At 34.0% G+C, this 144,179-nt stretch overlaps 5 protein-coding genes, 2 long non-coding RNA genes and 1 other non-coding gene across 10 annotated transcripts; 2 read left to right on the top strand and 6 right to left on the bottom strand.

Annotated features, from left to right (window-relative positions):
- The first annotated feature begins 21,187 nt into the window (after positions 1-21,187).
- Positions 21,188-27,781, top strand: LOC141690193 (polyprotein of EF-Ts, chloroplastic). 2 transcript variants are annotated; one of them, XM_074494872.1, is made up of 5 exons: positions 21,188-21,407; positions 22,529-24,278; positions 24,894-25,100; positions 25,719-26,427; positions 26,887-27,781. In XM_074494872.1, exons 2-5 carry the CDS (start codon positions 22,595-22,597, stop codon positions 27,524-27,526), a joined length of 3,240 nt encoding a protein of 1,079 aa, XP_074350973.1. In that variant the 5' UTR covers positions 21,188-21,407; positions 22,529-22,594; the 3' UTR covers positions 27,527-27,781. The 2 variants fall into 2 exon arrangements, with proteins under 2 accessions (XP_074350973.1, XP_074350972.1); XM_074494871.1 differs by having other exon boundaries at positions 21,190-21,407; positions 25,716-26,427.
- Positions 27,782-28,151: 370 nt separating this feature from the next.
- On the bottom strand, positions 28,152-31,445 carry LOC141692313 (uncharacterized). The gene is made up of 9 exons (XM_074497088.1): positions 31,308-31,445; positions 31,122-31,178; positions 30,894-30,991; positions 30,691-30,760; positions 30,464-30,512; positions 29,554-29,642; positions 29,422-29,469; positions 28,694-28,753; positions 28,152-28,495 (listed from the first exon to the last, which is right to left on the bottom strand). Exons 1-9 carry the CDS (start codon positions 31,365-31,367, stop codon positions 28,406-28,408), a joined length of 621 nt encoding a protein of 206 aa, XP_074353189.1. The 5' UTR covers positions 31,368-31,445; the 3' UTR covers positions 28,152-28,405.
- On the bottom strand, positions 29,931-30,082 carry LOC141694486 (small nucleolar RNA snoR135). The gene has a single exon (XR_012563789.1). It is a non-coding gene; the product is annotated as a small nucleolar RNA snoR135 (small nucleolar RNA).
- Positions 31,446-34,143: 2,698 nt separating the features above from the next.
- LOC141693481 (DNA-directed RNA polymerases II and IV subunit 5A-like) lies at positions 34,144-37,603 on the bottom strand. 2 transcript variants are annotated; one of them, XM_074498588.1, is made up of 5 exons: positions 37,448-37,603; positions 37,058-37,273; positions 35,891-36,070; positions 34,971-35,084; positions 34,144-34,589 (listed from the first exon to the last, which is right to left on the bottom strand). In XM_074498588.1, the coding sequence occupies exons 2-5, from the start codon at positions 37,256-37,258 to the stop codon at positions 34,464-34,466; spliced, it is 621 nt and encodes a 206-aa protein (XP_074354689.1). In that variant the 5' UTR covers positions 37,259-37,273; positions 37,448-37,603; the 3' UTR covers positions 34,144-34,463. The 2 variants fall into 2 exon arrangements, with proteins under 2 accessions (XP_074354689.1, XP_074354690.1); XM_074498589.1 differs by having other exon boundaries at positions 37,058-37,268; positions 37,448-37,586.
- Positions 37,604-37,703: 100 nt separating this feature from the next.
- Positions 37,704-39,508, top strand: LOC141693483 (uncharacterized). Its single transcript, XR_012563131.1, has 4 exons — positions 37,704-37,828; positions 37,928-37,978; positions 38,112-38,181; positions 39,198-39,508. It is a non-coding gene; the product is annotated as an uncharacterized LOC141693483 (long non-coding RNA).
- Positions 39,509-45,951: 6,443 nt separating this feature from the next.
- Positions 45,952-48,822, bottom strand: LOC141693480 (auxin-responsive protein IAA27). Its single transcript, XM_074498587.1, has 5 exons — positions 48,291-48,822; positions 47,383-47,612; positions 46,942-47,083; positions 46,470-46,531; positions 45,952-46,305 (listed from the first exon to the last, which is right to left on the bottom strand). Exons 1-5 carry the CDS (start codon positions 48,686-48,688, stop codon positions 46,268-46,270), a joined length of 870 nt encoding a protein of 289 aa, XP_074354688.1. The 5' UTR covers positions 48,689-48,822; the 3' UTR covers positions 45,952-46,267.
- A 15,315-nt stretch (positions 48,823-64,137) lies between these two features.
- LOC141691452 (uncharacterized) lies at positions 64,138-66,288 on the bottom strand. Its single transcript, XM_074496191.1, has 6 exons — positions 65,800-66,288; positions 65,514-65,693; positions 65,154-65,422; positions 64,827-65,064; positions 64,521-64,715; positions 64,138-64,437 (listed from the first exon to the last, which is right to left on the bottom strand). The coding sequence occupies exons 1-6, from the start codon at positions 66,286-66,288 to the stop codon at positions 64,138-64,140; spliced, it is 1,671 nt and encodes a 556-aa protein (XP_074352292.1).
- Positions 66,289-68,278: 1,990 nt separating this feature from the next.
- Positions 68,279-70,388, bottom strand: LOC141689883 (uncharacterized). Its single transcript, XR_012562552.1, has 3 exons — positions 70,287-70,388; positions 69,311-69,438; positions 68,279-68,375 (listed from the first exon to the last, which is right to left on the bottom strand). It is a non-coding gene; the product is annotated as an uncharacterized LOC141689883 (long non-coding RNA).
- Positions 70,389-144,179: the final 73,791 nt, after the last annotated feature.

The raw sequence follows: 144,179 nt of genomic DNA on the forward strand, positions 1-144,179 counted from the left end.
CTTTCTCGTGGTTTAACACGTGCCCCACTTGGCATCATTATAATTACGTCATATTTCCTTTATCAACATTTCTATTCTTGAGAATTTTGAGTATTATCTTTCTCCTTGTAAAACCTCTAAGGTTATCCTCGAATCGTTCCTCCTGTATTCCCTAGATACAGGGCATATCAAGATACCATTTTTTAATACCAGAATCATTGTCTATATACTTCTGAAAAATTTCTCCACTGATTCCTAAAGGTTGTTATTACCTTAATCTTTTCCAATTCATACTGTCAAAACTCATACTATCCCTATTAAGGGTGAAATGCCAACCTTTATGCATTCCCCTAGGATTCATTTTAAGTTATCGATGTTCTATCTTTAATTCCACCTTTAAAAAGATACATGCATCCTTTCATGGATAAATCAAGTCATATATCCCTGATAAGGGTGCCTTATTCAATCCTTCCCACCTCGATAGTATATGCCTAATTTCACAATAACATCTGTATTCAAAATGAGGTCAATCAATATGGCCTCCAAAAGATAACTACGGTTATCTACTTTTCTTGCTTGATTTGGTAACGATAACAAGGATGTTCTGGAAGATATTGGTCGTGTTCAACGTGAACTTCTTTTTAATAATTCCGTATTTACTTTTGTTGTTTATCTCAACAGTCATCTCAATGTTGGGATATCTCTCATACATGGCGTCTCCCTTTCTAGGTATCAAGCCCCCAGTCTTACACTTCACATTCTTGAAGGTCACCTCCTTCATCCAATTTTCCTAATTTCTTACTTCCTTGTCTCCTCAGTCTATCCGCGTCTCATTATTTATCCTTCGAACTATCTCAAGGTTTCCTCGAATCCTCCCAACTTACAGGGGATAAAATATATGTATCTTTTATGCCTTCAACCATCAATTTAACTCATGGTGAATCACCCTCATCCTGACGATTACATACTTTTCTATTTCTATTGCTATGAGTCTTTAGGGTTTTCTCATACCCAACTCCCTTATCATTCCTCAAACTCTATTGCCTTTATATTCCTTTTCACTTCAATTCCTTTTTATTTTCCTTTCTCTTATCATTATTTCATGAACCAACACAACATAAGCATTGATTTCAAACATCCCGTCATTCTGGATTCGTGTCCTCAGAAGGAATCTTGACAACTTTTACAATCTTAGATTCATAATTCATCATATTCGTCCGCTTTTGTTCTAGCTCCAAAGCTTTTACACTATCTCCTTATCCTTGGGAATGACTTTCCCGAAAACAATTGACTGAACTTTAATCAGTTTATCATAACCTCTGGCTCCGTGCCTTTCTTGGCCTTTCACCAGCGGGTGGCCTCTCTCTTGGGAGGGTAAGTGACAAAAATAGTCTTTTGCGCTTCATCAATCATTTAGAATATAAAATTATTTCTCTATTTCCTTTAGCCAGGCTCTTGCCTCGGCTAGGTCAGCTTGTTCCTTGGAACTCTGAGAGCTTAGCGACTTAAAGGTCCTGAAAAAATTTCTCACCGCATTGTTTCCTCAAGGTGGTGGTTGGAAATAAAAGTATAAGTTCTGTTTAGATAGGTCCATGAATTTCCCAATAGGAGTACCATCCTGGTTCTTCCTATCTTGCTCGACTTCTATTTTCTCAGTCTAAATATTTCTTCCTACTCCCCATAATTGGGGTCATCTTTTAATTTAAAATCCTCATTTTCCACTTCATTATATTCTGGGTTCCTTATACCTTAATTACGACCTCCCTGATTATCACATTCAAGGTTTGCACCTAATCTTATTCCTCATGGGGCATAATGCTTGGGAAAAAAAATTTGAGAACCTTTGGATATTTGTCTTACTTACTTTGCTTAAATCTTTCCCTCGTATAGTCCTTGCATGATTGCAAATTATGAATTCTCAAGTTCTATAAACTTCATGACACTATTAAGTGCTGATAGTGCAACTAACAATATGAACTTATCACAAACAAACTGATCTGAACTGAAATTAACGAATATATACATAACCATTTGTTCGAGGGTACAACAACTGAACACATTAAAGAGAATTACATCATTTGATCTGACCGCTTCTATCCTAAAAGTACAACCATAGATAATCATCTCGTCATTAAAACTAATCATTCATAACTTAGGCTAATCCTCCAAAAGCGGTGCTACATGAAATTTTTGTCAGATTGTTCAGACTCTGCACACTATTATGGATCAAGAAATACGGGCACGCACGACATCCCTAACCTGCTCCATTAAAGCGGTGATGAGGTCTAGGATATGTTGGATTTTAATCGCAGCGGAGGCATGGTAAAACACTTTTACACATATAAAATCCAAATAAAAGCATATAAATCGTGGTAAAAATATAGGGATCGATTACTAACCTTTAATATGCGATCCAAGAGCAACGATCGGAGATCCTTAGCAGTTTCTCCTCAAATGTGAAGCACTTCACCGGTATCCACCAAGAAAACGACGTTAAGGAGGAGGAGGAGGTGGAGAGAATTTGGTTTTCTAAAACTTTTGGGTTTTTGGGTTCGAATGAAAATAGGGTTTATAATAGTATATTTATAGGCAAAATTTTCAGCTGAAATTTTCCCATAAATATTATTATTATCCCATTTATTATTCTCATTAATAATTAAAACACCTTTTAATTATTAATCCTTTTTCTAAACACTTTAAAATTAATTCTCTCTCTTAATTTAATTTCCAAAAATTAAATCCTTTAATTAATAATATTAAGAACTTTTCTTAATTAATTTATAATCAATTAAATCTCATTTAATTAATTATTAAATTTGCCAATTAATTATTTATTTCACAAATAAATAATTATTAGCCATTATTATTAATTCATCCACCATTAATCATTCTCTTTTTATGGTGTGACCCTGTAGATTCAATATTTAGCCGGTAGTAGAAATAAATAATAATAAAACTATTTTATCATTATTTATATAAATTCTCTAATTTATTAAATATGATTAATTAATTAATCACATTTATTCTACATCGTGAGGGATACTTCTCAGCATATCGCGACTATCCGGATAATACGAATTCACTGCTTAGAATACCAAGAACCTATTCAGTGAATAGTTACTGTACAATAAACTCCTTCTACCCTACAATGTCCCGATTAAATACAAGGCATGGATCTCGTGTCAAGCCTATCTAATTTAATCACTTGCTTACCATTTACTATGCGTAATTCTATGCAAATTAGAAACTTCTTTCTAATTTCATTCACTCTGGCCAGAGATTCCTGAACTAGCATAAGTGGATCAGCCTTGAACATTCGCTTCCTTCACTAGAAGGGGTAGATCCTATATTGATCATACACTATCTTCGTGTACAAATTCCTATACCCGGTAGAGCCCTAATAATTGTCCCTGGAGACTAAGAACTAAACCAAAGCATAGTTCAGTGTACACAAGATGACTATGATGACCTCAAGTCTAAGGATACTTGTATAACTATCACTATGTGAACAACTGCTGACACGTGAGTGAACTCCATCAGTTGTTCAGCTGTGCGAGTCATGTTCCGTGAACTTATTCTATAATAAGCACCTACATACTAGCTATAGTGTCACCACACAAATGTCTATGAGAACAGACATCCTTCATAATGAAGCAAGCATAGTATGTACCGATCTTTGCGGATTATTAATTACCAGTTAGTAATCCTACGACCAGGAACTATTTAAGTTTAGAGTTATCATCTTTTAGGTCTCACTATTATGATCTCATCATAATCCATAAAAAGCTTTACTCTAAACTATGGTATATCTTATTTAAACACTTAAATAGATAGAGCCCGTAATAAAAATAAAACAAGTCTTTTATTAATATCAATGAAATCAAAAACAGATTACATAAAAAGTTATTCCTAAATCCTAATACATGATTGGACTTAGGACATATTCCTTTCAATCTCCCACTTGTACTAAAGCCAATCACTCTGGTATCTAATACCCATCTAGTCTTTATGACGATCAAAGTGACTTTCAGAAAGTAGCTTTGTGAGTGGGTCTGCTATGTTGTTATGTGTGTCAACTCTATTTTAATACAATACAAGAAATGTTACCGCGCTCCCACTAACCCTTTTGTAGATGCATGGTTCATCTACGTTTTTGATAAAATCAAACTCTTTGATTGTCTCATCAAAACGGATATTCCATCTATGAGAAGCTTGCTTTAAACCACATATGGTTTGCAGTAGCTTACACACTAGGTTTTCATTTCCCTCGGAAAGAAAACCATCTGGCTATATGCCAGATCTCATAGTCGTAGAGGAAAGAAAACCATCTGGCTATATGCCAGATCTCATAGTCGTAGTAAGCAGCAATCGCAAGTAAAATCCGAACTGATTTTAACAGGGCTACAGGTAAAAGGTTTCATCAAAGTCAATCCATTGCCTTTGTTTGAATCCTTTTGCCACAAGCCTGGCCTTATAGGTCTCCACCTGGCCATCTGCTCCAATCATTCTTTCGTATACCGTATACATAAATTCCTTTTCGGATTTCATGGCACTATGCCATTTCTCTGAGTCAACACTACTCATAGCCTCATTATAGGTCACAGGGTCATCATCATCAATGATCGACAACTCATTGTCATTCTTAATGACAAGGCCATATTACCTCTCAGGTTGGCGAGACACTCTCCCTGTTCTATGAATGGGCTGTTCCACAAAAGGTTGTTCAGTCAGAACAGGTGTTTCCACTTGATCCGTAGTAGTTTGTGCTTCTTGAACTTCATCAAGTTCAATTTTGCTCCCACTGTTTCCTTCAAGGATAAACTCCTATTCCAAGAAGGTAGCATGTCTGGAGACAAACACCCGATGATCGGTGTAAAAGTAATACCCTAAAGTCTCTTTAGGATATCCCACAAAACTACATTTTACGGATCGATATTCCAGCTTATCTGGGTCAACTTACTTGACATAAGCTGGACATCCCCAAATCTTAACGTATTTAAGACTCGGTTTCCTTTCTTTCCATATCTCATACGGAGTTTGAGGAACAGATTTGGAAAGCACCTTATTCAATAAATATGCTGAGGTTTCCAATGCATAACCCCATAGGAATACTGAAAGATTTGCATAGCTCATCATGGACCGAACTATGTCTAACAAAGTTCGATTTCTCCTTTCAGATACCAATCTGGAGGCGTCCACTGGGAGACTATACCATTTACTTTGAGATAATCCAGAAACTCTCCATTCAAGTATTCACCACCTCGATCTAATCGAAGAATTATAATACTATGTTTGGTTTGTTTCTCCACTTCATACTTATATTCTTTGAACTTTTCAAAGGCCTCAGACTTGTGTTTCATCAAACACATATCCGAATCTAGATCTATCATCTATGAAAGTAATGAAGTATGAAAATCACCCATGGCTTGCTTAGACATTGGTCCACATACATCTGTGTGTACCATTCCTAGAAAATTTGCAGCCCTCTCTCCATGTCTACTAAATGGAGACTGCAGTGCCACAATGAAGTGAGATTTTCATCATCCCTTTTCTTTTTATTAGTTTGTTCAATCTGATGTAAATTATGTCACATACATACAGACCATTATTTAAAGTACCACGTCCATAAAGAATATTATCTCTAAGAATAGAACATTCATTATTCTCAATAATAAATGAAAATCCAGCCAAGTCTAATATTGGAATAATATTCCTCACAATCGAGGGAACAAAATAACAATTATTTAAAACAATAGTCTTGCCCGTAGGCATATGTAAATGAAATGATTCTACATCTTCAGCAGCAACTCTTGCTCTATTGCCCATCAGTAGAATCACTTCCTCCTCCTCAAGAGTCCTACTTCTCCTTGGCCCCTGCAACAAATTGCAGATATGAGAACCACAGGCGGTATCTAATACCCAAGTAGAAATTTGATTTAATGACATATTCACTTCTATCATGAACATACCTGAATCAGAAGCGGTAGTCTCACTACCCTTCTTCTTCAATTCTGCAAGGTAAACCATGCAGTTCCTCTTCCAATGCCCCACCTTGTTACAGTGAAAGCAAACAACTTTGCTCTTGGGGTCTTCAGCTTTTGGTGGAACCGGCGTTTTCTCACCTACTTTCTTCTTCTTGGAAGAGTTCCTCTTCCTTTTCTTAGGATTGGAACCTTCACCAATTAGAAGAACAGAACTCTTCTTAGGGGGAAAATTTGATTCTGCAGTCTTCAACATGTTGTGGAGTTCAGGCAGGCTGACATCCAACTTATTCATGTGAAAGTTCACAACAAACTGCGAGAACGAACTCGGAAGCGATTGCAAGACCAAGTCTTGGCTCAGCTCCCCATCCATGGCAAAACCAAGTTGTCCAAGACGTTCAATCAAATTGATCATCTTAAGTACATGGTCATTCACAGATGATCCCTCAAACATCCTACAACCGAACAACTCCTTCGATATCTCATATCGAGCTATCCTCCCCGCCATATCATACAACTCTTGTAGATGCATTAGGATAGTGTGAGCATCCATATGCTCATGTTGCTTCTGTAGCTCAATGTTCATGGAAGCTAGCATGATGCATTGAGCAACATTTACATCATCTATCCACTTACGATACACAACATGTTCATCATTATGTGCATCACTAGCAAGTTCAGTAGGCTTAGGTGAGTCAATCACGTATTCCAGCTTCTCAATCCTGAGAACAATTCTCAAGTTTTGAAGCCAGTCAGCATAATTAGGACCAGTCAATTTGTGAGCATCTAGTATGCTCCTGAGTGATAGTGCAGAAGACATAATGTATATTGTAAATCTGTAAATGATAAACACATAACAACACTTAGCAAATATTCGATTTCATTTCAAAACACTATATAAATCGGGTCTTTATTCATAAGTGGCTCCCACTAGTTTATCTAATTTATTCAACCCCCTACGTGAAAAATTAAGCATTCATAATTCTAGTGGGAATAGGGATCCTACATTCCATTACACAACCCCGGCTGTGGCACGAAACGCCATGTAATGTTCAATAGGCAGACAACTCTTGTCAATTACATCTAATGTTATTCCCTAATCAAACTTTAGCCTCTTGAATAATTGAGTCACGGCTGTGGCACGACAAACTCAATATTCTAAGTCAAGTCTAACCCAACATTCCGTACAATTGAATCAGTCCCCAAAGGCCCACGGCTGTGGCACATAACGACCTTTAGATTCTTATTCAATGTACACATCTCTATGTAATAGACAAGTATTTCTTATTTCGAAATCAAAGCCCTCGGCTGTGGCACGAAACGACAATGATTTAAAAATAAGAACTACTTTCTATCATGTTGGAAGGCTATGACTGACACAAGCCCGTTGTATCATTGGCCAATTACTACTTGATATTATTTAATTTTAGAGGGATTATATTACGTTACAATCATAATCATATTATAAAGAGATTCTTCCTTTAAATTAAATATTTCAAATCAATAATCAATAATCAGATGATTCCCAGATCGGGTGGAGCATTGTCAAGAGGCGTCACTTAATAACCCTTTCTTACAGATAGAAATATGTTGTTGACAGAATCATCCTTTCTCTCATATCGAAAATTCATATTCAATTACGTGTTTCATAAACACAAGAATCTCATGATTGTATTCATAATATTATTCTTAAGGTTATGAAACAATTTCACTATACTAGGTTGTCTAACAAGCGCCTTATGTTCATTTAAGTTCACCTAAATCTATCATCGCATGATAAACTAAGCATATATCACATATATAAACATGAATAAACATCAAGGTAGACATGTTACATCATCTAGCATATTAGTCTAAGCATTATACATCTCTATTTATCACATGAAGCATTTAAAAGCAATTAAAACAGTTAAAAACAGCTTTAAAACACTTTCGTAAATATAAACAGTTCAAAACTTTTATATAAACTAAAATTGATCACTTCATTAGATCTGTCTCGGAAAAATGAATCCAACGGTATATTGCACGCCTGAAACGGAGTTACGAAACTCCCAGAAAATCAATTTTAATGTAAACAATCGGGCTATAACGCATTACAGGAACGCGTTACAAGCCCTGTAACGCATTCCGGTGATGCGTTACAACCCTTTTAACCAATTAAAAGGTATAACGCATTCCGTGAATGCGCCACAGGGTGTAACGCATTCCCGGAATGCGCGACACCCTCTTCCCCGCGTGCGCTGCACGCGCCAGCACTGCCGCCGCCTGCTTCTGCCGTGTCTGACAAACCCTGTACCTTTGTCTGCCTTCTTTTCTTTCCGTGCAATCAACACAGCACACACAGATGCTGAAAAAAAAACAAATATATATACTTACAAATAATATATATATATATATGATTTATTTAATTACGAATTTAATTGCAAGAACTTCAAAAATTCATAATAAAAAATCTATACATCATAAAATTATGAAAAAAATACCCAGGCGATCTACAACACTTGTAGAACCCAGATCAACATTCAAAATTATTCTGAGAAACGATTTCTCATCAGACAAAATTAATCCATGATATAACTTGCAAAAATCATAATTAATTCATACAAGCACATAAAATTCTGAAATTTTTACCACAGATCTATATGCATACAACCTGGCTCTGATACCATTGTTGGATTTTAATCGCAGCGGAGGCATGGTAAAACACTTTTACACATATAAAATCCAAATAAAAGCATATAAATCGTGGTAAAAATATAGGGATCGATTACTAACCTTTAATATGCGATTCAAGAGCAACGATCGGAGATCCTTAACAGTTGCTCCTCAAACGTGAAGCACTCCACCGGTATTCACCAAGAAAACGACGTTAAGGAGGAGGAGGAGGTGGAGAGAATTTGGTTTTCTAAAACTTTTGGGTTTTTGGGTTCGAATGAAAATAGGGTTTATAATAGTATATTTATAGGCAAAATTTTCAGCTGAAATTTTCCCATAAATATTATTATTATTATTATCCCATTTATTATTCTCATTAATAATTAAAACACCTTTTAATTATTAATCCTTTTTCTAAACACTTTAGAAATAATTCTCTCTCTTGATTTAATTTCCAAAAATTAAATCCTTTAATTAATAATATTAAGAACTTTTCTTAATTAATTTATAATCAATTAAATCTCATTTAATTAATTATTAAATTTTCCAATTAATTATTTATTTCACAAATAAATAATTATGAGCCATTATTATTAATTCCTCCACCATTAAATCATTCTTTTTTTATGGTGTGACCCAGTAGGTTCAATATTAAGCCGGTAGTAGAAATAAATAATAATAAAACTATTTTATCATTATTTATATAAATTCTCTAATTTATTAAATATGATTAATTAATTAATCACATTTATTCTACATCGTGAGGGATACTTCTCAGCATATCGCGACTATCCGGATAATACGAATTCACTGCTTAGAATACCAAGAACCTATTCAGTGAATAGTTACCGTACAATAAACTCCTTCTATCCTACAATGTCCCGATTAAATACAAGGCATGGATCTCATGTCAAGCCTATCTAATTTAATCACTTGCTTACCATTTACTATGCGTAGTTCTATGCAAATTAGAAACTCCTTTCTAATTTCATTCACTCTGGCCAGAGATTCCTGAACTAGCATAAGTGGATCAGCCTTGAACATTCGCTTCCTTCACTGGAAGGGGTAGATCCTATATTGATCATACACTATCTTCGTGTACAAATTCCTATACCCAGTAGAGCCCTAATAATTGTCCCTGGAGACTAAGAACTAAACCAAAGTATAGTTCAGTGTACACAAGATGACTATGATGACCTCAAGTCTAAGAATACTTGTACAACTATCACTATGTGAACAACTGCTGACACGTGAGTGAACTCCATCAGTTGTTCAGCTGTGCGAGTCATGTTCAGTGAACTTATTCTATAATAAGCACCTACATACTAGCTATAGTGTCACCACACAAATGTCTATGAGAACAGACATCCTTCATAATGAAGTAAGCATAGTATGTACCGATCTTTGTGGATTATTAATTACCAGTTAGTAATCCTACGACCAGGAACTATTTAAGTTTAGAGTTATCATCTTTTAGGTCTCACTATTATGATCTCATCATAATCCATAAAAAGCTTTACTCTAAACTATGGTATATCTTATTTAAACACTTAAATAGATAGAGCCCGTAATAAAAACAAAACAAGTCTTTTATTAATATCAATGAAATCAAAAACAGATTACATAAAAAGTTATTCCTAAATCCTAATACATTATTGGACTTAGGACATATTCCTTTCAGGATAGTTGCAAGTAGAGCTGGATCAATCTGACCCTCAAGATGGCCTCTAGCTGTAACACGGGTGGTAGCCTCAATCCTTTCCATGCTATGAGCTAATCCTGCCGGAAGTACCCCACCCTCAATCCTCGGTGCAGTAAGTCGATCCAACAGATCACTCCTAACATTACGGGCCTCAGACAGGCCACCCAAAGCCATATAATAATTGGCGATAAGAGAAGCCTGAGTGGTAGCATCTAGCAGTCTATGGGGCGCAGGTGGTGCAGGCCCAGGGGATCCAAATGGATAACCAAGCACGGTATCAGGTGACAATGGTGATAAAGGTGGCATTTCCTCAGTAGGTGCTGGGCTCTGAACAGGGGAGGGAACAGGAATTGGTGGAACCTCATGGATGTCTTCAGGAACCTCGGGAAGAGGGTCTGATACTGGTATAATTGGTGTCATGGAAGGCCCCACTCCTTCTGCCCTCATTAACCTTTGTGCCCTTGGTAACTCTTCATCCTCTAGTGCCACCCCTGCGGCCATTCTTGCTCTGGTAGTCACCCTGACTACGGTCATCAATTCCTCAACGGCCCTCTCTTCATTCTCGTCAGGATCCTCCACGAGATCCTCCTCAGCAACAATCCCTTCTGGGATAACATCCTCAACCGCAACATTCTCAATATGAATCTCATCCGGTCCCTCGTTAGGGTACTCTATCAGATTCACAATTTGATCTCCAACATGTAATAAAACATCCTCATGCTGATGCTCCTGAACCTCAGGGTTCGGTGCCCTGCTGCCCTATACGAGAACGAACTATGTTACTATCATAATATTTATAAGGGTTCCCGTAAGGGTTTTAACAGTCAGTACTACGTTAGGTAGCCCGACTATGAACTTGGCAAGAGTTCTTATTATCTTTGTGAACTTATTATCTTAACGTCACATCATCTCTGAGGTTTATAATGCTTCGCTCTGATACCATTTCTGTAACACCCCCAAATCCGGGATCGGGGATCCGGGTTGTCACGAGTTCCATTTCCCTTAATAACACCCAATCTTAATAAACAATCAAATACTCTGTACTGTGACCCCACAATAAACACACACACCACAAGTTATAGTCTCAGTGATGAATATCCAAAAAAAACACGAGTCATTTTATTCCAAAATTATATGCCATTACACCTTAAAAGGGTTTCTGAATAAATTTACATTTCTTTGCCATTATTACAATTGATAAAGATACATAAGTCTGGTACATCAAAAGTTGAAAGCCTAGCCTATTGGTAGTTCCTACCTCAGCTACAGCGACATCAACGCCTATAGGAAACTGCGGAACGTTTCCTATCCGCTCGCGAATTGGGAGCTTGGTCCTGTTCATCTTGTCTATCTGATGTTGTGTGATGAAAGAAGAAAGCAAGGGTGAACAACAAGCCCACCGAAATAATATGTATAATAATTAACAATATATGAGCATTCTCATAGTACTCATGAAAGTCTTGGTCAAGAAGAAATGAACCAAGCTGATATCTTAACGCGACCAAGTCGCAAAATATTCAGTATATATATATACATATACTTTTCACAATCTTTGAAATCCTCTGACATGTATAATATACACAGAGTTCCAGTTTATAACTGTATAAAAAAAATCGTTGCAAGGTGATCTCATATATCTAACCTTGTCTCAACGTTTTTCTGAAAATCTTTGACAGGCACAAGATAATCATTTACTAGATATAAGTTTAAAAGATGAAGTTACAAGATACTTCAATATACTTATATCTTTTCCGAATACTACTTGAACTACCACCGTTTAATGTATAAATAGTTCATCCCATAGATTAAGCTACAAGACAAAACTTGTATAGAATCAATCTTTAAAATATCATCAAAATAAAATAAAGTTACGAGATACTTCATTTGATGCAAACATCATTTTGAAAACTGTTCCTTGCCAACACTCAACAATCGCCCAACCGTAGCCTTCCTATCGAAGTGCTCTGGGTAGTGTTGCAGAAATGTCCAATTGGATGATGAACTCATTACGGGAGTTTTGTCGCGCCAGGAAGACCACTTACGATGATCAGTCGCAGTAGTACAACCCCACCATTTTCTACATGTAGAGGAGAACCTGTCGGATTTACTTGTCAACCAAACACTGGACTCCTAAGGAATGGACCGTCTTAGCGGAACTTCCGGGCCATTTGGGCCAATATAATAAGGCTGGACCGGCGCCACTCGACCACTTACGCCACTCCTAGTTCAGATGAAATCCATGACTCTGAAACGTAAAGCTCGTTCCCCTTTTCCCCAAGTAGAAACTTATTGATACGACTCCACCAAGAAGACGTATCTAGTTGGAAAGGAGAACTCACCGATATTTCCCAGGCGATGCCTGTTAATGGATTAACTTGTTCCAAGAATTTTACTTCCCGAGTGTTGGGTAAGTAATCAAAAATTCTTTTATCAAAATAGCAACCTTGTTGCGAATATACAATACACCACAGAGCCGGATCCCTCAGATTTTGAGCGAGTATCTAAATCCCATTCGAAAGGAGGATCTTAAATATAAAAATGAGTTTTGGGATCCGCTCTAACTTTTAAAATCATTTTGAAGACTCGCAAAACATTTTTAAGAATGTTTGGAGTGATGCTGATTTAATAAAATAAATCAATCCCAATATATTAGAAAATATCTGAATATTATTATTTAAATAATATTCCCATAAAGAATAATCTTTATAAAAATAATTGAAGTAGAAGTTTTAAAACTTATACTTGCAATGAATATTAAATAACCAAAGATATACTTATACGAAAGTACTATCTTTATTTGAATATTCAAAAGTGAGTTTGATTATCGACACATTATTCCTTAATAAAATAAAGAATAATAATTAGTAAATAATCGGAGTCATAAGTCCTCGAATGAATATTCAAATAATAATATTCATTAATAAAATAAATGGAGTCGTAATCCCTCGAATGAATATTCAAAATAATATTCAATAATAAAATAAACGGGGTCATAAGCCCTCGAATGAATATTCAAAATAATATTCAATAATAAAATAAACGGGGTCATAAGCCCTCGAATGAATATTCAAAATAATATTCAATAATAAAATAAACGGGGTCATAAGCCCTCGAATGAATATTCAAAATAATATTCAATAATAAAATAAACGGGGTCATAAGCCCTCGAATGAATATTCAAAATAATATTCATTAATAAAATAAGGTTATCGAATAAACCTTATTTGATTCATAGTTTTTAAAAACTATTCATATATATATATATATATTATACTCGGGAGCATCGACTCCCGGTTTTAGAAAAAAGTTCACCTTTGGGTCCCCTATACTAAGGGTATATGCAAATTACCGCTTATCTCTAGCATAGGTATTATCAACTGAATCAACAGATATATGTATCAAGAATACGAAACAGGCATGCATATATACCATATCACATGCTACAATATATCGCAAGAATTTGCTAATTAACCATCATGCATCTATCACAAGATAATGCCTATACATATGTATACATCACAACAACAATATTACGAATAGAAAACTTGCCTGAGCGACTGGGGGTTACAAATGGCTTGGGACGAGTCTGGTAAACTATAAACAACATATAAGTTGGAATTAAACCAAAGTCGCTTATGAATCTATACTTTAACAAATTAGACACTAACGTTCGCTTTTGCGCTTAACGATTCATTTAAGTCGCTCGAGTACCCTCGACTCCACCATTTTTAATAAATTAACCATTAAGGGTTTTAAGGCGATTCTTTCGCGAGTGCCTTACCAACTGCATAATACACTTCACATAAATGTTTCTTACTCCAAGTAGTCCTTTAAGGTCTTTAACCTATGTTTCAAAGTAAGGCGAGGGGTAATGGTTCGTTCGCGAAACGCCGTTACTTAAAACGGTCGTTTCTCCTAAACCGTACATCGGAATCAAACGAACTACATATCAAAACGAAGCTCGTAACATGAACTATCTAATCATGGCAATGGTCAAAACCTAACAGTGAGTTCTAGGGTCCTGATGTTAAGAGCAAAAACAGTCTAAAGTAAATCGGACATTACGACGGCTATGTTTACGCGATTTCCCAAATTTTTACCATTCCAAACCATATCAATCCAACTACCAATCAATAAAAACTCAAGATACATATCAATGCTACTGATTTCAGTCATAATAAGCTCAAGGATCTCAATCCAATCATATATTATAACACCTCTAAATTCAACTAAACTACTTAACAATTAAGCTCGAATCATGCTTATCATTCAAATTACTACTCATCCATCCAAACCATCTCCAAACTTCAACATTCAAACTTATTACTAAAGGGTGTAAAGATTTATACCTTTCTTGGAGGGTAGAAAGTTACTAGGGAGCCTCAAAGAACCTTGATCTATCTTTATATAACCTTGATCTTGCAAATGAAATCAAGAAACACAAAGTTAAAATTTGAAAACACTATTCACCCTAATCTTTGGTGAATTAATTAGCTATGAATCCATTTGAATCAAGAGCTTAAAATCATACCCAAGCTAAGTTATGAAATGTAGAATCCATAAAACAAACCATGGAATTTATGCTTGAGTGGAGCTTGGACTTTGGATTTTGGATTTTTCTTCCTTGCTTTTTCCTTGAAAGCCGAGAGCAAAGATGAAGAAATTGAAATAGCTTTGTGTTTTTTTGGTGAAAATGAATTGTTGGTTGACTTGGTTGGTTGCTTTTGATTTGTTTTATTTTTTTACATTTTACCATGGTAACTTTTGTGTGGTTCTAAATCAACCAACAACACACTTTGCTTTAGTCATGCTTATGTCATGTGTGATGTCACCCTCCCACCTTTGTCCTCTTCTTATTGGTTTGATGACATCATCCTCACTAACCTCTTTGATTAGCTTCTAATTACTTGGCTAATGACCGCTGATCTGTTATACGTTTCGCTTAACTTTCGTTTTCGTTTATCGTTTGAGGGATCATACCCGGGATCTTATTACTTGGGTCTCCTTAACCTTTCTCAATACATTATATTCCTTTTATGATCCTCTCTTAAAATCCTTGAATTTAAATCTTTTTTATCCTGTTACCTTATACCCAATTCTTTCGATATCTGGTGGATATTCGGGAAAAATCAAAGTGTTCGGATTTGGATTCTGACGATCTTTACATACACTTATATACCACATAGAGTACTAATAATATCCCAGAAAATCAATAAAAGAACCCCTACATAGTGTGGTATGAAAAGTTTTCTTATTCAGCATACTCAGCAAAAGCACTATTCATAAGGGTTTCAAAAATTCCAAAAATTGGGGTTATTACAAAAATTTCATGATTTTGTCGTGCTGCCATCCCACATTTAGTCTTCTATCAATACTTGTATCATCTCTTCTTCTAAGTCAGTCCACCCTCAATTATCAAAAAATCATTGATAATGTGTATCATGTCCCTGAACCAACATCTTACAAACAAGCATATTAACACTCTATTTGGTGTGAAGCTATGGTTCTTGAGTTAGCACCCTTGAAGCAAATAACACCTGTAAAATAATTTCTTTACCACCTAGAAAATGAGTAGTTAGTTGTGCGTGGTTATACAAGGTAAAATTTAATCAAGATGGCTTTGTGGAATGTTATAAAACTAAGTTGGTTTCTCGAGGGTTTATACAGGCTAAAGGGCTTGACTACTTTGAAACTTTCGTGCATGGGGCTAAAATGACCACAATGTGTGTTCTTTATCATTGGTTGCTATTAATAAATGGTTTGTAACGTAAATGGACATTACTAATGTGGTTCTCTATGATGATCTTGATAAAGAGGTGTACATGTCCATTCCTTCTTGGCTATTGCCTTCTTTCAGAATTTAAGAATTACCCATTTACTGTCCAGCTGGTTTGTCGACTTATTAAGTCGATATATGATCTTAAACAATCTTCACGGAAGTGGTTTATTAAGTTCAGGACAGTATTATTTACATCTAGTTTTACACAGGCCATTTCAGATTATAGTTCGTTTATTATGACAACTTCAGTTAGGTTTCTCGCCATTCTAGTCTATGTTGACAATATTATAGTGATTGGAATAATACTGACACTACTAGCGAAATTAAGGCTCATCTGGCCTCTCATTTTAAGATCAAATACCTTTGCCCTTTATGTTATTTTTTGGGCATTGAAGTTGCACGGTCTGAAAAAGGTATCTACTTATATCAATACAAATATACGCTTGATATCATCAAGGATGTTGGATTTGAGTCTGCTCGAACTGCTACTATCCCCATTGATCAAAGTCACGATCTGCTGAGTAATACTACTTCTTCATATTCGGTTAATGTTACCATTTATCATCGTTTGGTTGGTAGACTTATATATCTTGCTGGTAACTCTCATAGAATTATCATATGATGTGCATATCCTATCCCAATCCTTAGCTTCCCCTAGACAATGTCATCTAGATGCCGCTCTTAAGGTTTTGCATTATCTAAAACATACTATTGGCCAGGGTATTTTACTTTCAGTAACTAGTCCCTTGATTATCTCTGCTTAGGTTGATGTTGATTAGGGGGATGTCCTTTATCTCGACAATCTCTTACAGACTATTGTGTCATTTTGAGCTCATTTTTATCGTCTTGCAAGTCTAAGAAATAACATATTATTTCACGCTCTTCAGCTGAGCTGAATATCGAGCATTAGATGATGCTTATTGTGAAGTTACTTGGCTTCTAAATTTTTTTCATGAACTAGTTATCTTTCAGCTAAAACCTGTCACTCTTTACTGTGATAATTGCTCTGTTATATACATTCTTTCCAACCCCTATGTTCCATGAATGAACGAAGCACGTATAGATTGACTATCATCTCGTGCGAGAAAAGCTTCAACGTGATGTTATTACCACTTTTTATATAGCTTTCAAAGAGCAACTACTCATTTACTTACCAAGACCATTCTGTCCGATTTGATGTGATTATGTCCATGCTTGGGGTTCTCAACTTATTTTCGACTACAAACTTGAGGGGGGTGATAAGAATATACCTGGAATGTCTAATTAGCATGACAAAGTGACAGCATATTGATAATACATTGGTTCGAGAAGAAAATTTAGTTAGAATTTGTAATGTTAATATATAGTCTCGTTTTTTACTTAGCTGAGAAGCTAAGCAGAAAGTACATATAATTTTGTAAACGGTATTTTTCTAAATAATACAATGCTTTTTCTTTCAATTGTATTCCTCCATTAAAACTCAATTTATAGAGCTTTCAATGATGAGATGATACATGTTAAACAAAGTCGATGTGTATCTAAGTGTTGGTGTTACGGATACATACGAAGTGACATGACACAGCTTGTTAGCTTGTTAATTGCTAAGTATCTTATGGCATGTGGATGGGCTCAATCTTGTTTTGAATTCCGTAAGGAATGGTTTTCACGAGTTAAGCGTTTCAGATATTGCTCTTGTTCAAATAATTTAACTATTAAAATATTTGTTTAGAAAGCTGATCCATTACAAACGGTCATCAACGGTAAATTATCCATTTCGCGGAGAGCAAAGATTCTAAAAGATGTATTAAGCACCGGAAGACGACATCGTCCCGTCAATTTAGGCAAATTCTCAATTTTTAAATTATTTACCAAAAATTATAACAAACAAATGATTGTAACATTCAATTATCATGAGCAAAAATAGATTTTATAAAGCTCATTTTGTATTTTAAGAGTTATAAGTATTAAAGTATATTATATAATAATATTTTACAATTGTGAATGCAAGAGAAATATGCTATACATGCAATTCTGATTTTCTTTTAAAAAAAATACCTCCAAAAGATTTGCTTTTTAAAAAATGAACTAAAAACGTCTTTTAGGTTTTTTTAATCGCAGGGAACCCACAGCACCTACCTTTCGGGTGCGCACTGGGTAAACCCCGCGGGCTCACGCAATAGTCTGCAAACCACTTGAACCAAGATAAACCGCATTTAAGCGTCATAATTTGACTCAATAGGCATAATCATAAATTTTCCTCTCGGCAATGAGTAGTGTACTTGTACAATCTTTTCATGTACTTCATTTTTCGCGACAAAATCTAAAAATTCAACCTTACTAAATATGTATTTATGTACCATTTGCTTGACATTAACCTTAACTAATTTATTCGTATATAGTCGTTTGATACACGGTTGTACAGAGATTATATTTGGAAAATTAATAATTTTTTGAAAATGTATGATATAATTAAATAGTTTAGGATATTGAATATATTAGTCAAATATAATATATTTGACAAAAATATATAATATATTTAGTATTTATATAATACATAAATAACATAGGCTACTCGTATTTTGTTATTTAGTTATAAAATAAGATATACAAATTATATTATAGATTTTAGATATTTTAAAAAACTATTTATTTATTTATTTATTCTGTATACTTTCGTTCTCTGTCATGCACCTTTATCGAAAAATCAAACCCGATACTTATATATATTCATAATTGTCATCTTCCCGTCTTTCGTATTAGTGTACCAAATTTTCATAATTAAATATTAATTATTCGTATCATTTCGTACGTCTATTCACGTATTTTATACCAAAATCCATACCTCAAAATCCGAGGTAACAATCTTGAGTTACCCCGGTCCAATTAGATATTTCGTAATATTGTACGGGCTTCAATTTCACTTTTCACTCCCATCCAGGATACATATATAAGCCCTTTCTTAATGCCTGGGCTAGTTTAGGAAAATAAGATATGTGCTTTGTGGCCCTAAAACTGTACAGTTTCATTAGGCCCAAGCTTTACAACAATATACAGAACTCATATTTTACCAGCTTTTAAATTTCTACCGGCCCTTATTTTTAAAAAATAAAAAAAAATTCTACCGGCCCAAAATACATTACTTGCTTTTCACACAACATTAGTTATAGAGATGGGATGATTTCTCAAAAATTGCCTTAAATGTTCAAAAATATTAGTATGATTTGACTTATTTTTGATAATCATTAATAAATTATTCGATTTTTTTAAAAATTATATGATAAATTACAATTTGGTATCTTTATCGAAAAAATTTAATTTCTGAAATCTGTAACATGTATATGAGTTTTTTAATCTAAAAATTTAAATTAAAATAAATGATAATTATAATATTCCATCCTATATATAATTAGAGTTAGAGAATTTGATGGTAATGTTTGATCGTGGTAGGTGGAAATAATTTACTTGAAAAAAATAAAGAAAAAAGAACATTGTGATTGGGGCAAGAGTATACATATGTTGATAAATCTAAAATTAATATAAAAAGGTACAAATATAATATATAAATACTCAATACATTTCTAGATAATTAACTAATTTAGGAATAAGTAAATAAATCATAATTATAATATTCCATTCTATATATAATTAGAGTTAGAGAGTTTGATGGTAATGTTTGATCGTCATAGGTAGAAATAATTTACTGGAAAAGAATAAAGAAAAAAGAATATTGTATGATTGGGGTAAGAGGATACATATGTTGATAAATTTAAAATTAATATAAAAAAGGTACAAATATAGTATATAAAAATATGAAAATTTTAAATTTAGAAAAATATGACATTTCATGAAAATATGTATATAAAAATAAAAAAATAAAATGTTAATATTAAAAACTATATATATATATAATTTCACAATTCTTATGAATTAATTTTTATAAAATATTATTTTAATATTAAAAAATTAAATATAATATGAATAAAGTTTTTCGCACGGGAATAAAGATTGTAAAAGAAATAAAGATACAACATTAACCCACGTCACCGAGTCCCAAAATATAAAAATTTCTCTCAACCGAAATTCCAAAAAAATAATTATTTTTTATAAAAATAAAGGGTTTTATTTCATTTATTCAAAAAAAAAGAGTTTTATCTCATTATTCATAATAAAGTAATTGCTAACATGTGGTTTATGAGTTATGAAACACTTCTTTAACATATTTTAATGTGATTGGTCGAGATACATGTAAATAATTTAATTTAAATTTATTTATTTTATAAAAATAGAAATTTTATATTTTATTGTTACTTTTATTTTAAAGATGCCATAATTAATTATTACAAAAATGTGTACTTTGTACTGTTCTAAAAATCTCCGCTTAGTGGTGAAAAACTGTTGTACAGGGGAAAAAGTTTTGTCAACAAAATTAGAGAACTGTTTGATAATTTTTTCTAATTTATTCATATTTTGAGATATAATACATAAAAATAATATTTTTGACAAAGTTTGATGATAAAACTGATAGCTACATTTTTTAAAAACTAAAATATGTTTTTCCAAAAGTAGGGTGACATACTTTTGCTAACACGTTTGCTAACAACACAGTTTTTAGACCAAAAATCTTTTTTCAGACATTAGCTTATAAAATTTACCAATTACGTTTTTAACAGCAAAAAATTGTATGCAACAGAAATACTAAACTTAGCCTAAATCTTCATTAATCTCTTGCAAAGTGTCCAACTGATAAGAATTTTTAAAATCCTATTAATATTTACGAGTTTTTCTTTATATATAATTATTTACTAAAATTAAAATATAATATTCATAAAAATATAAATAATTATAAAAATTATAATATAATAAATATATACTTATTAATAAATAATTAGTATAATCATAATAATATATTAAATATAATTTAATATTATAATACATCCAATTTCTCCAAATAAACTTACTGATTAATTCTCGATTTTAAATAAATCTTAAATAATCTTCACGGTTTCCCGATTTCTGCTGCACTCTAATCTCTCGTAAAAAAGGCTGAAAATACATGGAAGCAAAAAAATAACAGGGGGATTGAGGACAAAAAGAGAAGATAAACCAGTAATAGTTGATGATGAGATAAGGAACTTAAAGCCCACCTTTCATTTCATCACTCTTGTAACATACTACACATTTACTTACATATATATACAATTCTATACACACTTAAAAAGATAAGTAGATAAAGACTTATCTGCACAAAAGCTTCAATCTTTTGTGGAACAGACGTTTGGGGTTTTGTAATATGTTATGTACTTCAGCTTGGTACTCTTAATTCATTAAAAAGGTTAGAACTTTAGCTTTCTTGAATTAAAGTTTCAATTTTTATTGTTGGTTCTTGTTGTTTTTAATGTATTTGTGGTTGTGGTTTAATCAAGATTGAGTTTTTTTGGTCTTGTTGTGTTTAGTGTGCTTGGTGATGATTTTAATGACTTAAATTGAGATGGGTTGTTTAAAGTTATGATTTTTATGACTTAAATTGAGACGGGTTGTTTAAAGTTATGAACTTTAGGCTTAGCAAAAAAATGATAATAGTAAAGTTGTGAACTTTAGTGTTTGGTGAAATGGGGTAATGGGAAAATTCTTGTGGAACCCATGATTGAGATTGTTGGTGTGTAATTTTATCTTGGTTTTTTCTGGAAGATTAAGGATGGTTATGGTTTTTTGTTTTTCGGTTTCGAAGGCTAAGAATTTCCCCTTGGTAATGGTTTTATGAAGAGTTTGAGGGTTTAATGATGGCATGTGTGCTTGAGTATTTAAAATTCTGTCTGTGAATGTAATGAAAAGAGGTTAAAGATTTTTTTGCGGTTAGATAAGGTTGCAGTATGGTTTTGCTTTTGGCTGATATGGTTCATGTGAAGTTGGACTTTATTAGAATTGAGGGGGAATGTATCTGTATATTTGGATTACCATTGTTTAGTCACGTTGGTAAAATTTAAGAAAACCGATTGTGTAATGTTGGACAAATACAACTTTGCTATAGCACTCTAGCACTAACTTATTGGTTGCTTGTTTTGTTTTCGTCTACTATTTGTCTGAATCATGCAATTCAGAAAGAGGGTAGCATTTAGTATTGTACTGATCACAACTTAACTTAGGTGGTGATATTCAAATTCTGTTGGAGTTCACCTTATCTGATATTGAGTATTCACCTGTTAATGCACTTTCTTGTACAAATTTAGGTTTATCTTTTCCTTGGCATTCAGTAATAGAGTATCATGTCGTATAAGTTACTACTAGGTTCACACTAAATTATTGCAAATGAGTTCACTTTAGTATACTATAGTATAAATCATTTAAGTTACTTTAGTTACCTTGTCCAATGTTTTAGTTTATCGTCGTTCTCAAACTTGTCGTGTATTGTTTCAGTTTCTTTGTTATGTGTAATTAATTAAATTTTCTCTACAGGGGAGGAAATTGATGATGAACTAGCTGCAGATACTGCAATACCTAAAATTTTCATTTCAAGTCAACATGACCCCTGTGATACCAAGTCCAACAAGCAATGTTTCTATTATTCCTGTAGCTACTTTCTTTAGAAGAAAGAACAGTTCTACAAAATGCTATAACTTGCGAAAATATACGAAGCAAGCATCATATGCTCAGGAATTAGCTTTTCCGCTGTCAACATCTGTTAGATATTTTTCACATATAAGAAGCTGTCGCTTAAATCATCCAAGAATTGGCATAGTCTCAGCCATTGGTACTGATGTGGCGATAGAGGAAGTAAATCCACCTGTTGCCGATGAAGATTCTAGTGGAGCTTTGGAAAACTCATCTGTCATAGAAACGAGTGAAGTTGTATCCAGCAAGGAAGTTTCCAGTCCAACACAAGGTCAGACGACTCAGACCAAACGCACAAGGCCCAGTAGGAAGAGTGACTTTCCTCCACTGAAAAATGAGGAATTGGTTCCAGGGGCAAGCTTTACTGGGAAAGTAAAATCAGTTCAACCCTTTGGCGCTTTTGTTGACTTTGGAGCTTTTACAGATGGCCTTGTGCATGTTTCCCAGCTGAGTGATAGCTTTGTGAAGGATGTTGCTGCAGTGGTTTCTGTAGGACAGGAAGTGACAGTAAGGTTGGTGGAAGCAAATACTGAGACAGGACGAATATCTCTTACGATGCGTAGCAGTATTGACACTACTAAGTCACAGCAGTCTCCTGGTGATGCTGATAGAACAAGGACTCCAAGGAATGCACAAAAGCCCGGTCAAAGAAGAGATGAAGGGAAGAAAGCTTCGAAGTTTGTCAAGGGGCAAGATCTGCAGGGAAAAGTAAAGAATTTAGCCAGAGCTGGTTCTTTTATCTCCCTTCCAGATGGAGAAGAAGGATTCCTGCCTACAGAAGAGGAGGCTGATGACGGGTTGGGAAGTCTTATGGGGGCCTCCACACTGACTGTTGATCAAGAAGTTAGTGTTCGTGTGTTGCGCATCTCTAGAGGACGGGTAACTTTGACTATGAAAAAAGAAGAAAATATAGCAGCCCTTGATTCAAAGCTTAGTCCTGGAACTGTTCATACAGCATCAAACCCATTCCTCTTGGCATTTCGTAAGAACAAGGATATTGCTGCCTTCCTGGATGAGAGGGAAAAAGATGAAATTTCAATCAAAGAGGCCGAGGCTTTAGAAAGTGAAGATTCTGCCACTAATGAAACTGAAGAAGAGGATAATATCTCCAAGGATGAAGTGGACATTGTGGAAGATGCTACAGCTGATGCTTCTGTTGCTGTTGCGGACGAGCAGAAGGAATCAGAAACCGCAGCATCTGATGCGCTGGATATTGTAGATCCTGCAGTGGAAAGCACGGAGGTAGAAATAGAAGCAGTAGATCCTGCAGTGGGAAGCACAGAGGTTGAAACTGAAGCACTAGATCCTGCAGTGGAAAGCACAGAGGTGGAAGCAGAAGCAAGTGCTGATGTATTGACCACAGAAGAAAGTGTATCTTCAGCAAATGGTGTGACTGATGCAGCTCCCACCACAGAGCCAGACATTGCAGAATCTGAAGAGGCAGTAGTAAAAGATGAAACTCAGGTTGAACCACTCAGTGTGGACACATCGGCCGAGGAAGAAACAGTGGAACTAAATGCTGATGGAAGTAGCAGTGGCACTGACTCAAATGAAGAGATAGATGCTCCTGCACCTGAGGAGAGCACAAAAGAAGGTTGTAGACTAACTCCTGCCCCTCTTATATTGCAACACTGCAACCTATATTAAGTTATATATTTGTAGAACTGTCAAGTTTCAGACATGATATATACTTAAAATATGATTATGATACTTAAGTATGCACCAAGAATTTAGTACCTTGTACATCATTAGCAGTAATTTCCTTCTGTCAGTTTAGGATTGTTTAGATGGGTTGACATGGTGAGAACCAACTATTGTGACGATGTGAAAGAGCAACCTTACCGCTCTATCCAGTAGATTTGTTTATTTGACTTTCAGTATGTTGGAAAAATAATCATGGAGTTGCACTAACTAAACATATATTAACTTGGTCAACTATCTTGATATTATCACTTCTATCTACAGAGTTTACAAAAATTATACTGTAGAAGTATATAACTTTTTATTCTTAACTTTTTTGTTGCATATAGTGAGGTGATCAGATATCTATTTTCATGGAGTGCATGGACAATTTTTATTTAATTCAACATGCATGACATGATTGAGAGAAATGACATTTTATAACCATTTTAAATTGTTAATAGCCTTTAAATGAATCAGAACGTGCTGGAATTTTTATTGTATCTGATCGATATAGTTTCATATGCAGAAATTCAGGCAAGTGAAGTTATGGAGAGCCAAACTAGCAATACCTCGGAAGTTGATGAAGTCCCTGTACAAACTCTTGTAACAGATGCCACAATTCCTCCTGCCACACCAGTTGAAGGAAGTGATGTGGAAGCTATTCCTGTGGAAAATGGCAGCATCAACTCAAATGGACAAAGCAATGCTTCTCCAGAAGAAAACACAACTAAAGGTATATATGTTATCTAATTGCTCTAATTATCATGATGGACACAAATTAGTAAATGTGGTTTTCCCTGATCAAACTAATACTAATAAGTGTAACACGATTGTGATGTGTGTTTTGACTTCTAAGTGCTCACTCTGTGCTATGTTCTTTGTCTTTTCATGTTAAAAACTTAGAAGGGTGATATGGTTTATCTTTCAAGTTTTAATTATTGTATGATACTGAATTAACACACGAGTAAAGTCATTAAAAATGAATTTTTTTTCCTCCATTATTTTTATTTACTAAGTTTAAGCTCAGGGGTAAGAGCTTTAGGCATGTAAGAAACAGCTATAATAAGACTTTTATGTTCATAATCTAAAGGTTAGCAAACGGTACATCCTAATTTGTTATTGTTATCTTGTGGATAATTCTTTTTGTAATGTCATCTACAGATCAGCCCATGTTAATGAAATGATATGCCTTTTTTATTCACAAAGTTACTCATTTAAAGCTTTTATTTCATCAGCCTGCACTTGTCATAGATTTTCCTACCACTTAAAGGCTTGTTAGATCCTTGTTAGTTTGCTTCTTCCATTCCTTTAAATTTTTAATTTGCTTGACACTCTTATGCATTTACAGCAGCAATATCACCAGTTCTTGTAAAGCAGTTACGCGATGATACTGGTGCTGGAATGATGGATTGCAAAAAGGCTCTATTAGAAACTGGTGGTGATGTAATAAAAGCTCAGGAATACCTGAGAAAGAAAGGACTAGCAAGTGCAGATAAGAAAGCCAGTAGGGCCACATCAGAAGGAAGAATTGGTTCATATATTCATGATGGTAGAATCGGTGTCCTTATAGAGGCAAATTGTGAGACTGATTTTGTTTCACGGGGTGATATATTTAAGGAGTTGGTTGATGATCTAGCCATGCAAGTGGCTGCCTGTCCTCAAGTGGAATATGTTAATACAGAAGATGTTCCCGCGGAGACTGTGGAGAAGGAGAAAGAACTTGAAATGCAAAGAGAAGATCTGCTATCCAAACCAGAGCAGATCAGAAGCAAGATTGTTGAAGGTCGGATAAGAAAAAGGCTTGAAGAGCTAGCGTTACTTGAGCAGCCTTTTATTAAGGATGACAAAGTAGCTGTTAAGGACATTGTGAAGCAAACTATCGCACGTATTGGAGAAAATATGAAAGTGAAGAGGTTTGCTCGTTTTACACTTGGTGAAGGCTTGGAAAAGAAAAGTGTTGATTTTGCTGCAGAGGTAGCAGCCCAGACTACGGCAAAGGAAGTACCTGCTGCACCAAAGGAACAGCCTGCTGTAGTAGAAACCAAAGAAAGCAATGAGTCGTAAGTGGCTACACTCTATTGGTTATTTCAAAAAGTATTATATATTGGCGATATTATGCTGATTTTGACAAATATGCGATGTCAAAGTAGTTGGCATTCTGCCGTAAAGTCGAGCTATTAAGATAAAACTTGACTACTTTGGAGTGTTTTTTGAGTAAAGCTTAAATTTTGTTACTTCGTAGTTTTGCTTGATACTGGATTCGTATGTTCTCTTTCAAGGTGGTATACAAGTAAAATCGTTGTAGTGGTCAGATAAAAGAAGACTATATGAAGTAGAAAAAGGACGATGAACTGATAATATCTTTTTTCCCTATCCTGTTACCCTGAATGATCTTATTACTCCTCTCTACGAGCCATTATATCTTCAATGTCTTGTTTCTGAATGTGATTTTTGTTTTAATTTCTGCTGCTTCTGCTTCATGCATGCTGGTAATTGCTCACTTCATTCTTTTATTTCAGGGCGCCAAAAGCGTCTATATCAGCTGCTTTGGTTAAACAATTGAGGGATGAAACTGGAGCAGGAATGATGGCCTGCAAAAAAGCACTAGCAGAAACTGAAGGTGATCTTGAGAAAGCATTAGAATACCTAAGAAAGAAGGGTCTTTCAGCTGCTGACAAAAAGTCTAGCCGGATTGCCGCTGAAGGAAGGATTGGATCTTACATCCATGACTCCCGCATAGGAGTACTAATTGAAGTCAACTGTGAAACTGACTTTGTGGGTAGAAGTAAAGAGTTCAAAGAATTGGTTGATGATCTAGCTATGCAAGTTGTTGCCAGCTTGCAAGTGCAGTATGTATCTGTTGAAGATATTCCAGAGAGCATTGTGAGCAAGGAAAAAGAACTAGAGATGCAGAGAGAAGACATTTTATCCAAGCCAGAGAACATAAGGGAAAAAATTGTAGCAGGAAGGGTCTCAAAGAGGCTAGCAGAGCTTGCCCTACTAGAGCAACCTTTCATCAAGGACGATAAGATTCTTGTGAAGGACTTGGTAAAGCTAACTATTGCTAACATTGGGGAGAACATAAAAGTGAGAAGATTTATCCGGTTTACTCTAGGAGAGTCAACTGATGAGAAAACAGAAATCGAAGTATCGGTTTAAGGAAATTGACATTGATCCATACAGTGTCTGCTCTGGTGGTTTTGAAAAGGAGGTTCTTGAAATATGTTCATTTAAGATTAAAGTAGCAATTCGATTCTTTTTTGTTACGTGAAGAGCTAGTAGTTTCTTTCATAGTTAAAGCCTGTATAATACTTTTATTTTTTGACACAGGCTCTTGAATTTTGAGATTTGAGGAGTATCCCTCTAAGCTTATTTAAAATATTTTTATGTAAAGTTTTGAAGGAATCATCATCATCAATGTACTAAAATATCGTGCATGTGTTCTTGAAAACCACTCAACGTACATGTATGTATTCCCTGGACTATTTGAGGTTATGCTCCCAATCCTGTCAATGTGTTTGCATGCGCTTCAATTAATTCAAGTGAATTAGAGAATAAAAGTTTCCTATCAATGTTCTGAAATGGCAGTCTAGGTACTAAGTTGAGAATAAAGGGCAAGACTGTGCAAAATTGTTCATTTGGGCTTTTTGTTTGTGAGTAATTATTTAATGTTTTCTTTTTTAAACCACTTAGCAACTTCCAGAACACTTTCCCAGTTTTTTTAGTGTTCGTGGATTATATAAAGTTTTGCATATATTACCTATAAGGGAAGATTCACCTCAACTAGAAACAAAATCAAAGAATTGAAGGAATTTCCTACATAGACAAGTTCTTTTTACGTAATTGATAATGCATAAATACAAAAAATGTGCTTGTAAGCATCAACCATCTCTAAGTTAAAAGTTGTACGAAGTCCCTTTTTCAGGTCATAATATAAGCATCAACCATCTTAAATGTTGTACAGGGGTGTATAAATCTTTTTTCCTGGATATGCTATAGTAAATTGACTAGCCAGTCATCTGAATCACTGCCACAAAATTACTTTGGGATGAAGCGCCACAGGTCAACATCGATATCTACTTCCTTTTTCTTGTGAAATTTGTATAGTTTAGGTACATCATATCGGAGCTGTAAAAAGTGGTAAATTAGTTAGTATCCCGCAAATGTAACCAATAGCAGTTCATATTTAACATACATGGAAAAGTTTTTATTTCAACATCATGAAAAAACCAATATAAACCAAAGACATTGCCACATACTTTTTTGCAGGTAATCTTAAAAGAATATCAAATTGTTATGTAGCCAAAATAATAGATTAACATGTACCTCGCAGATAACCTCAGCGCTACTAGCATTATAATCACGCAACACAGTCCTCTTCACATACTGTATTAAAAAAGAATGGAAAAGGATCCATAAAACGGAGGCGCTAAAGAAACTTGGTCAACTAAAACATCATGAAAAAAAACTTCTCTTATATACAAACAATCAAAAATCATGCTAGGATAATGAAGTTCAAAACAATCAATAAAATAAGCAGTTTTACAATGTTCATTCCTAACATGGATGGGTCCTAAATCCTAATAATATTCACTTTTATTTATTCTACTTCGATGTAGGCATTCCTCTCTTGGCCTCTATATCTCAAATCCCCTAATTTATGACATTCAGTTTGCTTTCAAAATTTTACAACAATTTTAACAGCATACCATCATGTTATCTGCACTATATGCGTATGATGATGATGACGACGATGATGATGATGGAACTCCACATACAACATAAAGAAGTTTAATGGGTAGGCTATGATATTGTTTCTTAGATACCGGAAGGTGTAACTTTGCAGAAATCTTCTAATTTCAAAACAAAATGATACTGCTTATCAATCAATTAGTTCTTATTCACTTGGCGAGAAACCATTTATAATTCAGATTTCTCGCTATTCTATGTTTTGCCCGCATTCCTATTTTCTTGGGGTTATTAATGAGAACTTGAGAAATAATTTTTTAAAATAAATTCGCAGATAATAATTTAAATTTCAAACTAGGACTTACATCTCTCGTACTAGTCTTATGCAACGAATAAACTGCTTGAGAAGCAACCTGCCAAATCAATAATTTAAGTAACAATAACATCATGTAAAACCATTCACAGGCATTAGACAAACCAGATCAGGCAATTTTCACCTTCAAAGCCACAGACAAGAAGTCCATGTCAGCACCTTTTCTTCGAGTACCAAATGGGGGGTTCATTACAACAGTATCAATTATCTGACCTGGAAAACTAAATCAATCAGCTTCTCCACAAAGTCGTCAAAGCGATACTTGGAAAAAACAAAAGAGCAAACAATACAAACTTACCACAATGATCAGCTAGAAAAAATAAACTGCATTCAGAATTTGAGATTTTAATACATTTTGGTGAGCATTTTACAATAAAAAATGTTTCCAATAATATATTAATCATTTACCAAAGAAAATGTAAAAGTTGAATATGTATGTAGAGAAAAAGTATAAGAACTCTGCTCTTTTTTTGATAAATTATAAATTTGTACAAAAAAAAAGAATATAGGGAAAATGATTGTTGTTGAATCAACGATGATAATGAAACACAACTGCCCACCTTCCCCTTTTTATTTTTGTTCTAGCATGGGAATTCTTTCGAGCCTTGTGTATTTTTATTTTTGCACAGGCCGATACACACTATCCCTGCAGATTCAATCTATAAACTAAAAAAAATATTTATATTTAAATATTTGGTAAAACTAAAAATGTAAAAGATGAAGCAGCCTCTTGAAGGTGCTTTTTGCCTACTTTTAATTTTAAAGTTGCAGAAAAAGAAATATGTGTTATATTTAACTTGAGGAAGAACACTTCACTGCATGCACATATCTAGTGAGAATACTTTCAATAAGATTGTATTTGTTAAAATTTATGGTCCAACTGATAGAGACTGAGAAAGCCAAATAAAGAATTGTCTCCAGTTCAGATGTTGGAACTTTCATCAAACATTGTACACATGACAGTGAACTAACATCACATAGTATGTATATTGATTAAGAGTAGTATAAAAGGAGGGAGCTTAAATAAGAGGTACCTCTCCATCCAAAGTTCCTAACATCACATTGAACAAATTCCATATCCAACTGAAAGTGGAGCACATAGAAAGAGCTTCAGCGACAGAACATTAAGGCTATACATGGACAATAATCAACCAAAGAGACCCCAGGGAACAAGAGGCGAACAAATGGAGACTTACAATCTATCAAAATAACCACATTTTAACTCTTCAAAAAATAAAATACAATCACAATTCAAAAGTACCTCGAGATCTTCCGCATTTGCAGATGCCACTTCAAGAGACTCGGCATCAATATCTACTCCAATAACATGTCTGCCGAAAAACAATAGATATTCAAACAATAAAAGAAGCATGTATAGTGGTTACACAAATGCAATAACAATCAACGCTTCAAAAGAAATAAACGCAGTGCAGAATAGTCGAACGAGCAGAACTGAAAACTCACTCTGCACCCAAAAGAGCAGCAGCAAGGCCTAGTGTACCACACCCACAACCGAAATCAGCAACTACCTTATTCCCAATATCCCCAAATGAATTCTCAGCCTAATCAACTTCAACAATCATTATTCTTCTCACAATTTTCATATTACAACAAACCCATTAGCACAAAAACATCAAATAGATACATATACATACAAGAATTATACTAAAAAAAGAAAATTTAGAGGCATACACTGAAGAGCATCCTAGAAGCAATATGAGCTCCAGTTGGGTATTGTTCAAGTTCAATCTATGAAAACAAAGCATACCCATTAGGCCATTTTAACCAATTTTCTTGAATTTAGTTATGTAGGTAAAAAACAAGAGGGTATTATAACAAAAATGAGGGGTTTAATGAATAAAGATACAAAATTTAAACCTTGGGGTCAGAGAATTGTTCAAGACTTCCAAGAAGACCTTCTAATTGTTTGAGCTTCATGTTCGGGATTCTAAGTGGAGACAGGAAGAAGATTCAGGTCCTAAAATGCAAGAATATCCAATATATTATTTGGGAATAATGTTGATAATATCTAACCCTAAAATATTATAGCAAAAATTCGAAATAAATTCGAGTAAATGTCGATTTTTTTTAATATTAATTATTTTTATAATTAGTCTTAGATGACATACGACCAATTAATTAACAAATACGGGCAAAACCAAAATCATACCTAGGAGTGAGCATTTTCCGGTTCAGAAAATCTAATCGAACCGATCAAAAATTGCGGTTCTGGTTCGGTTCTTCACTGATTCGGGTCCGATTCGGTTCTTGTTTTTCTAGAAATTTCGGTTCTGGGTTCGGTTCGGTTCTTAACATACTAAAAATGTCAGAACCGAACTGAACCGAACCGAACCGTATATATATGAAGAAATACAAAAATATATATATAAATATATGTTTATATATTACGTATTATATTTTCTTATTTATAATATTTTGATAAATTTTAAGAAAAATATGATTTTTATTATATTACTCGTTTCTTTAAATATATATGGAGTTTTGAATATTTTTATTAATATTTTTCTTCTTATATATTAGAAAGTAATTGAATTTAAAATGATCCACCACTAATAAAAATCTTTTTTCTACTAAGTTACCATTAATAAATAATCAAAACTAGTCAAAATTTAAAAACTTAGAATATAAAATAATATGTAAAATAAATAAATAAAAAATAAAATATAACTTCGGTTCGGAACCGAACCGAACCGAAATTTACAGTTCGGTTCCGGTTCGGTTCTTAAATATAAACGGGTCTATTTCGGTTCTTGAAATATTGCTATTTCGGTTCTCGATTCTTTCGGTTCCGATTCGATTTCGATTCGGTTCGGTCCGCTTCTGAGTCATTGCTCACCCCTAATCATACCTGAATTTCGAAGGAAAAATAAGCTCTTACCCAAGTTGCTTAATCCTGCTCAAATGATATCTAAAGTAGTATTACTTTAAATTTATATTTATTAATTAACTAATATTAGCCTATAACTCGTACAATACACGGGCTAATTATAATATTTACAATTTGCTTATTATATAAAAAATAAATTAGAAACGATAATAATTAGGTATTATTAAAATTAAAGAAGTTAATTTTTGTATGTGGGGTGATACTCATGAATTTAAAATATTAATTAAAAATATGAATTAATTTCAAATATTAAAATATAAATTATTAAAATTAAATTTGAAAGTATTTGGTTTCCTGTGCAAGAAATGTGAAATAAGTTGTGGTTAATTAGAAGTTAAGTTGAATTGTGGTTCAAAGAGTTTGTAATTATATTATATACCTGATTTAATATATTTAAATAAATTATTTTTGTTTTAACTTTATTTTGGAAGGTGAAAACAAATATTTTAGGAAGTAACCAACCGATCAAACGAAATCATAGATAGATATATTTAAGAATATCATATGCTCTATAATTATTCATATTTGATTAATATATTAATTTTTTTTATGAATAATCCGGTCAAAAAATAATCAGAATCATTGGTAGAGCATCTGATTTAAATCTCAATGTTTAGGACCATGGGTTTTAACCATTCTACATATAATCTTGATAATGAATAATTTATAAATGAATAATCTTAGTAAATAAATATTTTTTTTGTCCTAACTTGAGAATATGGACTTAATGAATAATCTCCATAAATATATTAATGAATAATTTTTTTTAAATCTCTATAAATTCTATTTAAAAGTAAATAAATAATCCCTAGATTTTGAATAATATATCTATATTGATAAATATATAATTCGATAAATATTTCCATTTAGTTAATCATTATTAATTTATGATTATAATATTAAAATAAGATAAATATATATGTGATTAGTGATTACGGATGATTTTGTAAATATATTAACTTTTAATGTTTTACAGATGTAATATGTATTGTTTAAGTACTATGTATGAGGCAAGTGAATACACATAATTGTCTATACTAATTTATAATATTAAAAAAAATGAATGTAATTAAATATCATATAAATATTATAACTATAAATTTTAGGTACATCTGAATGTAAAATAATAAATAAATTATAAAAAATCTAAATACAATATTTAAATGAATAAATATTTATTTATTGATAACTAAATAAAATATTGATTAAAATATTTATTAATCATTAAATGAATCATCTTTTTAAACTAATATATATATATATGTATATATATATATATCCCCACACATATATATATATATATATATATATATATATTTGGTCCCAAATGTATTTATTTATCGAGATTCTACTGTACAAGCATGTTTTATTTCTAAAGTTAAAAGAAAACATTTTCGCGGTAATAGTTGTTAATAGAGTATAAATTTGATTTAATATATTTTGATGAATTCAAAAAGATTAATATCTTAGTTAATATAGAATCATTATGGTATTGGTTAAATTGAATAGCAATATTTTATTAATAAATTTTCAATATATATCATCATAAATTGTCATGAAAAATATATATTGGTAATATTGCCAAATTTAAACCTCGAAAACTAGTTCCAAGAGTGGCCTGTGGGTACCGATTATGCTCTTGATCCTTTTAAATTTTAGTGACATGAAGACATGGATAAACCACAATTAGTCAATTATTAATTCATCTATTTATCTTTGCTTCTTTTTGACAGCACAGAAATTTAAAAAGAAAAAAAAACTAATAATATCACACAGAATTTATGCAGGCAGAGGAAACGTTAATACTCTAGTTAAATGTAACCTTGTTCAATAAAACCGGAAATGTGATTGTCTCATTGTACTTCAACACACAAATTACATCAAGTTTAAGATTTTTCAATCAATTTAATTCTGCATATTTAGCACAAGGGTCTTGTTAAAACACACAAGCACCATCCAGATACATTTGCAAACTTTTACTATCTTTTTTCATCCAGGCTCTGACTTTAACCATCAAGTTTATTGCATCCCCTTCCTCCACTACACTTGAACAAATCCTGACTTCTGGATTAAACCAACCCAAAGAGGTCTTGATATATTATCAGTACATCTGATAATATATGAATCTAGACAACATAACGGTAGGTAACATAACGCCCTGCAGTCTCACTTGGCCGAATAATTTTCACCACTTGCCCCCGTTGTAGCCCATAGTATCTGGCAACTGGATCGCTCAACTGAATACGGGGTAGCTGGAAGTACAAGCACGGAAAACATAAGCCAAAAAAAAGAACATGATGAAATATAGAACTAGGCCTATACTAGTTGATCTTTTAGTTTAGGAGTACCACAGATATCCTATCTAGTTATGGCAAAAGAGTGTAAATAATCCAATTTTCCAAGGAATATCGAAGCTCTATAATGGAGATGACAGAAATGTATTTTTGATTGTGAAGGGAGTAAGAGACATCAGCTAATGACATTTGTACTAAGAAATTAACTTTGACCTTGTGCACTGTCGAGTTTTTTATACCTTAAATTAAATAAAACATATAATTTGGCTTACGCCGACCTATTTACACTAATCCTTTATGATATTGTACTGAAGTACATCAACAAAATCACTAACCAACCTGTGTTTCCTTTACAGTATATCTCTCCAGCAATGTCTTTTTCTCATCTTTTGTAAGCACCTGGTGTTCAGGAACTAGAACATGTTCTTTGATATTAACCAACAACTCCGCCTCCTGTCAATCAAATTAACACACACGATGTTATTCAGTCAATATCCACTTCAATAAACTACAAATATGATGACTTTTATCTGCATTTAAAAGCATCCTGCATCTATTTTTCTTTTCCCCTGTTAGTGTGGATAATTATTAATATTTGCCACAATATATGTGAAGCGACTCTTCACTGCCCTCCCCTTGTCAGACATTCTGACAACACTTATTTCGTGTTAGATCATTTGACTGAAATTTGGACACTTTGACTAACTAAGAGACCACATATGAGATGACCATAGGATAAGAAAATAAAATGCTGAGAGAAAGAACGGAAAAATGAGAAAAAAAATGACACCTAATTTGCAAAGTCTTATATTCTTGTTTTCTGTATGAATTTCATATAATATTCTTGTTCAATAATAAATTAATCTGTGTCCCCGTACCCGTGAAACTAGCAAACAGTACCATTCCCCCAATTATCCTGAAATTTTCAGTCCGTCCAACAAACAAATAATAAGCTTGATTCGTGAGTAACATAGGTCACAACTAAACAGTGCTTAGTAACTGACTTCCAGATGTGCATGTACATGTATTCTTCTTCCCCCATACAAGAGGAAAATTTTCTCACTGCTAACTCTCTGTAGTCATGAAACCTTTACTGGAAGAGCGTAAGATTTCATGTTTCCCTGATTAAAGGGAGACGACTATTATAACTGCAAAGTCATTGCTCGAAAGAGAGATTTTGATTGCAACTGCTATTATATTGGCCTACTGGATTACTTTGACAAAACAATTATACATTATACGAAGATGTTGGCATTCACCTGGAAAACCTCTAAGTTGAACTTCGACGATATTTCCGCTATGCATGTACGGGCAAAGGGAGTCAAATTTTGCTGGACAACCAAGATAGCTCGGAAGACATTTTCTGATTTCATACGATTAGTATATGTTTTCATTGTCTTTACACCAACCTTTGGCTCTTCAGGATAGAAGACATATATCTGGAACACAAAACAAGCACTAAATAGTAGAAAAAACAAAAATAAAAGAGCTTGATACATGATTTCTAAATCTAATCCATCACAAGAAGAAGATGATATCATGCAAAGGTAGGAGACCGGGAGTGGGAGCAAACAGATGATAATAATAGGCAACAGAGGGCATAAATCTGCATTACCACATTCCCCACCGGAAGGCGGATCAACATGCAGGTAAACTAGGTCCAGAAACTAATTACAAGAGCAGAAAAGCATTATCACAATAAGAGATGTAGTGGCACACAATATTATGAATGCTTAACTACAGCTAAATAGGATACTTGACATTTACCCTCACTTACACTAAAAGGTGTGCTAACTACATACAAAATTCAAGCAGCCAAGCACGAAGTGAACACGAAAATTCTAACCATAGTCCCTCATTAACTCTTCGAGAACTACAAATTTAACTCACCCTTTCATTTTAAACAAATAAAAGCATTAGATTTTGTGATCCAAGATGCCAAATTCCTCGCCTTTTTCCCATTTTGTTAATCTCCAATGTATCTACCAAACATATCTAAGTTCTTCAAGTGTTTCTCGAGTGACAAGTTAAGTAAACGACCCTAGGAAAATGAATTCTATCTAATAGCAAGTATTAGGAGTGCAAGGCCTAACTTCATCAAACATTCCAAGCTGCTCAAATTGTCCACCATACTAATTTCGAAATTGTATCATACTACATATTAACAAGCAAAAACGCAATGTATCGTGTACACAAACTGCAGCAACCCTGTCTATTCACTCAACCACAACTACCAATCCTTCATACCAATTAACACATTCAACCTAAGAACAACACTCGCCACTAAACCATTGAATCACAACTCACTTTCAAGTAAACAATAGAACTACAAACTTCGAAACTATTACAAATCAGCACACTTTGACAACCAACAGTAAGTTAATAAAATTTAATATACACATAAAAAACACGAAACAATATGGAACCTGATCAGAGGGGTCATTCTTCTTGGTCTTACTAATAACAAGATCTTCCCTTTTCATATTATCACCATATCTTTGAAGAAACTGATACTTAGTCAACTCTTTTTCAGCATCACCAACCAAGTAACCTCTGTCATCTAACATTTGCAACACTGTCTTCCTTATTCTAAACAGCCTTGCTATCTCTTCTTCTGTCATTGCCATCTCAACTAATCTAACCTATATAAACATACCCACATTAAATTTCAAGAACAACAATATTAAAATTACTACAATTAAGTTTAGCTCAAACAAGTTCAAGTAATGAATTAACAATAATAAGCATAATTATGAGACATAAACAAACTTAGATACATGTATGTGTGTGTATAAGGTGAGAAGAAGAGTTCTTACAGGAAAGTGTGAACTTGAGTTGGAGACGAGAAAGAAGCGGTTAGTTCTGAGGTTGAGTTGTGCAAGAAAAATCTTTGTACTTGTGTTTTCTAATTAGGGCAACTAGATTTCCTCCGTGTGATGAATTTGAAACGCTCGAATGAGGTCAAACTGGGCCTTTTCTTAGAAAACTACTAGTTGTGGGCCTTTGCCATCAAGAAGCCTTAGCCCAAACCCATTCTGACCATCCATTTTGTTTGCTAAAGCACCAGGTCCCCAAAAATAAAAATTTACAGTCAAGGTCTTTTGAAAACATACACTCCATTCATGGTTTATGTTGCTGATGCACAATCGGACTTCATCTGTCCTTGGACGAGAATTGAATTAAATCTTCGAATTTACGTATGGTGCAAATTGAAGTCTATGAAAATATTCTTATTATTTTATAATTCGGTTTGATAGAGAATTGCTAATGTGCCTTCGTGATAATACCTGTAACAGATTTTGATCCTTGTTTTACTTGGGAGTTGTAACTATTTTCTGTAGATTTGTGTAAGAATACACATATTTGATTCAAGTGGTGTGGTGATGTTCTAAACAACTAGTCATTCTATAAACATTTTCTTATCTTTCCTACAGTAAAGATAAAATCAGCATACATCTTATAATTTCTGAAACCTTGCAGGACATAGCGCATACATTCGCGTGGGAATCCAACTTTACACTGTTTCTAGAGTGCCTTTGACACACAACAGGTACTTCTTGATTTTTGAGTTCTAACCTTTTAGTTCTTGCAATGCACTTCAATTTTTGTTGCATATTGTCTGAAGCTTAGTTATCTAGCACTTATGATAAGTCTATGCATTTTATAGTATGTATATGTGTTAGAAAATTAGGATTTTAGAGCTTAATTTAATTATGTTCTTGATGTTAATCCTAAAATCTAATGATTGGAAATTGTTTAATGATATTTGAATTTAAATTTTCATGTATGGTTTTAAGAATTTTCTTAATGAAATCTATATGAAATGAGAGTTGAAAGTAGCTTGGAAAAACTTGGAAAAATTTGAGAATGTTTGTTCCACATTGAAATAAATAAAGGGGGTTGTGTGCTTTATATGGTATTAGCCACATGAGTAGTATACAACTATTAAGGTGTGCGATGGTCCATTGTGTTGTTGTGTGCTTCACGCGCACACACACTCGCGCGCCGCCGCCCCGGTCCGGTCCGGTCCGGACCGGGTCGAAGGACCGGACCGGGTCGAAGGGCGATTTGGGCGAATGTCTCGGCATCTCGCGTACGCGAGGCGACCTGGGCGAGGATTTTATTTATTTGAGAATTAATTTTAATTCGAATTTATTTATCAGTGATTGGATTATTATAACTTGTTGGGCTGGGTTTGATACTGAAAGTCACTTTGTTAGTGGGCTTAGTCTAAATACCTTGAACCTGGACTAATATAATCTGATCTGTAACTAAAGAATAAAATCAGAACTTAAGTTCTGATATGATATCTCATAACTTAACTTAAGTTCTGATCTCATAACTTAACTTAAGTTATGATATCAGAACTTAACTTAAGTTCTGATATCAGATCAGAAATTAACTTAAGTTCTGATAATAATGTGGGCTTTAATGGGTGTTAATGTGAAAAGCTGTTACAAGTAATTTAAATTCAAAATCTGATCAGTTTTGATTTTTTATTAATGAAGCAGTTTAATTCAGACATTAAGTGTGTTGACAGTTTCACTTTTCCTCTCCTATAAATAGAGGCTAAACTGAATGTATAAGATAACTACACACGACATTCTCTTCTCTTCTCTTCAACCTCTCTGCATTTCTCTCCCAAAAGTCCTGAAGTGCTGGTCGAAGTGGAGCTTTTGTTGCTGCTGTTAACATAAACTCCGAGCTGTTTTATCCTGGTGGAGATATTGTGCGCATCCCAAACGCAGCAGGTAGGGGCAATATTCTCTTCAAGAGCAGCCAGGACTTCGAGCAAGGCCTGGTGACTCAGCTGTGATAATTTTTCTTGGCATTTTGTATCTGTGAACCTTTATTTCAGTCAATGTTAAAAGCTATGGTTTCGGGTACATCTTTCTTTCTCTCCTCGTTATTTCAGTTACTGATTTTGTTTACCTGCATGCTTTGTTTTGTTAACTGTGGTCTTGGCCTAAACTTGCTAAATTCTTTATACACTTGCTTCTATGTTGCTATATTTGTTAGTGAGATTTACAACATTCTTGAAGAGAATATTAGTTATATAGAATTTAGCATAATGGTTAACGAAAGTGAGGTTATCGTTGGTGGTGGTAGCAGTTCGGGTGCAACTGCTGGGGCCATTGATTGGACCACCTATAGTTTCCTACAGGCTGTTGAACTAACCGGTTTACCGGAGAAATTCAACGGTGGCATTGGCTTTTCTCGCTGGCAGAAAAGGATGAAGTTGTGGCTGACTATAAAGGGTCTGTGGCCGGTTGTGGAATATGAGAAACCAGTAGTGGATCAAGAGAAGGCTGACACAGTTAAGGCTTTTGCGAAGTGGGCTGAGAAGGATGGAGTGGCTAGGGCGGCCATTCTGGCGGCACTAACAAATACTTTGTTTGATGTCTATTCTTCTGATGCCTACTCTGCAAAACTCTTATGGGAGAAGCTGGACCAGACACATAATACTGACTCACAAGGTCTAGAAAAGTATTTTGTGGCAAGGTTCCTCGAGTTGAAGCTGGTGGACAATAAGTCTATGACTGAGCAGGTGCATGAATTCGAGATGATAGTGCATGCTTTGAAGGAGTCTGGAATGAATCTCCCGGAGAAGTTCAAGGTGATGAGTGTGATTGAAAAACTCCCGAAGTCTTGGGAAGAGTTCTCTCTCTCCCTGAAAAGACAGAAAGGAGAGATCATCTGGACCAACCTTATGTTGGACATCTCGGTGCAAGAACAACACAAGTCCAAACAGGGACATGTGATGCCAACTGAACACGGTACCTCGAAGGTAAACATAGCAACTGTAGGACAAAAGAGGAAGGCTTTTGCTAAGAAAGCTAATAGTAATAAACCTAAGAGTGACAAGGACAAGGCCAAGAAACCCGAGGCAAACAAACCATGCTGGTCTTGTGGGCAGGTTGGGCACTGGAGTAAGGACTGCCCTACGAAGAAAGCGAAGAAAACCGAGGTAGCGCAAGCAAATGTTGTGCTTGGAACCGCAAGTGGGCCTGTAGTGAACATGGTTGTTGGTGAGGCTACGGCTTCTGAAACCGACGTTGACCGGTATGTATCCTACAACCCTGTAATATTTTCTACCTATCTGTCAAATGAATGGTTGATAGATAGTGGAGCTAATGTACATATTTGTGCTGATATTAGTTTATTTGTATCTTATCAACAGAGTCATAGTCTGACTGTGAAGATGGGGAATGCTAGTGTTGCTCAAGTACATGGAGTTGGAAACGTGGATCTGAAGTTCCCTTCAGGACGTATTCTATCTCTGACGAGAGTGCATCATGTTCCCAACATGCGTAGAAATATAATAAGTGGAAGCTGTTTAGTTTCTAGTGGTTTTGAAATTTCGTTCAAGTGTAATAAAGTAGTTCTTATTCACACTGGTACATTCTTTGGCAAGGGTTACTTGTCAAATGGTTTATTTGTTATTAATGCGGATCCCGTTTTGGGAAATTTGAATAATAATGTTATTCCTACTGTTAACTGTATTGAATCCTCAAATATATGGCATGCTAGACTAGGTCATTTAAACTTTGGTGCTCTTAAGAACATGATGAACTTAAAGTTGATTCCAAAATATACCATAGAAAAGAATTCTAAATGTCAAGTATGTGTGTCTGCTAAACAGATAAGGAAACCTTTTCATAACGTTGTTAGGGATTCAGACTTGTTAGATTTAGTACACACTGATATTTGTGAATTTGGTGGTGTGTTGACCAAGGACCAGTTTAGATACTTCATTACTTTTATAGATGATAGTAGTAGATACTGTTATGTTTATTTACTTAGACATAAGGATGAAGCACTTAGTAAATTCATTATATATAAAACTGAAGTAGAAAAATAAACTAGTAAGTTACTTAAAAGATTGAGATCTGATAGAGGTGGTGAGTATACGAGTAATGCTTTTAATGAATTTTGTGCAAATAATGGTATAGTTCATGAAGTTACTCCACCATACACACCTGAGTCTAATGGGGTTGCTGAGCGAAAGAACAGAACATTTAAAGATATGATTAATAGTATGCTTATTAACTCTGGGTTGCCTAAATACATGTGGGGGGAGGCTCTAAATACGGCTTGCCATATTTTGAATAGAGTCCCTCTGAAACACATGGATAAAACACCCTTGGAGTTATGGAAAGGCAGGATGACTAGTCTTAAGTATCTTCGTGTGTGGGGGTGTCTTGCTAAGGTGCTTGTTCCTGAACACAAGAGAAAGAAACTAGGTCCAAAGACTGTTGATTGTATCTTTCTGGGCTATCTTGAAACCACTACAGCTATGAGATTTTTAGTGTTAAAATCTGACATAGATGGTATAGTGGCAAACACGATAGTTGAATTTCGAGATGCGACATTCTTTGAGGATGTCTACCCTATGAAGACTGGAATACCTGAAACGACTTCTGAGGAAGATCCTACTCACACATCAAGTTCTATTCCTGATCATGTGGAAAAGATGACAAATGTGGGGGCGGAACCTAGTAGTAGCTCTATTCCTAAGGAACTAGAGGAACCAAGGAGAAGTAAGCGTGCAAAGGTAGTCAAGGATTTTGGAGGTGATTTCATCACTTACAATATCGAGGACGAACCTTTAACTTTCCGGCAAGCTATGGATTCTTCTGAGTCAAGGCACTGGAAGGGCGCTGTCAAGAGTGAAATTGACTCTATTGTTTCTAATGAAACATGGGAGTTGGTTGATCTCCCTCCTGGGTGTTCTACTATTGGGTGCAAATGGGTCTTTAAAAGGAAGTTGAACCCTGACGGCTCAATAGATAAGTACAAAGCTAGACTGGTAGCTAAGGGTTTTAAGCAAAATGAAGGAATTGATTATTTTGATACATACTCTCCGGTTGCAAGAATGGTAACAATCCGAATGCTTATAGCATTGGCTTCAGTCCATGGTCTTATCATCCATCAGATGGATGTAAAGACGGCTTTTCTTCATGGTGAACTTGAAGAAGAGATTTATATGGATCAGCCTGATGGATTTGTTGCATCAGGCAATGAAAGGAAAGTATGTAAGTTGATCAAGTCCATCTATGGCTTGAAACAAGCTCCCAGAGATTGGCATAAAAAGTTTGATGAAACTATATTGCCTTTCAGTTATAAGATTAATGAAAGTGATAAGTGTGTCTACACTAAAGTTAAAGGTAATGAGTGTGTTATTTTGTGCCTATATGTGGATGACATTTTATTGTTTGGAACCAATATTGAGATTATTAACGAGACTAAAGAATTCTTGAAAAGGCATTTTGAAATGAAGGATATGGGTGAGGCAAGTGTGATTCTTGGAATCAAACTGATTCAGTCCACTGAAGGAATAACCTTGACTCAATCTCATTATATAGAGAAATCTATACTTGAGAAATATGGTTATTCACAGTGTAGAATTGCTAGTACACCTTATGATTCGAAAGTTTCCCTTGTCAAGAATACTTCAGGAGTGCCTGTATCTCAGTTAAGGTATTCTCAGATTATTGGGAGCTTGCAGTATCTTGCTAACTGTACTAGACCAGATATTTCATATTCTGTGTCTAAATTGGCTAGATATACAAGCTGTCCAAACAGAACTCATTGGGATGCTCTTGATAGAGTACTTAGATATCTAAAAGGCACAATGTACCTTAGTTTACACTACAGGAGATTTCCTGGTGTGCTTGAAGGGTACAGTGATGCAAGTTGGATAGCTAAGAAGTCTGGTTCCAATGGAGTGACTGGATACGTGTTCACCTTGGCTGGTGGAGCAATATCCTGGAAGTCAAACAGACAGACTATTGTTACTCGGTCTACTTTTGAGGCTGAGTTGTGTGCACTTGATGCCACAGGGACGGAGGTTGAATGGTTACACGGACTTATGTCTGCAATACCTATAGTAAGCAGACTGCTTCCTGCTATTGCTATTCACTGTGATAGTCGAACAACTATCGACAAGATTAGCAGTAAAAAGCATAATGCTAAAACTAAGAGACACATCCAAGTTAGACTCAAGTCTATAAGGGGTTTAGTGACTGATAGGATCATAGCTATAGAGTTCATAGGAACTCAGAATAATATAGCTGATCCTCTTACTAAAGGACTGGAACCTGCAGTGGTCCTTAAGTCAAGGTTGGGGATGGGACTGTCAACCCATCATAATTCATCAACAGCGGGAACCCAATACACATGAGAGGAGATCCCTCGAAGTGTATTCAATGGGTAATAACAAGCTGTAAGGATGAGTTGGTAGTACCTTTGCTACATAGATGATATTATAGTATCTGAGTCTATCCCCTGTAAACCTAGAAGGTACTGACACTGCCAGAAAAGTAAGAGTGTTAAAACTCTGAATGGGATCAAGTCATTTGACGAGATAGAGGCAATATATCTCTGGAGATGCCCATCTAAGCGAATGTAATTGTGTGGTCGCTTAGAGGATAGGGTTAATCCTTGAAGCATTCGACGAACAGGATCGAGACATGACCATTAATGTCTCAAAGCCGTAGATTGGCACCATAACCTTTGACTTGTCGTCGTCTATGGAATATGGTTATATTAAACGGATTAAGATTCAAGGTGAAACATTCCATCTGAGTCCGATAGCCATTGAAGTAGAGGAATTAGGAGGGTTCAAACCCGGAAGGGTACCAACTCTGAAAAACAAGTCATGATGGGAAATTGATCGCATTTCTGTATGGATTTGTGGGGGATTGTTAGAAAATTAGGATTTTAGAGCTTAATTTAATTATGTTCTTGATGTTAATCCTAAAATCTAATGATTGGAAATTGTTCAATGATATTTGAACTTAAATTTTCATGTATGGTTTTAAGAATTTTCTTAATGAAATCCATATGAAATGAGAGTTGAAAGTAGCTTGGAAAAGCTTGGAAAAATTTGAGAATGTTTGTCCCACATTAAAATAAATAAAGGGGGTTGTGTGCTTTATATGGTATTACCCACATGAGTAGTATACAACTACTAAGGTGTGTGATGGTCCATTGTGTTGTTGTGTGCTTCACGCGCACACACGCGCGCGCCGCCGCCCCGCACCGGACCGGACCGGGTCGAAGGGCGATTTGGGTGAATGTCTCGGCGTCTCGCGTACGCGAGGCGACCTGGGCGAGGATTTTATTTATTTGAGAATTAATTTTAATTCGAATTTATTTATCAGTGATTGGATTATTATAACTTGTTGGGCTGGGTTTGATACTGAAAGTCACTTTGTTAGTGGGCTTAGTCTAAATACCTTGAACCTGGACTAATATAATCTGATCTGTAACTGATGAATAAAATCAGAACTTAAGTTCTGATATGATATCTCAGAACTTAACTTAAGTTCTGATATCAGAACTTAACTTAAGTTCTGATATCAGATCAGAAATTAACTTAAGTTCTGATATCAGATTAGAAATTAACTTAAGTTCTGATAATAATGTGGGTTTTAATGGGTGTTAATGTGAAAAGCTGTTACAAGTAATTTAAATTCAAAATCTGATCAGTTTTGATTTTTTATTAATGAAGCAGTTTAATTCAGACATTAAGTGTGTTGACAGTTTCATTTTTTCTCTCCTATAAGTAGAGGCTAAACTGAATGTATAAGATAACTACACACGACATTCTCTTCTCTTCTCTTCAACCTCTCTGCATTTCTCTCCCAAAAGTCCTGAAGTGCTGATATTTTCCGGCGACTGAGGTGCTAGTCGAAGTGGAGCTTTTGTTGCTGCTGTTAACATAAACTCCGAGCTGTTTTATCCTGGTGGAGATATTGTGCGCATCCCAAACGCAGCAGGTAGGGGCAATATTCTCTTCAAGAGCAGCCAGGACTTCGAGCAAGGCCTGGTGACTCAGCTGTGATCATTTTTCTTGGCATTTTGTATCTGTGAACCTTTATTTCAGTCACTGTTAAAAGCTATGGTTTCGGGTACATCTTTCTTTCTCTCCTCGTTATTTCAGTTACTAATTTTGTTTACCTGCATGCTTTGTTTTGTTAACTGTGGTCTTGGCCTAAACTTGCTAAATTCTTTATACACTTGCTTCTATGTTGCTATATTTGTTAGTGAGATTTACAACAATATGTAATTATGTATATTCATTCGTGTAAAAGCTCGAACCAACGACTTCTTGTTACGATGCTAGGAATGCCATTAAGATTGTTACACGTGGAAAAGAGTGATAGATAGAAGAAAATGATACGAGATAAATTAGACCTGACAAGTCGTGTCGTGTACTTTATCGTGTTGTGTACTTCAAACCCAAATACAAGCATGACAAGAAAATGTATTATGTGTACCTGAACTAACATGCAAATGCAAAAAACATGAAGGCTGAAAGCAAACAACAATTTACATATTTAGTATTGAAGCCTTAGATGGTCAGTAATTAGATTACATGAGAGGGGAGAGGGAGGGGGGGGGGTAGAGAGTCAAATTACATACCTAATTATGTCATTACATACACAACTTCTATCTAATTACACACCCAAAAATACTTAACATACATTTCTTGCCTCCTAGATATAGGTCCTTTTTCTCTGCACACATAGTATGCTGATATTAAAACCCTGCACACTGAGGCTCTAAGTACAATACTTCTCAATTCGTAGCGTTGAGCTTAAAAATCCACTGCAGCCGCAATGCTTGCATTAGTTACGGTTCCTGCACTTCTCCATGGCTCTCGGAGCTGCAAAAGAAAACAAAATATTAGTAAATGAAATTAATGAAATAGAAAAAATCCCCTCTAAACAAACCAAAAACTAAGTGAACTTTGCCTAGCAAAATTTATCTCCATCGTTAAGGAAGATTTATTTGTCCAAATAAATGAAAACTAAATTCTACTGGTCTTACCTAGCCCAGTGGCATCACAACTTTTCATGATCCTCATTCTTTTGCAGGTCTCTGTAAACATACTGCAGAACAACACAATAAGAATCAGGAATAGATTCTTTCTCTATACGTATGTGTAGTCGGAAACATAATTAACTGGAATAAAGGGGCTCCTCATTTTGATGGTCGCGTGACAGAGACTTATACCTATAATCATATCCTAAATTATACAACTACAATGGATGGAGAACATCTTTTTACACTTGTTCTTCAAGTGGCACTTGTTTTTTATTTACCACAACAAAATGCTGCAACTCTCTTTACACTCCACTGAATATCTTTAGGATAATAATCATTATTGTTTATACTAGGTTTTAGAGAGCGGCATATCAACTTGTTTTGAATGTCTCAAAAAAAAAAACAACGTAAACTCGGACCAAATAGAAATTCATAAAATCTGTGGAATTTTGATCAGAAAATGTTTCACACTTACTTCCATGGAACGTCACCGACAAGCATCCAGTCCCCATCCTTGTCCTCATAGGTCAGTACATATTCAGAACCATGGAGAAGATCCACTAAGCGACTCTCACTTAGCCCATCTCGAGCGGTAGCCCCATGAGAACCACATTGGCCTGACAATAACAGTAAGAAATTAACTTCAAATTCTTATGCAAACAACTGTTTTTTTGGTGGTGGTGTGGGGAGAGGACGGGGGGATAGAAAATTAGAATGATGATTTTGATGCAAAGTAATTAGAGTCAATCTCATTTCAAGTTTCAGTTAACATCTTAACTGATCAAAGTTTTGTTGAACGGGTTTGCCTATGTCATTCACTCAAAAAGGGATTTAAAAATACAAACTCGAATTAAGGGAAACATTATGAAGTCGGGTTACAAGTGAATTTGTAAAATATAGCTCACAGGAAGCTTACCAATTGTAAAACAACTGAACATCTTTTCCAGACCCGAAGATAAGTCGAGATAGCTGGAGTAGGTCTTGAGATCTACTTTCCTCAGGTAAGGTGCACCATCCATACTGACTTTGACATAGAGACAACCTGATCCCAACTTCTCCTCTGCATCACTATCATTCTTTGGAGGATTGATAGCCATGGAATTCTTTCGAAAAGATCGAATTGGAGGCCATCCAACTACCTGTGCCCTGTTGAAACAAAATGCTTTAGACAACTTCTCTCATCTCCTTGAAATTCAGAAATCAGTCATAACTTACACTGAATTTCTAAACTAATATAGTATGTTCAATAATATCAGTTCTTATTTTTAAAAGCGAGGATGATGCATGACCCAAGTAGAAGTACAAATCTGCATATGAATAGTATAGATGGAAAATCTAAATAATTACAATACATATTAATTCTCAAGCACCACTTTACACACCATGTAAGAACTAGAAAGCCACACAACAAAACGATAAGAGAACAAACAGTATTGCTTCCTAGTAGTTTATCAACACCTACTTATGCAATATATCAACACATATAGTTTCCTTAGTATGCTAGTAGAGTGAATTACTGATGTTGTCTTTGTACTAAATGCTAAAGATTTGTAACCAAGGTAAATTCGCATTATTAATAAGAAAACATGTTAATCACTTCCGAAGATCAAAGAACCATAAGGTCCATAGACATATCTAATCTAAACACCAAAACTTAAAAATTAAAAACACAATACCTGATACATATCATAACTTAAACTTAAAACATAATAATTTTAACAACAATAACTCTGTCAATATCTATATTAATAAGAAATTAAAAAAAAAACATAATAAATATAAAATCATGAAATTTCAGGTGATTCAGAAGAACAAAAAGATTACTTTGCAGCATGAGGAACACCAGCAGCCTGATTCTTCTTCTTCTCAGTCGCCGGAATAACATTCTCTTTAACAACACTTTTCTCACCACCACCACCACCAAGAATCTTAGCACCACCTCTAGGAGAAAACAAACCACCATTCTGAGGCACCTCACCATCAGATCCACCATTACCAGAAAACACCCACTTGCCTGAAACTCCATTGATTGTATCAGAAAACACTCTTTTAGCACCAGAAGTCACCAAATGTGAATAACCATTTTTACCATCTTTTTCCTCACTTGAGTTTCTTTCAGGTGACTCAGAGCCTGGCAAGCCAAGCCTGAGCTCGGTGGCTTTTAAGTTAAGGCCTTTGTTTGTCTCCATGTTTGGAGCTTTTTCTTCTGTTTGCAGAGACATTAAAACAGAGTATGATGAGTGATCAAGTTGGATATGTTGTGGAATGAAAGATATGAGCCTGGGGTTTTGGGTTGTAGAGGAAATAAAAATGTGGAAAAGTTTGTTGGTTGGGTTTTGTTGTGTAGATAGTGTAGAGTGCGGACTGTCAAGTCCTTTTTATTGCTGTATGTAATACTGTAACTAAGGTGTTTACTAGTATAAATTCTAATCTTTTCTTAAAATTTGGGAAAATGATAAAAATCTCAAAAATTATCCCAATTTTTTTCGTAAATGCTTTTATGTCAGGGTATAAATGGTAATTTTAAAAGTAATACTCCGACTGTCCCGCTAAATAGTTTACGTATACTATTTGCACGTATTTCGAGGCTCCAATAAAGTATAGTTTCATAATATTTTTTCTTCATTTTTTTTTTGAATAAAAGTTTAAATATCAAACTTTTTTCAAAAATTTGTTTAAAAAAAAAATATTATGAAATATAATTTAAATGAGTATTGAAAAGTATGCCGAAAAGTAACGTAAACAATCCAGTGGGCCGGAGGGAGTATAAAATACATCATTACACCTATGTGTACATGTGTTCACGAAAATATTTAATAACATTTCATAATATTGTTGTTATTTCATTTTGTAATTATTTTTAATCTGCATCGGTATTTTTATTATTTGCTCGTATGAAAAAGTCATTTTCTGTTTTAATGATTTTTACGGCTCAATGGTTATTTTCTACTTCCACACACTAAGATCATAGACAGGGTGTTGATTGCTCTCTTTCCCCCAGCGTGAAACAACTGTGGAATTTTGATAGGTTAAATTTTCGGACAGGTGACATCGTTACATTCCCAACACTCTAAACACTTGTATAACCTAATTAAACTGATCACAATGTTAACTTAAAAAAGAATATTCAAATTCGCTCCTTTTTTTCACCCTCTGTCCAAGTATTTTTTTCTTTCATCGGCAAAAGACAAGTCAATACTTGCACTAAACTCTGGGGACTAATAGAGAATTTAAGCCCTCCATCCTCACATGTTTGTAATTGAAATCGTGATTAAAATTCAAATAGTGTTCTTATTGAACTTTTTTTTTGCTAAAAGTATTTTTATTGAACGTATTTAGTTGAAAGAGTCCAAGTTTCCGGTCATCACCCGCCCGGATACCCAGTTGATAGAGGATTTTAGATACAATTCTAAGATCTCATGTTCAATTCCACCTAAATGTTCGGATTTTTAAAAGAGTCATGACCGTTGAATATGGTACTATTTTTTTTAAATTAGTTTGCGCATAAATTGAGTCAGATATATGGTTAAGAGAATAAATCGCAGATACATTAATTATAGACTTTTTCGAACTTAGTTTGCATTTTTTGGTCGAACTTATTGCTAGATAAATCTTTTTAAAGCAATTAAAGGATTCCGCCTAATCACCCCATTAACGGTAAGGAAGGGCAAATTGGTCAGTTTATATTGCAACGTCTATATTGTGTGTATATATGCGTGTACTGCTTATCTTTAAAATATCCAAATTAGAAAAGTTTATGGACTAAGTATAATCTGGTACGTCGATTTCTAGCATGTGGTATCCAAGCCTACAACTTTTTCAAATGGGCTGATCCGGAGTTAGATGGTCGAAGCAAATGTGTGATTAATGGTCTGTTGAGTGACATAGGAAGATATGATTTATATCATGAAGTTGGTGGTTGCTCGAAATGAGTACATTGAGGAGATCAAGCAATTAAAGAATGAAGTCATAAAATAGTGTGCATTTGTTGTGTTGCTACTATTGTATGTTTTCCATTGTTGGTTTAGCTCAGTTGAAGGTAATGTCTAATTATGTGTAATGTACTTGGCACAAGGATGTTGACCGTCTCTTTTTAATTTTAAATCGTTATGTTATTGTATGTTTAAGTAGTAATGATGTAAAATGTGGTATGATACCATGAAAGTTGTTCTATTTGTGATATGTATGGTTGTTTGAAATTGGTTATGTTCTTTAAGTGTGACATCAAACCTAAAATAAAAGCACAAAACGAAGAACATTGTGTCAAAAGAGCAACATTGCATTTGTCTTAAAATCAATCATACCAAATTCAAGAAAATGCATGTACATTAAGTGATCATCAGTCATAACCTAAAGTATTGATCACTAAATAAATGCACAAATCAAAAGTGGTGTTTCACATGCATAACTAGTCATAAAAAGTACCAATAAAATACTGAGAAAAGTAGGTTGAAACACAAACTTAAATCATCCATTTTGATTTTACAGCCATCTTAGCTTTCTTTCCTGCCTCCAGTTCACCCACCTTCTTTCTTTTAGCTGTTTGAAGTTGTCTTAAATTAGTTAGTTATTTTCCCTTTGAATTATTGAGTTGTCTTGAAAGTCATCATTAGCCACTCCTTTTACTTTAGGATCGGTAGGTGGTTTGGCTTCAAGATTGTCACATTATATTTTTGACATTTTCTTTGTTGCTCCATGTTTCTACACTGGAGGTTGATCCCTTTTACCGCCTTCAACTCTATCATTTTTACCTTGTTGTCTCAACATTCTTCTTGTTTTAAGTTTTTGCACAGGAGGTTCAACAATGTCATGCAGCTGTAGCACTGTTGTCAATATTGGTTGAGTCATTACCATCATTGGTTGATTTTTACAAATAAAAACCTTTGATTAGTTTTTATAATCAAATGATGCACATAGCACATTACAAGAACTGATAATAATACACATACTATCTTGGCAGAACAAGTCCTTGGATTATGTCTTGTCTTTTCGCAAGTTTTGCAATTAACTGTTGTCTTGACAATATTTGACTATCTGTCTTCCTCTGCAGCCTTCTTAATTTTATCACTTTTCTATTTTAGCAAGTTTATACATATGATTAGTAAAAATAATAACAATAAAGGCACAAATATGAAGAGCATACCTTAGCAGAACATGTTCTTGTGTTATTGCTTTCTGCCTTGCAATATTTATAATTCATCTTCATTTCAGTCCTTGGCAATTTGGTTGCATTTGTAGGTATATCATTCTTGGTATTTTTTCTATTCTTGGGTCTGCCAATCTGAGGCCTTATGATTGGTGGTAGAGGCATTGGTTCAGGAGCCTCTTCCCAAAATTCTGGACCAACTATTGGTTCTATTGTATAACTGTAAAACTGTTTAATTCAATAAATTAGTATTGTAATATAAAGTGTTGATCTAAAATGTGGAGCTTCCTTTATGCATTTCTGAAGCATAAAGCTTTCATTCACATGTTTTTTCACACACATACTGCACTTTCTTTTCAAAATTCCTACATTTACTGATTGTCCTTCTTTCTATAATTGCATATTTTTTTACTGCATGTCTAAGCAGTTTAGAATTCCTAAAGCACAATCCTAATTGAAAGACATATTTTCTCATGCCAATCTTTTCATTGAAAACATGGTAGCTTAACTCATCCTCATCAGTTGAGTTCCTTACCATTCTCTCATTTTCACTATTACCATCTGAACTTGAATTACCATCTGAAGCACTATCTACCTTATCATAATAGATATCATCAACATTTTGCTCAAAGATTAAATCATCATCTAAGTCATCTATATTGGAACTGTCTGAATGGAAAGTTTCATAACTACTTTCTTTTTCTCTCATTTCATATTTCTCGTCACTCACTGTCAGGATCTGGAATGTCTTTGACTAAGCCCTCAATACCCTAAGCTCTTGTTCAGTATCTATTTCTTGCTGTGTAGTGCAAGGGAATTGAGTACCATCCAAATCAATTTCATCATATTCTTCAAAAGATATCCTATAGGGGTTGCTAAGGGGGTGTGAGTTCCTTAAATTTCAAGTTTTTGTCTGCTGCATTTTGTAAAGAAGATAACGGAGCATCAAATTTTACAAATATGTCAACAAATCTTTCCTTATGCATCAATCCACACATTAACATTACCTCCTCATCTGAATATATTACAAATCATCTTCTTTCCATATTTATTTTAGGTAATTTATAACATAATTGGGCAAAAACCACCAATGCACCCGATTTCTTTTAACATGTTCTTGGTGATTTCGATTAAACTTATTTCATCTGAACTCACATAATCAAAATAATCAACTTCACCCAAACATAAGACATAGGATTTTCAATCATTTCAACCCCATGATGAAATTTAATAGTAAAATACTCATTCTCTGAACATTAACAAACAACACCAAACACTTTACACTTTAAACAAATGCAAATACATGTAGTGGAACAATAAAAAACTAAAACAATTCGATTAGGATAAAATAAACTATAATATACCACTAACTGATTTTAATATAATATCAACAAGTACTTCCAAGTTCAAAGCATATCAAACATATACCCAACTATATTATTTGCATGCAAGTATCAAAGATTTCAGACATACCACTGTAATTAGGGCACTCACGAGGAGCGTATATGTGTTCGTCTTCTTTCAACGATCAGATCTTGGATTAGGGTTTTGGTCGCCGCAATGATATGGTTTTGGAGGCAAAATGATTTGTCTATATCGAGGCTTTTTACTTTTTCTTTTAATAATTATACAAAGAAAACTAAACGACGTTACAACGGCGTTAACGGTGATTAGGCGGAGCCCTGCAACTGTTTTAAAAAAGACTTTTCTAGCAACACAATTGTCGAGTTTTTAAACTCGGTCAAAATAGTGCAAATAATTATAGTACATGCCACCAAAATGTAAAAAAGTCTTGATTATACTAACACTGATCTATAATTTTACAACACTTATGACGATCATCTTGATTTAATCAATGAATATAATTTAGGTACCATCTCCTTCTATATATTAGAAGATGACTAGAGCCAAATTGAGCTAATAAAATGGTTGTGTAATTACGGTTTTATCCTTATATATTGAAATTCACAAAAATGACACTCTTATATAAATTATGCTAAAACAAGATAAATATTTGTTAATGGTAAGATTTGAAACCCTGATAACCTATTTGAAAGTTGATTTTATAACCATTATACTACAAGGATGTTGGAGTTAAGATTAAAACTCTTACTAGATAAGACATATTCTCTCTTCTTATTATATTTTTATATATATTTTTAATTTATGAGTAAATAAAATGTTAATTATATTTTTGTATAATTTTATTTTAATAGTTGTCATCATTACACATAATTATAAGTTTATTCATCTTTTATAAAATCTTTGACTCTTAAATTTATTTAATTAAATAAATGTTAAATATATTATTTTTAGATTATTATTTTTCTGTATTTTATCTGAATTGGGCAAATTCTGTTAGCAGGGATACGAACGATAGAAGTTAGCTTGCAACTCTATATAACTTATGTACTCTTTCTCCTCCGAGAATAAGAGTGAAGCGGACATTATAGTTATTATGGAGTTGGACGAATTATTCGAAAAATACTCAAATTTGAGATCATTAAAATTTTTAGTGTCCAAATTTGGATTTAATATAATTTTATTCAAATATAATGTAATCTCGAGTATTACAAATCAGATATAAATCAAATTCAAACAAGTATTATATATTTTCTTATCCAAACCCAATAGTCTATGATGCATCAAGTCCGAGTCGAATATTAAAAGCCCGCAATAACAAGCAATAACAATAGAAATCTCCACAAACTTTTGACAACCAAATATTGAAAAACACAAAGTACATAGTTTTTGATAGATAACTATTAAATAAGTATGTTAAATTATATGACACACAAATTATAATCCGGTACCAATTAAAATTTAATTCGCACTTAAGATTTCATAATCGGCATGACAATGAAGTATAAAATTCTTGGTTTTTAGAACAATATCTGATCGAATATGAATGTAAATCAAGTTCATGCATGGTTCATTTATTAAAATAATATGAGACACAAAATATACGATGTATAATAACACCCGAATTAGGGTTCTTATTTTATTTGGATATACTTTTCACCACATTTTGATCATTTATTAAATGAACACGAGACATGTATCGTATTTTCAAAACAAATATAATTAGGGTACCAACCACTTTTTAACAAATTTCAACGTTAATGATTGATACATAAAATATAATATTAAAATCTGAGCTAATATAAATAACATAATACATGTAGCGTGTTTGTAATATTATTTTATAAGTTATATATTTCTAAATTAAGAAAATTTGAATTGAAATTATTATTAAAATATACAATAACTATTATTTACGTTATATTCGTCATGTCTATTTTTTATTAATATTTCTCGTAATACACTATCCAAAACAAGTATCTTTTTTTGTTAATTTTGGTATATCTAATTATCCATGTACATCTTAGGTTATAATAAATAGGGTGAGATTTTGAATAAAAATATTTTGCAATGGCAAAATATATATTCATCAGTCAAATATTCTATACTCTTTTTATAGATTTAAAAAGGTAAAAAAATATTTAATTAGAATTATAATAAGTGTGTTAATAATTAGATTTTATAAGATATACTAATCTGGAACATAAATTTATAACAATCAATATGCTATATGAAATACTAATTATGAGGATAATTTGGGGACCTTTTTAAAAATTATAATGTATATATTTTTAAATAATATTATGATATTAATGTAATATATGTGTGTGCATATATATATATTATTGTAAATTCAAAGATTATTACTTTATTAATTAAATAACTAAATTAAATACATAAATTTATAAAAGAACATAAAATGTACTCTCTCCGTCCCTCCATTTGTTTAAATTTGGGTTGGGTACGGAGGTTAAAAAATGATAAAGCAGTGGAGAAAAATTAAAAAAAGTGAGTAAATTAGCGGGACCGATTAATATTATATTTATAAAGTGGTATATCGGAGAGAACTAATAAATGTAGTAATTTTTTATGACTATTTTTGAAAATTTTTGAAATGTAAATAATTGGAAGGGATATTTCAAAAAAAATGTAAACAGATGTGAAGGACGGAGGGAGTAGTAAATTTGAGTTAAAATGAATTAAACTTTTGATATTCAATAATATAAAATTCTTGAGTTAGTTACAACACATTCTTGAATTAATATATGATGAATCCAATATATATATATAAATCCTGATCAAAGGTTATAACAAATAAACGAGGGTTAACTTATAAATTTGTGAAAAATATTAGTATTTATCAAACTGCAATTGAAATATATTGAAATATTTTTATAAATTTAAAATTATTGAATGCATTTTATTATATAAATACTTACTAAAATTTTATTAAATAAAATCTAATAAAAAAATTTGGTTAATGAGAACTAAATGTGATATTACGAAATTATTGTACAAATATTACATAAAACAAAAAAATTATTCTTTTTAACATTTTTCAATTATTAAATATATATATATATATATATATATATATATATATATATATATATATTCGAGAAATTATTTCGATATATACGCATGAACTTTTACATTTACTATATATTTAACATTTTGGGTCAGACGTTTAGTCCATAACATAATTTTGGTCTAGTTGAGGAAAATTAATATTTTAGTTTTTGGCCGGTCCTCATGAGTGTTGAAATTAAATTTAGTATTTTAGTATATCAAGATTTTTTATATTTTTGTGTTTCTAATGAAATAGTATAATTCTTTTTTGCTAATTAATTAAAATATATTTTTGTTTCTGAGTAAAAAGAGTATAAATTTAACAGCAGTGACAACGGTCAAACTCAATTTACTCAATGAATATATAATTTAGGTATCATTTACTACATTTTTTCGTAAGTCGAAAATTAATGTACAAATTCTGAATCATCCAATCAATGATTTAGAAAAAACGGCCGCTTAAGAAGATAAATACCAAGGGAAATGTGATTTAATGGATGACCTAATTGGTACTCCTGTTAGACAACGAAATGACAGGGAGCTTAGAGCAGTGCTTGGGATATAAAGGAGAGGGCTTGGTGTGGGCACCTCCATTACCACATTCTTCGCCACACTCTTCTTTTCTCCGGCCAACCTACTACTGTTCTTTTATTCTTCTATTGTGATGTGGGTCCCTCCTGCTCTCTTGTACTTTAGGTTACGGTCGTCGCACAATAATACTGAATAATTCAATATTGACGATCAAAACCCCACTTCCCTAGTTTATGTTTTTTTTAACTAATTATTGTATACATATCAAGTTATATTCGATAATTTTAAACACGATACGATTTACATCAAACGTAAAGACACAAAAATTTATTATTTGTATTTGTCTTTTTAGTACACGATACGAATATGTACAAACACGAATACACAGTCAAAATTTAGTGTCGATTTTGTATTTATCATTTGGATATACGACACTAAATATACGAAATAAATAAATATTAAAATTAAATATTTATATTTATAATAAATAAATAAATATATTTATTTATAATAAATATATGCTTATTTATCTTTAATATAACACTTGATTTAAAAATATATATATATGGTTTAAATATATACGTTTCATATATTTTGTAAAACTTTTCACCAAAAAATCTTATATTTTTTAAAAAAATTAAATTTATGTTATTTTTTATTTTAGACTAAAACACGACACGAAATGACGCAATATTTACAAGAATCCTAAACGGACCGATTTTAGATTTGACATTTAAGTACATAAAATACGAAAATATACGTTACAAAAATATATGACACAAATGATTTGACAGGTTTATACGATGTTGTAGATTTTTTCTTTCAATTTATAAATCAGGATCGCTGAATAAATTGATAAACCAAGCCGGAATAGACCCTGTTGTCTCATGAATATTGTTGAAAAATGTAAGATGTAATAATGTCCCTATTTTGAAAAGATAGGAATGATATTTCGGTGAAAACCCCAGTTCACGGTAAAATAAATTCAAAGTATAAACAAATAGGCCCAAATGCAATTTTAAATTCGGGGCACTATTTTTGCAAAAATATAATATCGTCAAGTTGAACTTTCCAAAAACATATGTAACTCAAATTTGTTCAAAAAAGTATTTACCGACTTGTTCATGCTGAGCTATTACCTATATAGATATTTTTCAACTTAAAATCAGTCAGGTTAAGGGTTGTCTTACTTGATTAAAAAGGAGATAGCTATTATTTTAGTCACAGGTTATCTATAATAAAAAAAACTCTTAATTATCTTGTCCTAAATACATTTTACTAGTTCACTGAGACTCTTAAAGTAGGCAGTAACTATAGATTCATCTTCACATTAACAAATGTTGATATTTGACATGAAATTTGAAGAATTTATCGTTAAATATTTTAAATGAAAAACACATGCATATCGGAAATATGTACTATATAAGTTAGTAAAAGTGGAGAGTTGGATTAGGTTAATTATATCCACATTTTGCATATGTAGGAGTATTTAGCAACACAAAACTGCGCCGAAAACCAAATAGTGCCTTGGGGGTCTTGGATGAGGATCAGTGCAGAACTGAATTTTTCAAAGGAATATTTGTTTTATGAAATTATAATTTCGGGATAATAATTTAAGATAACTAATTCATTAAAATTAATTATATGAATAAAATAATTCTATCATATATTTATTTGGAAGGATTAAGTATATAATTGAATTATAATTATTTAAAATTTTATCTTTATATTTGCTTTGAGTGATAGTCTTTGGGAATGGATACAGTCCTTTAAAATTTTCAATGATTTGTTTTACATGGGATTAAAAGAATTTTAATTCTTTAAAATTGACTTGTAAGAGGGGATAAATAATACTCCCTCCCATCAAGTATTAAAAGGAATTATAATCATATCACGTGCTCCAACAAAATAAATATATGATATAATAATTTAGTGAATTATAATTTTTGGATAACTTTTATTATATTTTTACAAAACATACATAGAATTGAAAATTTTAAAGAATCATAATTCTATTCCCAACTTAATATTATAAAATAAACATGTACTAAGGAAAAAAAGAGTAAAATTTGGAGAGTATACTAGTGACACACACAATGCATAATCAGATAATTAGTTGGTGTCCAGCCTTAATTAATGTACGTTTAAGTTACATTTCTTTGTTGATAAGAATAATTACCAAGGAATTTGATGTTAACCCTTTCTTTAACACAAAAATAAACCATCATTAACTTATCTCTAACTAACTTAATAATTTATGTACTAATGCGTGTGGTATATAATTTTGTAAGTTCGTGTGCTACCTACAAAGTTCAAACTAATGATCTCCATGCCACCTAAACCGGTGACCACACTGCTTTAACTCCCACTAAAACCATGATTAATTGTAGTATAAGTTTTTCCCACTAATCCACTATTGTTTGTCCGTCAACACTATACACAAGTAGCCTGCTCGATTGTAAGTTGTCAAGTTGGTAGCCTTAATGTAGGTCAACGTTATTTTTCTTAAGTTTTTGAATTTCCTATAGTACTTCAAAAGTTTGAACAACCAAAAAAAATGTATTCATGCATGGTAATTTTGGTATAATTGTTCGTGTATAGTATTAAGATGATCTTTTTTCAACCGTCTAAATTTTAAAATAACGGATTACTTAACATTTTATAGGAAATTTTATTTAGTGTTCAGAGTCTTCTCAATCTAATTTATTTAATTTCTTATGTAAATAGTATAAAAGGATCTCTAACATTTTAAAATTTTATAATTACCTGACTAAACATTGTACAAGAACTTTATACATGATTCTGAGTCTTCTCACCCTATTTAATTAATTTAAATATTTATTGGTATCGCCGTATTAATCTATACATTTTTATTAATAAGCGAAATCATATATAATTTGGTGCGAAAAATACCAAAATACCAAATTTGGTACTTATCTCATAAGTTGACTTCTATTATCACTAAACTTTGTTTTTAACACAAATAGACTTCTATTCTTTATAAATTTTATTTTATTTTTAGTTAGTATTGATCCAATCGTCTATTTACTTTATAAAATAAAAATATGTTTTAAACGATTGTAAATTATATTAAAAATTTATTAAGTTATGTTAAATTAAGTAAAATAACTTATATTTATTTTTAGTTTTAGAAAAACTACAAACTACTAAGTAAATTACTAACACAAATTGACTTATATTATCCGTAAACTTTATTTATTTATAAATTATATTAAAAATTTATTAAGTTACGTTAGTAAAATAACATATATTTACTTTTATTTTGAAAAACTACTAAGTACAAAGTAAACTATTAATACGAATTGACTTATATTCTCCATAAACTTTATATTCTATAGTATTATTTTAAAAATAATTAAATAATAGCAAATGACTTTAGTAACATTTTTTAACTTTTAAACTAAAAACTATTGATTTAACGATTGTATCTGTTACTATCCATCACAATGTTTATTTACTTTAAATTAAAAAATATATTTTAACAGTAACAAATTTATGGGCTGTATTTAAATTATATTAAGTAATATTAAATTAAGTTTAATAACATCTATCTACTTTTAATTTGTAAATTAATTTTTATCGATAATTAAGTAATATTAAATAAACTATATTAAAAAAGCTAATTATAAGATAATTATCAAATTATATTAATTAATATTAAATTACTAAAGAACAGATATTTGGTTAATAAGATAGAGATACAATTCGTTTTACAACAATAAAACTTATATGTTAAAACAATGCAAAACTAGAATTATAATGGAAAATTTCATAACTGATCTGATTCTTTTTAACCACATAACTATTTTTTTTATCGTAGGTAACTCGCAACCGCTGCGCACTGGGTAAACCCTACGAGTTCACGCAATAGCTTGCAAATCACGTGAACCTTGGTAAATCGCATTTAAGCGACATGTCAGGAGGTATAATCATTAATGATCTACTCCCATGTGATTCAAACCTGATCAATTTAATATTTATATTAATATATTAATTTTATTTTGTGTTTTGCACGGATTATGAATAATTCTCTACAAATATTAATTCGATATTTTTAATTTCGGGCTCGTGTGTGGCACGGGTTATCAACAATCTATACTAATAAGCAAACCATGTTTATGTCCTAAATCTTGATACTCACTAGAAAATAACTAATTTCAACTGACAAAAATTAACTTTTACTCTCTGTAAATTTTATTTCCCTTCAATTTTTATTTGTTGGTGAACATCAAATCGTCGGTTTACTTTAAAATAATCGTATTAGTAAGTTAACATGTCAGATATATAAAATAAATAATTAGGTGCATGGATAACTAGAATTATAAGGTGAAATTTTTGAGTTACACTTAACTTCGATTTTTTTAACTACATATTTTAACAACATTTTATATATTATAAGTTTCAGTTTCATGTAAATAATAATGTGATAATATAATTTTTAATTTCAGACAGTGCTTTGCACGGTTACCAACTAGTATTAATAATGTATATCGAATTATCGATGCCTTAAAAGTGTATAATATCCTCTTAAACGTAGGGGTGCACACGGGTTGACAAAACCGATCAAACCGACCCAACCCAACCCTATTTTCGGTCGATTAAACCGAACAGTTATAACCCGATATTAGGTTGGGTTAAAAATATGTCAACCCGACTTTAATGGGTTGGGTATGGGTTTTAAGTTATTTTTAACCAACCCAACCCAACCCGAATTTTTAATTTATTCGTATAAATATATACCATGTATATCTCTATTCTATACTTCTTGAATTAATATATTGTTCAATTTCAAACTAAATTTGTTGCATATCAATTATAGTCAATTATATAATTTGTTTTTCATACACTATTAGAGATCTTTTATACTTTTTTGTGTATAAAACATATTTTACTACAAATAAACCCAAGAGTTTATCGTAGAGTAATGTTATATATCTCGAAAGATATCTAAAAAATGTTCTCGAATAACACATAACATGATCTTGTTTGTGGATTCGTATGTCTCCACAAGTAGTCTCATATCATAAATATATTTTTTATCAACTACATATTTTGAATAACTTTTAACAAACCGTTCAACCCAACCCAAACCGAACCAAACCAATGAGTAAAGGATAGGGTTGGGTTACATTTTTATTTTTTATGGGTCGGATTGTAAATTTTCAAACCGATTTAATTGGGTCGGGTTGCTAAAATGGCTCTAACCCGGCCAACCCGACCATGTGCACCCCTAGTTAAACGTACACCATTAGCGCTGGGCAACTATCTTATCCACTATTATACCGCAAACTTTGTGGGGTGCTACGAATTGAGATAGAAGGCCAATTGAAACCCTAACTAATTTTCGTTGGTTGTGTTTTGGGTAGGCGGCTACCAGTTCATATTAGTGTATGGGTTTATTCATTTTGTCTGTTGCCGAAAGTTAAATGAACCTCTGAAATTTGATGCATGCTTCTCTCAAAAGGGAGCCAAAAATACATATACGATATGTAGAATATCTGCTAACTTGAAAAGTTTTCTAGCATGAAAGAGGAAGGATGAAGAAAGTATCATTGCAATGGAAGCATCACTATAGTATATGATTCCAACTTTCATCGACGTGTTTTGAAGCCCGCCAGGCGCCGGTATACAAAACATGAATAGTCCATTTTTATTTTAATTGTACTTTATTTTCGTGTTCTAACTCTTTTGTTTAATTTTAAAATATATTTGACTGATTTGATTTCTAAAGTTCTTATTTTTTACATCATATATTTTATTATAAATGAAGCTGACCTATCAAATATTGTTAAAATAACTTATTTTATTTTAATTAATCGTACCGGTTAATTCACGATTTTTCTATTAATCAAATAGATACCTCTACTGATTAATTATAATTGACGATTCTTACGATTATTTCTAGTTTGTTGTAAATTAAACAACATAAATTATACACAGACAACACTTCTACTGAATAAACTTTTTTAAAAAGATTTTAATGGAATATTGTTGATATATGAATCCATACAATGAATCATTTTCTGGTTGTACGGATGAAGGTTTGCCTTGTTATATAGAAGAAAATATAATTGCGGCAAAATATCAATAGACATTTAACAGAAATCAACCATGTCCCCCAAAATATCCTCTTCATCTTTTTTTGAATCTAAATAATTAATACTGTTTTATCTCATTGTCTCCATTATTTGTTACAAGTACTTTAAAAAAGTGGGAATTCTAAAAAAAATGTTATATTAAGATACAATATTTTATGAATTTTACATCACTTGAAAATTATGAAAAAAGTTATAATTTTCATAGTTTTTACTGCAAAATGTAAGCAACTTACAAAACAAGTAGACATAAATATTGGAGTTAGCAACTCTTATTGGGAGCCCGACCACGAAATTACCCTTTTTTCTCTGTATATCTGGAATATTGAACGTGAGTAAGTGCAGAATGTGGTTATAGAAATAAGAGTAAATTACAGGGTGTAGCTGTAGTATGTACTGATTTTCAAAATATTAGCCGAATTTTCACTTTAACGGAATGTTGGCCGACGCTCTTGGCTGCCGTCAAGTAAAGGCTAACAGGTGTAATGGAGTAAGGGGTAATTTTGGAATTTTTAACGTTGTAACAGTCATAACAAGTAACAGATATATATAAACACCCTTATATGCCCTGACTAGTATACACACAATTATATAATTAGAAAAAGCAAACCCAACACCCAAAATCACCTCCCCTTAATTGCTTTTTGTTATTGTGGAAGACTTGCAGCGGATAGAGTTGCTTGTACTGATGCTAATGCTGGTCGTAGGTTTAAGAACTGCATGGAAGGAAGTCGTGGATGCAGGTACTTCCAATGGGTCGATGGTCCTCTATGTAGTCGAGCACAGATTGTAATTCCAGGTTTGTTAAGGAGATTGAGAGCCATGGAAGGCGATTATGAGATGCAATTGGTAGAGGTGCAGAAGAGGGAAGCTCGAAAATGGAGAATTCGAATTTGTGTAGTGTGTTTAGTTTGCTTGTTTCTGTGTTTGTTCAGGGGGAGTGAGAAATAGTGAATTATGGTAGGGGTAGATGTAGTTGGTGGTTGTATGTAGTGAATGTTGATATTGTTGTGAAGTAAGAAGTTAATGAAAATGTAGTTGGTATTGAATGGAAGTGGCAGCTTTGTTTTGCATTGTGCATATCTGAATTATTTGTGTTCTGAATTGTTTGTGTTAATTGCAAAGAAATAACAACAGTAGGGCAATATTTAGAGTACAGAAAACTGATAATGGAAAAGAAATAAGTTAGAAATTGATAATGTCTTGGCACAATATTTGCATACAAAAGAGTTATGGCACAATATTTGGCATACAAAAGACTTGGCACATCATTTGCCTTACACCTGATTTGCCTTCAGTTTTGGCATACAAAATACTAGCCAACCACAATTCTAGTTTTCACCAACTAGCCTTAATAGTTTTAATCTGCATATTTCTTGTTCATTTTTCTTTCCCTAGTACTCCTGGCCCTCATAATCTCAGCCCTTGTGGTAACTTTATGTTGCTGCTACCATGCCTTAAGAGTGATACAAGTGGTCCCTAGAAATGAATTTGTAGTTGGTGATTGAGGGCTGAATACACCTCCTTGGCTTTCATCCATCTCATGTGTAGGCTGAGATGCTCCATGCATAAATTCAGTTGCAAAATTTTCACCACCTTCTTCTGGCTCTCTAGCAACTTCCTCATCCTTAGTGTTTTGATTTGCATTTTCATTGGTCACATTTTCATTCCCCTCAACAGTTTGATTTGCATTAGTCACATTTTCATTTCCCTCAGTAGCATTCCCCTCAATTGTAGACTCATTGTTCTGTATTTAAAAAATATAAAATAAAAAATAAAAAAGCGACAAACAAATATATTTTGATAAAGAAAAATGACAAACACAAATACCTTTGAAGGACAGGTCCTCCTATTGTGACCCCATACATTACAATTTCCACATTGCACACTTGTCCTCCTTCTTTTCAAAGAAGTTGCATCAGGAGCTGCAGGAATATCATTCTTCTTGTTTCTCCTTACCTTAGGTCTACCAGTTGAAGGTTTAACAATTGGAGGTAGGGGCTTGGTATAAGCAGTCCTTTCCCACTGTTCGTTACCATTAATTGGCTCAACAAAATGTGAATATACCTAACAAGTTAGACTAAGTTAGACAAGTGCATATTAAATCTGAGAAAATGAACAAGTTACTACTTTTACCTTCTTAAACATGTTTACTGAGTAACATCTGTGAATGTAATCATGCAGATTAAAACCATGTGAATTCAGGCATGCCACAACATGAAAACAGGGAATGCCGGTAAGTTGCCATTTGTTGCATGCACAAGTTCTATAGACAATGTCAACAACAAGCTCATATCTACCTGCAGAAGTTTGAACTAAATACCTAGGCCCTCTTGACCAAGTGACATGGCAAGCTACAGACTTCTTCTTTGCCCTGTAAATAAAATGTTAGTACTAAAACATGACAGGTAGGTGTAAATAAAATGTTAGTACTAAAACATGTTAGAACTTAAATTAACTCACTCTTCTAGTCTTTTTAGTGGATTTGGAGAGAATTCCTGCTCCCAAGTTTGAGCCTCAACCATCCTTCTCTGGATTCTACTCATGACAGCTAGGTGTATGCATCTCAGCATTGCAATTATTGGTAGGTGTCTCACCTTTCTGATAGAGGCATTGAAGACCTCACAATACTTATTGACAAAAATGTCAGATTTACAAGTGGTTCTGAAACCCGACCTACTCCATTGTTCCTTTGGTTTGTCATTTAGCCACTCCCAATAATTTTTGCTCAACTTGTATAAACAACAGTAATATAAGTTCATTCTATGTTTCAAGGCATAAAATAAATAAGTTAATTTATCTTACTGCATAAATTAAATTTACCTTTTTAACTGTGTCCATGTTCCTCTCAAAATGAAATGAGGTTGTTGACCTTGCAACACTCCAAAGTAGACCTCTCAGACCCAGCCCTTTATGCTCATTGTGCATATTGTTATACAAATGCATAACACAAAATCTGTGTTCAGCATTTGGACACAATTGCTCAAGTACATTGATTAGACCCTAAATAATTAAATCAGTTGATTTAGTGAAATGCTATTAAATAAAATGAAATAGGTGAGTAAGGGAAATAGGCCACCTTCTGTTTGTCACTTATCAAGGTCCATACTCCATCATTGTTAATTTTCAAGTCTTCTTTCAACTTCTTCATGAACAAGCACCAGTTATCAGTGTTTTCTGCATCTACAACACTCCATGCTATAGGATACATTCCATCCTCTAAACTCATACCAACTGCACTAAGTAGGCGCCCTCCAAAAGGCCCTTTAAAATGGCAGCCATCCAAGCCAATAACTGGTCTGCAACCTGCCTTGTAACCCCTCTTAACTGGTCCAAGACATATATAAATTCTCTTGAACCTTCCTCTTTCTTGACCAGCTTCAACCTCTTCAAGTTCAATAGCTATGGTGCTTTCAGGCATAACTCTTTTAATTTCATTACCATAGTGCCAAATTTGAGCATAAGATTCTTCATGAGTGCCATTGATAGCCTTGAGAGCTATGTTCTTTGCTCTGTAGCACATGGATTTGTTGACATGACATCCCAAATCATTCACAGCCTTCATCTGAAAAGCCTCACCTTCCCATTTAAGATTCATCCTAATCTCATCAATATATCTCCTTGCTATCCAGTCTGCAGTCACCTGTTTTTGATGAAATGTTGTTTGACAAGTGTGTTTCCCCTTGTATGTCCTTATTTGGTAGGACTCACTCCTTTGACACTTAGCTGCATAAATTTTCAGGTGCAGGGAGGGGTGCACACATACGGGATCTTGCTTCCCATGTTCCTTGTCCTGAGCACAAGTCTTCTCTCAGCTATGGCATGACTCTTAATGACCCTTTTCAGTACATCCTTACCTCTGAATAACAGTCCCAAGTGGAATTTAGGATTAGCCATATCAACCTCCTAATTGAACTCTGGAAATTGATCATCCATCTCATCCTCACTATCAACTGCCATCTTTTCATCCTCACACTACAAGAAAAAAGTCCATAGACATCGCTTTTTGGCCGATGTCTATGCTGTTTCCCAGCCGATGTTGATGTCGGTGATGTCTATTCTAGACATCGGTGAATACCCGATGTCTATACTCGATTAGACATCGATTTTAGTTAAAAAACAGATGTCTATTTGTTGATTATTTACATAAAATGCTATAAATAAATCATTTAATAACTAAATTACACCTAATTAAACATGTTAAACATATCATGAGCTATGTTTTTTGTCACAAAAACATCGATTTTAGTGAAAAACACTGATGTCTATGTGATGATTTTTTATAAAAAAATGCTATAACAAAATTATTTAATAACAAAATTACACCTATTAAAACATATTAAACATATATTGAGTTATGTTTTTTGTCACAAAAACATCGATAATTTTGACAAGGTGATGTAAAATGACATATTAAACATCTGTTTCTTCAATGAAAGGTGATGTCTAATTTAGCGTATAGACATCAGTATTTTCTAGAATGAAGTGATGTCTATGTATCATTAAAACTTGAACATGTTAGTCTTTAATATCAGTTGTTTGTCTGAAACTGATGTACATTGTGTTTTTTGACATCAGTTTTGTTTGGTTAAAAATGATGTTTATAATGTTACTTGACATCAGTTTTATCTTAAACAAAGTGATTTTTATGTTTCATTTAGACTTGGACCTGATTTCTTTGACATCAGTTTTTTACCTTAAAGTGATGTACATTATCTTTTTTGACATCAGTTTTTCTTAATTGAAAGTGATGTATAAGAAGTTTATAGACCAAATTGTGTAGAGTTTTAAAAAATAGTAAAACATATGATCTGAAATCTAAACTATTACATTCTCCAAAAAAGACATTCAGTCTAATGAAAATTGTAAGATAGTTTTTTCACTATCCTGTTTTGAACACTCTTCAAAATATGAGACACAAATCCTCTCTACACAAGATAGCAAAGGCCCATATAAGTTCCCATTATTTAGATCAACTGGAAAGGATAAGATGAGCAAGCCGCTTTATCCCAAGCAAGCAAGTACGATCCCCCACTTACTGGACATATGCCATGTGCACGATCAAATCAACCACACGGGTGCTGCATTAACCACCCAAAATGACATATGTAAAAGAATTTAACAGTCAACTTTGCTCATAAGAGAAACAACTGAACCGTAAATCACAATTAGATGAGAACGACTGTTTACCTGTATCCCCATTCATTGTCATACCACGAAACAAGCTTGCCAAAGTTATCATTTAGAGCGATTCCTGCTTTGGCATCAAAGATGCTTGACCTGAAAAAATTTAAATTCGACCAGAAATAACAATTATTCCCAAAATTCAACCCCAACAGTTCATCAGAACATATTTGAGAATCAAGAAGCATATAATTATGTTCAACAAATTATATATTTACATGTCTAGCTCAAATTTAAACACCGCCATACATATATAAGGTTGTTAACATCTCAGTTGCATTTATTTGACACTGGATTATTTATAGATAGCTCAATAAAAATTCTTTCCAGGTTTATGAATATAAATATACATAAACACCCACACTCCCTTAAATATTAATTTACCTACATCAGATTTATGGAATATCACCTAAAAATATCTTTAAAAGAAATGATACAGTACACACAGATTTCAGGAGTAATTACAAGGGATCTTCAACTACTAGGAAAACAATTGTCACCCTGAAGACTGAAAAAAGTTAAAGGATCACTCAAAGAAAGCGGGATGAAAAGGATCAACCTACTTACAGGGTTTTGTATACTTAATATGTTATCTTGCAAAGCAGAGTTAATTCAAACTTACATGGCCAACTTTAAATTTACTTGGGAACTAATGATGAAAATAAATGATAATCCAGATCTTCTTATGGTACTTCACGTAGCAATTTACCATGATATGATTCTCTAACTGCATTGATGACACAATATTTTGGCATCTTAACTTCTATGCTCTGTTTGATTTGACGAAATGTATTTGGGAAATGGAATGTACTATTTGTAGGTGAATATTTATTTATTCATTCCTCCCTGCACCCCCATTCATACAAATTTAAAATTGGCCACAATCCCAAAAACTGGTAAATGTACGCTTCATTCATACTTTTACCTATTTTGCTCGCAAACCTTGACATAAATTTCGCACTCTCTGTTTTTCTTTCAGCCTTCCTTCCTACATTCTTTCTTTTACTTTTAGATTAATTAACAATATGTCCTTGCGGTACTCCCTCATTCCAACTCTTCAACCATAGCATTTATACCACGACAACTAAACGATGGTTGGTGATCAAAATCAATGTTATTGCAGATAATGTATATATGATAGTCTTAATTTTCTTTAATCCCATGTCTCTCCTATATATATGACACTGCTATTGAAACAACTTTATACAACAAAGTAGAAACCAAATGACAGTGAATGCAACTTGCAAGTATAGAATCGGAAGAAAGTGGAGTGCGTACAAAAACATTTTGCATATCTGTGAAGCCAACAAGAATGTATTGGACAGGGAAACTTGTCTAGATTAAGCCCATCTTACAAACAAATCGTGTTTTGGATATACAAAATGAGATTGCGTGTATCCAAACATATATAAGTAAAAGCTAAAGAAGCACTACACCTTTGGTGGCTTGAATGGATAATCTGGAGGGAAATGTATGGTCACCAGAAAAACCCCGCCTGAATAAGGACTATCTGGAGGGCCCATAATTGTAGCTTGCCAGTGAAATATATCTTCAGCCGCAGGACCTAAATAATCAAACACAACAGCAAGAAAAACATAGGTTACAGAAACAACAACGAGTTTTATGGAAACAACGTAATTTAGGCTAGAGGAATGCTAGGAAATCTCTTTAATTGAAACTTTTGATATGCTTGTCCTCTAAAATATACTGGATGTAAACATTCAAAACTAGTGTACACTCACTGAGAGAACAATGTTATCAAGATACAAAAAAAATCAATATTTTTAACGGTTCACAAAGGCTATGTCAAGAGGTAGAGGGATGAATGGATGATAACAAAATTAAATAGGTAGAGTTCCAATTAACAGGTACACAGTCCCAACTGAACTCTTGAACACTACAATTGTAATTAATCAAATTTGAAACTGAAAGTGCTGCAAATTTATTTAGTAAAATAATTAGGTACTTGGTTCTACAACATGGAAAAACATATTACTATATAATTTAACAACATAAAAGATGACAAGAAATTTGAATGCCATAACACATAATCAAGTCATACTGCGAAAATATTTTCGCCTGTTTAATGTTATAAGACTAAAGTATCTGTTAGGGCTGAAATACCCAAACGCTAAGTCAGTGAAGCCATTGGCCGAGTAGTTGAATTAGTTGCACAACAGTCAAACCACTTTTTCGTTCAGCTGTCAAGTATTTGTGTTCTCTGTAAAAATTTGTAATTCATATGTTACATATGATGGCGAATTTTAATTTCAGCAAGGCCACTAAAACATTGGTTTTAACCTTTAAATATTTGACTATAGGACTATATTAAATCTTTAGCAATTAAAATTTGAATGTCATGTCGTCTCATTTATTCTAGAACCTGGTTATCTCAATTTTATAACATTTTACCTTAATAGCAATTGTATAAAACCTGTTATCCAGACAATGCTCTGCAAAGGTGAACCACTCTCCGTATGAAACATGTAGCCATGGGTTACTACTCGATTTCATCTCCCTCTGGACCAAGTCCTCGTATCGCAGAGCCAAACAACTCTATCAGAATAGCAACAAATATAAAATTCATCAGTATTTAACCACTCAAATAGCATCATCACTCATATATTCGTAACAGTTACACACAAATAAATAAAAATTTCACAAATAATAGAACTATCCACCTGATTCAGTAGCTCAATCGATAATCATCTATACAACAATATAAACCACTTCACATCCAGAAACGGCCTTATAAAATGACTAACATCAATCTAGACCACTGAACAACTAGACTCACTAACGGAAAAAGAATTGCTCAATCAAATTTTAATCAACTATAAACATATTAAACAGATGAAAAGCATACCTAACACATGGATCGTCTAAGATGTTCTAACAACTAAAACATGCTTCGACTTCACCAGAACAAGCAATAGCACGAATGAGAGATATTAACTTATCGTTATGATGCTGCTTCGTAAATTGCCCAACTTCTCAAACTAAATTATCGAAATTACCTAACTTATCAAACTACATTATCGAACAAGCACATAAAATTTAATAGATAATTTTCTCGAATCAATCATAGATCAATAGAGACATATCTATTATCTAACAAACAAAATACGCAACAGAAGGACAAATTAAACACGGAGCAGTTATGATGTTGGATCGAGTAAAACCTAACTCTCTTATCTATCTATACACTATAAATGTACATATGTGCGATTGCGTCATTGTTGTTCAATACTGTACTTCAATATCACATTTTACACACGGTTGTAGAAATATTGAGCCATCCATGTTACCATTTATAAAACTCGAGTATTTTTACAAAATAAATACTGATCCAAGAGTCCTGCCATTATCTATAAGGAAATCAACACAATAAGACTGAAGCTTAACAATTGTACTATACTTCTATGAAAAACGGGTGATTTTACGACATCTTCTCTTTAAGAGTGTCATTGTGAGTGCTGCTCCACAATTGTGCTGGAGCACTCAAGTAATGTCCTGTATCATTAAAGATAAACGCTCGACGTAAGATTACACTCATACAGTATTATGTAACTCATCTTTAGAAGTGCAGGCAATTAAAAATAGTAATGGAAAGAACAAGAAGATAAAGCCATGTGACAACTTACAATAACTCTATAGTAACATTGTCATGAGCCTCTCGTACCTGGGCAGAGCGCGTATATAAACAACTTAATTTCGATAACTTGTCTATAAAATTAAGGAGATAAATCTATAACAAGCACCAAGCACCAAATCAAAACATTTAAAACCAAATCATATCCGTAATAAAATAATAGATCAGCATTTATAACGAGCAAAATTTGATAAACAACACTAAATCAAATCACAAATCACAACTAAAGCAAAAAAATGAGGATTAAAGTTAAAAAAGACCATGTAATTAGTAGAGATGAAAGGATCGTTAACTTTACATAATTTACAAAAAAAACAAAAATAAACAAAAATACAAATGAACAACTAAAAACACCCAAATTACCTAAAGCTTTAAATCTTTTTCTCAGATTAGGTCCTGTATACAACAAGAAGAAAAGTATTAGCAACAAGTTTATACACTAAATTAATAAAAAAAATAAGGGTTTCGAATTAGAAAAAACCCCAATTTATAAAATTAGGGTTTTGAATTCAGAAATCCTCAACTTTTAAAACTGGTCTTCTCTGCCAGTTCGATTCAAGTAGATACAACACTTACTGAAGTAGAGAGGTTAACTGAAAGAGGCTTAACAGAGAGATTGAGAGCGGAGAGAGGTTCAGTGAGAGAGAGGGGTTCCATAGACAGGTTCGAGAGAGAGGTTCGAGAGATTATGATGGTCAGATGATGGCCGGAGTTTAGAGAGATTGTGAGGGGAGAGGGGCTCGATCGATCGATCGAGAGAGAGAGAGAGAGAGAGAGAGAGAGAGAGAGAAAGAGAGAACAGATTTCTGTTTTTTAGTTTTTAGTTTTGATTTTTTAGTTTTTAGTTTTTGTTTAGATTTTGTGCTGAAGATTGATTTGGGGGGAACCAAAATTTGGTTAAGGGGGGAGAATTTTGGGATTGGAGGGGATTTAGAATTAAAACTGAATGAAAATTTGACTAAAGGGGGAAAGAAAAGGTGGGCGCGATTTTTTTTTTTGGTGAATTTTAGACATCGGTTTAATTATAACTGATGTCTACAAAGAACAAAGACATCACAAAAACACGGGGTGATGTCAATATTTCTTTTAACATCAGTGGCAAAGTTAACCGATGTCTAATGTGTGATGTCTATTGACATTATTCTTGTAGTGTCACTATCAAAGAACTCATTATTTAACTCCACATTTTCATCACCCTCATGAGCAGCTCCAAAGTCATTACCTCCACTCCTTATATTAGCATCCATGTAATCACTGAACCTCTCAAACTCAGAAGTGATATCTCCAAAGTCTTCTTCATGATCTGAATTCCCATCATTAGAGCTATTTGGAAACCATTCATGATCTTCTTCATTTGTATCTTCCTCATCCCTATACCTGTCAAAGTTAGCTTCTTGTCCTTCAAAACATTCTTCATAACCTTCAGGTGGATGTTCTAAATCATAATCTTCTTCTTCTTACATTTCAGCAGTTGAACCCTCAGGCTGCTCAATACCTTGACCTTGATCATTACCTTGACCTTGATCAACTTCATCATGATGCTCATCTTCAGTCCTCTTTGGACTTGGTTTCTTTCCAACCTTCTTCACATTCATTTTCTTTGGACTTGGCTCTACAACTATATCCTCATCTTCTTGCTCTCCTTCACTACTTAAATCAGAAGAGGGAACCTTCTCCTCATTACTAACATCCTCATCTTCCAACTCTATAACTTCTGCAACTTTAGGATGTGGATCCGTTAAGGGCAAACCTTCCACTTCAAGAGGTTCAATGACAACATCATACACCTCAACATACTGCACTTCTTCATTAATCAAAGTTGTCATCATCCTTATTTTCTCATCAGTTTCTAACATCCCCAGTTCATCCATTCCCTCTTTTGGTGATTTAAAGAACAAATCCACCCCTACTGATTTATGATCAATAGCAACACTCAACATCCCAACTACTTCAAGCATAAACATCAAATCCAAATTGCAGAAATCAAAGTAATCAATCTTATAGTCAACAAATTTCGAGTTCAAATTGTCAAATTGACCTCCATGATACATTTTAATAGTAAAGAAACCAAGATAGTTTGCAATAATAAATCAATAAAAATACATAAACGATGTCAAAAGGGGGGTCGTCCACTAAGTTGTTTAACTAGGGAAAAATCACTTTTCATCAATCATGCACAGTGTATATGGGTCCATTCAAAAGCAATAAACAATATTCCGACAACAATAAACATAGACAATAAGATTCGGGACCACATCACCAATATTCTACTCTAACATAAAGTAAGTAAAAAATTAAACTGTAAAGAATTACCCTAATCACTTAATTAGGGCATGGAAAGAATTACCTTTGTAATTAGGGCACTCCGCAGCTCCATATTTTTCCAATTCACTCATAGGTTGCATAAACCACTCCATCTCGCTCAAAAACCACTCCAACTCAGCTCCGTCGATTGAGAATTGTTAACTAAGGTTTTAGTAAGTAGAGGGATTACGATTTAGTAAAGTAGAATATATTTAAGTGTGTCGGTTTCTATTTTTTATTTGTTTTAGACCTGTTTTACCAAAATAACCCTTCATTTTACGGGGTTTTTTTTTTAATTTAACAGTGCTAAGTTAACGGACTAGACGGCAGCCAAATGTTTAAAATGCGGGAATGAACGTCGGCCAACATTCCGATAAAGTAAAAATTCAGCTAAATTTTTGAAAATCAATGTATACTACGGTCACACCCTGTAATTTACACTAAAAATAATAAGTCAGTGAATGTCGTATTCTTGCAAGACTTTATAAAATGCCTGAGGGGAGACAAGATGAATCTTAAGCAACATTATATGACCCACATCAAGATAAGTGATAGAGCAACAAGAATCACAAACATTTCTTTCAAATTTGTGCAGAGTGCGCGCATTACACATTTTATGCAAGCACATTACATATCATGTGTATTTTAGTTATCATTTTATAAGTGCATTTTAAGGGGGAAAATATAAAATTTTAAAAAATAATCCGTGTATAGCAGGCATAGGCCTATAAAAATATATTGAAAAAAGAAATTACACTATCAAAAATATAAATATATTATTATCAAATAGTAAATAATCATTCGATGATCTGGAGAAAAATCAGATTATCCGCATTTTGTCGTAGAATATAGTATGTGTGATTCCAAAAAATAAATAAATGTAAGAAGTAATCTTCAGATCTTCAATTGTTGATGCATATCTATAACGCTACATTATTGAAGTAGCGTGGATTAAGATTAGACTGAAAGCACTATCTAAAGAATTCTGTAGCTGAAAATAACTAACGAAATGACCTGTCATAGGCCCATGACCCCTTTAATGACATGTTCGATATCTATTTTAAATAGTTCATATCCGTGTCTAGTAATCTTGTTCGTACTACTAGTATTCTCATCTATTAGGACAAAATATTTCATCATTAATTGCTAGATTCAGGTGTTTATTTTAGAATATATGTTCTCAATCTGGACAATTGCAAAACTATCAGGTCCTGCAAGATAAGTTTTGTAAGTTTCAGAATTTGACTACTCCCTTCTGAATTTAACTACTCCCTCCATCTTATTTTACTTGTCATATTTTTTTCTATAAAAATCAAATTGATCAATTTTTGATTAAAAATTAAATATATTATTTTTATATTATTTCAAAAAACTAAAAATTATATATAAAGTAGATTAAATCTACTTTTCGGGGATGAAATTTTTTATTTTGTCCAATTATAAAATATTAATAAGTTTTGATCAAACTTTAATCAATTTAACCGGATAAAAATCAAATTTGACAATTAAAATGAGATGGAGAGAGTATTTACCAAATCAAACATGCTTAGATATGATTAAACTATTTAATAGTAGCAAATTTTGAATCCAAACTTAAAATAACAATACTCTCTCCATGCCTAAAAACATTTCGTCTTTGTGTTTGACACGTTTGCCAATGCACACTTTTGATCGTTAATATCTTTAAATTCGTATTAATATTAAATATAAAAATTTCACTGTATTAAAGTACTGATAAATACGAATTCAACGAGATCACTCATGACTATGTTTGATATTATAAATTAGATGTAAATTAGTAGTCAATCGCTTACCGTGAACAGTACCGAAAGTCAATATAGGAGACGGAGGGAGTATTACATTACAAAAAACGTGACATTTATGAACCGTAGTTGCGGTGAGAGGTGTTTGCCTGAATAATAACAACCTTATTTCTTTACTCAATAAAAAAAAACAACCTTGTTTGTTGTAGTGTTTTGATTCATTAGGCCCGTTTAACTTGTCTAATAAATAATAATTTGTGTACATTTCAATATAAATAATTATATCAAACACGATATCTCTAGCAAACCCTTTATGTTAAATAGTATGAACATCAAGAATCTGAAATATATAGGCCATAATGTAACGATCAATTAAGTATGTGATGAAGGTCCTGCAGTGCACTTTTGAAGATAAAGACAGAGGTAGTCATCAATACAATCAAACACATCCAAATAGCCAGGGCTAGCTAGTGCCATCCAACTAAAAGCCTGCAACTATAATCATTCTCCCACTTGCTTCTAAATTTGATGGGACCATGAGATTAAACTTGAACTTATGGCTTTTACCCTTCTCATCATTCTGCATTTCTTCTCCATACTTTTATGAAGTTTGAAGCACACTAAGTAAATACATATGTAGTCATGTAAGTTTATTGTTAATCACAGTCTGGAGTCTGGACCATGTAAGGTACAATTTATTTGAGATCTTAATTAAGTTACAGGGCGATAGCACATATGAATTGTAAGATACAAAGAGTGCTATGCATCTTTTTTTTTTATACGACATTTCTATAGATCATAAATAGAAAGTGAAATCTCAAGTTATGCATGTAATATCAGTCAACTTTTGAAGAGTAGCTGTCCAATGAAGAAAACCAACTAGATTGCTCGAGTGTTATGTTATACTTATAAGTAGAAACCAAATAGAATACCAAATAGTTTGCCTTTCCCAAATAAAGAAAAGAAAGGACAGGGATATATACTAAGGAAAATGTTGGTAGTGGTTAAGAGTGGAATCCGTTAGGCCTTGAGAAGTGGAAATGAGTTAGACTGAGCCCTAGCTAGGCTTTAGGATTTTCATTAATCAATAATGTCATTATGTACTCCACTATATGTACAATAGTCTCCTTCCTAAACTGCAAGACTTTGAGTAAGCACCCTGGTAGACCTATTGGAAGACTGAGTCTTTCTGTAAGTGCTTGGCACAAGATCAATTATACTAGTGGCTTTTGATTTTACATTCCCCAAAGTAATGATTTGCGGGAAAAAAAAACTAGAGTTGACAAATGACACACACAAACACACACTAATTGTTAGAAATACAAAGGAAAATTTGAATTTGGCTCGCACTTCAATTGGTTTAAGGGGAGTTATTTCCTGAAAAATGACCTCTAGCATTACAAATAAGTTTCGAATTTACGATCTTTACGTTAGTTGAGCATCTAACCACCGAACAAACTCAGCTCCTCCGTGACAAGTTATATATGCACAATCTAAAGTTTAAACTTAAAAACACATTCAACAGTGACAACATTCGGAAATCCTAGTATAGTGATGGCACTTTGCGAATTTAAAATGCCTGAAATTTGGGGGTAAAATGCCACCAATATGTTAGTAGGCCAATTGAACTTGTAATGGTCATGGTGCTGGACGTACAACCTTATGACCTGTGGTTGTGTGTACTAACAGAGTAACGGTTCAAGTCCTAAAAAGGACGTCTAGAAATGATAGAGAATATATGTACTATGAGCTTAGATACCTATTGATATTGAGATATATACATTGATCAGCTAGTGCTGTACCAGAACTAGAGATGCACGAAAAGTCCGGGCCCGAAAATCTGGCCCGGCCTGATCTGGTCAAAACCTGGTCCAGGCTTCGGGTCTCGACCGACCCTATATTTTTAGGCAAAACCCGGCCTGACCCGGCCCGGTTAAAAGCCCGAGCTTCGGCCCGGTCCGACCCGATTAAAAGTCCGAAAAAGCCCGGTTATAATCTGATTATTCTAATATATTTTTTTATATATTTATAAATTCACATTTACTATAAATATAAATAATACTTTAAACACATATATATTTACATATTTGTGATTATTAATATTATTTATAAACTTCGTTGCATAAATAATGAAAGAAGATATAATAAGTATATTATATATATTTGGATATCATTGTCATCATAACAATGATAAAACATATTATTCTATAAACATTTTTATTTTTTGCCGAACTTAAATGTTTTCAACAAAAGTAATATTTTTATAAAGTCTTTCATGTAAACTAATACATTTTTACGATAATCTAGTTGCTAACACATATTTTTCGGAATCTCTAATAATACTTGATCCGATTTAAACTTAGAAAAAAGCTCGGCCCGATCCGATCTGGCCTGAAAAAAAGCCCGGTTAGGCCCGCCTCGAGGGCCCAAACGGGCACTGACATTTTTGGAAAGCCCGACCCGACCCGGCCCGGTCAAAATCATAGCCCGAAAAGTCCGGATTTTTTAAGATCCGGTCAAAACCCGGTCCGATAAACCTTTTGTGCATCTCTAACCAGAACATATACAAACAAATCTTACCCCGTGAAGCACCACAAATCTTAATAACGCAAAAACAAGTACGAAAGAAAAGTTTACGATGGCGTGCCATATTTTTACTAGTACTCTTTAGGATAAGTGGATGTGCATCTAAACTGTTACGAACATTTTTATTAGCAAAATAACATTTTATTATCATGAAAATATCTATTTTTAAGAGTACATCTATACTTACGATATATTTTTAATAATATTATTATTTTTCTAAAGCTAACAAGAGTTGGAAAGCCCGAATTGTAGTATGGACGTGAGTGTATAAATCTATAAATTTGACCTTGCTAGTATTGCTACTAAACAAGGCATAATCGAAACTAAAGAAAGAATGGATGAGACAGAGTTACAAAATCTTTTTTGTAATTATTGCTTGCTTGCTTGCAAGCAAGATTTTATATGGGTTGGCGCGTGCTATCCAGTAGGTTAAATGGGCCAAACAGTGAAACTGATTAACCTCTTTGGGCCTTGTCAACCTTTCTTTCAACTTATTTCGTTTTCTCTTGACTACTCATTCTCACTCAACAGTCAAGTCAACACCCAATAATACACTATTAGTTTGAGAAAAATACGTCAATACTATCATTAAATTTATCAACTTATTAATTGAATTATAAATTAAAGTGATAAACACTAGTCATTTTGAACTTCTAAGAAATAAGCCGCTTATAAATAAGCAGCCAAATGGGCCCTAAATATTCTGGAAGATGAATTTAGGGTGCGAGGGTGGTTATTCAACTGAAATATTTTAATTTAATTTATGTAAGTGTAAGAAAGACCCGAAACTTATTGTGTTTTCTAAAGTCAAATTGATAGCGACAGTGGGATTAAAAAAATGATGTTGATACTAATTATATTCTACCTGCTATTGGTTATTATATATTCCTTTATAAACTATTATCTATATAGAGTATGTATTATTTAGCAAGAATCGAATGATGACATGGGTTCTTCCTCAGCTACATTTCAGATATTTAAAATAGTTAAGGAGCTGGTTTTCTGCCAAACTTTTGAGCTTCGAAATAATCAAACACGTGAATCATCTCACAAGCATGAATAAGGAAATAAGCTCGTAGTGAGTATATTTTTTCTTATCAAGTTGCCACATTATTCTTTGTTTCTTATCCGTCGCATTTTCGTACTTTGATTGTTTCCTCAAAACTTACGCTTGCTCCCGAATTTTTTAATGGGAAGGATGTAAGTAATTAGGAGGTAAAATACTTTCATTCCATTTTTTGAATGAAAGTTTTGAAATGAAAAATTGTTAAATTTACATTGAATAACACCTGCTTTCGCTCCTTTTAAAAACTCGGGAGTACGATTACGGAGGGAAGTGAAGCAACTTTAATTACTCTTCACTTGCTTTCCTTCATTTTTAAAACTCGGGAGCAATGCGTTAATTGTATAATTCTATGTATCAATACTAAGGAACGAATTTTTATGATTTATATTTTCAGCACAAGCTGGAATCTTGATATTTCTTAAGGGTAATATATTATATACAGCAGCAGACTTTCAATGATAAGAAAATAATTTATTCAACATCATGCAAAATCAGAGTAGGAAAGAAGCATGGAGTAATAAAAAATGTTTGCCTTTCGGTTAAGGTATGTCCAAAACTTGATTGTAGTTCATACCTCATGTTTTTGTGCGCAGAGGGAATATGGTAGGCAGAAGCAGACAAGTAGTAGGGTTTCGTTGTTTTGTACCACACAATAAGACAAAGGAATGAAATAAATTATTGGTATTTTCAAAATTAATACTTACAGAAAACGGGAGCTTTAATTTGCACACCCTTTAGGTGTATGTTCTTTTTATAGGCAAATAGATTAAAATATCCTCCGAATTATGAATTTTAATTTCAATAAAAGGTATGTATATATTAAAAAATATATTTAAATATATAGTTGTGTATATATATATATATTTATAGTAAGGTTTTATGGAGGATTCTCTTTCTAACAGGATCAAAGAATTGAGATTCAAAAGAGATTTTAAATATTTTTAAGCTTATTTAACGGAATACTTATATTTCACATTTTAACTGTTTTTATATAAATTTTAAAATTGATATTTAGATCATTAATCGGCTATTGAAATAGATTTATGTAAAATTTTCCTAACTTTAACTGAAATTCAAAAATAGAAATAGTAAACTTTATGTTTTATGAGATTCAAAACAGGTTCTTAATTTTACTTCATGATTTTTTAAATTTACAAATATATGTATATAATTTACTTCTAGAGAGCATCATAAAGAAAAATATATATAATTATCTTTATTTTGAATTTTTTTTAAAATTGAATTTATTTCGTTGTAAGAGGATTTTCCTTTGAGTTTAAAACTTTGCAAATTTATAAAAGGAATTTTTTAAAAATAACTAAGTTGCTGAAAATATTTAAAAATACGTGACTTAAATATTTTAAATAATATAAAAAGATATATTAGAAAGTAGATAGGATATTTGGAACATCTTCGAGGGGTCTTGGACATGAATCTGAGAAAGTAGGTTAAAAAGATGATTAAAAAGAATATTAAGAAGTTAATTACTCGGAAAAGACAGATAAGTCCGACAAAGATTTGGCAGTATAAAAAGATCACAATGTGCGAATGCAAAGTTTCCTCTAATTCCTCGTCACTTCTCTTCTTGAATTAAGGGTCTGTTTGTTTGTTTCTCTGTTTAATAATTAGCATTACGAAAGAATAAATGTCCTGGAAATATTCCATTACTTTTTGGTGCTAGATTTATTCTCCAGCCTTCTCGTACTTATTTGGCAGTAGGCGTCCAAATGACAATGTACAGGACGGTGATACCCCTGCTACTGTAAATCATCAACCGTAAAATCAAGACGGTACCAACCAGACTAAGACCAAACTTATCAAGTTCTACGGATACCAATATTTTATCGAAGAACACGGAGATCACCTATATTCTGCAATTAAAATATTATAAAATATATTATTTTGTAAAGTATGTTTTACAAATATCACTAAATCAATAAAATTGTAGAAGATTCTGTAAGTTTAATAAGTAGAATGTGTATGTTCTCCGACTGAACAAATGTTCTGCAAACTATACATATTTCGTAAAATAAAATATTTTGTAACGTTCTACAAGCACTACATATATGATATTCAAAATTTTAAATAAAATAATAATTTTTGCAGAACGTGATTCACAAAAAATAAGTTTTGCAATGTTTTATGCAAGATTTTACTTGCAGAACACAAGTGGTCTCCATGGTCACCAATATATATATATATATAGGGCTACTCAAATAGAAACCAATTTAGAATAGAAACTAGAAACCAAATAATTTTTTTTATAAAATTAATTCGAAATATAACACACGATATGCAAATCGATCGTTGAGAGATGTAGAAAAATACAGTGAAATCGGATTTTAAAAAAAACTTACGGTTTGACGGGAAAAATCAAATTAAAAATGGAGGGGAAAAGCTGAAATTGGGTGTGGGAGGGTGCAGATTAGTTGGATGGGGTGATTTAGGGGGACCATTAGATTAAGTAGATCTAATGGCTTAGATTGGTTCTTAGTTTCTATTTTAATTTTAGTTTGTATTTGATCATTCCCCTATATATATATTAGTTTAATCTAAATTTGGTTTGTGTTATTGTCTGAAGCTAACGTTCTGCAACGTATTTAGAGATATTTTGGGAGTAGTGGAATAAGTCTTAGTAGTGGAGTCTATTCACGAAACCCGTTTTATTATTTTCCTAGTTTGTAACTAGTTGATTTCTTCCCATTTTGTTCTAATATATGCATTTTAATCGGTTGAGATTTAATAAGATCAACTTCACGTATATTTTATTTTCTCCGTTTCATATTTATCAGCTATAATACATACTGGTGTGAGTCTATATTTTGGTATCAGAGCGAGGTTCACGGCGGATGCCCAAGTATATGCCTCGGACAAAAGAGATAGATATAAACAAAGCTAAAGAGGGAGGAGTTGGTCTGAGTTATCCCATATTGACACGCAGCAACTACACAGCTTGGGCAGTAAATATGAGGGTCTTTATGCAAGCTCACAGTGTGTGGATCGCAGTAGAGCCCAAGGATCCAAATGCGTCAGTTGAAGAGCGAATAGACAAATCCGCGTTGACAGCCATTATCAAGAAATTCCAAAAGATGTCCATTTGTCAGTAGCAAACAAGACCACGACCAAGGAAGCGTGGGAAGCCGACCGTGAAAACTATGTGCCTTGGAGCTGAGCGCGTCAAGAAAGCCAAGGTCCAGACTTTAAAAAGTGAATTTGAGTCGCTGAAAATGAAAGACACTGAATCTCTGGATGATTTTTGCTTGAAATTAAATGTCCTAGTCACCAATATCAGAGCTTTGGGAGAGATAGTCGAAGAAAATTGCGTGGTGAAGAAACTACTAAGGGCAGTTCCACCTAAATTTCTTCAAATCACTTCGACGATAGAGCAATTCGGAGACTTGGAAAGCATGTTCGTGGATGAGGCTTTTGGCTCACTCAGAGCACATGAAGAACGACTAAAGGGGCAAAATGAGCCCACTCGAGGACGGTTGTTACTTACCGAGGATGAAAGGGCTATGAGGGAAAATAATGAAGGACATTTGTTATTCACCAGAGAGGAGTGGCTGAAGAGGTCTACTCAGAAAAATCGAGGTAATACGAGTGACTCTCGTGGCAAAGATGGGAGCCGTGTTATTCGAGACAAGAGCAAAGTTAGATGCTTTGCTTGTGGAATGTACGGGCATTTTGCAGCGGAATGCCATAAATCAAAGAAGGAAAAGGAACACCTGGAGGTAAACATGTCACAAATACAGGATGATGAACCAACTTAATTAATGGTGGCTTGTGATATTGTTGGTGAGACTGCGTAGCTGTATGAACTGCTACGTGATAACTCAACACGAGAACAATACTAGAACATGACAGGTTAATAATACTGCGTCTACACAAGAAATCAGGAAGAAATGGATACAAGGCATATATAAAGAATTAAAAGATTAAAAGAAGGCTTGATGTCTGTTTACAGGTCACTGAAAGAAGTTCATTACTATGATCATGTCTTAGTGAAAAATAAAGGTTAAAGACTTTCAGGGTTTCAGAAATGATGATGGTTCAGTGTATAAGTGCTACCAGAAGATTTCAGTATACTAGCATTGATTGAAAATAGAGAGTGTTCATAACATAGGAATCAAAAGAATTGAAGACAGGGTTAAAGAAGACAGTTATAGTCATGAAGTTATACTCACTGACAGGATTTTATTTATATGTTCAAGCGTCGGTGAAGAACAGTGAATGAAGTATTCAAGATTGTAGTAGCAATGAAGACGTTGTCTAAAGTACCAGAAATGATTCCAGTGAAAGTACATTTATTTATTGACAGTCAGTGTTCGAAATGATAAAGTTGTTGCAAGCTTAACAATGTAATCAAGGCTATAATACGAAGACCAAAATCAGAGTTAGTCGTCTGTGAACCAGACCTGTTGCACTAGGCGTCAACAGCTCGTGAAAGGAATCTGGGTATTATTTATAAAATAATTGTTAAGTTGAGGAACATACTTGGATTGTACATTTATCTGTTAAAGTACGAGAAGATGTGCGCAGGGTATACAACTAAACAGCTAGATGAATTGACCAAGCTCAAAGTTTAAATGTTAACTTAAATAAATTTATTTAATGGACTTAAATAAAATTTATTTAATAAAATTAAAATGATTTATTTTATAAATCTAAATTAGTTTATTTATATAAGTTATATTTAAGTTTATTTTATAAATTACTTTAGTTACAATTTAAACTTAAATAAAAAGAAAAAAAGGAAGGGAAAATAAAAGCAAAGAAAAAAAATGAAGAAAAAGAAAACAGCTTATCCCCTTATAAAGAACAGTGATGAACCAAACCACTTCTTCTGATAACTAGGAAACCACCTACATGTTTACCATCTCTCCCGTACAATAGGATCCGTAGTTTCAAACAACAATGGTGTGGTGTGTGGTGTACATATGCTTTACCTTTTTCCTCCTGCCTGCTATTTCTCCCCCTTAGTTGAGGAATCCTCCAAACTATTATATAAGTTATTATCTCCCCCATAGAGAAGGAATGTCTCTGAATGAGTTCTCATATTTTACTTGGTTGTAAATGAAATAACAAGTCATGGTCCGATCAACCATGTCCCTTTAAATGCTGCAAGAATGTCTTCACCCATGATCATCCTGGTAACCAATCTTCCCAACTCCTTATACCTCCCAACTGTAAGATCACAATTATTAGGCCCCAACTATTCGATTCCAATCTATAAGAATTAGATCCCTAAGAGTTGGGTTCCAATCATAAACAGATTCGAGGCCAAAGGTATCAAGAACCATGTTTAGGGATATGTAATGGGATATGGTGTTTCTCTTTCTTTCTCACTGTGAGTGTGCGATTCTGTTTTGTGTACTTCACAAGTGTTTTACTCTTCTTCCCACTGGTGTTTACACTCATTCTCACAAGTATATCACTCCTCTCATAGCTCCAAAATACAGTTGTACCTGCAAGGAAATCACCGTAGACATTCTTAAGGAGGTCACAGGTGGTGCAATGGGAGTTCGCAAAACCCCATCCTCGTTAGACTCGTCAGATGAATCTGAGTCATAATCTACAAGTTGCTAGTTTCCCGTTGAGGGTTCCAAATTTGAACTCTGAAAAGGTAAACAATGATCCAAAGAATTTAGCATAAAGATCAAAGTTCCCTTCTAATGTCTGTGAAGACATTTCCTTGTGACTCATCAGGTAAATCTGAATCATTGTCAACAAGTTGCTGATCTGCACCTATGTCAAATGCACTATCTGCAGATGCATCTAGGGGATTTAAGCCTGGAGAGGGAGACACTGATCACTAACATATGACTATTGGATCAATATCCTCTCCTAACACCTGTAAAGGAAATTGGTCCATTTAAAGAACCTTGAAAAATTGAATCTGACCATAAAATGGTCGAAACTCTTCCTTTTTGTGTGTAACCTATCCTTGTGTATCAAGAATTGTTTATGTTTGAGGTGGTGACACCACATCGGATACCCTGGACGACAGGCGAATTTCAAAAGACGCATCCTGTTGAGAGGATGAATCTATTAACTATTTGTGTGCCTTTTCAGTCAGTACATCTTTTTGAGAAGATGTATGGGGCTAGCAGTTGCCTCGGTTTTAATACTACTCATCTTTGTAGGAGATAGAGCTACTGAGTTGACTTTAGAACCTTCCTTATGTAGTGCACCAAGGCACTTTCTCCCTCACGCTCATTCATACTTCGTTTTAGGGGTAAGAGAGTGTTGGTTGGTTCCGTTTCTGTGTTTATCTTTATAGTCTGGGATAAAAGTTATGGGTTTTCAACCTCATGAATATCAATGAAAAGGAAGGCCATTGTAGGCTAAACCTGTATCACAAAACATATGGCAATATAGAGATAAAATGCATTTAATATCTATAATGAATGAAAATCATGCATTTAATCTTTGAGAGAAATGATGTACAATAGTGATTTCACAAAGATTTTCATCAAATAAGCAATCACCATTGTAGAAAGAAGTTTGATTTTTCTCTTAAAACTGTTTGATTGCACAAGTTTATTTTTATGTATAGATAAATAATCATGTCTTTTAATATGAAAAAGACACAAACTCATGATCTAACAGTATTAAGAAGGGAAATAAAGCTTTTGTCTTTCAATATGAATGAGTTTTTGTAAAAACATTGATCACTCAGGGTCAAGTCTAAGCAATTCCCATTCATGTCAAAAGCTCCATAATCTATCTTTATAAAATTATTACCAACAATATTGTTTATTGAAAAATAATCTTAATAAGAATGACTATGCTGCTGATTTCAAATTGTAGTGAATTTGTCAGATATAACAACTCATATAAATCCACTAGAACTTAAAATCTCACAATTATCTGTAACAAAATATTAACAATATATCACTGTCTGATACTTGTCAAGTAGTTTAAATACCAATAATTATGTTGCATCCTATTTTAATATAATTTAAATCATGAAACTGATTTGACATGGAATTGTCTAACATCATAATTCAAATATATTAGAATAAGATATCAATGAATTAAATACCAATTATCTATCAAATAGACATTAGCATTCAATTTCATATACTATACAATTGTTAAAACCTAACAATTGTAATATCTCAAACAATATTGGTTGGATAAATAAAGCAATATTAACCAACATTGTCTTGTTTGAAATCTTAGAAAAAATATTCTAGGTTCCATATACTTTGATCCATTGAGTATGGCATTAATATCAAAATATTTAGGAATTTGCAAGTAAGTATAAAAAAATATTCAAACTTGACGACATATGGTTACTTCTAATAAAGCATTATTCACATTGACCATAGTTGTACTTAAGAAAGATTTTTACACTTTTTATATTAGTATAAGTGACTGACGATAAACATTGATTACTTAGGGGAGTTCTAAGTAATGCCACAAATACTAACACTTCACAATTAATTCATAGTTGAACTCTTAACTAAATATCATTAACTGATATAAGTCAAAAATTAGCATACAACTAATTATGCTACAATCATGATTCTGATTTCACTGAATTCTTGAGATGTAAACATTGCTAAATTCACTAAAACCAAAATCTCATAATTAACTTATAACACATAGGTTACAATCAATATACTAGATATCAATTATTGACAGATTTAGTTATAATCAATCATTCTGCTTATTTATTTTAAGTTAGTTTGAATTATGGATCAAATAAAATCATTGTGTTTCAATTTCCATAATCCAAATTACCCAAAATAAATATTAAATAAATAAATACTAAATATCTATGAGTTAGATACTAGCACTTAAATATTTATAATTATTCTCGAAGAATCATCAATGAGATATATGACTTATATACATGGAAATCTCTCTATGGATAATTAATAAATTTAGAAATATTTTCTAAGCATATAAAATATTGAGAGTTTTATACACATAACTTAGAAAATACTTCAACTTTCAATATTAGTAAATTTAAAAATAAGCATTGATTAATTAGAACAAAAATTCTAAATAATATCACTAATACTAGAAGTATCACAATTATTCATAAATGATACAAATAACTGTGTTGCATATTATTTTAATATAATTTAAATTATGAGACTAATAAGGAATGGAATTGTCTACCATCATAATTTAAATCGATTAAAATAATATTCAAACTTAATGCTATAATACTTAACTACCACAAATGTATATGACATTGTAATCATAAAAATCAAGATAATAGCACTAAGTACGAGGTATTGGATTACTGATAAATTCACAAGTCCTTTAAATATTGAAGATTTAATATCTGTGAACTTATATTAAGAATTCCTCACAGATAGGATTTCCAGCTAATATGCAATGAATGGTACCCCACACCTACAAACCAGTCTTGAAAATTAACTTAAACAAGTGATTTAGTAAATGTTCCTGCAAGTAACTCTTTGACTTAAATACATGTTCTCGAAAGAAATGATACTTGGTGTGAATGTGCCTTGTCATAGAGTGTTCCACAGATATGTTGGATTTGAAGTTGTCTCTTATCATAGCAATAAATCAATCTTCTTCCATGAAGTTGACAGCTTCCCGAGATGCTTCTCCTGTCACTTAAGTTGACAGCTTCCTGAGATGCTTCTCCTGTCTTTCTTACAACCTGCGTAATCTATATCTATATAGCCAAACATGTTAAGCATAATATCTATAGGGTACTATACTCCGAGAGTTGGTAGCCCCGTAAGATATCTAAAAATCTTGTTAATAGCTATACGATTGAATTCTCTAGGATCCACTTGGAACCTTACACATTGGCATCTTGAGAATATTACATGTTGTCTATTAGCATTTGAGTAAAAGAGTGAGCTTGTCATACCTCTATAGCTTGCCATTATACTTGAGTTGCATTGATCAAGCTTTAGTGGTTTCTTCATTCTTTTGTTTTACTTTGTAGTAATTCCAAATAGAATTGCAACATTTCCAACATGCTCCTCCATACTTACTCTGCAATTACTTAGCAAATTATCCTGCACAAGTTTCTGTTAGTAGACCAACATATAACATTTATCATTATATCACTACATATATATAACATTATGTTTGTTCCTAGTGATAAGAGAGTTATTAATATGATAACTCTACTAGTTCATAATTAACTATAACTTCAGTTAGAGTGTCATACCATGTTCTTGACGATTACTTGAGTAAGATACCGGTTCATACCATCATGAAGTGAGCTTGTGAACGAGAGATATACAGATTCTAATAGATTTGCATCTGTAAAGTCCATGAACTGATGTGCATTGACTTCTTCCTTTGACTCACCAAACAGAAGTGCACTTGTACACATCTACTAGAGTCCAATTCCAAGTTTGAATATGCATCAGGTGCCTGATATTTCGTAATATCCTCAAGTCTCGTCACTGGTGCTTTCTGTCAGATACTGCTTCCAGATAATAACCTAGCATCCAGTTTGGCCTTGTCCCTCATAACAATGCCATTGTCATCCAGTTTTGACTTCTGATTATCCTTGTACCAATTAAAAAATTGTCATTTAGTTTGGATACCAGCTTCCCTAAAATCTTCTTGTTGACTGATTGAGTTCATCTTGCTTTGCAATCATCCAATCAATCCGTATCTATCACAGCTTCTGTAACTTTCTTAGTTTCTTCTTCAGATAGAAAACTACAGAATTAATCATTCATACTCAGTAGCCCTGCTAATCATTACTCCACCATCTGGATCACTTAAGAACTAGACTATGGGAATAATATTGACATCAAACCCTTTGTCTCAGCAGATATATTCTTGTAGTGTCCTCTTGATTTTTAATGTGGTGTTGTGTCTGACTAGTTGATCCTTCTTTTGCTCCCCCTAAGTTGTTGCTGGGATTTCCTAAAAATCCTTACCCTTGCTGAATGGCTTCATTGAAATAATGAGTTGTGTTAGGTACACTGTCATTCCACTACTTCGATATGAATCATCAATACCATTAATTTCTCCCATAACAGCTTGGAGCATGGAGTTATTGAACTATGCATTTAGGTTATCTATCACCTTCTGTTGATCAACCACAAATGCCATGTAGATTGTATACTCCACTGAGTAGCCATGGAAAATATCCTTAATAGTCTTAGCTACAAATGCCAAGATCTTCAAACAACTGAAAATATTTCATTGTTTGCTTCTGTAGAACATCTCTCCAAACACTTTCAGGTTATCCAGTGTTTGCTCCTGTTGGCCATTAACTCATTAGTGATCTTCATGTATACATCCTGATCAAGGCCTGATCTTACTTATAGTAAACTGTATTGACTGCTTCAGCCCTTTGGTATTTAGAAAGTCTTGATTTGCTTGACATTGTCCTTGTTGCTTTAATCAAGTTCTTATCCTTCCTTTGTACAACTCCATTCTGATACGGAGTTCCCAGTGTTGAATATGTCTTAAAATATTCTTGTTATTGCATATATTAATCCGAACTGCTTCTTGAATTTAGTCCCATCATCTGACCACAAGATCATTTCTTTTAAAGTTGCTTCCAACTTGATCTTCTGATATGATCAATCACCATCTGTGATGTCTTTTCTTGAGAATGCACGAATAACAACTTTGTTTATTAAGAGTAGTCATCCACCATCATTAAGGTATATCTTCACTTTGATGTGATGTTGTCTTTTACTCATCTTTCTGACATGCCTCACATTTATCATCCTTCTGAATTTCAGATGAGGCAGTCCTCTCACTAACCCCTTTTTACAAGAGAGTTCCTTGAATTGATGTTCAAGAATGAGAGCTTTTAATGCCATAGCTAAACTTTTTTCAGATGAAACTTTACAGTAGAATCCATTGATTTCACCTTTCCAGAGATTCCAGTCTAGCCACAAGCATGTCCTTTCCTTACTCTAAGAAGAGCAAGCTTCTCAACCTTCCTTCTTCAGATGAGATACTAATCCTTCATTGAATTAACATTTTATCCTTTGATGCTGAACCATCTGAGAAAAATGAAACATGTACGTTAACAGAATTACAAGCAGGCTGAAAGGCGATAGATTTGAAATCGTTCTACAAGTTAAAAAAGGATGCGAGTGGGAATGTTGTGAAATATAAAGCAAGGATCGTGGCAAAGGGTTACATTCAGGAATATGAAGTGGACTTTGAGGAGATCTTCGCACCTGTAACACGCTTGGAAACAATACGTCTGCTTCTAGCTCTCGCTGTAAAAAACGTATGGCAGGTTCACCACTTGGATGTAAAGTTGGCCTTTTTGAATGACGACTTGAAAGAAGAGGTATACGTATCTCAACCTGAAGGTTTCGTTAAAAAAGGTCAGGAGCACTTGGTTTATAAGCTGTCTAAGGTGTTGTATGGCCTTCTGTTAGGAAATGAATAACACACAGGGGGTGAATGTGTTTTAGATGTTTTAGGCTTCTCTTGAATGTTTATGGTTGAACAAAGTAAATTAAATCTTGTAGTAAAATGTGTTCATGCAGAAATTAAGCTTGCAGAAAATAAAGAACACAAATCTTCAAAACTCACTTAATTTTATATTAAAATTAAGGATGTTTTGCTATAAATTTTCTAGGCTTTGTGTTGATAAAGAGCTTAGCTTCTTCTTGAGAGAATTACAAGATTTCTATCTAAATTGTTACCCCAGACTCAAGGACCAGTGTTAACTTTATAATTCAGTTAACTGCTGGTTTACACAGTGTACAATAAGACATGTTATTAACTTTTCTAAACTGTCACTTGTCATTTCTATTTATAAAAAAGTAGATCTTCCATTTCTGGCTTAGCATATCTTTAGCATCCCGTGATTATCTTGATCTTCCTCTGTCAGTTAATCTTCACCATTGATCTTGCACATTCTTCAAGCTGCTTTTTGTAGACTTGTCAATCCAGCTGGTTGGATTGTTTGTTGATTGTTTATCTTGAATATTGAACTGGTCTGTGATTTTATACTTTGAGAATTTTACTCGAGATCTCCAATTAGGCATATAGAGATCTTGACATCTCGATAACTATAATGACTTATCGAGATCTCTAATGCTCTAGTAAATTTGACTTATAGAGGTCTCTGAGTTCTCGAATGAAACTTTAGCTTGTCGAGATTTCTCAGCATCATGTCTTCACTTTGACTTGTCGACAACTTAGAGTTCTCTAGTGAATTTTGACTTATCGATAACTCTGAGTTCTCTAGTGGACCTTGACTTATCGATAACTTAGAGTTCTCTAATGAATGTAGACTTGTCGATAAATCTGAGTTATCTAGTAAAGAAATGACTTGTCGATATCTCCAACATTCATGTCTTCTTGACTTGTCGATATCTCTCTAAGTTCTCTAGTAGCTTTCCTGACTTCTGGATAAGTCATTTGGAGTTCTCGAATGACTTCTCTATAACACTAAATCTGTGACTTATAAAGATCTTGACTTAGAGTATTTTTAACCAAACAGATTTATTCAAATCCAAGCTTCTTCAAAATTCTTCTGAGGCATTATCACCTTGATCTTCTTCCAGATAGAATCCTTAGGCTTGATACTGTTTTAGAAAAAAGACTCTAGTCTGCTCCTTTGCAATTTTACAGACTTTAAAATGTTACAGGTACAAATACAAACTAAGATAACAATACAACTTACTTAGGGTTGTCAATATGACTTAGTCTTGTTGAGATACAGGCATGTTTTGCACAACAATCTCCCCCAATTTATGAGAAGATTGCTTAACACACATTCATGCCTGTTAACAAGACTAACCCCAAGCTTAACAAATTATGAAATATAATAGTTCATTATTCTCCTTAGATTAAATGTCCATTTAGCTTTGCTTCACACTTTGATCAGGAACATTAATGATATTGTCATCTTCAAAAATCTTTAACATCATCACTTATATATTACAATCTCCCCCAACTTGTTCATTATGAAATTATGCACAAGTTCTAATTGATGATGTCAAAACTCTAACTAAATACAGAAGTCAATCTCCCCATTTTGTCTTCTTCTGAGAGTTTAACAAACTTTTTCTATACATGTCTTCAATATTATCTGCATCAACATTGCATGGAGATTTACTCGATTTTCCCTTGTAAAGTTTGTACCACCAGTGCATTTAGATTTACTCTTCTCTCCCTCTATCAAGAAGAGAGTATTATAGTCTGACAACATCCAACAATTGTTTTTGCATTTAGATATATTCTCCCCCTTTTTGACATTATCTTTAGGTGGAAAGATTCAGCTAGATGCACGTTGTTCAAGCTTTTATCATTGTCCAGTTTGAACAATATCTGCAGCTTTTAGCTTCAGTGAATTCTGTAGTGATGAATTCAACAGGTAGAACATGAGACTTTACTTAGACCTGTGGAAAAGTCTTTCAGTAACAAAAGTCCTAAACTCTCTGTTATTTTAATAAGTAGTCTCACTACTTCTCACTGCACTAGTCTCATGACTTTTAAGAGTCAGAGTTTCCTCACAAGGATTACTAAATCCAGACACTCATCTACCTCTCCTTTTTCCAGGAAGGATCCTGTAACGCCCCCAAATCCGGGGTCAGGAATCTGGGTCGTCACGCAATCCTTCAGTCATGTGTAACCTGCATTAACTCAATAATCCAATAATTCCATATCACAGACCCCCCATCTCACACACTCACAAGTTATAGCCTTAGAAACGATTTACAATAAGTATCATCTATTATTAAAACTCAAATGTACTTTACAGGTCCTCAAACAATTATTCATAACCTCTACATGAAGTTACAATAATTACGACTGATATCTTATACCTATCTGATACTCTGGCCCACCTGAGATAAAGCTGTCAGGGATTCACCCCATGACTGCAAGCGACTAAGTCCCACACCGGCATACTGGTTATCTGTTATGTTGTGACATTTAAAAGAAAGCAAGAGTGATCAATAATGGTCAGCCATAATAATGTACAGTCTGAAAAGACTATATGAGAAATTCAAGTATAATTCCATATATGATAAATATGTTTATTCAAAAATAGTTTTCCTCGGTGATACACACCTTCTTTCGAAAAAAAAAAATTTGTGGACTTATTATCCTGTGAATACCTTAATGGTAAACCCAACACCTGAGCTTGGGTTACGGTATTGCATCACAATTCCAATTGGAAGAATAGGATATTCACTGGAGCCACCGCATACGATGATCAGTCGTACTACGAAAATAATAATCTTTTCTAATAGTAGAAGAACAATTCCCTTTTTATTATCGGTTATCACCCTGGCCGCATTCGGGCCTTTTCTGTGTCCATCCCTCTCAGGTACACACTTCGTGTCTATCCCTCCCAAGATACGGTTTTGCGTCCATCCCTCTCAGGTACGCATACTCCACATGTTCATCAGTATATAAGATACCTTTGTTGGGTTCCGAAGGCATAAAACGCAGCGGATAAACGTAAATAAAACAAAAATTTCGAAACCCAAAAACAGGATCCATGTATAATTATGGGCAGATTATGGAGATAACGAATCATACCTTTCAAGAGATTAACTTTCACGAACTCAACGGAGATCCTAGCTATCACGCTTTGTGTCTACCTCTCGGAGAAACACCTCTATGGTATCCACACGAGCACCTTCAAGAACGTCTCAGGAACTTGACTACGGAATGGATGTACTAGCCTCCTTCTTGACGATCTGAATTGCCTCTGCCTCTCTTTGCTGCCAGGGTTTTCTTAAAAAACGTACAAGCCTCTTTAACCTCTCATTATCTATTTATAATGACTGATTAAAAAGGCCCATAATAGCAAAGCCCAACCCTAGTAGGTATTGGATTAAATAATAAAAACAAATTTATATTATTTAATTAATAACTAAGTCATACTTAATTATTATGGGCAAAAACATTCCTTTTAATTCGAATTTATATTATCTCAATTAAGTCTTACTTAATTATAATAAAATTCAAATAATCATCAATTAATTTAAATCCATAATTTAAATTAACTATTCCATTAAGTGCTCTATTTGTGCGACCCTATAGGCTATTATTTAATTGGCAATAATTTTATTCTCTAATAAAATTATAAACAATGAGCGGTATCTAGTAATACATCATTGTTACCCAATTAAACAATAATTAAATCGTGATTAGATAAAACCTTTCGTGATTAATGTTTTTCGTGTAATATAATCCCTTTAACCATACATATTATAGATTAAACTCGAGGCATGTATTTAGTCATCCTCTTCAACATTTAATCCGGGTTTACTTGATCCATGAGTAGATTATCGAGACAAATCATTATTTGAGCATGACCATGCTTTTATAATCTCACTCAATCAAGAGGCCAATAATATCTCTCCTAATTATACGAGGGTTAAATCCTTTATCAATCATTCATATTTCTCATACGACTCATGATATACCCGATGTCCACTTTTATCATCACCCGATCAAAAGTAACTTTTAATGTAGTCAAAGTATATTAATCCTCGTATAGAAATATAATGATTTCAAGTCAAAGGATCGTTACACCATTATCACTGTGAGACTTTCTTATGACTTTATTAAACATGAAGAATCTCACTGTGGGTCTGTCCAGTACCATGTAGTCTCACATGTACCTATGTATTGACTTTAGTATCCCCATACTTATAACCAATGAGATGTGGTTATCTTGTCAAACAACATACTAGTCTATCTATGTATTATTATTGTCCTATATAATAATACTCGACTAGGGACCTTTAAGAATATGATATATTATATAATCTCAAGTTCAAGTCATGTACTTAAACTATACAATTTGTATCATGATTCTAAGGACATTTATTATGCTAACAAAATATCGCAGTAATTAAGGTCATAATAAATACATTTATTGAATGATCAACTGACATGAAGATAAAAGAATAATGTATTACCTCTAGGGCACCTACACTAACAACCTTCTCATGTGGTAGTAAATTGGTAGTCTCTCCAGTTCAAGAAGTACTAGAGTCTACCCCTCCTTGTCCTTGTAAGAATCTCATCATATATCTGGAACTTATATTGTTCCCCAAACATATTGCTTGTTGATAGGTGCACTTTGATTTGTATAAATATATATATATATATACTTCAGAGAATTTTCGGAGGAAGTGCTAAGGATGTGAGTTGACCGTTGTCAACAGATTAATTAAATAAGGGGGAGTATCTTTTGAAACTATATTCAAAATATTTAAAATAAGTTGAGATAATATTCTTCGACGATCTGAAATTATTCGAATGATTTTCCGAAAATCAGAAAGTATTTTAAATTAGGCTTTATGATTTTTAAATCATAATAAATCATTAGATAAATAATTAGTAATTAAATATTAATCATTAAATAATTAAACCTCGAATGATTATACTTAAAAAGAATAATTGAAATAATATTCCTCAACTAATTTATGTTTACGTAATTTAAAGTAATCTTTAATAATTAGTCGTGTTTGAAATAAATAGTTGCTGGAGAATACTTCTCCAATAATAAATGAATAGTTAAGTAATACTCATTATTCGAACAATAAAATATAGTTGAGGGAATACGATCTTTGAAAATCATTTTAATACAAGTTCGAGGTATTTAATATTTCGTAAGTGGACGTCGAGTCCCTTAGAATAAAATAATTACGGATTTTTAATCATCCAAAATATCTCCGGGATGATTTCCGGGTTTATATTTTATAAAACAAAACTGACCGACTCTCGGTCTTACGACTTATAAATCACGCTCTACTATAACATTAATATTCTTAATTAAAATACCTCTGGAATACTTCCAGTTTACATGCGCTATCCTCGGTCTAAAATATATACACGCCACGTTACTCGCTAGCGTTAACGTTCTCAAATATAAACTCCTCCGGAATACTTCCGGGTTTTTATAAACTTATACAGACCGACTCTCGGTCTTAATATAACATTTCAACTCGGTATGAACATATACCAAAAATTATCAACAATTGAGCAATGTAATATATCTCAATTTCGTAAAACAGTTTAAAGCAATCTCATACATATATCACAGTTTTGTAAAATATTCACAACACAACAGTTCTCAAAAGGTAGGGTTTGAAAACTTGCCTGGGTATTTCGAGGTGGAGGATGCTCTAGGGTCCGCTCGAAAATCTATAACCATAAACATAAACCGTTTCGTTAGGTCCCGTTCTAATTTACGGCGACTCGCACTCATATGCTACTTATTATGCACCCTCTCAACTTATATTACCCATATTATTTATTTAAGTACTTATTCATGTTACGTTCGCTTCCTTTTTCGAAGTACCTTATGTCCCTTTATATTTTCATTGTCGGCTCCGATTATGAACTATAACGACTTTCTAATCGCGCGGTCTTGGCTCCGATATTTTATAAAATTGAAAAATAATTATTTTCACTTGAAATTTTATAGCAGTTAAGGAACTCTATTTACTACTCTCTGTAAAAATTTCATGATTTATGAACATTTTTAAGTTGTTCATTTCTATTTCCAAAGTTCGTAATTCGTAGCAGTTTTTTTTGTGTAAATCACTTTTAGTAAAACGGTCATAACTTTTGATCCGTAAATCGAAATCAAGCGATTCAAGCGCCTAAATGATCTTTATAAAATTTTCTATCATAATCAAGTGTTATTTTTCAAGAAACTATAGTTTATATATTCGGGACTTTCTGCAGAAACTTAATGTTATGTTTTGTTCATTTTAGCGAGATTACGATTACGATCCGAGTTTCGTTTACACCTTAAATCTCTATACTACCACCAAAAATCATCAAATCATCATCACCACACTAAATCCTATCAATAACATCATGTTCTTGAGTCAAAAATTATCAATCTTAAATCTACCTAACTAAACATCAAGATTACAACAAATCATTCACCAAAACTATATTTATAACTAAGTTTCAAAAGATTCTTGAACTTAAACCTTAAATAAAGATGGGTCAAAGATTAATACCTTTATTGAAGGCTTGATATGTGTTCTTTGTGATGGTGAAGTCTTGGGAGTGCTTGGTAGGGTTTTTGTAACCTAAATCAACCATTAAAATCAAGAAACCAAAGAAAAGTAACTATTCATACTATTCATTCTCATCTTTCTTGAATTTATTTCACCCATCAAATCTTGATAAAATGAGCTTAATCTTACCTTAGTTTAGGATGTATGAAGCTTAGGAATTAATGGGGGATTTTTTCTATGACTAGAAGAGAGGTTTTTGAAATTGATTTCCTTCTTTTTTGGAGCTTGGCCGAATGGAAGAAGAAAATAAGGAGTGAGAGAGTTTTGTGTTGTGTTTCTTGGATGCTTCTTGCATAAGATTGTATTTGATTTGTATATCTTCTGGCATATGTCCTAGAACTAAAGTATGTTGGCATATCTTTGAAAAAATCATGCTAGCTTCCTAGACTACAAGCTAATCTACTTGGTTTTAGACTTTAGCTCACTAGTTCTTAGCTTTAGGTTATCATTCCTATATAGCTAGTTTACTATTTAATGATTTAACCATGGTTAGTTTCTTACCATGGTTAATTAGTTTAGTTAGTTTGGTTCAATACGTTTATTTATTCGTTCCCGCGTTTGCTCGTTCGCTTAATCATTTTTGTAATCATTTCTCGTAAATGGTTGGCGGTGTAAATCCTTTCGTATACGTTCTTTATGTTTTGAAGTATAATTCTTGGATATAAATCCTTAGGATTTTAAATTATTATTTATGTTGTGATTCCCGTAATCCTTGATGGTTCATGGATACGGTCATTTTTCAAAGCTCATTTTCTTCGAAAACTAATAGCGTTCACATACACTCATTTGGTACGTATAATCATGTTATCAACTCTGAAACTCAATTTCTCATGCACAACATTGTGTGGGCTAAAAAGTTTTTCCCGTCTGTCAGGGTTACTATTCATTAAGCGTTTTACAATGTCTCAAAAATCCGAGTTATTATATTACCATTCATAAAGGTCTTTTACCGATGTCAAAAATTTGGGTTCTTACAGTGTTCCTCCCTTAAAAGGATTACGTCCCAGAATCAGTTTTGAAACAGGCAGGGATATATTTATCACATGACAACCTCGAGTTCTCACGTTGACCTTGCAGTATTTGATCTCTTCATAAAATTTCCACTCATCCATCCAATATATTTCCGAGTACTCGTCCTTGTAGACCTATGAACTCTACACGTTACTCGACATTCACTAAGTCTGGCTACAAGTTTATTAGCTCATTTTCAATCATATGTTTGGCATTTACAGTTAAATTTTCTAACCTCGATTCGTGGTACTCGTTATAAACTTGGTGACTGTTCGATGTTGGTGCTAATTTATACGCCAAATCTCTTAGTTCTTTAAAGATTTCAACCAGTCCAATAATCCCTGGTTCAACATTTCTTTCCCTTTCGAATCTCATCACTCCCTCCCCGGGAGGCACTTTCAATAATACCTGGTCTTTTACTTCGTACTTTTCGTCTTTATAGATCTAGTCCGCATATCTCTATTGTTCATCCTGGGCTGCCATTAGCCGGGTTCTGATAAGTTCTAGGAATTCCTTTGATCTCTTGACTCAACTATGGTCCAGTATCCTCCGCTTACCAATTTCTTCTCAACCTAAGAGAGAACGATTCTTTCTTCCGTACAAAGCTTTGTAGCCGTTCGAATGCCTGTATGATAACTCATTATTGTTGATAATTCGATTAACGTCAACTGGTCGCTTCATTTCCCTCAAAAATCTATAATATGGACGATTAGCACATCTTATAGTGTTTAGAATCATCCTTCAACTTATTCGTTTCCCCCTCCATCGCTCCTACTAGTGCTAGAGTTTCGTTCCTTAACGTTTTCCTATTTTGGCGCATCATCTCTGTCGAATATTTTATGTAAGAAGTTCTCGTCGCATTTCTACACGCTCGTCTCCTGTTACACGCTTAGCGTCAGCTTTAACATTTCTTCCTGTAGTAATGTAAGGCACATCATCGTCCTGTTGCCGTCTTGAAGGAAGCACCATTTCATACGCAATTGATTGACACGTATTAGAATCACGGAACGCTCAGCTTCCGCTATAATATCTATAGTACTACGATACCTTCTGGGTCATACTTGTTATTCTCGCTAGCGCATTAGACGTATTCGCGTTTATTGGGAATTGCTACTAGTGGCCTTTTAAAGGGCATGTACGATCTTCTCTGCCTTCTGTCATCTCTAACAATGACATCCTTCATTCTTCCATGTTGTCCATCATAAGGGATATCGACAGCTATTTTCTGTATGCTCGCGTGGTAAGTATATCTGTACGAATTTTCTGTCAATGATAGGCGATTCCCCTAACCGTTCCAAATAAAAGTTAAGCCGCTAAACGTATCTTCAATGGTCAGGATAGTCCTCTCATTCTACTTGTCGATATGAGAACTCTAAGTCATGTCTCTATCCGTTCTTTTTCGCAAAATATCTTGGGAAATAGTCCCGTTGTGAAATTAAATATTGGGTCCTTGCGCGGCACAATTATCACGGGGTCTCTTTGTCACCCATTAGCTCTTCTGTGTTCATAACAATTTTGTAGAGTGGAGATCTATCGTTTGCATAATAAAATAAGCGGTCTTATTTAATCTATCACTCAAAATCCTCAAATAGCACGATGGCTGACTTGGTTCTTGATAATCCTCCTTCAAAATTTATTATAATAAACTCTCACTCCCATTTGGGTCATTTACAAGCCGCAATCGCCAAAATTTTAATCCTCTCCTTTCCTTTTCACTTTCAACCATGTCGAGTAATAACTTGCATAATCAGTTACATCCCTTTGATATTCGGTCATGACTAATATCCTTTTAAGTTTTTAGGCATCTTTAAGCCTTCATGTTAAGTACCAAAGGGTTCTCTTCATGCGATCCTTCTCATCAGTTGTCCTGAAATTTATTAATCTCAATATCTTTTACTACTTAAAGTGTCGGCCATGATATTGGCCTTTCCTTGATGATAATATATTTCTCGATCACGGTCCTTGATTAATTTGACCAAAACTTCTACATCGTGTCCAGCATAAGAGAAAAAAAAATTCCAAATTTTCCTCATATGTTAAACTCTTTGTCCCTTTCAGTGTGAACCTTATCGCGATTATTCTAGATTATTATTATGATGCCTTATGTCACGGTCCTTAAGCTGCGTAGACATATCATTAGACTTCACACAAAATCCTATTTTTATCGTCGAGTATTCTAACACGGGGATGCTACTAACCTTACCTTCACTTTTTGAAAATCTTATTCCTCGAATTCATACATGCTTGGTCTTTCCCGAATTAATTAGTACCTATCCCGATAGTGTTTCACAGAAGCGTACCTCACTAATCATGTTGGTATCTATATTATCGTCCTTCTATAACCATGTTAAAGATCCTTATGATAATAACTAAACATGATATTTCCTTTTTTGAAATAACTTACTTATCACGATGCTCTGATTGCACCATCTTAGCACTGAGTCTTCAATCTCATAATACAACAATTGGTTCTCAACTATACCTCTCTTTGTTCGGAAGGCAATCAACCTTGGAAAATGATTTTTCACGATATCGATGCAATTTAGACAATCTGAACAAGATTTCAAAATCTAATATCTGAAGAAATAATGAGCTCTGAATAAAAGAGTCGCAACACTCAAAAGATTTATAACTTGGAAGGAAGAGTATAACAAGGATTATCCTTCCATGTCCTTTATATTATGATATAATAATAAATATCTCTTGAAAGCAATGATTGCTGAATAATAACATCATTCGAATGACACTTTTAAGATTTCCCCATTGAAAGAATACTTTTGAAAGAAATATCGAATAACATCCTCAACCAAAGGTTAACCATTGAGGTTTCAGAGAGATGCTATTTTGAAAGAAGGAATTTTATTCAATGATTAACAAATAAGGATGTATATTTTTATTCAATCACTTTATGATTTTAATTGGATATTCGTTATATAAACGAAAGAATAGAACATTTCATGAACAAAGTATTTCATAAAACTGAATATGAATTCTTGTTTGAGCGGGCGACCTAATTAGGTCTCAGTTAAATCATTCTTTGAAAATTTCATCAACCATTAACTTTTGCATATATAACGCACTATGGAATAATAAAAATTTGATTGGAACGGGAACTAGAAAAATAATAACTAGTCCATATCAAGCAATATTATCAACCGGCTAAGAAAATGGCCAGCTCAATTGGTTTGGCCCATAGCAACTAGCTAGGACGATTAGCTAGGCTTCCGTGGTATTAATTAAAATTGTGACTAGTTAGGACATTAACTAGTCGTTCATGAGAACATATACAACTAAGCATATTTTAATTTGTTCGAAAAAGAAAATCTCAATATCGTAACCACTAAAGAATTTGTGGATACCTGGATGACGATTTCAAAAAAAAGAGTTTTCCAATTTGGGCCGAGAAAAGCAATTATAACTCTGAATCGAGTGGTCTTGGAATCAGAATAATCGATAGCTTCTCATCAAATATTTCTTGCCAATAAAATGGTACACTCAGAGGTGCCCTCGTTCACATACTTTATCAGATTCTCAAATAGAATTTAATTCGGAATACCAATATCAAATTGATACCCTTACAATGATTTCAAAGTTCAATATACAATTTTATCCCGATTAGAAGAAAAGGATTCACGAGGAATCCATGGATATTAGATCATCCATATTTTTAATAATTTGTTAAATATTTACAATCTCGACTGAGAAGAGTAAGTATGAAAGAAGAATCAAATGAAGATATTCATTATGAATGTTCGTCGATGAATTGAGGAAAATTTATTAAAAATTCCTTGGATAATTGAAATAAAGTATAAATAGCTCTGAGTCGAACAAGAAGATCATAATCTATAAATGAAAGTTCATGGATCAACCAAAAGAATTGAACAAGTCCTGATACGGAGAAAGACTATTCAAGATGGTCACATCAGAAGTTCAAAGTAGGGAACTAAAAGAATTGCCTGATATGAATTATCAAGGCAATACGAATGATCAACAATTTGGAGGGAGTAGTGTGACAATGAGTAGGTGCCAAAATATTTCACATATTATCCTAACTCTTGTTATCATCCATCAGAGGATGATACCACCTCTTCGTCTTTGTAATTCCTTATTTCAGCTAGCGTCTCTTTCAACATCATTTTAAAATTGCTTACTAACTTGACTTTCGCACGTATACCTGTCATCCCGGTGTTATACCTCGAAGACCTTACTCAAAAATATTCCAAAAGCATCTGTTAAGCTGATAGGGGCCTGCTGCACGCATCCGTTACTAATTACAAGTGGCCAGTTTCCCCTGAGAACAGATCAAAGAGATTTCTTAGGGATCTCAATGCAGTCCATAAGTTCGGTGGCATGTGTGTGTAAGTGAACATACATTACCGAATATATTAATGGTCTACGAGTATATATACGTAGTCTCTGACATCTTTTTTACCGAAGAATTCCGCTCTATACTTACTGGTCTATCCTTTTAAAGGTTCTAAGATCGAACTATCACTCGTTGTAATCTTACGCCATTCAATTGTAGACATGCCATCAATTCTTAATACTCTCGATCTCTGAGCTAAACCAGCATAGCCTTACATGTTAAGCGCACTAATAATATCATAACATTCTTATATTATATTCAAATCTTTCTTAATAGAAATAAAATCCTTAAGGGTATATTGGGCACTATTTCTGCTGAATTCGTTATTAATACGATATTCAAATCCTCATTGGTAAAATGACACATTCAACTAATTTGGGTCAATAACCTCAACTGTATACTAATAATTAGCTTCATGGTTTTAACCTGTGATGCCCCCTCATGGGCAACTTATGGGGAACTACGAGCAACCAGGCTTGTGTTATCCAATCATCATATGGTGTTGGTAATACCATTTTTACCCCAAATGCCCTGGAGACTCATCTACGAGTTCGACATCCACATACTTTCTAAATCATATATGATTCTAATTTTTCTTCTCATCATTCTGATAATCTCCAATGGTCCTATTAGTCATACTTTAATACCTCAAATATACACTTTATCCTAACCTACACATTCGGGCTACATCCGGTAGTCCAATGATGAACTCAATATAAGCTCTTACGCAATCTCGCATCTCGACAGATTCCTAACACTCTCGTCTCTAAGTACTATAACTTATTGCTCTGATACCATTTATGTAACGCCCCCAAATCCGGGGTCGGGAATCTGGGTCACGCAATCCTTCAATCATGTGTAACTTGCATTAACTCAATAATCTAATAATTTCATATCACAGACCCCCAACCTCACATACTCACAAGTTATAGCCTTAGAAACGATGTACAACAAGTATCATCTATTATTAAAACTCAAATGTACTTTAAATGATCTCAAACAATTATTCATAAACTCTACATGAAATTATAATAATTATGACTGATATCTTATACCTGTCTGATACTCTGGCCCACCTGAGACAAAGCAGCCAGGGATTCTCCCCATGACTGCAAGCGACTAAGTCCCACACCAGCATACTGGTTATCTGTTATGTTGTGACATTTAAAAGAAAACAAGAGTGAACAATAATGATCAACCATAATAATGTACAGTATGAAAAGACTGTATGAGAAATTCAAGTATAATTCCATATATGATAAATATGTTTATTCAAAAATAGTTTTCCTCGGTGATACACACCTTCTTTCGAAAACAATTCTTTTGTGGACTTATTATCCTGCGAATACCTTAATGGTAAACCCAGCACCTGGGCTTGGGTTATGGTATTGCATCACAATTCCAATTGGAAGAATAGGACATTCACTAGAGCCACCGCATACGATGATCAGTCATACTACGGAAATAGTAACCTTTTTAACTAGTAGAAGGAAGATTCTCTTTTTATTATCGGTTATCACCCTGGCCGCATTCGGGCCTTTTCTGTGTCCATCCCTCTCAGGTACACACTTCGTGTCTATCCCTCTCAAGACACGGTTTTGCGTCCATCCCTCTCAGGTACGAATACTCCGCATGTTCATCAGTATATAAGATACCTTCTCATGTGGTAGTAAATTGGTAGTCTCTACAGTTCATGAAGTACTGGAGTCTACCCCTCCTTGTCCTTGTAAGAATTCCATCATATATCTGGAACTTATATTATTCCCCAAGCATATTGCTTGTTGATAGGTACACTTTGATTTGTATGTATATATATGTACTTCCGAGAATTTTCGGAGGAAGTACTAAGGATGTGAGTTGACCGTTGTCAATAGATTAATTAAATAAGGGGGAGTTTCTTTTGAAACTATATTCAAAATATTTAAAATAATTCGAGATAATATTCTCCGACAATCTGAAATTATTCGAATGATTTTCCGAAAATCAGAAAGTATTTTAAATTAGGCTTTATGATTTTTAAATCATAATAAAACATCAGATAAATAATTAGTAATTAAATATTAATCGTTAAATAATTAAACCTCGAATGATTATACTTTAAAAGAATAATTGAAATAATATTTCTCAACTAATTTATGTTTACGTAATTTAAAATAATCTTTAATAATTAATCGGGTTTGAAATAAAGAGTTGTTGGAGAATACTTCTCCTATAATAAATGAATAGTTAAATAATACTCATTATTCGAATAATAAAATATAGTTGAGGGAATACGATCTTTGGAAATTGTTTTAATAAAAGTTCGAGGTATTTAATGTTTCGTAAATGGACGTCGAGTCCCTTTGAATAAAATAATTACGAATTTTTAATCGTCCAAAATATCTCCGGGATGATTCCCGGGTGTTATAAAACAAAACTGACCGACTCTCGGTCTTACGACTTATACATCACGCTCTACTATAGCGTTAATATTCTTAATTAAAACACCTCCAGAATACTTCCGGGTTTTCATCAATTTTTACTGACCGGTCCTCGGTCTAAAATATATACACGCCACACTACTTGCTAGAGTTAACGTTCTCAAATATAAACTCCTCCGGGATACTTCCGGATTTTTATAAACTTACACCGACCGACTCTCGGTCTAAATATAACATTTCAACTCGGTATGAACATATACAAAAAATTATCAACAATTGAGCAATGTAATATATCTCAATTTCGTAAAACAGTTTAAAGCAATCTCATGCATATATCACAGTTTTGTAAAATATTCACAACACAACAGTTCTCAAAAGGTAGGGTTTGAAAACTTGCCTGGGTATTTTGAGATGGAGGATGCTCTAGGGTCCGCTCGAAAATCTATAACCATAAACATAAACCGTTTCGTTAGATCCCGTTCTAATTTACGGCGACTCGCACTCATATGCTACTTATTATGCACCCTCTCAACTTATATTACCATTACTATTTCTTTAAGTACTTATTCATGTTACGGTCGCTTCCTTTTTCGAAGTACCTTATGTCCGTTTATATTTTCATTGTTGGCTCCGATTATAAACTATAGCGGCTTTCTAATCGCGCGGTCTTGGCTCCGATATTTTATAAAATTGAAAAATAATTATTTTCACTTGAAATTTTATAGCAGTTAAGGAACTCTATTTATTACTCTCTGTAAAAATTTCATGATTTATGAACATTTTTAAGTCGTTCATTTCTATTTCCAAATTTCGTAATTCGTAGCAGTTTTTTTTGTGTAAATCACTTTTAGTAAAACGGTCATAACTTTTGATCCGTAAATTGAAATCAAGCGATTCAAGCGCCTAAACGATCTTTATAACATTTTTATCATAATCAAGTGTTATTTTTCAAGAAACTACAGTTTATATCTTCGGGACTTTCTGCAGAAACTTAATGTTATGTTTTGTTCGATTTAGCGAGATTACGATTACGATCCGAGTTTCGTTTACGCCTTAAATCTCTATACTACCACCAACAATCATCAAATCATCATCACCACACTAAATCCTATCAATAACATCATGTTCTTGAGTCAACAATCATCAATCTTAAATCTACCTAACTAAACATCCAGATTACAACAAATCATGCACCAAAACTATATTTATAACTAAGTTCCAAAAGATTCTTGAACTTGAACCTTAAATAAAGATGGGTCAAAGATTAATACCTTTATTGAAGGCTTGATATGTGTTCTTGGTGATGGTGAAGTCTTGGGAGTGCTTGGTAGGGTTTTGTAACCTAAATCAACCATTAAAATTAAGAAACCAAAGAAAAGTTACTATTCATACTATTCATTCTCATCTTTCTTGAATTTATTTCACCCATCAAATCTTAATAAAATGAGCTTAAAAATTTATCTTAACTTAGTTTAGGATGTATGAAGCTTAGGAATTAATGAGGGATTTTTTCCATGACTAGAAGAGAGGTTTTTGAAATTGATTTCCTTCCGTTTTGGAGCTTGGCCGAATGGAAGAAAAAATGAGGAGTGAGAGAGTTTTGTGTTGTGTTTCTTGGATGCTTCTTGCATAAGATTGTATTTGATTTGTATATCTTCTAGCATATGTCCTAGAACTAGAGTATGTTGGCATATCTTTGAGCAAATCATGCTAGCTTCCTAGACTACAAGCTAATCTACTTGGTTTTATGTTTTAGCTCACTATTTCTTAGCTTTAGGTTATCATTCCTATATAGCTAGGTTACTATTTAATGATTTAACCATGGTTAGTTTCTTACCATGGTTAATTAGTTTAGTTAGTTTGGTTCAATACGTTTATTTATTCGTTCCCGCGTTTGCTCGTTCGCATAATCATTTTTGTAATCATTTCTCGTAAATGGTTCGCGGTGTAAATCCTTTCGTATACGTTCTTTATGTTTTGAAGTATCGTTCTTGGATATAAATACTTAGGATTTTAAATTAGTAATTATGTTGTGATTCCCGTAATCCTTGATGGTTCATAGATACGGTCATTTTTCAAAGTTCATTTTCTTCGAAAACTAATAGCGTTCACATACACTCATTTGGTACGTATAATCATGTTATCAACTCCGAAACTCAATTTCTCATGCACAACATTGTGTGGGCTAAAAAGTTTTTCCCGTCTGTCAGGGTTACTATTCATTAAGCGTTTTATGTTAGATATATTTGATAATGTCATGGCTAATATAATTTATGTTTAGATTTCAGATCTTACTTAACAGGACAAATCAGTACTTAACTGTTGATCAATACTTATACTGGAAGTCAGGACTTAAGGATATCAGTACTTATATTATCAGGAGATAATCATCAGAAGTTAGATATCAGAACCTAAGTGCTGAAGGATGATCAGATAAGGACAGTAGCTGATTAAAGGAAAGAAGATCGAGATAAACATAAGAAGAGATATGCATGAAGAAGGAGTTCCGTGAAGAATGAAATACTTGGAAGAAAAGATATCTGATTGATATATTTTAGGAAGCAGAATTATATTCCATATCAATTAGCGATTATCTTGTAACTGTGTAGTATATAAACACAGACATAGGGTTTACACTATAAGTGTTATCATATTCGAAAAGATTATTCATTGTAACCCTAGCAGCTCTCGTGATATTTGTTCATCACTGAGAGGTAACAGTTCCATACTGTAACAAAGTTTATTGTTTCAATAAAGTTTGTTTTCTGTTACTTAATATATTAAAGTTCGATTTGATTGTATTATACACTGTATTCACCCCCTCTACAGTGTGTGTGACCTAACAAGTGGTATCAGAGCTAATCTGTTAACACACATACAGTTAAAGATCCAAACACAATCATGTCTGACACAGAAACTCCAACTAAGCCTACCAAAACTGAAGAACCTCCAAAGACACAAATTCAAAGTCGGATGAGACTATCAGAGTTCCCATACTGAGACCATCTGAATATCCCATATGGAAGGTAAGGATGACCATGTTCCTGGAAGCAACAGATCCAAAATACCTTGATAGAATCAAGGAAGGGCCTCACAAACCAACCAAGCTCGCTGTTACAGTTGCAGGTGAAGCAGCAAAGACCGTACCAAAGGAGAAGAGTGATTATACTGCTGAAGATATAGCATCAATTGCTAAGGATGCTAAGGTACGACACTTACTGCATAGTGCCATTGATAATGTAATGTCAAACAGGGTAATCAACTGCAAGACTGCTAAGGAGATATGGGATGCTCTGGAAACAAGGTGTCAGGGAACTGACACAATTAAGAAGAACAGGAAGACAATACTCACTCAAGAGTATGAACATTTTGACTCAAAGACTAATGAGTCATTGAATGATTTATATGATAGATTTGTCAAACTTTTGAATGATTTGTCATTGGTTGATAAAGAGTATGATCTTGAAGATTCAAACCTTAAATTTCTGTTAGCTCTTCCTGAATGCTGGGATTTGAAGGCAACGATAATAAGAGATAACTACAATCTTGATGAAACAACTCTTGATGAAATATATGGAATGCTCAAGACTCATGAACTTGAGATGGAACAAAGAAGCAAGAGAAAAGGAGGAAAGTCAAGGACAGTTGCTCTTAAGGCTGAAGAAGAATCCCCCAAAGCAGCTTCCTCAAGGAAAGACAAGGGTAAAACTCTTTTCATAAAGTCTGAAACTGAGTCATCAAGTTCTAAAAGTGATGATGACTCAGATTCTGAAAGCTTGCCTGAGACTGATGCTGATGAGGAGATGATGAAGCTGTATGCTCTTATGGTGAAAGGAATCACAAAGATTGCATACAGGAAGTTCAGGAAGGGAAAGAAGTTTTCCAGGAAAGGCATAAGTTCTGATAAGAAGAATTTCAGAAGATCTGAAGGCAGAGGAGGAAAGTCTGACAGAGGAGATTATACCAATGTTAAATGCTATAACTATGGTGAGAAAGGCCACATATCTCCTGATTGCAAGAAGGTAAAGGGTGACAAAGGCAAGGCTCTTGTCATAAAGCAGAAAAGCTGGACATACACCTCAGACTCTGAAAGTGAGGAGAACTATGCATTGATGGCAAATGCTGATAAAGAAAGTGCTGAGAGCAGTTCTGAAGCTGCTGAAACAAAGGTACCTCAGACTACTTATGCTTTTCATACCGATGATATTAATGAGTTGAGAAGATATCTTAAAACCATGTTTGTTAGTTATAGAGATCAAACTTTAACATGTGAAAGATTAACTTCTGAAAATCTTGCTTTTAAGAGAAGAAATGATTTCTTAGAAAAAGAGTTAGTCATGTTCCATCAAACTCAGAAGGATAGAGATGATGCTTTTTATGTTAGGGATGAAGTGCTAAAAATGAATGAATCTCTAAAAACTGAGTTAGAAAAGGAAAGAGAGATTATCAGGACTTGGACTAACTCTGGCAAAACAACTCAAAATTTGCTAAGTAGTGGAAACTGGAAAGAGGGCTTAGGTTATGGAGAAGATAAAAATGATAAAGGAACTGAAGAAATTAAGCCTGTTGTTAAGCAAAAGCCAAAGTTAAAACCTGTTAAGTTTGTAACTGTAAAGTCTGAAAATGAGAAATCAGAAGTTAAAGAGGAATTAACTTCTGACAAACTAAAATAGGAAAAGACAGCTGAAGTGAACATAGGCTTAATGACGAAGAAACAGCTTAAGCATAAGCTGAAAGATGTTAAGAATGCAAACAAGGTAAAATCACCTAGGAAAAATAGGAATGGAAAGGAAGGTGTGAATAAAAGCAATGATTATAAACCTGTTCCTGATGCTCCTAGGAAAACATGTCATAACTGTGGAAGTTCTAACCATCTGGCTTTTTTTTGCAGGAAGAATAAGAATACTAACTCCTTACCTTCAAAATCAGGAGTTAAGAGTCAGTCTGTTAGATACAAACCACAAAATCCTTATTTTCGTTGTGGTAGTTTATGGCATTCCATTTATACTTGTAAGGAATATCATAGTTTGTACTATGATTATTATCAAATAAAACCTTCTTTGAAGAAAGTTTCCATTGTTCCTTCTAGTGTAAATTCTGATTCAAAGTCTGATAGTGTAAGTTCTGATAAGAAAAATGTTAACATAAACTCTGATGCTAAATCCGCTGCAAATGTTAACAAACTTAATAAGGCCAAAGGATCCAAGCAAGTCTGGGTCCTTAAAACTAATAATTAGTGGTCTTTGTTATTGCAGGGCAACAGGAAAAATATTCTAGTTCTGGACAGTGGATGTTCAGGACATATGACTGGAAATAAGGCCCTGCTATCAGACTTTATGGAGAAAGCTGACCCAAGTGTTTCTTATGGAGATGGCAACATTGGAAAAACATTGGGATATGGCAATATCAATCTTGGAAATGTCATAATTAAAGAAGTAGCTCTGGTCTCAGGACTTAAACACAATCTGCTGAGTATAAGTCAAATCTGTGACAGAGGTTATCATGTTGATTTCTTTGAAGAACACTGTGAAATTGTGAGTAAATCTAAAGGCAAAGTTGTTCTGAAAGGATACAGGCGTGGCAACATTTATGAAGCTAAGCTTTCAACAGGTACTGATGGTTCTGCAATCTGTCTGATGAGTAGAGCATCAATTGAAGAAAGCTGGAATTGGCACAAGAAACTCTCTCATTTAAATTTCAACAATATACATGAACTGGTCAAGAAAAATCTTGTGAGAGGACTGCCAAAGTCAGTATTTGCTCCTGATGGCCTTTGTGATTCCTGTCAGAAGGCCAAACAAAGAAAATATTCATTCAAGAGCAAGACTGAATCATCAATTCTTGAGCCTTATCATCTACTACATGTTGATCTATTTGGTCCAGTAAATGTCATGTCTATTGCAAAGAAGAAGTATGCGTTGGTCATAGTGGATGAGTTCACCAGATACACATGGGTGTATTTCTTGCACACAAAAAGTGAAACTGCATCTATCTTGATTGATCATGTCAAACATCTGGATAAACTGGTCAAAGATTCTGTGAAAATTTTAAGGAGTGATAATGACACTGAGTTCAAGAATTTGATAATGGAAGAGTTCTGCAAAAACCATGGAATAAAGCAGGAATTTTCTGATCCTGGAACTCCACAGCAAAATGGAGTTGTTGAAAGGAAGAATAGAACTCTCATTGAAGCTGCACGTACAATGCTTGAAGAAGCAAAGCTTCCAACCTAATTCTGGGCTGAAGCTGAGCAGACTGCTTGTTTTACTCAAAATACAACACTCATTAACAAGCATGGAAAAACACCATATGAGATGGTGAAGAAAAAGAAGCCAAATCTGAAATACTTTCATGTATTTGGATGCAAGTGTTTTGTTCTAAAAACTCATCCTGAACAGCTATCCAAGTTTGATCTAAAAGCTGATGAAGGAATCTTTGTTAGATATCCACTTTCCACAAAAGCCTTCAGAGTCTATAATTTGAGAACAAAAGTGGTCATGAATGTCTCTTTTGATGACAAGAAGATTACTGGTCTTGAAGATTTCATTGACCATGATCAGCTGAGATTTGAAAATGAAGACTCAAATTCTGATACTGAAAATCTTGACAGTCTAAGTCCTGATACTGTAAACTCTGATGGATTAAACTCTGATGTTATTGAAACTGTGGTGACTACGTCAAAGGAAGATGCACCTATGCAGGGGGAGCATACTCAAGATCCTACCACATCTCAAGAAACATCAGAACATACATCTGGCTCTTCAAGTTCTGATTCGTCAAGTTCTGATAAGCCAAATTCTGATAGTGCTGAAAATCTAAATTCTGAAGAATCCAACTCAGAGAGCATAGTTTCAGGGGGAGCATCAGAAAATGAAAATGAAGACAGCATGGATCATGGGGGAGCATCCAGTTCTAGAGAAAACCTTCCATCTGCAAGGAAGTGGATAAAGTCACATACACCTGATTTGATAATTGGAAATCCTGATGCAGGTGTCAGAACTAGAACAGGTACTTCAAATGAATGTCTTTACAATTCTTTTCTTTCTCAGACTGAGCCAAAGAAAGTGGAAGAAGCTCTTCAAGATGCTGATTGGGTACAAGCAATGCAGGAAGAGTTAAATGAATTTGAAAGATATAAAGTCTGGACCCTAGTGCCAGAACCAAAGAATAGATCTGTTGTTGGTACAAAATGGGTGTTCAGAAACAAAACTGACAGTGATGGCATAATTACAAGGAATAAGGCAAGGCTGGTTGCAAAAGGATATTCTCAACAGGAAGGAATTGATTATGATGAAACATTTGCACCAGTTGCTAGGTTAGAAGCCATAAGGATATTTTTGGCTTATGCTGCTCACAAAAAGTTTACTGTCTTTCAAATGGATGTGAAAAGTGCTTTTCTCAATGGAGAATTGGAGGAGGAGGTATATGTTGAACAACCTCCAGGCTTTGTAGATTCCAAACATCCAGATTATGTCTACAGGCTTGATAAAGCACTATATGGACTTAAGCAAGCTCCTAGGGCATGGTATGAGACTTTAGCTCAGTTTCTTCTGGAAAATGGATTCAACAGAGGAACAATAGACAAAACACTGTTCTACCTCAACCATGGAAAGGACTTACTTCTGGTCCAGATTTATGTTGATGATATCATTTTTGGGTCTACAAATGACAGACTTTGCAAGAAGTTTGCCAAACTAATGCAGTCAAAATATCAGATGAGTATGATGGGGGAACTTAGCTATTTTCTGGGCCTTCAAGTCAAGCAGAATGAAGAAGGCACTTTTATTTGTCAAACTAAGTACACCAGAAACTTGCTGAAGAAATTTGGAATGCAAGATTGTTCAAGTGCATCCACTCCCATGGCCACTGCAACAAAACTGGATAAGGATACTGGTAAATCAGTAGATATTACTGATTACAGAGGTATGATTGCCTCTCTACTCTATCTAACTGCTAGTAGACCTGATATCATGTATGCTACCTGTCTTTGTGTAAGATTTCAAGCAGATCCAAGAGAACCTCACTTAACAGCTGTGAAAAGAATCTTTAAGTATTTTAAAGGAACAGCTGATCTGGGATTGTGGTATCCTAGAGAATCAGATTTTAAACTAATAGGTTACTCAGATGCAGATTTTGCAGGTTGCAAAATTGACAGGAAAAGCACAAGTGGAAGCTGCCAATTCCTTGGAGACAGATTGGTTTCTTGGTTCAGCAAGAAACAAAAGTCAATTTCCACATCAACTGCTGAAGCAGAGTATATTACTGCAGGAAGCTGTTGTGCACAGATTCTTTGGATGAAGAATCAGTTACTGGATTATGGGTTAACATACTTCAAAATCCCTATTTACTGTGATAATCAAAGTGCTATTGCTATGACAGGTAATCCAGTTCAACACTCTATGACAAAGCACATCAGCATCAGGTACCACTTCATAAGGGAACATGTGGATGAAGGTACAGTGGAATTGCATTTTGTTCCAACAGATCAACAACTAGCAGATATCTTCACAAAACCACTGTGTGAAGCCACTTTTACAAGATTGGTAAATGAACTTGGAATGATTTCAGGTTCTTTCTCTAAATCTGCTTAGTCTTGTTCTGTATTATCAGGCTTTATGATCAGTATTTACAGAATTTAATCTCTTTGTGTATTCTGTGATTAATTGACAAATGTTTTTAAGTACTGACTGCCGTCTGATATATGTTTCTAAACTCTGATAAGTGATATGTCTGTCTAAATAACCATTCAATCCTATGAGGATAACTGCTAGATACTGACTTACTAGTCTTCAATAAACAAATGATCCCATGTAAGAAGTAATTATTTCTGTGGAAATCTTATGACACTAGAAAATTCTGATAATTGAGCTTAGTTGAGTTTACTTTGTTTATCTTATTACTAAGTCAAAAATTAGAATAATGCTATTCATCTGTTAAGTTCCGATACTAGTAAAACTGCTGAATGTACTAAGTGCTGATAAACCTCACTTATAAAAAGAAAAATCAAAAGGATCAAAGAATAAAATCAGGTACTCCTTTGAGATCTAGAATAAAAATGTGGAAGGGAAGACCCAAGTGCATTGCTGGTATTAAGTAAATATGCATTAGAAAAGCAAAATATTTTCTTGGTGACTTTTCACACTCTATGATTACTGGAGAAATACTCTGATAATAGCATAAATTCTGATAAGCAGTCGTGACTCACTTACACTGAGGAGCCACTGTAAAATATAATTTAAAAAGATGCATAAAATTAGCACAAAACAGTTGTGGTGGACTCAAGCATGAACTCATTCATCAGTAGGTTTCAGGATAATGACAGCTCTTTAGCAAAATTTTAGTTATGCCTTATTTCTAAGGTATACTGAAGTGAATCAGACTTTACTCTTTGTCTGCTATTCAGCTTGATGTACACACTAATCACTCCATCTGAATGATGAAAATTACTGTGGTTGTCTATGTTGTTTTAGATAAACAGTCATTGTGTCATTTTGCACTAACTCTGAGGCCAAGTTCTGGTTGCACATTCTGACGATTAGTATGAGGATTTAATTAGATAGGCATTCCTTTTTCGAGTTAAGAAATTATGTTCTGATGACTGTTAAGTTCTGAAATAAGTCTAAGTTCTGATATTACAGTCTAAATTCTTTACTTGACTTATCTGTGGATAAAATTTGATAACAGTCTCGGTACAAACTAGAACATGTGAAGTGGAAGATTAATAGTCCCTATGGTTAGGATTAATGGTACTCGTACTTGAACAGTCAACTTTTACTTGTGTCTTGTGCGCATTCAACCATGTTTTCTCTTTCCAATGAATGTTATTCTTTTTCCAAGTCTGGGAAGACGAGGTAGAATTAATTCTACCTGTCAGCATTAAAAACCTTTATGTCTCCTGGCATTCTCTTGCCTATATAACCAGCCTCTTCACATCAGCCTTCCCATCAAATTCTTTCTCACAAACTTACCTTCATACTTTTTCTTTCAAAAACACAATGGTCAGATACAACATGTTTTTGAACTACCAAAACTTCAATATGGAGCTAAGCTGTGCCGACTGGCAGCAGGAATGGCACGTCACGGCCATTCCTGAGGAGATATGGGACTCTATCCCACAGGAGGTACTGGCCCACCTCCTGTTCTTCTATATGGACTACCATCGCCATCTGGAGCGATTGGAGGAGGAAAGGCTGGAAGCTCTCCGCCAGCAAGAGCGAATCATCCGACTCGCCATTCTGTTTGTCGAGAGTAGGAAGAAGAAATGATTTAATCTCGTCTTCTTCCTATTTTTCTTCATCATCAGCTTTGTCAGGCTTCTTAGCTAGGACTAAAGCTGTTGATGTTAGGTTTAGTAGCTTAGGGAAATCTTGTATAAGTACTGATGTAATTTCCATTTCATGAATGTATTCTCTTGATATATTAATGAAATTTGTTTTTGTTTCAAGATTTTGTCTCTAAGTTATTTTGTAATGCATTGATAAATCCTGATTGATATTCTGATGACCATATAAATTCTGTTTTAATTTAAGTTCTGACTTTTCTTTATCAGTACTTACTCATATGATTTATCTTGGTCATTTTCACTTGATTTCTTTTCAGAATATTAATGATGCAGTGAAAAATAATTAAATCAGTGGGAACGGTTTCAATTTTGAATTAAAACTGTTTCACCTTGATTAATGGAATATCTGGGTAAATGGAACGGTTTTTCCTTGAAAACAGGCAAGTGGGCAAGTAATGATTACTGTTTTCTCGCGCCCAGTAACTATCCGTTATTACTGCATGTCTGACAGGTGTCCAACGGTAACATTTTTTTCAGAGTATAAGTACGACAGAGAAAGGATTTCTTTAATCTTTTATTTCCTTCATACTTTTTCTCTCTATTTGCTTTTACTCTCTCTTTATATCACGTTGGTTTTTCATCCAGACATTTTATCAAACACCTAACAGGCACTTTTGTATCTCAATTTTTCACATGGCACCTAAGGATTTAATCATTGATGGAGCTAAGTTTGTTCCAAACAACTATGCTGCAATTCTTGATCATGCTGAAGCTCCATCTGAATTGCATTTTGTGCAAGATCTTCTTGCACATAGTGAGATTGGGTATGCATTAACCCAGCCTTCAGTCTTTTCGAGCCAACAAGTTCTGACGTTTTGGCGGACTGGGCATTTTGATGATGGTGGTAAACATGGCACTCCCAGTATTGTTTTTGAAGTGGGTGATTCATCTTATGTAGTCACTCCTGGTACAATACGCAAAGCTCTACATCTCCCAGAAGATTGTACCTTTTCAATTCCAGAAGAATCAGCTCTTCAGGAGTTAATGGCAAATTTGGGGTATGAAAGGAGTTTGGCAAAACTTGGGCAGTTGAAACGGGCTCATATCAGAAGAGAATAGAGCTTCTTCTTCGACTGCATCACCAAAGCTTTTGGGAACAAATGTTCGAATTTTGATGCTATCCCAATTCTGAGTCAGCATATCGGGTATGCTATTATCAATCAAACTCATTTTAATTTTGCAACTGGTATAATTGGTTTTATTGGGGATAGGATGACAGAGGATAGGAATGTTGTCTATTTTGCTAGATTCTGTCAACTTATTTATACTTTTTGTACTGATGAACCTCAATTAGTCAGTTCCTCAACCCCACCTTTTAAAGTTGTAAAACGCTACTTTAATGACCTGGTAAATGCTGACACTAAGAAATCAGTGGTTAGACCATTACAGATTCCTCAGTCTGTAAAACAGATCCTAGTAAATGCTGATCCTGATACTTATAGATCTGTTTACTCTGATGTCCAACCAACAATAAACACCCAAAAACCATCATCCTCAGCACCTACCACTCATTCTACTCAACCTACCCTCAGGAAATATCTCAAATCCTATCTCTCCACTTCACAGACTGTTCAACCCTCATCCTCAGCACCTACTGTGACTCCTTCATCCTCCAAGCCAAAGAGGACAAAGACTGTTCCTCAGACACCTCAAAAGAGAAGGAGGATTGCCTTGAGAGATGAATCTGATACTGAGGAACAGGTTCCTTCTTCAGAACCTGTTGTAAGTGTAGCTGAGAAAAAGACTTCTCAGAAGGATTCTGGAATTGGGGGATCTAGGCTTCTCAAAAGGCTTAGAAGAATGACAGTTCCTGCAACTCCCAAGGAATCCAAATCAACAAAGAGATACAAGAAACAGAGGGCAAAAAGGTCAGTTTCAGATGATGAAGAGGAAGCAACTAAGGAAGGGGATCAGGAATCTCTGATCTCACAAGACAAGGAATTTGCTCCAGTCACTTCTTCTCCATCAACTCCATCTCAGGAAGCTGTTTCTGAAAAGGCTAACACACCATCTGTGTCTTCTGTTGATCCAGGCACAAGTGCTGATATTGATGTTCAAAACTTGGTTGTGCCTGAAGTAATTCTCTTAGAAGCTCCAACAACAAATAATCCTTCCATAACACTTGTTACTGATGCTGTTCATACTCCAGAGTTATCAACAACACCTTCTCTGCATCAAGATGCTGATAATCAGACTTTAGGTGAGCATCATGATATGGCTGTTGATCAGAACTTAGAACCAGATCAGCAATTAGAGGATGCTGAAACCTCCATTGCTACTCACACTGTTGTCTTATCAGAAGATACTGATTCTTTAACTTCTGATGCTGCAAATGCTGGAGATACTGGTGATGCTGCTCCAACTGCAGATACTGATGCAGCAGGTCCTTCAGGACATGCTCCTCAACAGACTATTCTAAAGTCTGAACTGGTTAAGAACTTTGTTATCGGAGAAACACCCGTACCTTGGAGTGAAACTCCTGCAGGACAGGAGTGGACTAAGGAATGGAACTCAGTTTCATGTGTTCCAACTGAAAAGCATCTTGCTGAGCACTTGACTAAAGCTGATGAAATGTTAAATTCTGATGATTTCAAAACTCAACTTAGAGTCACTGCATTGAGTACTAAACATCTACAAGGTCTTCACTCAACTACTCATGCAGAGCTACACAAGATTCAGGAAAACTTTATCAAACAGGAACAAGTTTGGAAAATTGATAAGAAAAAGTTCTTCCAACCTACCATTGACAGGATTGCTTATATTGAGAAGACTCAAGATCATCAACAAGCTCAGATTGATGATATTCTGAAAAATCAAGCTTCTCAGCAGTCACAACTGACTGAAATCCAATCCTCAGTGGAATTACTTATCTCTCTTCTACTACGTGCTGATGCCAAAAAGGGGGAGAAAGTAATTAAGTTCAAATGCAAGACTGACAAGACACTGACAGGAAAGGATGATTAAAAAGATGATCAAGGAAACCCTGGAATGGGTAGAGGTCATAGTCAAGGTAGAGGATTCACATCAAGACAAGCTAGTCACAGGACAAGTTCTGATACTGGGAAAAGAATAAGTTCTGCTACTGGTAAAAGGATAAGTTCTGATGAACTTTTAGATCTTGATGAGGAAATGTCAAGACAGTTATTTCTTCAGGAAAATCCAGGAATGGACTTGGAGAGTTTAATGAAAGAAGAAGCCAGGCTTTAATCAGAGAAAGTCACATCTAAATCTGAAGCTTCTGGTAAAAAGCCACTTCCAAAACTCAAAGGCATTGTGATCAAAGAAAGGATACATACTGAAGCAACATTGGCTAGATCACAACCGCAGATAGATCTAAGATCCAAGGGTAAAGAAAAGGTTGGTGAACCTCTCAATGTTTATGTGCCTCCTGAGGATGAAGAAATTACTGATGAAAAGGATAATCTTGCTCTTACTTCAAGAAAAGTTCTTAAAACAACCTCTGACATGGCTCAAGTTATTCAGAGTCAAGAAATTATAAGTTCTGATATTCAGAAGAAGCAAGTAACCTCTGACATAGCTCAAGTTAACTTGATATCAGAAGATAGATCAAAGACACTCCTACCAGGATTCACTAAAGCAAAACAGACTCAACCTTTGAAGACTACTGCAAGTGGTTTTGAAGCAAGAGTAGTTACTGGAAAGGAAGCAAGAGATAAAACTGGATTGGGAAGTGCTGATAAAAGGAGAATACATAACACTACCAATGATCCAACTTCCTTGAGTGAACCAGGTATTGGAGCAACTCCTGAGAGATTGAATCAACTGGAATCTGTACAGATGGTTTACCATACCTACTTGAAAGAATACATCATGTTGTATTTCATGACAGATGGTAGGGTTTATCATATAAGACAAAATGCCATTCCATTGAAGTATTTTGAAGAATTGGAGCATGTACTTTTCTTACTTCAAGTGGATGACAGAATAACAGGAACTGCTGCAAACTATTTAAAAGAACAGATTCAGAGACAGAAAAGGCTTTATTCTGTTAAGTCTGACAGCACATACGTTCCAAAGTACTGAGATCACAATGGTGATATAGTTGAAATGAAGCCCAACACTGCTAAGATTATAACTACCTTTCTGGGGTACAGGGCTGTTGAATTCAATCTTGAGTCTGATAAAGCTTATTTGATCAGACTGGATCAGGATATAAGAAAAGCAAAGATCAGTGATCTCAGAGCTGCAATCTTTCAAATTGGTGAAGATACTGCAGAGCTTAAAGATGCCAAAAGGAGAATGATTGATGAACTCAGATATGCTGAGAAATGTTTGTTAAAGAACTATCTCAGAACAACTCCTGACATCAGAGAGATCAGATGATGAAGCCAAGTCGAAGAACTATAACTGCTTAAATTCTGATTTTTGTACAGACTGAAGTTGTTATCAGAAGTTAAATATTGGCAAAACTTTAAGGACTGTAAGTTTTAGTTATCTAGTCTAATTCTCATGCATTTGTACTTAATATTTTTGACATCATCAAATATCTGTTAAACTTGTATATTATGCTAATTTATAAGTTGGGGGAGATTGTTAGATATATTTGATAATGCCATGGCTAATATAATTTATGTTTAGATTTCAGATCTTACTTAACAGGACAAATCAGTACTTAACTGTTGATCAATACTTATATTGGAAGTCAGGACTTAAGGATATCAGTACTTATATTATCAGGAGATAATCATCAGAAGTTAGATATCAGAACTTAAGTGCTGAAGGATGATCAGATAAGGACAATAGCTGATTAAAGGAAAGAAGATCGAGATAAACATAAGAAGAGATATGCATGAAGAAGGAGTTCCGTGAAGAATGGAATACTTGGAAGAAAAGATATCTGATTGATATATTTTAGGAAGCAGAATTATATTCCATATCAATTAGCGATTATCTTGTAACTATGTAGTATATAAACACAGACATAGGGTTTACACTATAAGTGTTATCATATTTGAAAAGATTATTCATTGTAACCCTAGCAGCTCTCGTGATATTTGTTCATCACTGAGAGGTAACAGTTCCATACTGTAATAGAGTTTATTGTTTCAATAAAGTTTGTTTTCTGTTACTTAATATATTAAAGTTCGATTTGATTGTATTATACACTGTATTCACCCCCTCTACAGTGTGTGTGACCTAACATTTTACAAGGTCTCGAAAATTCGAGTTATTATATTACTATTCATAAAGGTCTTTTACCGATGTCAAAAATTTGGGTTCTTACAGATCCCGCCTCTCTTATTTTCTGTTTTTCTCTCAATCTTTTCTCTCATCCTCACATGAAAGGATCAAATATTGTTTGACCTATAGAAATAAGAGGTGGCTGAGAAGAGTTGTATGTGATCATATGATTAGGGTTGATCCATATAGGTCTAATCATACTCATTTCATCAGAAGAGTGAGTATGCATTTCATACCTTGTGGGATTCTGAAGAATTAGTTGATTGATTTAACATTAATATGCAGCTGTATCTTTCATCATTTTCAGCGGTTCTCACAGTGTTCTCAGTGATTCTGCCTTCATCACCATTTTGAGGTAATGGTTCTTGTGTGGCTGGAGATTCAAGAGTTGTTGTATTACTTTGACATCCAGGTTCTTATGTACTCTACTCCACTGACTGAATTCTGAGCTTCTATTAACACTATTTGTTGTACAGTTGTGTCATGTTTATCAAGAGATTCTTCCTTGTCTGCTATACTATGTAAAGTATAGGTTCTTGTGGAACATGATTCATGAAATGATGGTGCTGCTATGCCCCATTAAGACATAGGTTCTTGTGTGCATGATCTAGGAAGTGAAAATCTTTTGATAGTCTCATCGACATATCCAAGAGTAATCTCCTTTACTCTATTTTAGCTTTGCTGTTATAGGAACTTCTGACAGTTTTCCTTAGCAAATCTTCCTTAAGTCTAACATAACAAGGTTGATGAGCTTCGGTGAAGACTAGTATTAGATGAAGTTCTGGTACTTTCTTTGGAGATGAATCAGAATAGACTTTGTAAGCATCTTGGAGAGGAAGGGTTGTTCTAGTCATGTAGCGGTTCTGATTTAGTAAGCACAAGTATCCCCTTCATGAATTCTATAGGTTTTAGATAAGCATGAGGATCTTGGCTTATTACATCCTTCTCTTCTCAAACAACAAAACAAAGGAAGAACATTTTGTGAGGTTTCTGTCCTTTTGTAAAACAGGTTCCTTTCGAGGGTCACCTGAGTGGGTTTGTGTTTGTGTTTGAGTTTGTGTTTGTGTTGCTGTGCCTGGGTGAACTGTAGTTTGGTTGTAAAAGATGTATTATCTGCAGCTTAACATAAATGCCTGTTAAGTGATCCATAGATCTCAGAAATCTTGTAATTAACAAGTTTCTTGCATTTATAGGCAAATTTATAGAATTTTGCAAAAAAATGATTTTCAAAGATGTTTGGATACAAAAGTTAAGGAATTTAAACCAAAGTGTACCATTCTACTTTACTTATCCGTTGATATGTCTGATGCATCAGTTGAAACCAAATGTGTTATCCCTGCTTCGAGTGATTTGTCTGAGTTTCCTGTTGTTGTCTTGAAGAGATTGTGTTTAACCTGTACTGCATTGAACATATGTAACTTTATGATGTTTAGTTTGACATATGCAGTGTGAGATTTTCTGTTGCATGCAGTATTACGGGAAAGATGATAATCAGTTAAATTATAAACACATAGCAAACAAGGCACAAACAGTTTTGAAATAAAGAAGATGAAATATTTTCATTAATATAGAAATAGAGTACAGGATGATTTAGATTCAAACAATTAAACCCTAATCCTTACTACTCTAGTTTCTGCTTCTTCTCTACTTCAATCCTTCTCGCCCTGCGTTTGGTACGCTCCAGACATGAAGCGTGCAAGAGAAATGATTCTCTCTTGTAGCTCCAGAGTAGCAAGGCGTTCCTGCTCAGCCTCTATGACACGTCTTTCCTGTTCGAGCGAGACTTCACCCTCGAAAAATAGAAAATTTATTTGATCATCCCAAGAAAGTTCTTCAAAAATTTCAATGGGAACATCAGAAGGACTGCAGACTATCCCTCTGATGCGGGCAGGAAGCCCAACAGTGTCATAGTAGACCCTGTCATTAGCCAAATGAAAGTCTGGTTAATAAATGCCATTGTTTATCTTAAAGAATACAGGAGTAGCCATTTAAGAGATTTGAACAAGATGAGGGTTTGAAATTAGGATGTTTGATGAGAAAAAAAAGTAGTGATGAATATTGAAGAGAGAAGGATTTGAATTTATAGAGGGAGAAAAGAAACCAAGAGACACTTGAGTTGCCCGGTTAATAAGTGTTTTCATCACACAAACACACTTTACACGTATATAGGCAGTTAAAAGTGACTTACCTTTCTAGATTAACTATTCCCCATGCAAGTACTCAAGAACACTTACACAAAAAGTAACCCTTCCTAGCAGCAAAAGATATTCCACTAGCTCACTAATTAAATCAAATACTGAGAAAGATTTATTTTGAATAAATTCAAAATACATAATTAACACATAGTCAAATAAATTCAACTATTATCAGTATTCTCAAAATATCACATATAATATACTAGTCTACTTACATTATACTAACATATTTTACATTTAATCAAAAATATGCACGTAAGCACATAAATGTGTCAATAAGTCTGAGTATTTATTGAAAAAGCAAATGACTTAATGAAAAATTTGAAATATGCATTGGGATTTATTCGAGAAGTCATTTAGAACAATGTTCACATATTCGAGAAGTTATTTTAAGTTCTTGATTAGAGAAGTAAAATAAGCTTATCGAAATGTCTTATAAATACTCAGTTTGTCCAAAAAGGATTGATAAATTCTGAATTTTAATCAATATAAAATTAGAACATATTTTATGTCAAAAGTATTTCGCTGAACATAATTTATGAATTAAATTATTCCAGTTAAATAGATAAGTATAAATAGAGCTTATAGAGAACTCAAACTACTCATTCGAGAACTCTATAGTGACTTATCGAGAAGTCATTAGTTGTCTATTCGAGAAGTTCATTTGAGAAGTCCATAAATTGACTTATCGAGAACTTAATCAAGAAGTCACAAAATGGGTTATCGAGAAGTCAGTTATACTTACCAAGAATTCAGTTTTTCATACTTTTTGCTTCTTTTGTCTGTTACTTATTAACTTCATATATTTAGGGTATGAATTAATAAATATACATTTTACTTAGAATGTTTTTAAAAAAAATCTAAGTTAAAATATGTATCGAGAAGTTTGGGTATTTATAGTAAAAGTAAATGACTTGTCGAGAACTCAAAAATAGACGTTTAGAGTTTGTCGATTGAGAAGTCATTTAAAAAAATGAAATACATATCGAGAAGTTATTTTAAATTACTCTTATAGAGAACTAAAAATTGACTTATCGAGATGTGAAATAAATACCCAGTTTGTCCAAAAATGGACTGAATTAATTCCAACTTTTATTTGAATAAATTCAAAATAAAATTAGAATAAATTTTCCAAAAGTATTTTACTAAAATAATTTATTAAATTAAATTATTTCAATTCTGAGTTATTGATAAGTCAAAAATTGTACTTGTAGAGAACTCTGTGAAATAACACTACTAGAGAACTCTACAAGGAGTTATCGATAAGTCATTTTTAAACCTATCGAGAAGTCACTCGAGAAGTCAGTGAATTGTCTTGTCGAGAAGTCACTCGAGATATCCTAAAATGACTTGTCGAGAAGTCAATTAGACTTATCGAGAACTGAATTCTCTATATACTTTTGATTTTTTTAATTCTGACTTGTGTTAATTTTACATATTAATAATATAAATTAACAATTAAGCAGTTTACTTAGAATTTGAAAAATTCCAAGTTAGTTTTTATATTGAAGAATAAATATGCAGAGATTTCTGAAATATTTATACTTCATATTTCAGTTAATTTCCAATAAAATTAAATTGATTATGATTTACTGGAAATTAATCTGCTGCAAAACATTAGCTGAGTTCTTGCCTTAGGATGAAGAATTAAGCATTCCAATTTCACCTACAAGTTTAGTAAAAGTTGCTTCATCCAAAGGTTTAGTAAAAATGTCAGCTAATTATTTTTCTGTTGGAACAAAAATGAGCTCAATGGTACCATTTGTAGCATGTTTTCTAATAAAATGACACCTTACATCAATGTGCTTTGTCCTAGAATGATTAACTGGATTAGCTACTATAGATATAGCACTAGTATTGTCACATATGATAGGAATATTGTGTAACACTAGTCCATAGTCCATTAGGTGATTTCTAATCCAAAGCACTTGAGCACAACAACTTCCCGCAGCTATGTATTCAGCCTCAGCTGTAGAAGTTGATACATATTATTGTTTCTTGCTATACCAGGATACAAGTATTTGTCCAAGAAATTGACAGCTTCCACTAGTACTCTTCCTGTCAACACTGCATCCAGTAAAATCTGCATCTGTAACCAACAGCTTTAAAACCAGTTCCCTTAGGATACCATAATTCCAAGTTTGGAGTTCCCTTCAAAAATCTGAAAATCCTCTTTACAACTATCAAATGTGATTCTTTTGGATTGGCTTGAAATCTAGCACATAGACATGTTGCAAACATGATGTCTGGTCTACTTGTTGTTAAATAAAGCAATGATCCAATCATCCATCTATAGCTTGAGATATCTACACTCTTGCCCTTTTTATCTTCATCCAACTTTATTGTAGTAGACATAGGTGTAGATGCAGGTGAATAATCAACCATACCAAACTTTTTCAATAGATCCTTGGCATACTTAGTTTGGCTGATAAAGATACCATCACTTCTTTGACTGACTTGAAGTCCAAGAAAATAACTTAGTTCCCCCATCATACTCATTTCATATTTACTTTGCATAAGCTTGGAGAATCTTTGGCAAAGCTTCTCATTTGTAGAACCGAAGATAAAATCATCCACATAGATTTGAACTAGGATCATATCATCACCATGTTTCTTGTAAAAGAGTGTCTTGTCTATGCTACCTCTGGTAAAACCATGCTTCAGTGGGAATTCTGACAATGTGTCATACCAAGCTCTAGGTGCCTGTTTTAGTCCATATAGAGCCTTGAGTAACTTGTACACAAAATTTGGAAATTCTAGATCTTCAAAGCCAGGTGGCTGTTGCACATAAACTTCTTCTTCTAGCTCACCATTCAGGAAGGCACTCTTGACATCCATTTGATGCACTTTAAAATTTAAATGTACAGCAAATGCTAGAAAAACTCTTATTGCTTCAAGTCTTGCAAATGGTGCAAAAATTTCATCATAATCAATTCCTTCTTCTTGTGAGTAGCCTTTTGCAACTAACCTTGCTTTGTTTCTGGTGACTATACCATTTTCATCCATCTTGTTCCTAAACACCCATTTTGTTCCAATTATGCTTATATTCTTTGGTGCAGGAACCAATTTCTAAACTTTGTTTCTTTCAAGCTGATTCAGCTCTTCCTGCATAGCAGATATCCAATCAGGATCCAGTAAAGCTTCATCAAATTTCTTAGGCTCTACTTGAGACAAAAAACATGCATGTAGGCACTCATTAGCAGTTGCACTTCTAGTCCTCACACCAGCAGTAGGATCACCAATAATTGCTTCTCTACTGTGACTTGTATCCCACTTTCTTGTATGAGTTTGTTGACTTGTGCCTTCATCATTTTCTTCATTGTTGGTATGACTGTTAGATCCTTCTTCTCTTTCTCCCCCTGAGTTTGTGCTATCAAATTCAGGTGTTTGAGATGAGCTTCCACTTTCATGATTTTCCTGTTGAGTAGTCTCTTCATTTATCATCTGTTGTGCATCAACTTTATCTTCCCCATCAGAATCACTATCAATGTTGTGGTTTTCAAAAGCAAAGGCTTCAGCTTCATTATCATCAAGGCATTCCAATCCTGGACACTGGTCATCATTTAAAGTCACATATGTGCTCTCCATAGTCTTCTTTTGATCAATCACATAAACTTTGTAGGCTGTTCTTTCCGGTGAATATCCCAGAAAAATTGCTTCAAAGACTTTTGAGTAAAATTTTCCCACATATTCAGAGTTGTCTTTCAAAATGTAACACTTGCTTCCAAACACATGAAGATGCTTTACAGTAGGCTTTCTCTTATAAATGATTGCGTAAGGTTATTTTCCATGTGCCAAGTTAATGAGGTATCTGTTTAGAGTATAACATGCAGTATTAACAGCCTATTCCCAGAAACTTGTTGGAAACTTGGCATCTTGCATCATTGTTCTAGCAGATTCAACTAATGTTATGTTCTTCCTTTCAACTACTCCATTTTGTTGAGGTGTTCTAGCAGCTGGGAATTCTTGAACAATGCCCTTACTTTTGCAGAATTCACTTAATGTAGCATTTCTGAATTATGTTCCATTATCATTTCTCAATCTTTTTACACAGTTGTAATCTTCAGCCTTTTTTTTCTATCTTTTTGATGTGTTCAATTATGATGTGTGGAGTTTCATCTTTAGAGTGCATGAACTTTACCCAAGTGTATCTTAAGTAATCATTCACCATCACAAATGCATATTTGTTCCTTGAAATTGATAAGACATTTACTGGCCCAAACAAGTTCATGTGAATAAGTTGCAATGGTGCACTTATTAAATTCACAGTTTTTGACTGGTGACTTGATCTTTTCATTTTTCCTTTGACAAGCTTCACAGACCTCAATTTGAGCAAATTCCAGTTTGGGCATGTCTCTTACTAAATCCTTTTTGACCAAGGTGTTAATTGCCTTGAAATTCAAGTGAGACGGCTTTTTATGCCATGGTTTGCTTTGTTCTTGTGATGCCTTAGTGTAGAAGCAACAAACACCATCCTTATTTGTTGAGTTAAAATCTGCAATAAACAAGCTTCCCTTCCTTGCTCCTTTCAGAGTAACTTCGCTGGTTTCTTGCTGATAAAAGTGCATTCTTCTTTGTTGAATAAAACTTCAAAACCTTTGTCTGCAAATTAGCTAACACTTAGAAGATTCACTTCAAGACCAGCTACTAGTGCTACATCATCAATGACAATATTTCTAGAAACAATCTTGCCATATCCCATTGTGAATCCTTTGCTGTTGTCTCCAAAGGGCCAGTTTTCTCCTCAAATGTGATAGCAGGGCTTTATCACCTGTTATATGCCTGGAACATCCACTGTCTATGATCCAGATGACTTTCTTCACTTTGCCCTGCATATAATGAGTTTTAAGTGTGTTTAGCAACCCAAGCAGTGTTGGGTACTTCCTTCTTGTTAACTGATTTAGCAGAAGTAGAATGAGTAGTTTCTGATAAAAATAGAGTTCAATGATTGTTGTGCATTTTCCCTATCTGATGTAGACCCAATTTTTTTTTCTTTAAGGTCTACTCTCAGTTGTTGGCAACTCTTCATCACTTTCAAGTTGCAAGGGATGCAGTCAAACTTGTCACGGAATGAGTAGGGATCATTTGCATCTACTTCATTGTATTTGCATGCTCCTCCAGTTGGCTTGCTAACAACCTTTTTACAAAGGTGAGTTAGATGATTTACAGAGCCACATCTTTCACACTTCTTTCTTGGAGCATCTGCAATATAAGCAAAATTATTGCTTTTATTTATCCCTATTTCCCATTTCTATATTTCTTCTTCTTTCTTGCATCTTCAATCTTTATTTCTTTGACAGGAGTCTTGGGACTTTGTTTGTTCGTGAGATTCTCTTCAGTATTGGAAGATTGAGTTAATTTTTCAATTTTCTTCTCTTTATCCTCATCAGCAATTTCTTGCTTGATAATCAATTCTTCTTCACTGAAGTTGACTTCACATACTTTGAATATAGGTGTATTAACCTCTTTCAAGAAGGTTGGAGCATTTTCAGTTTCCTTTAATTTTCCTTTATCACCTACAGTCTTCTTTTTGTCATTCATAGTATCATAGTCAAGGCCAATAGCAATGTTTGCACATGACTTATTTTTCTCATGGTACTGTCCAACCAGTTCGGATGCATTCCTGAAGGACTTCAACTTCACTTCATTTTTCTCCAGCTTCTCCCTTAGCACTGCTTCAATTTCATTTACACACTTGAGCTTATTATTTAGATATGCATTTTCATGTTTTAAAGATTCAAGCTCCACCAACAATAATTCAGTTTCTTTCTTCTCACTTTCAAGCTTCTCATTTATCTTTGTTAATTTGCTAACTTCTTCATTAGCAACAACCATGCTTGTGTGGATGCGAAACATTTATGTGCTCATCTTCTCTACAGTTTCCTTATATTGATTCACATTTAAATCAATTATGGTAAGAGTTGGTATCTGTGATTTAGATGAGGATGATTCTCCTTGCTCCAAGGCCATGAGTGCATAGTTTCCAAATTCTTCATCTTCATCATTTTCAGAGTCATCCCAACTTTTACCTTCTACATTGTAAGCTTTGCTTTGCTGTTTCTTCAGAAGAGCTTCATACTTTGCTTCAAGTTCAAGATAAGTTTTATCCTTCTTTGCTTTCTTGGGTTTCCTGCATTCTTTAGCAAAATGACCCCACTCATCACAGTTGAAGCACCTTATCTTAGATCTGTCAACATATCCAGTTTTGTAGCCAGTTTTGCTTTTAGAAGTGTACTTCCCTTTTCCTTTATAGCTGCTGTCTTTGTTGAAAGATTGTCCTTTACACTTGAAGTATCTTGGCTTCTTTACTCTAATGTTAGATAATTTTCTAGCCAAATAAGCCATTGACTGATCTAGCTCATCCAATTAATCAAGAGTGTAGAACTCATCTTCTTCCAATTCCAGAATGACTTGTTCCTGTAAATCATTTATTCTTTGCTCACTAGTTGAGACCACTGGAGTTTGAGATCTTGGCTCATCAATAGGTGTTTGGCTTTCATTGACAATTAAGGCACTTGAGCCATCTACAACATGTCTTTGGCCAGATCTCAATGATTTTCTCTGAATCATTTCAAGTTTATATGTTTTAAGAATTCCATATAGAACTTCCAGTGTTATCCTACTCAAGTGTCTCCCTTCCCTGATTGCTGAGATTTTCTGTTCCAAATGATCAGGGAGAGTAAGCAAGAACTTCAGGTTCACTTCTTCAGCTTCATAGTATTTGTCATGAAGCTGCAAATCATTTATCAGCTTGTTAAACCTTTCAAACACATCTGTTATACTTTCCTTTGGCTTGGTCATGAAACCCTCATACTGTGAAATCAGTATCCTTCTTTGATTAGATCTAACTTCCTCAATCCCTTCACAGAGTATCTCAATCTTTTCCCATATTTGCTTGGCAGTGTCACAATTGACAATGTTGTTATACATTACATTGTCAAGTGACTCAATTAAGATTAACTGCAAGCCACTATCCAGGGAGATTTTCTCTTTCTCAGGCTCAGAGTATTCTGCAGGGTCCTTGTGAGCATAATGAGCTGGAATAACCATATCTCCATCTGTAGATTCCTCAACTTTAACCATAGGAGTAAAGGGCCCATTCTTGAGGATCTGAATGTAGAGTGGATTGGCCATCCTGTTAAACAACATCATTTTCTTTTTCCAAAGAGTGTAGTTAGCTTTGTCAAAGGTAGGGATTTTGATGCTACTGATTTTCTGTGTATTCATTGTTAGATATATTTGAGATGTCATGTCTAATATATTTCATGTTTAGTTATGAGATCTTAACAAACAGGAAATATCAGTACTTACTGGAATCAGTACTTAATGGAAGTCAGAACTTGAGGATATCAGAACTTATATTATTAGAAGATAAATATCAAAAGATGGATATCAGAACTTAAGTACGAGAGGACTAACAGTTAAGGAAGGAAGCTAATTTACAGGAAAGAAGATCAAGACTAATACAAAAGAAGATATTCATGGAAAGAGTTAAAGGACTGAAAGAATTGTATAAGATATCTGATTGATATATTTTAGGAGACAGAATTATATTCTATATCAATTATAAGTTATTTTGTAACTGTGTACTATATAAACACAGACATAGGTTTACACTATATGTATTATCATTATCGAGAAGATCATACATTGTAACCTAGCAGCTGTCGTGATATTTGTTCATCACTGAGAGAGAACAATTCCATTGTAACAGAGTTTATTATATCGAATATATCTATTTTCTGTTACTTGTGTTCGAAATTGATTTAATTGTATTCTACACTGTATTCAACCCCCTTCTACAGTGTTGTGTGACCTAACAATTGGTATCAGAGCCTATCTGTTAACACACATACAATAAAGATCCAAACAATCATGTCTGAAGAAGCAGAAAATCCAACCAAGCCTACCAAAACTGAAGAAACTAAACACACTCAAATCTACAGTCGATATGAGACTATTAGGGTTCCCATACTGAGACCTTCTGAGTACCCCATATGGAAAGTGAAGATGGCTATGTTTCTGGAAGCTACAGATCCAGAATACCTTGACAGAATTAATGAAGGACCACATAAGCCAACCAAGCTCTCTGTTGTAGTCGCAGATCAGCCATCAAAGACCATACCCAAGGAGAAAAATGAGTATACAGCTGAAGATATCTCATCCATTGCCAAGGAAGCAAAGGTAAGGCATTTGCTGCATAGTGCCAATGATAATGTCATGTCAAACAGGGTAATTCATTGCAAGACTGCAAAGGAGATATGGGATGCTTTGGAGATAAGATGCCATGTAACTGATGCAATCAAGAAGAACAGGAGGACTATACTAACTCAAGAGTATGAGCACTTTGACTCAAAAGCTGATGAGTCATTAACTGACTTATATGACAGGTTTGTCAAACTCTTGAATGATCTGTCATTGGTGGATAAGGAATATGATCTTGAAGATTCAAATCTAAAATTCCTTTTAGCTCTTCCTGAAAGTTAGGATTTGAAGTCTACTACTATAAGAGATAACTATGCTCTTGATGAAACTACTCTTGATGAAATTTATGGTGTGCTCAAGACTTATGAACTTGAGATGGATCAAAGAAGCAAGAGATATGGGAGAAAGTCAAGGACAGTTGCTCTTAAGGCTGAGGAGGAATCTCCCAAAGTGGTTGTCTCAAAGAAAGGCAAAGGAAAAGCTCTCATCATAAAGTCTGATTCATAATCATCAAGTTCTGATGATGATGATTCAGAAACTGAAAGTTTACCTGAAATAGATGCTGATGAAGAGATGATGAAATTGTGTGCTCTTATGGTGAATGGTATCACAAAGATAGCCTACAGGAAATTCAGAAGGGGAAAGAAGTTTTTCAAGAAAGGTGGAAGTACTGATAAGAAAGGGTTCAGAAAGTATGAAGGCAAAAGTGCAAAGTCTGACATAGGAGACAACTCAAATGTCAAATGCTACAATTATGGTGAAAGAGGCCACATATCTCCTGATTGCAAGAAAGGAAAGAGTGACAAAGGCAAGGCACTTGTCACAAAGAAGAAAAGCTGGACAGACTCTTCAAATTCTGAAGATGAGGTGAATTATGGTTTAATGGCAAATGCTGATGGCAGCCCTGAAACTGCTGAATTAAAGGTACCTCAAGCAACTTATGCCTTTCATACTGATGATATTACTGAGTTGAGATTATATCTTAAAACCATGTTTATTAGCTACAGAGATCAAACTTTAACATGTGAAAGATTAACTTCTGAAAATCTTGCTTTTAAGAAAAGGAATGTTATTTAGAAAAAGAGTTAGTTATGTTCCATCAAACTCAGAAAGAAAGAGATGATGCTTTTTATGTTAGAGATGAATTGCTAAAATTGAATAAATCTCTAAAAACTGAGTGAGAAAAAGAATAATAGATTGTCAGGACTTGGACTAACTGTGGCAGAACAACTCAGAATTTATTAAGTAGTGGAAATTGGAAAGAGGGCATAGGTTATGGAGATGATAAAAGTGAAAAGGGAACTGAACAAATTGAGCCAATTGTTGTTAAACAAACTGCTAAGCCAAAGGTAAATCCTGTTAAGTTTGTAGCTAAAACTGTAAAGTCTGATTCTGAAAAGATGAAAGAGTCTGTGACAGAAGTTAAGGAGAAGTCAACTTCTGACAAATTAGAACAGGATAAACCAGTTGAAGTCAACATAGGCTTAATGACAAAGAAGCGGCTTAAGCATAAGCTGAAAGAAATAAGGAATGTCAACAAAGTTAAGGCAGCTAGGAAAAAATAGGAATGGAAAGGAAGGTGTGAATAAAAGCAATAATTATATGCCTGTTCCTAATGCTCCTAAAAAGAAATGTTATAACTGTGGAAACTCTAACCATCTTGCTTCTTTTTGCAGGAAGAATAAGAATATAAACTCTTTACCTCCTAAGTCAGGAGTTAAGAGTCAGTCTGTTAGGTTTAAGCCACAAAATCCTTGTTTTCATTGTGGAAGTTTATGGCATTCCATTTATACTTGTAAGGAATATCATAGTTTATACTCTGATTATTATCAAATAAAACCTTCTTTGAAGAAAGTTGCTTTAATTTCTTCTAGTGTAAAGTCTGATGCAAAGTCTGATATAAGTTCTGATAAACAACATGTTAGCATAAACTCTGATATTAAATCCGCTGCAAATGCTAACAAACTTAAAAAGGCCAAAGGATCCAAGCAAGTCTGGGTCCTTAAAACTAACCATCAGTGGTCTTTGTGATTGCAGGGCAACAGAAAAAACATCCTAGTACTGGATAGTGGATGTTCAGGACATTTGACTGGAAATAAAGCCCTGCTCTCAGACTTTGTGGAGAAAGCTGGCCCAGGAGTTTCTTATGGAGATGGAAACATGGGAAAAACTCTGGGATATGGCAGTATTAATCTTGGGAATATCATCATTGAATCAGTAGCTCTTGTCTCAGGACTTAAACACAATCTACTGAGTGTGAGTCAAATCTGTGACAGAGGTTATCATGTGGATTTCTTTGAAGAACATTGTGAAGTTATAAGAAATTCTACATGAAAAGTGGTTCTGAAAGGTTACAGGCATGGAAACATTTATGAAGCCAGGCTTTCAACAAGTTCTGATGGTTATGCAGTCTGTCTGTTGAGTAGAGCATCAATTGAAGAAAGCTGGAATTGACACAAAAGACTCTCTCATTTAAACTTCAACTACATAAATGAGCTTGTAAAGAAAGATCATGTGAGAGGACTTCCAAAATCAGTATTTTCTCCTGACGGCCTTTGTGATACATGTCAAAAGGCAAAACAAAGAAAATCTTCTTTCAAGAGCAAAACTGAGTCATCAATTTTTGAGCCTTATCACCTACTGCATGTTGATCTATTTGGTCCAGTCAATGTCATGTTTATTGCAAAGAAGAAATATGTTATGGTTATAGTGGGTGAGTTCACTAGGTACACTTGGGTGTACTTCTTGCACAAGAAGAATAAAACTGCATTTACTCTAACTGATCATGTCAGACAGCTGGATAAGTTGGTCAAAGATTCTGTTAAAATTATAAGAAGTGATAATGGCACTAAGTTCAAGAATTCAATCATAGAAGAGTTCTGTAAAGAGCATGGAATCAAACATGAATTTTCTGCACCTGGAACTCCACAGCAAAATGGAGTTGTAGAAAGAAAGAACAGAACTCTCATTGAAGCTGCATGAACTATGCTTGATGAAGCAAAGCTGCCAACCTACTTTTGGGCTGAAGCTGTGCAGACTGCTTGTTTTACACAGAATGCAACACTCATAAACAAGCATGGAAAAATACCATATGAGATGGTGAAGAAAAAGAAGCCAAATATGAAATACTTTCATGTATTTGGATGCAAGTGTTTTATTCTTAAGACTCATCCTGAACAGCTGTCAAAATTTGATCTAAAAGCTGATGAAGGAATTTTTATTGGATATCCACTTTCCATAAAAGCCTTCAGAGTCTACAATTTAAGACCAAGGGTTGTCATGGAATCTATCAATGTTTCTTTTGATGATAAGAAGATTACTGGACTTGAAGATTTCAATGATCACGATCAGCTGAGATTTGAAAATGAAGACTTAAATTATGATTCTGTAAATTCTGATGACTTAAACTCTGATCCTGTAAGTACTGATGTCATTGAATATGTGGTAACAACTCCAAAGCAAAATGCACCTGTCCAGGGGGAGCAAGCTGAAGATCCTACCACATCTCAAGACTCTCAAGAAGCATCATAATCTGTCACTGGCTCTTCAAGTTCTGATTCATCTAGTTCCGATGAGCCAAATTCTGATAATTCTGGAAACTCTGATACTTCAAATCCTGAAGGATCCAAGTCAAATTATGAAGTCTCGGAGAGCATAACTACAGGGGGAGCATCAGAAAATGCTGATGGAGACAACATGGATCATGGGGGAGGATCCAGTTCTAGAAGTTAACTTCAATCTGCAAGGAAGTGGACCAAATCACATACACCTGACTTAATAATTGGAGATCCTGAAGCAGGTGTCAGAACTAGAACTGCAATATCAACTGAATGTCTCTATCATTCTTTTCTATCTCAGATTGAACCAAAGAAAGTGGAAGAAGCTCTTCAAGATGCTGATTGGGTGCACAAAAAGTTTAAAGTCTTTCAAATGGATTTGAAAAGTGCCTTTCTTAATAGAGAATTGGAAGAAGAGGTCTATGTTGAACAACCTCCAAGATTTGTAGATTCAAAATTTCCAAATCATGTCTACAGGCTTGACAAAGCACTTGATGGCCTTAAGCAAGCTCCTAGAGCATGGTATGAGACTTTTGCTCAATTCCTTCTGGAAAGTGAATTTTACAGAGGTATAATTGATAAAACACTGTTCTATCTCAACCATGGAAAGGACTTACTTTTGGTACAGATATATGTTGATGATATTATATTTGGTTCTACAAATGCCAAACTCTGTGAGAGGTTTGCAAAGCTAATGTAGTCAAGATATCAAATGAGTATGATGGGAGAACTTAGCTATTTTCTGGGACTTCAAGTCAAGCAAAATGAAGAAGGTACTTTTATCTGTCAATCCAAGTACACCTGAAATTTACTGAAGAAATTTAGAATGCAAGATTGTTCAACTGCATCCACTCCCATGGCCACTGCAACCAAGTTAGATAAAGATACTGGCTCACCAGTAGATATTACTAACTATAGAGGTATGATTGGTTCTTTACTCTATTTAACTGCAAGTAAACCTGATATCATGTATGCTACCTGTCTTTGTGCAAGATTTCAGGCTGATCCAAGAGAACATCACTTAATAGCTGTGAAAAGAATTTTCAAGTACCTTAAGGGTACAGCTGATCTGGGATTGTGCTATCTTAGAGAATCAGATTTTTAGCTAATAGGTTACTCAGATGCAGATTTTGTAGGATGCAAAATAGAAAGGAAAAGCACTAGTGGAAGCTGCTAATTTCTTGGAGGCAGATTGGTTTCTTGGTTTAGCAAGAAACAGAAGTCAATTTCCATATCAACTGCATAAGCAGAATATATTACTGCAGGAAGCTGTAGTGCACAGATTCTTTGGATGAAGAATCAGTTACTGGATTATGGGTTAAAATTTTCTAAAATCCCTATTTACTGTGATAATCAAAATGCTATTGCTATGACAGGTAATCCAGTTCAACACTCGATGACAAAGCACATCAGCATTAGGTACCATTTCATAAGGGAACATGTGATGGAAGGTACAATGGAATAACATTTTGTTCCAACAGATCAACAACTAGCAGATATCTTCACAAAACTACTATCTGAAGCTACATTTACAAGATTGGTAAATGAACTTGGAATGGTTTCAGGTTCTTTCTCTAAATCTGCTTAGTTTTTGTTCTCATGCATCAGACTTTATGATCAGTGTTTACAGATTGTCTTATCTTCATGAAAATCTGTTCTTAAAATGAAAATTCATTAAATGCTGATTGTTATCTGATGTGGATCTTTAAACTCTGATAGTGTTTTGAATGTTCTGTGACTATTCAATCCAATGAGGATAATTGTGCTAGATGCTGACCTAGTAGTCTTTAACTTACTAGAAATCCTATGTTTGAATTAGCTGTTTATGTGGAAACTCATTAACACAAGCAAATTCTGATTTTGAGCTTAGTCAAGTTTACTTTGTGTATCTTATTACTAAGTCACAAACTAGATTCTTGTTTCTTATATGTCAGATTCTGATTTCAGTAAATCTTAAGAGTGAACTAAATGCTGCTAAGCCTCACCTATCAAAAGAAAAGAAAAGAAAAGGAAATAAAAGTCAGGTACTCCTTTGAGATCTAGAGTAAATATGTGGAAGGGAAGACCCAAGTGCATTGCTGGTATTAAGTAATATGCATTAGAAAAGCAAATAAATTTTCTTGGTGACTTTTCATATTCTCTGATTACTGGAGAAATACTATGACAACAGCATAAATTCTGATAAGCAGTCGTGACTCACTTACACTGAGAAGCCACTGTAAAAAGGAATTTTAAAAGATACATAAAATGAGCACAAACAGTTGAGGTGGACTCTTGCATAAATTTTTTCTATAGTAGACTTCATGATTGATGACAGATTTTAAGCACTTTTCTTAGTTATGCCTTATTTCTAAGATGTACTGAAGTTTATCAGACTTTAATCTTTATCTGATATTCTGTTAAATGCACACACTTTCATCCATATGAATGATGAAAATTACTGTGGTGATTAAGTTGTTTTTGACAAACAGTTAAGTGTCATTTGCATAAATTCTGAGTACACGTTCTGATGATTAAACTCTGATGATTAAACTCTGATGAAAACAAGTCAGTATTTGTATGAAGAATCACAGAAAAGGATATTCACTTTTTGAGTTCAGAAGCCATATTCTGATGACTGTTAAAATCTGATATAAGTTTAAGTTCTGATATTAAATCCTGATGGAATTCTTGATACTTACGTGGCATTATTCTTTACTTGACTTATTTGTGGTAAAAAACCGAAACAGTCATATTTAAATCAGAATATATTTGGGAAAGATAAAAACAGTCATAATCATTATGGGTTAGTGTTAAACGTATTTGTCTTGAAAAACTGCATGTACACAGTAATTATTGTTTATTTCTCGTGCTCATTAACTCCTGCTTTAACTTTTCACTGACTGTTATTATTACACATCGGTCTAGGGAGACTAGGCATCATTATTTTTTTTTCTCTTAATCGTTAAACAGTCCTCGCGTCCCTTGGTATTCCATTGGCTATTTAAATCGACAATTCATCTCAGCCAAATCATCTTCCATTTTCTCACAAACTCACTCTCTCTTTTAATTCTCATCATTTTTCTTCTTCATAAACTAAAATGGTTCTTTTCAACTTGTTCATGAACTATGAAACTTTCAATATAGAGTTGAGTTGTGATGACTGGCAACAGGAGTGGCATGTCACCGCCATTCCTGAAGAGCCCTGAAACTCTGTTCCACAAGAGGTTCACACATACCTTTTGTTCTTTTCGATGGACTACCATCTCCATCTTTATCGATTGGAAGAAGAAAGGAGAGAGGTTCTCCTTCAGCAAGAACGGATCATCCGTCTTGCAGTGCTCTTTGTCAGCAGCAGGAGGAACTAGTCGATAGGTTTTCTTAGACTAGGACTAAGGCTGTTGATGTTAAGATTCTTAGACTAGGACTATCTTGTAATTTTTGCATGTAATCTATAAAAATTTAATGAAATGTACTCGTTTGATATATTAATGGAATTTCCCTTAATTACAAGATTTAGTCTCTGTTTCTCTCATATAATGTGACTATGCATGTTCTAATTGTAATTTGTTAATCTTTACTTCATCTATTTGAACTTTATCCTTTGATGAATGTTTTGATTAAAATTATGGTCAATAATAAATTGTGATGATGAGGAAACAGTTGAAGCACGGGTTCATGCATCAGAACCTGTGATAGTTGGAGCTGAGAATGTTACTTCTCAGAAAGAAACTGTAGCTCAAAGTTCTGATACTTTGAAAAAGAAATCTGTAAGTTCTGAAACTGCTAAAGCAACTCTTTCACTCGCAAGGAGACTAAAGAAAATGAGGGCAGAAAGGTACAAGGTATAACGCTCGTGTATTTTTCTTTTTATTTTAATAACTAAAAGTGTAATAAAGGTTTAAATAATTAAATAAATGTGTGTATTGATTTTAACAACAGTTATTGATTGTTATTTAGTTATTTGTAATCTGTTGATATGTGGGATTGAATTGTTTACTTTATTATTGAGTTATACGATTCTATTTCATTTGTAAAAGTGATTTTATTTCAGTTTTAATTCCATAAATATTTGGATGATCTCTAAAATTGGTTTTATAATTTCAATAATTATATTTAGAACTTTATAAAATTGAGAAATCAATATTTCATTAATTATTTATTTTTAAATGATTTTCTGAGTGTGTTTAATTATAAAATCCATATTTAATTATGGAAATCTTCAAAAATCATGAAACTTATATTTTATTAAGTTCGTATTATTATGAGAATTTTAAAATTATTTTGGAAATTTTCGGGATTCGTTTCACCCGTACGTCATTCCGTTATTTGTTGAAAATCGAGTACAAAGTGTACCTTAAAAAAAATATTTTAAAAATTTCAAAATTTATATTTTTGTAAACTTTAGGATATTTATGACATTTTGATATTATTTTCATAATTTTCAGAAATCATTTTTCTTACAGCTAAATTCGTTAATTTTAAATTATCGGGACAAGTTGGGCCCTTAAACCTTCATATTTATCACAATTGCTGCGTGTTTACTTCTCAAAAAACAGGCTGCCAGTTGTTGCAATTTCAGAGAAGTAGAAAAAAAAATTAATAAACCACACCCCCTTCCCCTGTGGCACGCGCCTTGTCTCTCCCTGTTGTTCTCTCTTCTCTCGTTTCTCAGTTTCTTTTCTTTCTTCCTCCGTTTCTTCCTTTCATTTCTGGCGTTATCTCCGGTAGCTCTACTTCCGGTAATATTTCAGGCTTGCCTCAGTTCTATTATGATTCAATTGCTTGCATATATATATATATATACATGTATGTATACAGTGTGTGCTATTGTGATATGTGTGTGTGTTTTGTGGTGTGTGTGTGTTCTATGATATGTGTGTGTGTGTGTTCCGTGATGTGTGTGTGGTTCGTGTTATGTGTGTGTGCACCGGCCGTAAGGCCGTGTGTGCGGTGACAGTGGTGGCTGTGTTTTTGGGTTGTGATGTTGTTGGGCTCTTTGTGGTTTGGGCTGCAGTTTGGGCCGGGTGTTTCGGGCCTTACTGTTGGGCCTGTTTATGCAGATGGGTTTGATATTTTTATAAAATTAATTTTCTTTTCTTTTCTGCAGGAAAATAAATGAATAATATTCGTGATATAAAAATTTTCGTTGCGAGAAAATTATTTTAATCGGCATAATTTATTTGGGAACCCGTATTATATCGGGCGCCAATAAATTATACCGTCGTTGACGATGAACTTCGGTGAGTCAACGGTGGACGGTGATGACGTTGTTCTGAGTCCTAAATTTTATAAATAAATAAAATAATTCGAATAATCAATTTCGTATGTATATAATTTTGGGATTGTGAAATGGTGTTGCGAATTGAGATTATGGATTGTTGTGAAATTTGGACATCGAGTGCGATCGACGGGTAGTCTTATAAATAAAGGAGTTGCTGCCAAAATTTTCTAAAAATGTATTTGTAAAAGTACGTACTTATATTATACGTGTTACCCCTATTTGTGTTCGGATTACGTGATTATGTGTATAATAACTATACGAGTCGGCTTATCGGATTGGGTTATTAGGATTTGAGGATATCAAGCATGTCGGTATAACTAAATAGGTTATTCTGTATTTGTAGATCCCAATCGAGTTTCCCAGGATCGAAATCAGCATGAAAGCTATTTAGGGTTTGGTAAAGCATTGCAAAGCAAGTATCCCTGACCATTCTTTTATGGTTCAGTATGTATGAATAACTAAATGTTTTATTCTCGTAATGGAACATAAACGTTTTAAGTTACGTATCCCCTGTAGTTATAAATCACTGTTTTCAAATTGTTTTGGGGTAAAGTAACTTCGAAAGGTACCTATCTCGAATGAAATGAATTGTGAACTGGATTTTATATGTGTGCTGGTTAAATAAATGGTTTTGAAATGAGATAGGTACAAGTGTTTTGAAAACTGGATAAAATGATCAGATATGGGATACATAGGGGCCAGAGTAGGCCTATTGAGGTGCGTAAGAGGCTAATTCGGTTGCGCGCATTATATAACCGATTAGTCCAGCAGGTCAGAGACCTAGCTAGTCTCTGAGTTCCAGAACAGGTAAATGGGATGGCAGTTAGAGCCGTCTGGTGATGATAGCCTGATCAGCTGTCTTCACATATCCGTTACGTATCTGATTTGGATTTGTGATTCCCGTAAGGGTATAAGTGGTTGATACAGCGGTTTTATAAATGTGATTAGCATGCTAAAATTGGACTCTGGTATTTACATAGTACACTACTACGTTGTTTTGATAAAGCATGCTAGTTAGTGACATCCAGTTATCTTCGATTTTCATTATATAATGTTGATGCCTTGACTACAGCTCTATTCCTATTATTGTTACATTACTGTTTTTATTCTGTTATTCATATGTTGGTACTGCTGAGCGATTATGCTCACCCTTACAAACTGTCATGTATATCTCGCAGATGCCTAGAAGATCAGTCAGACATACCCGTGTTCCCGCCCCTTCTGGACCCGGCTCCTATGAGGTAGTTTTGTCATACCATGAGGTCTGACGAGTTGCTGAATAAAGTTAGAGTGTGTTAGATGTTGAATAAATGGTTTGTAATAATGAGAACCTGAATCATACTTGAACCTGGACCGGATCTTGGTTTGGGGTCAAGTTAGTATATTTTAATAATAATCTTGTTGTTTTATATTTTGGTAAATGTGTTTGGTGACGTCAACTCCTGACCCCGGGGTTGAGGCCGTCACAGTTGGTATCAGAGCTACAGGTTCAAGTCCCTGATCCAAGTTAGGGATTGTGTCGAGTAGGTGATAACGTGAGTCTTTAGGTGTGAGTCAGCAACTTATATAGAGGAGCAAACCTTTAGAGTCAGTCGAGGGTTCCGACGGCGTTACCCTGGCATCTATTAAATGTTTTGATAGAATTGCCTTGACCTGGTTGTGTCTTCCCTGTATATTTATTATGTTGACAGTGGCCTATTGCGATTTCAAGTTCTCCATCTCGGGAGAATCCCACTGACTCAGATAGCTCAGATTCTGAGAGGACCCTGGATGTTGTTGCCGAGGAGACCCCTATGCCTCCTCCACCAGTTCCTTCCTTTATGCCGAGAGACATCCCTGGACCTGGCACTCATCCCCGTTGGGTACGTAGGTATGTGTCTGCCGTTAGGGATTTCCCTCCCGGTTGTGGTCCCAGTTCTTCCTTGCTGAGACCTCCAGTACCTCCTGTGGCCCCTAGTGGTACTTCTTCACCGATCCCTTACCATGTTCACGAAGCGATGAATACTTCCTTTATCAGAGATCAGAGTTCGGGATTGGCTGCTCAGTTTGATAAGATACCTATTGCACCTTTTCAGGGCATTTCTGCCCATTCCCCTGAGGTGTGGGCCCGTGTGCGAGTATTGACCCAGATCACTGTTGAGAGGGCTAGATCCGTTGACCGTTTCATTAGCTCAGAGTTCAGAGCTGTGCAGTATCAGGACCTAGTGAACTGGCTAGTATTTGAGCTAGGTTCCATTGGTGGCAGTGGTAGTGGCTAGACCAGATTTGCAGCAGAGAGATACAGAGCTCATAGTTGACTTCCAGGAGTTCTGTAGTTATTTACTTTGTATATGTATATTATGTTGTGATAGGTTGTAGTAGGCGGAGCTGCTATGACAGCCGATTTTAGTGTGTATCCAGATGGTTTCTTTTCAGTTGGATTTTCAGTTTTACTAGTTGGATCCTGTTGGTTATTGTATTGTAGCTGCTTTATTCCATTGTTCAGTTTTTATATATATTGTGCGTTGCTATTATTGTTGTTACTATTATTGTTGCTTCTATTGCTGGCATTTTTAGATTATAATCATTCACTCAGGATGGATCCAATTAAACTGGGGATGAGGATATTGTCTTAGTGGCAACGCTCTCCTGACGCATGAATATAAACTTCCTGGAGCAATCCATTTTCTTATATATGACTGTTATGTTTCAGGAGATGCCACTAAAGAGAAACTCTCAACCCAATAACGGATCTGCTGGGGATCCTTCCATGAGTGAATTGATGAATTTATTGCGTCAGCAGTCTACACAGCTGGCCCAACAGCAATAACAATTCCAGCAGTAACAACAATTGCAGCAACAACAACAACAACAGCAACACCAGCTCATTCAACAACAGCAACAAATCCAACAACAGCAACTACAAATCCAGCAGCAGCATGAGATGAGGGGGACCAATCATGGTGTTAGTTTCAAGTCTTTTCAGGCAGTAAAGCCCCCAGAGTTTAAAGGAGAAATAGATCCTGTTGCTGCTAGGATATGGTTAAAGGAGATGAAAAAGGCGTTTGCGCTCACCAAGGTGAGTGAGAATTTAAAGACGGATTATGCTAGTTATTTTATGAGGAATGATTCGAATTATTGGTGGGAATCTACGCGAGCCCTAGAAGGAGAAGGTCCTGTTCCATGGGCCAGATTTACAAAGTTATTTTTGGAGAAATACTTTCCGGACTGTCTCCAGAGTCAAATGGAGATGGGATTTTTGGAATTGAAACAAGGAGATAGGAATGTTATAGAATATGAAGCGAAGTTTACGGAGTTGGCCCGTATAGCACCGGAAATATGTGAGTTCGGAAGCTCAATGAGCGAAGCGGTTTTAACAAGGGTTAAAGCCAGAAATAAGGAGTGGAGTTGTAGCTTTACAACTCAAGACATATACTTCGGTAGTTCAGGCTGCCCTAGTGATAGAGAGTGATCAGAGGTTAGCTGCAAAGGAGCAAGGTGAGAAGAAGAGGAAATTTGAAAGTGGACCTGCTAGGTCAGAATCAAGAATATCAAGTCAGAAGTTCCAACGTTGGTTTGGAAAGAATAAGAATAAGAGGTTCAAGAGGAAGAATTTTCCCCATGTTAGACCCAGTACTACTTCAGTTAACTCTACCCCGACGAGGGTTAGTAAGCCAGTAGTTGATTGTAAGATATGTGGGAAGAAGCACAGTGGACAGTGCCGAGAAAATATCAATTATTTTAAGTGTGGGCAGAAAGGTCATTATTCCACGGAGTGTAAGTCTGAGATTCAAGGAGTCACTTGTTTTAGTTGCGGCAAAGTGGGACACATAACTAGGAATTGCAAGTCTGTGATCCAAGATAATGTTGGAAGAAGCGTGTCCCAAAGACCAGCAACTAGTACTGCTAGAGCTAGGACTTTTAAGATGACCAAGAAGTCTCCAGTTCATGATTCTGATGTGGTTGCAGGTACGCTTTCTCTTAATTCCGTACCTATTAACATTTTGTTTGATTCGGGAGCGTCCAAATCTTTTATATATGTAAATTGTGTGAATAAAATGCAATTGATATTGGAAGACTTAGAGGAACCTTTGACCAGAGAAGTGGCTAATAGAGATAAGGTGCCCGTAAGTCAATTTTGTCCTAGATGTTCCCTAGAGATTTCAGGGTATATGTTCCCTGTTGACTTAATACCCTTCGAGTTGGGAGACTTTGATGTTATTTTAGGTATGGATTGGTTGTCTCTATATAAGGTGAATATTGACTGTAAGAAAAAGAGAGTTGTTATATATACCCCAGATAATAAAAGGATCAGCTACCAAGGGTAGAGGCAGGATAAAAAGTTCCTTTCAGTAATGCAAGCAAAGAGATTGTTGCAGCAAGGATGTGAGGCAT

This window comes from Apium graveolens, chromosome 10 (genome assembly GCF_009905375.1).
Source record: "Apium graveolens cultivar Ventura chromosome 10, ASM990537v1, whole genome shotgun sequence".
Classification (NCBI taxonomy): domain Eukaryota; kingdom Viridiplantae; phylum Streptophyta; class Magnoliopsida; order Apiales; family Apiaceae; genus Apium; species Apium graveolens.

Coding starts and splice junctions, on each gene's coding strand:
- LOC141690193 (XM_074494871.1), top strand. CDS start 22,595: ATGACCCCTGTGATACCAAGTCCAACAAGCAATGTTTCTATTATTCCT. Junction 25,101..25,715: donor AGAAGAAAACACAACTAAAG/GTATATATGTTA, acceptor ATGCATTTACAG/CAGCAATATCACCAGTTCTT. Junction 26,428..26,886: donor ACCAAAGAAAGCAATGAGTC/GTAAGTGGCTAC, acceptor CTTTTATTTCAG/GGCGCCAAAAGCGTCTATAT.
- LOC141692313 (XM_074497088.1), bottom strand. CDS start 31,367: ATGAAGCTCAAACAATTAGAAGGTCTTCTTGGAAGTCTTGAACAATTC. Junction 29,470..29,553: donor TCTTGTCTGTGGCTTTGAAG/GTGAAAATTGCC, acceptor TTGATTTGGCAG/GTTGCTTCTCAAGCAGTTTA. Junction 28,496..28,693: donor GCGCTGAGGTTATCTGCGAG/GTACATGTTAAT, acceptor CACTTTTTACAG/CTCCGATATGATGTACCTAA.
- LOC141693481 (XM_074498588.1), bottom strand. CDS start 37,258: ATGGCAATGACAGAAGAAGAGATAGCAAGGCTGTTTAGAATAAGGAAG. Junction 35,085..35,890: donor TCAACTTAGAGGTTTTCCAG/GTGAATGCCAAC, acceptor TTTGATTGACAG/GAGGCGGAGTTGTTGGTTAA. Junction 34,590..34,970: donor ATACTGTAAAGGAAACACAG/GTTGGTTAGTGA, acceptor TTGTACTTCCAG/CTACCCCGTATTCAGTTGAG.
- LOC141693480 (XM_074498587.1), bottom strand. CDS start 48,688: ATGTCTCTGCAAACAGAAGAAAAAGCTCCAAACATGGAGACAAACAAA. Junction 47,084..47,382: donor GTTCAGTTGTTTTACAATTG/GTAAGCTTCCTG, acceptor TGTTATTGTCAG/GCCAATGTGGTTCTCATGGG. Junction 46,532..46,941: donor GTCGGTGACGTTCCATGGAA/GTAAGTGTGAAA, acceptor GTTGTTCTGCAG/TATGTTTACAGAGACCTGCA.
- LOC141691452 (XM_074496191.1), bottom strand. CDS start 66,288: ATGAATCTTAAATGGGAAGGTGAGGCTTTTCAGATGAAGGCTGTGAAT. Junction 65,423..65,513: donor ACATGGACACAGTTAAAAAG/GTAAATTTAATT, acceptor TGTTTATACAAG/TTGAGCAAAAATTATTGGGA. Junction 64,716..64,826: donor CAGTAAACATGTTTAAGAAG/GTAAAAGTAGTA, acceptor GGTAACGAACAG/TGGGAAAGGACTGCTTATAC.